Source organism: Herpailurus yagouaroundi, unplaced genomic scaffold, assembly GCF_014898765.1.
Source record: "Herpailurus yagouaroundi ecotype Mexico unplaced genomic scaffold, PumYag 29, whole genome shotgun sequence".
NCBI lineage: Eukaryota > Metazoa > Chordata > Mammalia > Carnivora > Felidae > Herpailurus > Herpailurus yagouaroundi.
The window spans coordinates 63,723,371-63,833,729 of NW_024412377.1; the positions used below are offsets into that span (position 1 = coordinate 63,723,371).

The following is a 110,359-nucleotide window of genomic DNA, read 5'->3' on the forward strand; positions in this document are numbered from 1 at the left end:
AAAAAAAAAATTAAAAAAAAAAAAAAAAAAAAAGAAGCTGGAGAAAGCTCCCTCGGGCTGCTCCTGTCTTTTGGCAAGAGCCAAAAGTCCAAGTCTGCCCGGAGTCCTGGTTCTGCCACTTCCTAACTGTGTGACTTTCGACAAGGGCCCCCCCACCCTAAAGCTTGGGGCCCACCACCTGGAAAATATGACTAAAAACAGTTCCCACCTTTAGGGCCGTTATGAACATGGAGAGACCTATATGCAAATTCAGGGCACATGGGATATGCATAAGGACCAGCTGTTAACTTTTGTTCTCTTCCTGGTAAATGGGGGCATACTGGGGACTCTTCTGAGACAGGTGAATTTTATTGGCCAGTTCGAATTTTGGCAGCTCCAGAACAACCAAAGGGTAAGCTCCTGACAGTTTTCGGTTTTCGATGTTCAACAGAGGAAACTCAGAAATATGTGTGTTTTGAATCAATGGGAGCAAGCTATGTATGAGAGAGCGGGGCTCTCTGGGTGGCTTGGTCGGTTAAGCGTCCGACTTCGGCTCAGGTCACGATCTCACGGTCCGTGAGTCCGAGCCTCGCCTCGGGCTCTGTGCTGACCACTCAGAGCCTGGAGCCTGTTTTGGATTCTGTGTCTCCCTCTCTCTCTGCCCCTCCCCTGTTCATTCTCTGTCTCTCTCTGTCTCAAAAATAAATAAACATTAAAAAAAAAAAAAAAAGCCAAGTGTAGGGGCAGCCCCCATCCAACCTGATCTCATGCTCACACTGCAGGACAGGTGTAAGGTAGACTTGTTGGGGAGGATTCCAGGAGCACTTTTGTTGGCTACAGCCATCAAACTGGGGCAAACATTGTGTGTGGGCCGGCACCATCGGTATCTTTCAGAGCTTCGCAAAGCACACACATACACAGGGGCTCCACTGGGCTCATTCATGCAGTCAGCTCATGCATATGCATGAAATAACTGTCCGGTGACCAATCAAGGGACACCATCTGAGCAGGAAAGGAAAGAGCATTAGGCCAGGGAAGCAGAACTCTGTTCAAATCCAGGCTCTGTCTCTTTCGTCTCCTTGAGCCTCAGTTTCCTCATTTGTAAAAATGGAGATAAGAAACTCGGGCTGTGGGGAATATTAAACTAGAGAAGCGATATGAAAATGACCTGACACAGCCCTCGAAGACTAGTAGGGCCTTAATAAATGCCGGTTAAATTGGAATCTGCCGAGGACTACAGGACGTAAAGATTTAACGAATATTTATTGCGATCCTACAGAATGTCAGCCTCGTGTCAAGTTCTGGGCGTGTGGGGATGAATAAAACATGCCATTGTGGGGTTTATATCTTAGACAATGGGACGGACACACAAATATCAGAAACGAAATCATAGAAAAAGTAAAACTGATGCCCGTGTTAAAGGACATGACTGCGTTTGCAGTCAGAGACACTCCTGGGCTTGCAAAGTCCCCTTTGGCTATTTCTGGCTTTGAAGAGTGTAGCCATAAAGAAAAATGAGATTCACTACCCCATTCGATTCGAGTTGGTGAAGAGACCCCATCCAAGGTGTAAGGGACAGAGGGTGACGTCAGGCTCCTGGCTTGGCCAGCACAAGTCTGCCAAGCACGTGCACCCACCATCCCACTCCACAAACCCAGAAACGGGCCACCACCATGGAGGTCCCAAACTTCTCTTTGCCTGCAAATGTCCCAGGGAGTCAATGGCCTCTGTGGTTATAGTTGAGACGCAGTGTTCCAGAAATCTTCCCTTTGCCCATCCAGTCCCACGCTCCCACCTCTTCCACTCGGCTCTGCGCCCTGGGGAGGCTTATCTGGGTGGATTGAATCTTTGGACCACCCTCCTTGCCCTCTGGTTCCTGGTTGGGCTCAGACAATGGGGAGCCTGAGCGGGCGATGGGAAGGAGGGAGGAGAGCAAGGCTGCAGGATTCAGTCCCCTGCCTCCGCCTTGCTGGGTCACTGTGGGTTGGCCGGGTCCCTCTACCAAAAGCCACAGCTCCTGCAGGGTGGGCCTTTCGGCGCAGTTCAGGTCACCGCTCTGTCCCCTCTCCCTTCAGGCCTAGGGGAGGTGACAGCACTCAGCTATTACTGGCCCCAGGGAACTGCACTACCCCTGTGGTTTCCCCACATCTTTGTAAATAGCTCCTTTATTAAACTCTTCTCGAATCACTAATTTAAGTGTGCCATCTGTTTCCTGCCAGTCCCTGACTGACACCTCCAGGTTCTCAGCCTGGATACTGCTTTACTCTGTGCATATATTTTTCTGGACCAGTGGAAAATAAGGCTGGAAATTTGGCCATGACAAGGTTGTCCTTCCAAATCTTTGCACATCCTGTTTGCTGTTCAGTTTGGGCCACTCACAAGAGTCTTTCCTGCCAGTTCTAAGAAAAAGTGGTTTTCGGCCCTCGTGTGAGATCAGGAATCTCAGACGTCTTAAGGGGACAGAACTCACACAAACCACGGGGGTGTATTCGCCTACCGTATGTGGTGCTTCTCACGACTAATTTGCAATGACACACGCCAAATCCTCAGGAGAGCCCCTGACGCACAGTAGGTGCTGTCTCAACCTTACTTGGTCGTATCATCGGCTTGCTTTTACTCCCTAATGGTTCACACAGACATTGTCCCAAACATCCATTCTGCTCTGTAGCCTTGTTGTTATAGATCTGCAGCATGGAGAAATGCAATTCACGTTGTTTCGAACTCCTACTGGGTGCCAGGCACTTCAGGCCGTGTGGCTGAGGGTGGGACTGACGCGGTGAACAGACATGATTTCTCTACCCATTTCCTGCCTCATCCTTATCCTAGCGCCTACCCTGGAGCCAGTTACGTCAGGCCCCTGTTGATGGCTCGGCCTCCCTGTGCGTAAAATCCGTAGAATAATGGTACCTACCTCTTGGAGGTGCTATGATTAAATCAGTAAGATGTGTGAACATGCTTAATAGCACACGTGCTTATTCGAATTTTGTACATTATCTCATTTCGTCTTCAGGGCAACCCTAGAATAGGCCACCTTGCAGGTCTGTGTGACCCCAGAGCCTGGCTCCAGCCCACCGTCTCTGTGGAGATTACGTGGGGGGAACAGAGTTGGAGGAGGGATGTAACGAATGCATTGACAGTTGCCGTCAGGGTGTTGGGTTGTTACTACGTGCATACAAAAAGGAAAGAAAGACATGGCTGACATGGCGGCTGACATGGCTGACATGGCTGACATACAAAAAAGAAAGAAAGAAAATGGCTGCACCCATGGTAGGGAGGTGGGAGGCCCAGAACCCGGCCAATTGGAAAGCAGCAGCTGGCAGGACCGAAGCTGATCACAGTGACCATCAAACAGGAAGCAGGAGAGGACTCCAACTGTCCAGGTCGCCGTAATTCCCTCCTGCAGGACAGTGAAGGATGAGGACACTTTGACAAGGTCCCCACAGCCAGGCCCAGCTGTACAAAGCAGTGTCAGTGGCTCGGAAGGGACCGTATGGGGGACAAGAGCCCCAGTATATAGTTTCTTCTCTGGGTGGGCTCCCAGTTCCCGCTCTGCCTCCGCTCGATGCCTGCACCAGGGCAGGGCAAAACCGCCCCATTTCCCCCCTGAAAGGTATTCACTCAGGGAGCAGAGACGAACAAAAAGCAACAGGGAAATAAGATCTGGCTTCGTCCGACACAAAAGGGTGGGATAAAGGACAATGTGTGTCAAACCTGGCATGAAAGAGACCAGGGACGAGGCTGATGAGGTGGGGACCCTCCCGAGAGAGGCTGCCAGTGGGACCTAACGGAGGGGAGCAGCCACTATGAAGGGCTGAAACTTTGCTAGAACTAGCTCAACTGTGGGTTGAAATCTTCTGGCTGGAATGGCTTCAGGGATTGACAGCTTTGGATTCCACACCTAGCTCAGTCTCCTGGCTGGGCTTCCAGCCACGAGCCTCTACTCTGTGATCCCGCCCCCGGGCATGTTTGACTGGACCAGGGGAAGAGGTCAGCTGACCCTAAAGAGACCAATCAGAATCTCACTGGAGGGGACGCCCCACCCCCCCCCCACCCCCGGGGGTTGTCTTGATTTGATTTTTCTCCCCTGTTTTGTTCACTGCTACATCCCAAATGTCTAAGATAATGGCTGGCACGTAGTAGATACTCAGTGTATATTCACTGTATATAAACTGTCTCCACACTTCTCATCAGGATTCAGCCTCTGCAGAGCTGGCACTGAGGAGCCTGCCCCTAACTTGGGATCGGAGGCAGCCACATTCTGCAAAATGGACTGTGGAATGTGCAGAGGGAAAAAGAGGAGGAGTAAGAAACAGAAAGGAGAGGGAAGGAGGCAGAGAGAGTCCCGACAGGCGATGGGAACACATCCCTGTGTCTTCCCGGTCATGTTCCCTGTTGGCCTTAAGCTAGCCTGAGTGAGTCTTGATATTTAAAACCAAGTCATTCTAACCAAAACAGCATGTCTCCTTAGAGTCCCTCCCCAAAGGGATTGCTGAGAATTCCTGTGCGCTCTTGAAGTATTTTTAGCTGAGTGCACTTGGAGGCATGAAGGACAACTTTAGCCCTTCACCAAATACCTTGTCTGATCTGCCTACTGAGACACGGAGGTGGGAGGGGGTAGGGCAACTCTAGAGCCTGACGACCTGACTCCCAATCCCGGCTCCTTCCCACCCATCCTGCAACCTATGGCAGGTTATCCGACTTTTCTGAACCTCAGTTCCCTCCTTTGCAAAATGAACATGGGAACAGCTCCTACATCCCTGGGTTATTTGAGAATATAAAGTGCTTTGCACAGCGCTTAGCACGTGGTTCGTGCTGATTAAGGGATAATAATGTATCCAATACATCGAACAAGCAAGATTCCTATAAAACAACTTCTTATTTTTGGCCTATCATTTCCCTTTATACCTACTCATTGTGTGCAATCTATTCCTTGCTCCAGAATGAGAATATGGTCAGGCCCATGAGTTTCCTAATCACCGTTAGATCATAGAAGGTCTAGTGATCATCCTAATTCAGGGACACTGCCTCCATTCATTACCTCTGTCTCCTCTCCTCTTCCTGATAGGGCCTACAGCCAGCATTTCTGCTCCTCCGTGAGCTTGCGAGCCTGTTTTCTGGATCCTCCAAGAAGGTAAGGGGGATAGAAAAGTTCTCAGTTGTGTGTATTGTCGAAGGCTGGCTTTGCACTCTCTGAGTGTGACAGATGTTTTAGGTTGACACTTAGATTTTCTGGAGACGTCCCTGCTGTGACCACCTATGATTACAACCTCTCACCTGCCACCTAGGGTCATATCCCTACTTCCCCTCCTCTGCTGCCATCAGCCACGGTCACTTCCAAGAGCATGCGTCAGACCCAGGCCCCCCACCCCCCACGGCAGGGCACACGACACAAGCTCTCTGAGAGTCCCCGCTGGCCTAAGGGCTAAGGCCGAAGCACAAACTCCTTTTCCGAAGAAGTTTTCACAAACTCTTCCCCACATTTCAACAGCCCAACCCAGTTCTCTCCTCCACAGTGGTGAAGAGCTTTGAGAAGTGTGCAACTGGTTTTTGGGTTTTCCTTTTGTAAAAGGCTTCGCTTGGCTGGCCCCGCCCCGCCCCGCCCGTGAAATGTAGCCGCTGTCGCACCTTGGTGCCTCTGCTAAAACCCCCATTTTGATCTCCTGTTAACCGACACATGCGTTTAACCTTTCCGTTCACAAAACGTGATCAGGTGCGGTGTGTCAATTCGTCACAGCAACTCTATCAAGGTGGCAATTCTGTTCTCCCCATGTTACTGATGAGGAAACTTGAGGCACAGAGAGGTCGAAAAGCCTGCCTGAGATCGCCCAGCGGAAGATTTACAGGCAGATTTGCACTGTCAGCCCGATTCCTTTTCACGGCAGCACGGAGCTTCCCGAAGAGAAAGGCACATAAGGGCTCTGTACCCTTCCTCTGTGCTGCCTGGCACTTGGGCTGCGAGCCTTCTATGGCCCAGGGCACTCCCGATTCGAGGGATGTCCTAGAGGCCTGCCCTGAAAGGCAGCGGCTTCCTTAGCACAGGACTCAAATACAGACCGAGACTTCCTTGATGCGGATTGAGGCAGCCAGCCCTGTGACTGGCAGCTGGGTTCAGAGAACCGGCCAAAAAAAGCCTTGCTTCCTTTGCACATAAAGCGCCCATTCTCAGCCACACACACTGGCACAGACACTCACAGACCAGAGCCTCAAAGGGCCGGACAATAAAACAGACACAGGCCAGGGCAAGAGATTTTTTTTCTTTCCAAATGCAAAACGCAGATAATACTCAACACTTATATACCATTTGCATAGGAGCTGAAATTTTTCTAGGAAAGGCAGAGATTTCTTGTGCCAGAGTTTTGGGGGCAGATGGCTGGGGGAGGTGTCTATAAAGACAGCTTTACAGCCTGCGGCCACTTCCTCATGGTGATCAGCACATGGGCCCAAAATACACCAGCTCCCTTTCCCCCCATGTTTCTCGTCTTCTACCCATCTTCCTCTCTCCTAGTCCCCTCCCTCTCTCCATTATTGATACCTTCTAGTGGCCAGCCCTGGGCTAGCTACAGAGATGAATGATAGTCAAACCTGTCCTCTCTTGACTCACAGTCAGGTAGGGAAGCAGAAAAGGAAAAACCAACAAAGAAAACCCGGGACAACAAAGACAGAGATACCTGCAGAGTGCTGTGGGACCACAGAGTGGGGAGGAGGGATCGAGAGGAGTTTCAAGATATCTTACAACTGGCGCAGACAGACAAGTCTGAATGGTTGCCCAACGCATCAGAACAGATCCCAGCCTTTACACAGAACTGAGGGAATATCAACTCGTGGCGGGCTAAGAGAGAGCTTCATAGAGGAGAGTGTGCTTGAGTTGAGTTGTGAGGGCATGTTCATTAGACAGACAGACTTCAAGAGGGCGAACTGCGGGCCGAAGGAAAGGTCAAGGCAGAGACGCAGGAAGGAGAGTCCAAAACAAAGTTCCTAAATGCAAGCCGGTAGTTCGCAGGAGGTTCAATCAAAGAAACAGCGGTCTGGTCCAACAACGGAAACTAAACCATCTTATTTATGACATACATCTGTTGGGCAAGACAAGGAATTTTCAAGGGTGGTTTTTTACAATATACAATGCAGTACAAGCCGTAGAATTTAATGCCCCAGGAAGGTACAATTGTGCTGTGCACAGCCTCCCAGGTTAGAAATGGTCAGCTGGTCTTCAGGTTAAAGGCCCTTAGCTTGGTGGTCATCCTTTTGCTCCTCTGTCCTTGGAGCGTCTGGAACCCCCTGATTCTCAGTGGCCCAAATACCTAGATTTTGTCCAAAACCCAGTACTGGTTTTCCCAGATGTAGGAACATGATGAAAATCTAATTGACCGCACCCTGGTCTTGGGGATGCTAGCCCCTGATTCTCAGCTGCCCCAGCCTTTGTGTAATTAACCTTTGGACCCCAGAAATGAAGGCTCCATAACAGAATTCGAAGGTCCTCTCCAGGACAAGAAGGAGCTTCTGGGCTGAGACCTTTTCTCTCGGCACTCTGAATGTCAAAACCCAATCGAGTATAACCGCCGTTGCTTGGATCCATATCTCTAAAGTGACCCAGCCTGAAAGGCACCAAATAACGTCCAAATTTTACCCCCACGCAGTGCGAAAGGAAGAAAAATAAAATCAGGCTACTTCATCATGTGTCTCTCATGAACGCGTCTTATGAATATTTTGCTTTAAAAGACTAATGTGCTGAGGACTTGGGAAAACGTATTTGTGTGCATTCATTAAGTCTCCGACTCAGAAACACATTCTGGGACTAATTATTTTTTAACTAACTAATCAGCATGTTTCATTCATAAATTGGGATTTATCAGTACAGCACATGAAAGGAGAGAACATATTATTATTTTAATTTGGTTAATATGCAAAAACGCGCTGTGTTTGTAATGACCTGCTTTCACTGAAGAGAGGCAGGCTAGAAATAGCAGCAGCTTTCTCTAATGAGGGTGCTGGCTCCCGGCCCCAGCTGCTCGCCACTAGATACTCTGTTTGCTCCCTGACCTACCAGTGCCTGTGTGTCTCCTGCAAGGAGGCAGGAGCGATTTCCTCACGAGGGGAAACCCTGAACGCCAGTGTGCTGGTTCTGCTGATAGAACCAGTTACACCCGCTTTGTTAGTGGGGGAGAAAAAGGAAATCGTGGAGCACGAGGGTGGAGGGTGGTGGGAAGGAGCATTCACTTTTGTTGGCTATAAAACACACGCGCGCGCACACACACACACACACCCTGAACCTGTCAAGAATAGGGCCCGAATCCATTAATAAGAGATTCCACTCTAATCTAGTGACTCGTGTCTTCTCTCACCCTATTGTGCCTGCCATCCGAGGTGCTGTTTGTCTGTCATGCAAATAAATCCTATTCTGAAGTCCCCTGATAAAGGGATTTATTTATCAGCCCGACCTGAGTATCCCATTTGTTCCTGCAAATGAGCAGCTCCTCCTGGCTCCCGCGCACCCTGATTTAGAGCCACGGAACTAGGGCTGCAGGTTCGCCCAGTTTATCAGGAGCCTGGATTATCTCCCCACCCCCTCCAACTGTCAGGTCCTGCTTTGAACCACAATTGTCTTGCCCCTGTGGCCTGCAGAATTGCCCTGGCCTCACACAGAAGCGCAGTGTCGGGAGGGGTGGGGGCAGAAGTCACCGCTGGCCTTTCAGTGACGTACTGAAGCAGGGTCCAGCTGCATTCTTTCTGTCCAGCCCTGGTGCCAGTCTGCCTCGGTCTCCGGCTGGGGACATCCTGATGTGGCACATTCTAGAACCAGGAGCTGCTTTTGTGTTTTAGAGAAGGACATTTCCTCTTCCGTTTTTTTTTTGTTTGTTTGTTTTTTGTTTTAATTTTTACTCTATTTTTAGAGCTACTTTTAAATTATGAAAGAAATACAACACGTTCAGTATAGAAAATTTAGGAAAAGGGGAGAACTATCCATTAAAAAGTCTATAATCCCACCACCAAGAGTGCACAGTCCTATTTGGGGTGTTTCCTTCTGCCCCTGTGTGCCCGTGGCAGAACAGGCCCTCTCAGTGAGTGAGCAGTCAGGGCTTCCTCTATTTGTGAAGCAATACTGTATAGCAGGGTGGGGGAAAATTATGCTGTATTTTAAATGTTTACATGCAACAGAGTCACATGATTATTAAATGGCAACAGTATATCTGTGAGTAAGTGTAACTATTCAGAGTATCCCTGTGATTATTTATAAAACTGCATTTAAAGATGATGTCGAGGGGTACCTGGATGGCTGAGTTGGTTGTGCGTATGACTTCAGCTCAGGTCATGATGTCACAGTTTGTGAGTTCAAGTCCTGGGTCGGGCTCTGTGCTGACAGCTTGGAGCCTGGAGCCTGCTCTGGATTCTGTGTCTCCCTCTATCTCTCTGCCCCTCTCCCACTTGTACTCTCTCTCTCTCTCTCTCTCTCTCTCTCTCTCTCTCTCAAGAATAAATAAATAAACATTAAGAGAGAGAGAGAGATTGTGTCAAAAGGCTAAATTTGAGACCTTAAGTGAACATGAGACCCAGTCAAATTGCTCTCCTGGGTCCTGTACCCCACCCTCATGGGCTTTGTCTATGTGCCTTTGTGCTTGTATTATATTAGGGATCATACTATCTTCACATTTTTATATTCTGATTTCATAGTACTTTGTTAACATTTTTACAAGTCAATAAAAATTCTTCTGCAACCAAGTTTTGATGGCTACCCAACATTCCATATGAAAACTTACCACTTAAGTTTTACCCATTTAATTGAACACTTCAGATGATTCAGATGATTCCTTTTTCCCCCCACTATGATAAATAATACTGCACTGAACATCTTTTTTTTTCATGTTTATTCTTGAAAGAGAGAGAGCGTGCGCAGGGGAGGGGCAGAGAGAGAGAGGGAGACAAAGGATCTGAAGCGGGCTCTGTGCTGACAGCAGAGAACCCGACATGGGGCTCGAACTCACGAACCTTGAGATCACAGCCTAAGCCGAAGTCAGATGCTTAATCGCTTAATCGACTGAACCACACCAGGAACCCCTGCACTGAATATCTTTATATGAAAATCTTTGCAGCTCTCTGTGGTTACTTCCTTTGGATGGATTTCTAAAAGGAAAATGACTCACTCACAGGCTAGGAACATTTTAGTGTCTTATTTCACGTTGCTCAATTTATTCCCAGATAGGTGGTACTGATTTATCACGAAAGTTAGAACATTTTCATTGCTGTAATTAGTCTTTAATTGCAGAACTCATTCACAGAATACAGGCTCTCTGTACTCTCCTCCAATCTCTGCCTCCCTCACAGGTAGCCATGGTTTGCAGTTCAACAACCGTCCTCTGGTAAAGCATTTAATTTGTTATCTGAGTGTTTATATGAAATGTGTCTCTATTGAACTAATAAAAACTTGTGTATCTCTGTAACTATAGGAAACATGATATTTTTTTGCCCACACAATGTAAAAGTCACTTTTTTACACAAATGATATATTGTATGTATGTTGCTTGACTTCCCCCCCCCCCCCCACTTCGGCTGTCTTGGAGCTTTTACTGTGTGTATATAAATCTACTAACCCTAACTTTCCATACAGTTCCATGGGATAGATATAGCCTAGTTTTGACAACCATTCATCTCTGCACATTTTGGTTGATCCTATTTTTTTTTTTTTTTTTTTTTTTACGAAGAGTGCTGTGATGTATACCCTTTTACACAAGCAAGTTATTTGAACAGGTTTTTTCTTTACAGCAGAAACCAAGAAATAGAATTTCTGGGTCATGGGCTATGTACATTTTTGACAGGCACTGCCAGAGTGTAGAGGGTGTTTTAAATTACTTTTATTAGGGATATTCTAGAATGCCTCGGACTTGGGCTTCATTATCAGGATGTAGATCTGAAATGTTCTATTAGGTGGGATGTCACCCAAAGGTCTGTTCATATAGTCAGTCATTCATTCATCTGTCCATCTCTATCTTCTTAGGATCCAGCATGGCCCTTCAATGCATAGCACACAGTTGTCAATGAATGTGGGTTAGGTGCCCTCCTCTTCACCAGCCACACCCTTGAGGGGCCTCACCCCGACACCCGATTCCTTTCCACACCTGCCAACCCCTAGCTCAGCTTTCCAGACAGCGCTCAAATTTCGCCTCTTCTTGGAAGCCCTCCCCGGAGCCCAGGCTGAGTAAGGCAGCTTCTCTTCCGCGTCCCCATGGCACCCTTATTTTACTGGCTTGTCATGCTTACTGCAATTTGGAATCTAGTCATCTCTCCCCTCTTGGCCTGGATAGTCTTGGAATCTCAAGGGTGCGTCACCTGATGCATGTGTGCGGACTGCTGACTGCACCACGTGCATGTACACAGGGCAGTCTGTCACCTTTGAAATGGAACGGGCCAAGCGTAGGCAGCATTTTTCAGACAGAGCACCACGGAAAAAGGCTGTAAACAATTAGATGGCTAATAGTTGACCCTCGATGGTGATCATGATGTTGATAAAAATGATGAACGATCGGTAAGTAGAATATATCATGAACTCTCCCCCACACACAAATTTAGAACCTGGTCATTCACCTCTCTGGAAAGTGTTCATAACACTCCTCACTTCGATATTTCTCCGTGAAATCGAGAAGTTTCTTAGGCAATTTATCTTTTGAAATGCATCATAGGGATGACAAACAGCAGCAGAAACATGGCTCAAATAGTTGGAGTGTGGCAGCTTACTGTCATCAATCCCTGGGCAGGGTCTCAACTATGAAAAGAAATGGATGAAAAAAAGACTGGAAATAAAGATATCAGAATGTGAATAATGGTGGCGTCCGTGGAGTTAGGGCAATGCATGAGGTTCTTTGTGCTGTTTAAACCTTTTGGATTATTTTGCCATGCATATAAATTCATTTTAAATCAGAAAAATAGAAATCACCAAAAAAAAAAAAAAAAAAAAAAAAAAAGGTCTAGAGGGGGCGCCTGGGTGGCTCAGTCGGTTAAGCGGCCGACTTCGGCTCAGGTCATGATCTCACAGTCCGTGAGTTCGAGCCCCGCGTCAGGCTCTGTGCTGACAGCTTGGAGACTGGAGCCTGCTTCGGATTCTGTGTCTCCCTCTCTCTCTCTGACCCTCCCTCGTTCATACTCTGTCTCTCTCTGTCTCAAAAATAAATAAACATTAAAAAAATAAAAAAAAAGTCTAGAGGTTAATCATATTTCTAAGGAGAAAACTTTAAATAATTGCGATGTGTGTACATAGATGACAGAAGAAAGTAGTTCCAAAAGGACTAACCTGAAATATTTGCTCTCAGATTACCTAGTCACTCATTCAACATTAATTGGATACATGGCGAGGGGCGGCATGGCTGGATGCCCCCCTCATGAAGCTCACAGTTTAGTGGGAGCCACAAACTCAAGTACTAATGGGGGTCAGGCAGCAAAGAGAAAGAAGTGAAATCCACCTGCTGGCCCACTATTAATACTTACTAACATTTGCAGGCCCAGAGAAAGAGTATAAATGGAAGTCCATCCACCATATGTTGAAATACTTACAAGTTATAAATAGAATTAATAAACCGAAGTATCGGGTAGTCTCCTACATTGACAAATACACCTTTACAATGACCTGTAAGGCCAAGTTCAAAGTTAGAATTCTCGGACTCCTCAGACTTCCTTACCTAAAGATGATGATACAGAGAGAACTGGTCCCTAGCCCAAGATAACACACACGCGTGCACACACACACACACACACACACACACACACACTGTAACAGACCATCCACTCTTCTACTCTTCCCATGCTTGACTTGAGCTCGCACAGAAAAGGACTTTGTGCAAGTGGATGGGCACCTTGGCCTGCACATTCAAGTTTCATTCCTTTCCTTCCCCACCAAAACACCCTAGCTTTCTCTTGCCATTCCTTAGGCCCAGGGTATGTATGCCATTCACCTTTGGAAGAACTAACTGACAAAGAGGTCTCTACAGGCTCTGGAAGCCGGCACAGGTCATATGGGCAGGGAGCTCCAGGGTCCCTCGGCTCCAGTAGTATGGTTTATAAGAGGTAGTGCAGGCATCCCTTGGCTCAATGAACTTCTGGCTGCGTGAAGAAGGTCACCTTTGGAGAGGGGACAGAGTGGTGCCTCTAAGGCATGGGGCCAAAGGCAGGGTCCCACTTGCCTGACTCCTTAGTCAACATTATCAGCTGGATGGATTGGGACCATGGCGAACTAGATAGCAAACGCCCCATCTTACAAGAGTAGCAACTACTTAACTCCAGCCCTAAATTGCCATATGTAGGAATCCAGATGGCCACATCTTCCATTAAAAAAAAAAAATACAAGTCTTGGTTTTCTTATGAAATTGCATAATTTCTACATGATAGCAAGTAATAACTTAAAAAAAAAAGGTAAATTACTCTGCAAGCCCAATCTAAAGTATCCGTGAACCACCTGTCTGTGACCTCAATGGAAGGAAAGAAAATCAAAATTCCATTTATATGTTGTTTGACCATTATTTGGTTTTGAAAATGATATTCTCCAATTCATTCATGTCACTCAAGCCCAGAAGTAAATCATGATATGTCTCCATTGCTGTATGTACGTTTGAATTTCATGCATCTTCTGTTTTCCGGCAGAAATCCAATTTACTTGGTACCTTCCAGTACTGACATATGTCCCCGTAACCCATCAGCAAAGGCCTGATGTATGGATTTTTTTTCCTGATGCTGAGTTTCATCATGTTCTCCTCTGGTCTGCCAAAATTACTTGAGCACATACCTCTCACTGCACTTCCTATACACCTGCTGTCACGAGCTCTTTAGAACCATCAATTTGAGAATCATCTGCGTGTCCCCAGAGCCTACCACGAAGTCACATCGTAAACTATTTTATTTGTATATGTATTTTATTTGTTCTGAACTGAGTTTGTTGGCGGTTGGTGCTCTGTAATCACCCACATCTCCCCAATCACAAGTGAGTAATAATCATAGCTGACATTTCGTGGACATTTGCTCTAGGCGGGGAGCTCAGACAGGAGCTTTACATGCATTGCCTCATATTATCCTCACAACTAACTGCTTAATCATTTTTATCCCTGTTTTCCAGATGCAGACACTGAGGCTCAGAAAGACAAGCAGACCTGCTCATGAGTCATCCAGCAAATGGCAAATGGCACTCTGGCAAATGGGATTGAGACCAATCCTGCCCCATTTAAAAGGTGTGCGTTCCTAACCAGTAAGTCAGTGCTTCCCTAAAAGTGCCACCGACAGTCCTTTGAGATGCTTTCAGTATAAACCCTGAATCACTAGACTTGTGTTTGAGTCCATATATGTTTATTTCAGAGTGTGTTAGGAAAAAGTAAATGACAGCATCTGTTTATGACATGACGTTGATTTTTCTATTTATATTGCTCCACAACATTTTCAACTTATTTAGCTAAGTTCTAAAAAATTGAGTCCATTTACAAATAACATTGGGTGAATAATAGAAAAGGTAATATAATAATACAGCAAAAAGTATGTGCTTGAGCATATAAAAAGATTAGAATTCGAGAAACTCTGCCTCGTAAACCACCATCTAGGGATTAAAAAGAAACACAAGCACAATGAAATGAATGTTTAAATTCGCACCATGCACTTGCAAGTTCGTAGAACGTTGCTTAGAAAATGCATCCCAGACCCTGCCTAATGAGGGCTCCAAGCAGCCTCTAAATTCCTAAATTTGAATCATGTTTATTTCTTTTCCTTTTTTCTATTTTTAGAACTTAAATGGCCAAATGGATTAAAAAAAAAAAACGCCTCTAAATGAAAAATGAGCGAGGGGCCTGGAGCTCTCCTCTGCCTCATTTTAACTCTGAGCAAATGGTGAATTACAGCACCCTGGACATTGTGGTTTCTAACTGCCAAGCTGCCAGGCTCTTAAATAACAGCCACACAGAAGTGTGGCCATAATGCTACCTATTTCTCTTGCTAAATTATTTATGCATTTATTATATTTTACACGGGCTGTTGAACCTGAAGGTGCTTTTGTGGGGACTGGGTCGTTTCTGGAAACCCATTACTGAGAATCAACTCAGCGACCTTAGAAACGGGTACATCCAACTGTATATTGATCATTAATATTATATAATTACTGCCTCTGTAGTTGTTTTGGGGGTGGTGATGATTTTACACGTATTCATATGTGTGTGTGTGTGCACTATCCAATGGCTTCAAGGCAATTCACCTCATTAAGAAGCTGTTTAACATTGAGGGTATATCAATAAAGGCTAGCTTAATGCAATCGTGGAACTGTACCTAAACTTACTTGGCCCAACGAAGCTATTACCCTGTATAATGTGCCTTACACAAGATTGAAGTGGTTTACTAAGTTTATAAAACCACTCTCCAGGATTTACAGTGACTGATTCGCCAGAAAGATCTTCAGCATCGTAGAAGTGTTATGCCAATATAAACTTGGTGTGTGCTAATAAGAGATGGCCGTATTTTTCATAAAGCAACACAGAAGAGCAACGATAAAATCTAGAGTACTCTTTATAAGATCTTCCAAAGTGTGTTCGTTGTTAAATCCAACCTAACATGCATGACTTTGGATTTACTCGTGGCTTGAATGTCAGAAAAAAAAAATGAAAAAATTCAACCTTAATTCATCACACACTCATGAAAGGCCTACTATGTGCTGGCATAATGTCAGGCCCTGAGGATACAAAAGAGAAAAGAGTGCCTGACCCAGAGGAGCAGCTCTAGTGACTGGGATCTAAAAAGTCATTTACATAATAGTCAATTACATGGCCAAGCGTCTCTGCCAACTTAGGAGAAGACACCACCTTTGCTGGGCGGTCAGAGGAGGCCAACGAGGGTGCTTGAGTAGGAGTTCCCCTGGCAAGCAAAGTAAGTGTTGTTGGCAAACAGACACACATGGAAAGGCCTTAAGGACATTGTGTGATGAGCTTGGGAGACATTTTTTGACTTCTCCAAAGACTCTCCCTTTACCTTTGCTAGCAGAATTCCGATTTTGTTTTCCGTTTCATGGTGGGAGTTCTTTGGTCTCAGGAAAGGTGGGCCCAGGTTTGCTCTAGATCATGGCATATGACCTAGTTCTGACCAAAAAGATGTAAAAGGAAGTATGCTGAAGGCCCCTGGGAAAGACCTACTCTCCTTGATCAGAAGAAACCTCATGACCAGAAACTCAACTCTTTGAAGCCCTTAGTTTCTTGCCTCTGAAAGTCACAGTACGATGACTAGGTCTGTGGCAGACATCTTAAGACCCTGAAGGAAAGGCCAAGGACATCTAGAGATTCCAACCCAGAGCTCTGACATCACTGACCAGTCACCTCCCACCAGCAACCGCCCACCTCTAGACTCCTTGATGTGTGAGAAAAATAACCTCTTATTGGTTAGGTCATTCTTACTCATGCATTCTGTGACTTGTAGCAAGTGGTATTTGTGACTGATGGCAGGTTCATGGAACCTCAAGTTTTTCAGGATGGTTGGAACAAGGTTCTGGGGGAGCTGCACAAAATGATGCTGAACCATCATCTGGTTGGTGAGGTGCATGGGATGCCATGTTAAGGAGTCTGGCAGTGCTTTTCAGACAGTGGGTCCTTTTCTAGTGGGGTCCACGAGATGGTTGCACGTGGTACCCAGACAACGCAGTGTGTACTCCTAAGTCGCACAGTGAGAAACTGAGTTCCCTTTCCATTCTCTTTCAGTCCCTCTAATTATGTAAAGAAGACCTTTCAAGATTGGGCTAGTAAGCCTTTAGCACCTTTCTAACCTTATTAATCTTCCTTTTTAACACGGAGGAAGAAGCCCTCGAAATTAGGGCCTTTGATTTGTAATCTGGGATCTAGGAGAAATTCACACCATTATTTTGTTTTCAATATTTATATGTCACAACATACCTTTAGGTTCTAGTGAATGATAATTGTTGCTCCTTTTGAGTGGTAAATCACATTACCTTGAACAAGTTTTTAAGTTTTTTGTAGAAGGTAGGCCAACTTAAGGAAACCTATTAAATGCAGGAGCTACCCCCATATGGCAAAAATTGTGAGGCTGGAATGAAAATCCTTGAGGTTTGAAAAATACACAAAGCCACTGAAAGTGTTTAAACAATGGAGCAATTAGACTCCCCATTTAGAAAGACTCAGTGAGCAAAGCCAGGTATTAAGCCTGAAGATAGCATCTGCAAAAAAATCCAGGTGAGACCTGAGCAGACTTGAACCAAAGTAGGAGATGGAGAGAAGGAGGAAATGCTGAGGAGAGGAAATGAAGAAAACCTGGGGTCCAACTCTAAGAGGATGGAGGAGGAGAGAGGAGGAGTTTAGGATGACTCCTATGTTTGGCTTAGCCAACCGAGAGAATGAATCATGGCACCATTTAGCAAACCAGAGAAAATGGGAGGTGGACTAAGGCTGGTCACAGTGAATTGAAGGCCCAGTGGGGACGTTCAATGGATCACTAGTCCTCACAGCATGTTCCATCAAACCAGCAGCACTGGCATCACTTGAAAACTTGTTAGACGTGCAAATTCTTGGCCCTACCCCGTACCTATTCAATCAGAAATTCTAGTTTTAACTAGTCCTCCAGGTAATTCTGAAATACGCTAAATTTGAGGACCACTGGGAAGAGGAAGAGTTCTGGGTCAAACTATCTGAGCAAAATAACTGATTTTAGATACGGCCCTTCCCTGGACCTGTTTCCTCAACTGCAGAATGAGGGCACTGACTCGAGTACACAATTCAGGTACGACACTGAACTTCTCTAGGCCAAAGTGCCTCATCCATCAGTATTCACCTCCCCTATTCTTCACTGGTAATAGAGTGTCACTTCTTAACGAGTCACCTGCGCGTGAAATAAAGACCATACTTCCCAACCTCTTTTGCCCAAATTGCATATGGCCAAGTTCCTGCCGGGGGAAGGAAAACGGAAGTGATGTGTAGGTCTTTCAAAAAGTTTCCTCAAACAGAAGGGTCATGTCTTCTTCATCTTTTCCCTCCTTCCTTCAGTCTAAAATACAGATGTGATGGCTGGAGCTTGATCAACTATCTTGGATCATAGGCAGAAGTTACATTTTAGGGAGGGAAGGAATGGGATAGAAGGAACCCAGCTTCTGATGACTTCCTGAAACCACCCCACCAGCCCTCTATTGATTCTCTCAAATCCCTTTTATGTGAGAAAGGAAGTTGTTTTTGCTTGGGCCATTGTGATTTTGTTTTTTTCTGTGCTCTTACATAATTTTGAGAGAATCTCTTGTACTTTAAAATTTATGAGAAAGCAGTATGAGAAAATTTAATCAGAATATCCTGGGGGGGACGGGGCCTAGAAATCTGCATTTGACAGGCTGCTAAGAGGCCCAGTGCACACTAAAGTGTGAGGCTGGATGCTTATGAATCAACTCATAACTGTTCTTTAGGAATATATATACTCCAGGAATAGGGGACCAGGAAACTTGGATATAAAAGAAATTAGTTACTTAGTAAAGAATTTAGCAATTTTTTTTTTTATAATGCCTTTCTTTGAACCTTTATTGGTTAAGAGTTCCAAAGTGAAACTCTTTCGGTAGTAAAAATTCCGGCTGAAAGGAAATCATCAGAGTGAACCAGTGCCTATGAACTTATGGCTATGCTGGGGCTAGAATTTGGGTCTGACCTCTGGGCCCTACGTCTTCCCTGCAAGCTCCAGAAAGCTATTCTTTTTCTAGTCTCACAGGTGAAAATCCTCCGGCCTATCCACAGGGTATGAGATGGCAGCTGTTCAACAGTAAGGCCAGGGTTTGGTGCAGGGAAGTGAAGTGTGTCCAATCAAAACAGCAAGGGGTGATCTAGGTCGGCAGCCCATCCACATAGGTGGCCGAGGCCACAACAGTCATCCCATGTGATGCATGTCACAGTTTGGAAGGTCAACCCCCTGTTCCTGCTCACCTAAATCTTTGCCAGGAGAAGGCAATTTCAAGTGAAGCATGTCTGTGTCCAGGACCTTTCCAAGCCATTTAGGCAGTAACAGTGCATTGGAGGAACTGACTTCACCACCCCCACCAAAATGGCTTGTTAATATGGACTCTATGTTAATGATAATAACCTTGAATGAGAAAGCAGGGAGAAAACAGTGTTTAAGACGCAGAGGGTTCGTGCAGATTGTAAAACAACAAACAAAAAGGGAAAATATAACCCAGCAATTAACGATAAAACAAAACGAAACAAAACAGTGTTTTTTTTGTTTTTTTTTTTTTTAAGGAAACATGTACACTTTTCAATATCAAAACAGGGTGGAGATCGGAGGCGGGGTTTAATAAAACCTACTTTCGGGACTTGGTTTTTTTTCTGTCTAGCTTGCCTTCTGGGAGTAAGCTTCCAGATGCTTGTGGACAAGAAGATATTCCAAAAGTAATTCCACTCTTCTCTCTTCCTGTACCTTCACAGGACCTGCCTCTGAATATACTACTCTTATATTTTCTTAGTTCCAGTAAAATATATATTCTACCACTACATTAAAAGGCTTATTAACAGAGCTAGGCAAAGTAGCTGGGTATTAATCTCTTAGGGGACGGGACCATGAACCTGCCCAGACTTGCCTTCTCACTACAGCTCACTACTCAACAATATCAAGGACACCGTGTCCTTCAATTCCATCACAGAAAGCTCCTGGGCCACCAACTCTAAACTCTAAATGGATCAACTGCTTTGAATGTTTCTGCATGCAATAAGAATGTGCTCATAGAATTTACAGTAGTACCTAGGTACTTTTTTGTATGGGTGTCATCTTTTCACAAGGTGCCTCTGCGTTTTACTCAGATGAACTGAAGCAGGGCCGCCACGTTGTATAACTCCAGGGGGTGGCATTCCCGTAATAGTCCGTGGCGCCTTATGGAATTGCACAGTGCACAACATGAGTGGCCTTGGGTGGTGGCGCTGGTTACTAAAGTCACCAGACAGGCCCCTGGGGAGTGGGGTGTGTGCTGTTGGGAAGGCTGACGGATGCTTCAAGGGCAGTGGTGGAGGACATCAGAGTTGGGAGTGGGGCAGAATTCACTGTGGGTGATTACGGGGTGAGATTTATATCACCTGCCAAGCTTTAAAAGAGGCCGGTGAAGGAGATATTAGGGTCATGCTTCCTGGGAGGCTTGGGTTTGGGGTGTGGTTGACCTCAAACCCCAGAGGGGGCTGGGCAACAGCCAGCAAGGTACAGGCATTCACTACGCTACAAGTTCTCTGAAGGTGTGTCAGCTCCTTGCTGGACAGGGAGGGAGGTTTATTTGTTTCGCTTTGTTTGTTTTTATCCGGTAGCACCTTAATGTTTGTGCAGAGCTTGCTTTCTCTGCAAACGGAAAGGTTCCCAGGGAGCATGCTTCATGGAGGGGCTCTCTTCTGCCAGCACAGCGTTCAAGCCAGCACTCATCTACAACTGTAGATCCCTTTGGAGATCCTAAATGGAGCTGCTGAATTGTTGTCATGGTTACCTAGGCCAGTTTCCGAGGCCAGAACGTTTTTAAGGAGGGCAGCCCTGGGGTGGGTATCCTGGGTTTCTGAGTAGACAAATGATCCAAGAGAATTGTTTCCCTCTTCCTTCTCCCAAGCTTCTCCTCCCTAACCAGGAGCCCGGTGTCTATAGTGACAATTAGCTCCAGTCCAGCCTAAACCTACTGCCCATACTTGATTTAGTCTTAAAAGAACAGGCTGACCTAGCAGCACCCTGACTGTGGCCCAGGTCTGCCTCCTCCTCGTACAAAGCAACACGGGTTCCTGGATTCTGTCATGCTCACAGCTGCTTCTAGGCAAAAGACACTTGTGAAGTACAAGTTCTCTGCACTTAATATGTTAATAAGGAACTGATATTTTAAAAAACCTCAGCCCAGCACTTCACACGTAGCTCGTGTAATTTACTAACCTAGTGAGAGAGGAAAACATCATTCATATTTGGTCTATAAGGAAGTGGGGCTCATAGAGGTAAAGCCCAGGGTTGTACAACCAGGAAGTAGAAGTAGAGGTGGGATTCAAATTACACTGTTGGGCTCCAAAGACAGTCCTTCTTCCCCCAAGTCATGGCTGCCATTTTAGCCACGGAGAATTGGTAGCTCCAAAAGACTCAACCATCTACTGGGTACTGAACATTCATTCATTCACTTAACAAACGTGTTCTGAGCCTGCTCTGTGCCGGACCCTACGCTGGCCACTAGGGGCACAAAGATAACCGGGTAAAACCTTTGCCCTTAAGAAATGAACCCACTGACAACTAGCAGTAATTTAAAGAGAGGAGTCTACAAGATGTTAGAGAGAGGGCAGTCAGGGCAACCATTCTGGAGGAAATGACACCTTGGACACTCTGGTGGAACCGAACCGGCAAGACTCAAGGTATGTCCCGTCGTGGGGAACAAACAGCAGACTAAGACCCAATCCCTATGCCCAAAGAACTCCAAATAGAATTGCAGAGGTAAGACTCATGGTCAGGATAGAAGGAAAGAGAATAAAAATCACTGCTTCAGGCTCTAAACAGGCGTTCTACATGGAAGTGTTGGAGGATGGAGGAACTGTGGCAGAAGAAGAAGTTAGGACCATTCAGGGAAGGCTAATAGATATGAAATGGAAGCCACCTGTGTTCATGAGCTGCTTCTTAAAAGTTTTTGACTGCTCTTTTTTTCCTACTCTGGCTCTACTGTGATTCCTTCTCTTCATTTTTCATTTCTCATTTCCTACTAAAGGGAAACACTTATTCATCATCTTTAGAGGGAGGCATTACCCTAGTCCCCGATGGCGGTCGTAAGTGGGAATGTACAAAGATGAACAAGACCAACGCTGCAGCAGCTAATGAATCACCCAAATGATAAGAGTTTGAGAGGCGTGAACTCCAAACAGCAAAAGGAATGAATTAATTCAGACTTGGTAAGGGGACTGTCATTCCAGATAGCGTCCACTGTAGTTGGTTTGTTGATCCATTTCTTCAGCATTCATTCACCCATGTCTTCCTATCCACAAGGTCCTCTCCTCAGTGAGCCCAGGTCTGGCAGACATAAGCAGCCATTACAATAATGGGATAAACGAGCATGAGACACACAGGACTAATGGGCCATGGATGCTCGTTAAGAGAATTCAGGAGGCAGAGCTGGTAGCGTTTGAACTGATTCCTAAGATGAAAACAAGAGTTTACCAAGTGGAGAATAAAGAAAAGGGCATGTTAAAAGGCACCGGGAGGGTGTTTGGAGCAGCTTGGTGTGGGGCATTTGTTCGGAGATGAGGTGTTAAGATACAACCGCCCACAGAGCGGAAAGGCCTTGAATACCAGACTAAGGAGTTTGGCCTTTTTCATAGAAAGACCGGAACAGATGAGGGAGACCGTAAGATTTTCGTGTTGGAAATGTCTCTCTGGTACGGTGTGGAGAGCAGACTAGAATAGGACGAAGAGGTCTCAACCACGTACGTTTACAGCAGCTGTATCTTTGCGCCTGATAGACTGCACCAAGTCTCCCAGCTAAGCCACGCTGGGGAGTGGGGGTGGTGTAATGGAAGGTGAAGGGAGAGTCCCGCGTGAGGTCAACAGGCAGGACAAGGACGTACGCAGTTCCAGGCTCGGCACAGAGGCTGGGGAGACCCGCCTCCCCTTCCAGATCCCTCTGGGGCGGAGCTCGGGCCAAAGCACGTGATGCCCGGGGACCCACCTTTACTGTGGGCAGGCCTCCCGTTCATCCTTGGTTTTACCGGTCGCCACTCGGATCCGCAAGACCCTGGCTCTTTTTCTTAGTGCTCGAGGGATCCGTTCTCTTCCGTGCGTCCCTACATGCAACTCCTGCAAAGAGAGGGGAGGGGAGATAAAGAGCGAAGGAATCCTGTGCCCACACTAAAGATGGCAACCTGCTGCGCTCACTCTGGGTGGGGGAGCGGGTTCCAGTCGCCAGGCCTCACTGGGCGAGGCGCAGACGGAAGGGGCGTCTCTCGAGGTAAGCTTTCGACCTTCCTGGGAGGGGACCGGAGCCGGGGGGCGTGGCCTCGTCCAAATTCTAACAGCTGATTGGTATTTCGACAGGTGGGCGGGGTGCCCTCGGTACCCCACCCCTCCCTCTTCGAACCGGAAGTGTCTCTCGGTCTTTCCAGCTGGTTGTCATTTCACTCGGCTCGGTCCTGAGGAGAAGGACTCAGCCGCGGCTGCGGGACCCGGACACCGGGAGGCGGTGGCGGCGGCGGCGGCGGCGGCATCGGCGACAGCAGAGGAGGAAGAGGAGGAAGAAGGAGAGCAAAAGAAGAGCCAGGCGGAGTCCGCAACAACGACAGTGGGGACTGCGGGACCGGGGCAAAGTGACGGCGGCGGCGGCGACGACGGCCCAGCAACCGTGAGGAGAAACAAAAGCCTTCTAAATTATAGATTTTTTTTTTTAATCTGAGGGAAAGAAGAGAGAGCACAAAGGGGGGAGGCCCTTTTCTTTTAGAATAACTACACTAGTGGGTTTTCCCTTTTTTTCCTCTCCCTGCCCCCCCCACCCCCCACCCCCCCCCCCCCCCCCTGCGGAGAATCGAACTGAGAGAACTGAACAAACCGCCCCTGGGTCCCATGAGGGAAAAAAACCCCGGAGCCGCAGAGAGGGGAAGAGGCCGAAACTGCAGGACCTTCCAGGTCGCCCCGTTGGTCCCCGCACCCCCGGGCCGCCAGCTCCCTGTCGTCGAGTCTCGCTAATCCTTGCTGATCGCGATCCCCCCAAGAGGGAGAAACGGGTGTTTCCAACCCCTTTCATGGGGGAGAGGAGGCCGGGGGGGAGCCCAGGAACAGCGACCGCAGCAAGATCTGCACCCAGAGCCTCAGGAACAGCCCCCGAGGCCAAAACTGCGCCCCGTGAAAGAGCAGAAACAGGACCGGGAACAGCAGAGACCTCCCTGCGATCATCTTTCCATTAGTCAATGCTGATTTCCTCTCCCGCAACCAGGAATTCACCTCCCGCCCCAGATAACCTAATATAATCTATATATATAAATATATAATATATAATGTTCTTAAATTATTCCTGATTTTTTTTAACCAAGCTGCCAAGAAAAGAACGTATTCTCCTCTTAGCCCTATTCTAATTTTTATGTGAGTGAATCTAAACTGCTGAGGAAGACCATATGTGATTGTTAAATTATATATATATATATTTTTACTCCGCGCAAGGCTTATTCTTCTACATCCATAGATGCTTGAGAAGCTGTGTTTTTGTCATTCATGTACATTTTCCTTTGGAAAAAGAAAGCGCCTATTTTACTAACCAAAGACTTGAGTTTTGCCCTCTTCGTTTTTATTCCCTCCTAGAAACAAGCCCAGTCGGATTCATGTCCATGTGTTAAGAGACTTTTTTTTTTTTTTTTTTTTTTTTTTTAGTTTTTTCTTTCTTTCAGAGACCAGAATTCCCAATCAGAACTATTTCGAGTGATAAGCTGCGATCTTTGAGCTAGCTATATAAATAAGACACTGCAAACAGACAACTTAAATTTCGGGTGGAGGACGCAAAGACGCGGGACATCGGGTTGCCCTTTTTTATCGTAAGATTCTGATCCTAAAAGTGATAAATGGGGGATTACGGGTTTGGAGTGCTAGTGCAAAGCAATACTGGGAATAAATCTGCTTTTCCAGTCAGATTCCATCCACATCTGCAGCCTCCACACCATCACCAAAATGCCACCCCCAGCCCTGCTGCTTTTATAAATAATAACACAGCTGCCAACGGCAGCAGTGCGGGGTCAGCTTGGCTCTTTCCCGCTCCAGCTACCCATAACATTCAGGATGAGATACTGGGGTCAGAAAAAGCAAAAAGTCAGCCACAGGAACAGCAAGACCCTTTAGAAAAGCAGCAGCTCTCCCCCAGTCCAGGTCAGGAAGCCGGAATACTGCCTGAAACCGAGAAGACCAAGTCGGAAGAAAATCAGGGGGACAATTCTTCGGAAAACGGCAACGGGAAGGAGAAAATAAGAATCGAATCGCCAGTGTTGACAGGGTTTGATTATCAAGAAGCCACGGGGCTGGGGACTTCGACCCAACCCTTGACGTCTAGTGCATCGTCTCTTACTGGTTTCAGTAACTGGTCGGCAGCGATAGCACCTTCTTCCTCTACAATCATCAATGAAGATGCAAGTTTCTTTCACCAGGGAGGGGTCCCGGCTGCTTCGGCCAATAACGGTGCTCTGTTGTTTCAGAATTTCCCCCATCACGTCAGCCCTGGCTTTGGAGGCAGCTTCTCCCCTCAGATCGGGCCTCTGTCACAGCACCACCCTCATCACCCTCATTTCCAGCATCATCACAGCCAGCATCAGCAGCAGAGGAGGTCTCCCGCCAGTCCCCATCCCCCGCCTTTCACACATAGAAATGCTGCTTTTAACCAGCTGCCTCATTTGGCGAATAATCTTAACAAACCCCCCTCTCCGTGGAGCAGCTACCAGAGCCCCTCTCCTACACCATCTTCTTCGTGGAGCCCGGGAGGTGGTGGATATGGTGGCTGGGGAGGTTCCCAAGGCCGAGATCACCGCAGAGGGCTGAATGGAGGAATAACGCCCCTGAACTCCATCTCGCCTTTGAAGAAAAATTTTGCAAGCAATCATATTCAGCTGCAGAAGTACGCTCGCCCCAGCTCTGCCTTTGCTCCTAAATCCTGGATGGAAGATAGCTTGAACAGGGCTGACAACATTTTTCCTTTTCCGGTAAGATTATGTTCCATTTATAGATTAAGATGAATAAGGAAATTGCATGGTGTAGTATCTGTTTAACTAAAGAGAGTTTGAATTGTTCATGCGCATATCAGAACTCTTCTGAGAAAATGAGTTAATTACCAGACGTTATTTTGGCAGGACAGGAGTATAATTTGGAACAAAATATTCAGCGGTTTCTTTGGGAAATTTCTAATTGTAATCTCCCCCATAGATAATAGTATGAATTGGCGTACTTATGAATACCAGATAGCTAATGATGTCACAATTATTAACTGTAATACCTTTCTAGCCTGACAGGATCAGCAGGGTTGTTTTTTTCCCTACTTTTTTAGGTGGGAATAAATAATGTGTAGATACAAGTATATTTCACTGTGGGAACTGATGATCATTTTCTGCCCACGTGAAGTAACTAGATGACAGAATTCATGTTTTTCCTCCACTGTAGTGTAGGGTAGTGATTCAGTGAAAACCAACTATTGAATTATAGTTTTCTCCCTGGTTACATTTTAAACCTGGAACCTCTCTGAACCTTGCAGTGTGAACAGTCTGAATTCATCAATTCAGCAATTCCTCTTAAACCTCTTTGCAAATTCCGGCCTGCCCTGTTCAGTAAGGACTGGTACAGAAATGATCTAAATGTTTTCTTCATCCCCATTTATTTTCAAATACCATGAAACTGTTGATCTCAGAGTGACTCTTTCATGATGCCTTTCATCCATTTGTTTATTTTCCAGTGTTAACACTAGGGGTGTAGATAAACCGTTCCTAAAATAGATCCAGGCAAAGATCACTTGTCTTTCTGGCCACCAGTGTATCTTTACTCTGTAAGAGTCACATTGTTTGATGTTTTTGAATTAATGAGCAGCCGGTCTGGTTGACAGATACGACATAAAGGGAATTTCATAGTTAATTGAGCATCAGATGCCGCACTAAGTTTGTGCACTTCGGGGGTATGATTGTTTATATGTGCTTAGGAAATTTATATGGGGTGATAAGCTAACACTGAGTCAGGCCTCACAATGACCCCACAAGGTAAGTTCTATTGTTATCCCCATTTTGCAGAGGAAAAAATTGAGTATCAGAAAGATATAACTTGCGGAAAAGCACACAGCTGATTCGAGTGCCAATTCTAGGTTAAAAAAACAAGGATTAAAATACATGTCTGTATACCTGTGTATGTACATATGTGTGTATGTACATTGTGTGTGTGTGTATATACACATGCATGCACCACAGATAGAGGGTTATTGTAGAGACGTTTCTGCAAGGGCTAAAGCAGATTACAAAATAGTTGCAATGTCCCCAAATATGATGTCAGCACAAGCAGAATTATCTGTTTTGATTAATCATTTGCTTAGTGGGAGGGGAAGTTTGCTAAGAGAATCCTATGTCATTCCAAGGAATTAAATGTCCCTTCCCTGAAGGATTCAGGTGTAACAGTTAGGATGTATCTTAAAATATTCCATTAAGTTTATTTTAGAGTTTTAAACTTTTTTTTTTTTTTTTTTTTTGCCTAAGTATCAAAAAGCTGTTGGCTTTTGCTTTTATAAAGGATTCTTTACTCAAAACTGAAGAGCAGTTATCTTGTGTTAGTGGTTAGGTAAAAAAAAGGCTCTTTTAGATATTGGCAATTTCATGAAGTCTGTTTTTAAAAAAGTTGCTTTTAGTACTCTTTGGAAATAAATTTAAAGAAAATGTAGTGCAAAGGTGACTTTTATGAATTATTCGTATGTTGCTAATTTTTAGATCTGAGATGGCATTCTGTACATTTCAACTGATTAAGATTGGTTCAGAACTGAATACACTTTATTTTACTACTATACAGTGACAGAATGAACTTATGTGACCTCATGCTTTATTTTCTGTTCTCAGTTTACTGATTTTTGATAAAGATTTGCTTTGGGAAAAGTAAAAAATTTGGAAAATGAATAAACTATACATATGCACATTATTAGTATTTTGGGGGGGCTAATGGAATGTGTTTAACGTGAAATCTTTCGGTTCAGTTGGAGGTGTATATGAAATAATAATAGAATAGACTAAGATTGATCCTAAAACTAACTAACTAGGAAACTAACTCTTCCCTTAGGATTGTTGTCTATTATGCTGAGGATGGGAAAAAGGATGAGTCAATATACTTGGCTCAAATATGGTAGGATTAGAAAGTAGATTGTTGATTACTGCTCACCGTCCCCACCATTTTTAGGAAAGGGAGTGGGGTTCAGGGAGCCAAGAGCAAGTGTGGTGGTGATTTGAAAGTCACAATAGCAACAAGGGATTTTAAAAAATCCTAATTGGGTTTTGAAAAAAAATCACACGAAGTTAGTAAACTGACTACTGTAGTGCTTACTTAAATGAATGTAGTTCTGTGTGTGTGTGTGTGTGTGTGTGTGTGTGTGTGTGTGTGTGTGTATTTTAACAATTACTCTTTTGAATTGGTTTTTGGCAAAAAAGAAAAAATGCCATTTTGGGTTGGTATGGATTACTTGGTTAAATTTAATATGAAAAACTCAAAGAAACACTTATTTGACTGGGAGCATGGAGACCTAGGTTATGGTCTTGGCCCTATCAATGTCATAGCATTTGGGGACGTCGGTTTCTCCATAAAATGTGGGGGATGATGGAGGTGATGCCTAAGTTCCTTATGATCCTGAAGTGAGCTACTGTGAAATTGCAACTGCTGCGACCACAACCACACTCTTTCCTAACCGCTGCCATTTTTGAATTTATTACCCTAAAAGCTATTAATTTTAGGAAAGAAATTTTATAGATATTAGTAATTCAGTTTCAATGGCTATTGTCAAGAATTCCTAACGTGTTGTGTAGAGATCTGGAAATGCACCACAGAAGTTACAGGATACAGCTTACATGGCCACATTATAATGTTAGCATTCAATCAGAGGCCAGCATGGTATTGTTACATTGAAAGGAAAGAATTCACCTGATACGTAACTAACACCAGGCAATGTTTGTTTTAACTTGAAATAAATCAGAATGTTTTTCACATTTGTTTAGTGCAGGTTTGAGTACGTACAGTGAATTGAAATTGAGGGTAACGTCTTCAGTTAGTTTTTTTTGTCCAGCCTTAACATTCTCTTTTATCCATGTTTGCGGAGCAGGAACAGAGATTTCAAACGTGTGAATAATCCTCTAAATAACTGATATGGCAAGGCATTGTATTCTGTGAGTATTTTTTGTATTACAAAAAATAAGGTCTTTTTCTAGTTTTTTTGTTTTGTTTTTGCTTAGTTTAAAGCTTTAATTAATACGAACTCAAATGACATGCCTCAAATCCTGTTTTCAGATACCACTAATGTATATAATTATATATACCTAATATAATTATATATATTGTATAATTAATATAATAATAGCTAACATGCTTATGGTATTCAGTTTTACATATATTAACTCATTTAATTCATTCAACAATCCTATGGGGTAGAAATTATTATTAATTTTCAGACACAAGATTTGGCTTTTAACCAGTATACTACAGTGCCTCTTGACATAAACATAATACAGGTTTTGGGGGAGAATGCCTCCTAGAAGCAAGTAAGATGAGAGGAAAAATTTTATAGTTTGAATGGTTGGTACATGCTAATCAAAAGATGTAAGTTTTGAAAGTGGAAAATAATATAAAATAATAGAATATACTTCTCAACTTTAAAATGTTAAGCTTAGATAATATTCAAGTCAATTTTTTTGTTTATTTTTAGTATGTACTATATGTCAGGCACTGGCATAGGACTTCTCAATCCTATGAGGTTTGGTTTTATTGTCCCAATTTTAAAATGAAGAAACAAGGTCCATATTCATGTGATTAAAGGCGTGATTTGACTTTTACATTAAGGAGGAAAAAAAAAAAAATTCCTTGTCCTGCCAAACACATCCTGGAATTTCAATGTCCAAACCAAATAATATATTGGGGCACTTGCCAATAATTATATTTGAATACAGCACTTCTTTGGAGAGGTGCCTATTTTCTGTCCTTACAGGAAAGTAAAGGAGAATTGTATAGTATATATTCTGGTACTCTCTTATCTTCAGCTCAGTTATACTCACACCTCCATTAGCCAAATACCAGCAAATAGACAATAAATAAATAAATAAATAAATAAATAAATAAAAAGGCGGGGAGGGGGGGCGCAAAATCTTTCCTAAAGACCATCCTAAAACTTGATAGGGAGACATTTTTGGATTTAGAGCCCATTTGCTTTTACTTAAGACACAGTCACCATGGATTTGTCTTAACCAGGCAAATAACTCATGTCACTTTAATAACTCTGCTTGTGTTGTAAGTTTATTGATCCTTAAAATGATATATGGCATCTTATATTTGAAAACAGAAAGTTACTGCATTGCTTCACTTCTGAAAGTCATGGTGAATTATTGCAGTTGTCTAAGTGCAACCTTATTACAGTTTTGGTTTTTTAATAGCGTCCTGGGAGGGAATCTTTGTATAGGAAACATTTTCTATTACTTTGTATTTCTTCATATTAGAAGAAGGAAAATTCATTTTTTAAACTATAAAGTATGGGTTGGATTGTTTTGGCTCCAGCAGAATTGAGATATTGGAACAACTTTGGAAAAAGCCTACCAGATACAATTTTGTGCCTTTTTGTAGAAAACCTTTCAACTAGGTTTAATTGCTTTTCTGATGGAATCAAAACTTGGGCAGGGTAGAGTGGTTTTTTTTTTTATTATTATTTTTGTTGTCTTCACAGAAGCCATGGAGTGTGATCAACACATTGTTCTATGTCTTTCAGGAAAAACCTGTTTATAGCAAGCCTCATGAACTTGGTTGTTGCTAGCTGCAACTAGAAAGATGCTCTTAGTTCGTGGGTTTACGCTTTTGAGAATAATTCTTGTTGGTGTTCATGAGAAAGAATGGAAAAGTAGTCTTAAAGTTAACATATGCCTAGTTTAAATATAACAGTCCGCGTTTATTTTTTTAAGAACTTTATCTTGCTGTAAGGAAAATAAGCTTGAAGATCCATTATCACATATTTTCAACACTACATTGTACTTCAGTTTTTGGTCCCAGCCCAGATAAGATAATGTATAGAATTAAGGCAGGGAGCCTGTAACATGAGCATTCATTTTAATATTTCCTGACAGATTCATTTTATATTTAATTGTTCAGAGAAAATTGCTCTTGCAGAAATTAAAGTATGTTTTCACCGTGATAAATTGATAGCGATGTGTAATTTTTTAACTTCAAAATTAGTATAGGTTCTCATCACATTTTATATTATTGAAACAGAAGGGGTTCCACTTTCAGGGTTTCAGAAAATTCTTAGTAGCTAGAAAGATAAAGGTACAGTCCTCTTTTTAATCAGTTTTTGAAGGTGAAACTTGAAAAATTATCGAGAAAGCCTATTTTATGACGCCAAACAAACACGAAGTAGAGTGAAGCACAGGCTCTGGTTCTTAGCAAAACAATGAAATTACTTACAATTATGGTATCTACGAAAGACTTTTAACGGTCCTTTGTACCGCCTCTCTCATGCTATATATTTTATTTACGTTTTACTCCTTTTGCATGAGCTAGATGCAATCCAGGACAGATAAAACATTTAGCAGAATTATCAATTTTCTTGAGAAGTTTTATAATTGTGTATACGCTTAAAATTTCATTAGGATTGGCAGACTGTATCTTTCAGTACTTTGAAAAATTTTACCTGTAGTTATTTTGAGCAATTTAGAACATTTCATTGCCTTTGTATACGTTAAAGGAGACTGTTTCAAAGGAGAATTTGTGATTTTTTTGGTAAGAGATAGGAAAAGGTACCAGGGATTTGAATTGGGTATATTTTAGCATTTATTCTGGAATTCAGTTTTGTTTTGTATATTTTAATTTATTTAGCACATATTTAATGAGCACTTCCTATGTTATCGACCGGGGCAAGACTAGATATCTCATAAAAGTTGTTTTGGTTTGATTTATAATTTATTTCTGATCTGTGCTAGTCCCTGAATGATACTAAACATACTTTTTTTTTTTTTTTTATCTCATTATAAATAAAATTAGCAATTGATAGTTTCAGGTCATTTTAATCCATGAGCTGTTTTAATTTTTTTTTAATGTTTATTTGAGAGAGAGAGAGAGAGAAGTGAGAGAGAGAGAAAGAGAGAGAGAGAGAGAGAGGGAGGGGCAGAGAGAGACAGAGACACTGAATCTGAAGCAAGCTCCAGGCTCTGAGCTGTCATCACAAAGCCCAAGGCAGGGCTCTAACTCAAGAACCAGGAGATCATGACCTGAGCTGAAGTTGGACGCTTAACTGACTGAGCCACCCAGGCACACCTCCATGAGCTGTTTTGAACTTTAAGGCAAATTAAGAGATCCACCTTTAGCTACAACAAAAGCACTATGTTAATGGTATTTTCAAATATTTTGTTAATGGTCACATTTATAAATATATGCTTGGGTGCAACACGTGCTTATTTAAGTTCTGTGGCAAAATGGCAAACTTTAACCTATGGTTAACAGAATTCAGGCCTTATGACACGTAAAGGAGAAAACTCCATCAGCCACTTACAGGTCCTCTCTCATGTTTGCAAACTGAATTAATACAAGTTCAAAGTCTTAAGCCATGCCAGTACTTTTCATATTTTAGAGTATTTAGATTGGGCAATTTCTGTTTGCTGAACATTTACCAGAAATATCCCAATCATTTTTTTTTTATAGATCTAAACTACATTATGTTAATCCCTCAGTATTATACATTTTAAAGCCATATTTATATTTCAATATTATGTAACATACTTTTAATAGCAGTTTTTCCAGGTGTTTTTGAGGAACTCATCTGAGTGCTCATCAGTAAAATAGCTGTTATTTTACATCTGTAAGAACCTTTAAAATAAAAGTCAACATAAGAATGTTGCTATTCAGAAAAAGCTCCTAATTATAGTATGGAAGTCAGAGCTGGGTTCCAAATATGGCTCTGCCACTTACTGTACGATCTAGGGCAAGCTACTCAACCTTCCTGATCCTTCATTTTCTCATTTGCTTTGACAGGTGATCACATAGAAATATTGATTCAATGGGGCGCCTGGGTGGCTCAGTCGGTTGGGCGGCCGACTTCAGCTCAGGTCATGATCTCGCGGTCCGTGAGTTCAAGCCCCGCGTCGGGCTCTGTGCTGACAGCTCAGAGCCCGGAGCCTGTTTCAGATTCTGTGTCTCTCTCTCTCTGACCCTCCCCCATTCGTGCTCTGTCTCTCTCTGTCTCAAAAATAAATAAACATTAAAATAAATTTAAAAAAATATTGATTGAAAATCTTGCAATTAGCATGTCTTCTTAAAATATGAAAACCATTGTATAACTTGTGTCTGGTAATTTGAGCTTAATTTTAAAGAAGACTTTCATAACCCAAACTATAATTTTTTTTTTTTTTAACGTTTATTTATTTTTGAGACAGAGAGAGACAGAGCATGAACGGGGGAGGGTCAGAGAGAGAGAGACACAGAATCTGAAACAGGCTCCGGGCTCTGAGCTGTCAGCACAGAGCCCGACGCGGGGCTCGAACTCACGGACCGCGAGATCATGACCTGAGCCGAAGTCGGCCGCTTAACCGAGTGAGCCACCCAGGCGCCCCAAACTATAATTTTTAAAAAGAAAGTCACCGTACTTAAATGATAGTGGAATTCAAAGCTAGATGATGTTCTCACTTTCTTGAACACTGCTAAAAAAATTATTGACTTTTTTTAGTCTCTATTTTGGCAAAGTGTTTTCCCTCGTGACTTTTAAATTTTTTATTAGGAAAAAAATTAAGCATATTCAATAGTAGACAAAATAGTATAACAGAGCCCCATATACATGTCATTGGGCTTTAACAATGATCAACTCGACAGTCTCCTGTATCTTCTTATGTTATTTTCATGTTATTTTATTTTATTTTTAATTAATGTTATGTATTTATTTATTTATTTTTGAGAGAGAGAGAGAGAGAGAGAGAGAGAGAGAGAGACAGAGAGAGACAGAGTGTGAGTGGGGGAAGGGCAGAGAGAGAGGGAGACACAGAATCTGAAGCAGGCTCTGGGCTCTGAACTGTCAGCACAGAGCCCGACGCGGGGCTTGAACTCACAAACGGAGATCATGACCTGAGCCGAAGTTGATGCTTAACCGACTGAGCCATCCAGGCGCCCCACTTTTCATGTTATTTTATTTTATTTATTTATTTATTTTTATTTATTTATTTTTTCAACGTTTATTTATTTTTGGGACAGAGAGAGACAGAGCATGAACGGGGGAGGGGCAGAGAGAGAGGGAGACACAGAATCGGAAACAGGCTCGAGGCTCTGAGCCATCAGCCCAGAGCCTGACGTGGGGCTTGAACTCATAGACCGCGAGATCGTGACCTGGCTGAAGTCGGACGCTTAACCGACTGCGCCACCCCGGCGCCCCCCACTTTTCATGTTATTTTAAAGCAGTTTCCAGATAGTGTATCATTTTAACTGTAAGTGCTTTAGTATGTGTCTCTAAAAGATTAGGAGTTTGTTCCCCCCCCTCCCCACCACCACAACAGCAGCAACAACAACAACAACAACAACAACATTTCATGGGTGTTTTTAAGCCAAGATAGTGAGAGGGGCACCTGGGTGGCTCAGTTGGTTGAGCATCTGACTTCAGCTCAGGTCATGATCTCGCGGTCTGTGGGTTCAAGCCCCGCGTCAGGCTCTGTGCTGACAGCTCGGAGCCTGGAGCCTGCTTCGGAGTCTGTGTCTCCATCTCTCTCTGCCTCTCCCCTGCTCATTCTCTGCCTCTCTCTCTGTCAAAAATAAATAAACTTAAAAAAAAAAAAAAAAAGAAAAGAAAAGATAGTGAGAAACTGAAGCAAGGCCCACATTCTGTTGCACCTGCTCAGCTTGTTTCACCACTCAAGCTGGTGCTAATCTCTAAGGAAATCACTGCTGGCTTCATTTCCTCCCTCTGGGCAGAGAAGGGTGTTGGTAGTCACTTGGCTATCAGGAAAAAAAGAGGAGAGATCCAACAAAAATGCCAAAACATATCAATTGATGACCGAAAATTTGGGAGAGGGTGGTCTAGTTTTTTTCTATCCACCTTATACTTTCCCCAGGTTCAGGCTTCTGTGGACTTGTGAGAAGGATCTCTGAAAGGAGAGAGAACAGAACACGACTGGGAGCTTTTGGGGTGTATTTTTGTTTGTTTTTGTTTTTTAAGAAGAATTTAGCGATTTGGGGCTTTTGTTGGACTGTATCAGATTTTTTCAACTCTGGGGAGCTGAGGATATGGGGGTGGGAATTGTGAGGGCCCAGAAAGGCTGACACTGGGCACAGGCTGCTTTTTGACATTGCTCTCAAGGTTCCCAAAAAAGATGTCGTGGGTTATAGGACACGGGCCTCAGTTTAGGAATAAAGATTGTGCCTTTGGGTGACCACTTTCCTTGCGGACTTAGGACCTGATCCGGCCCAGCAGACATGGAACAGAGGAACTCTGATAGGCAGTAAGCTTCCAAAGGCAGAGGAAAGGCCAGAAGGGGCTAAATGACTTCATTCCTTAGTGTTGAGTTTTAGTAGTATTTACCTATTTTCCTTAAGCTAGTGACTTCTTGCCCTGAGTAGTTTATTAAGTAGGAGAAATATTTTTTTCCATTTCAGTTTCCTATGAAAATGCGCTACAGGAAATAGCACAGCAGCTGAATTATTCAGATATGACAGTTCCTAATTTAGTATATTACTTTCAGGCTCTTTTGCTATTTCGCTAGAGAGAGAAGGGGCAGAAAGACTGTTTATTGAATAGATCTACTAACGACCGGGCATTTTGCACAATCTGTTCAGATACCTTATCTTTTTCCTCACCACGATTTATTATCTTCATTTTGCTGATGAAACCAAGGTTCACAGATGCTGTGGCATCAAGATCACTTGTCTAGTAGGTGGTCATTTAAACTCAGGTCTGAGAATTTTTCCAAAGAAGACATCCAGATGGCCAGCAGACGCATGAAACGATACTCAATGTCACTCCTTATCAGGGAAATACAAATCAAAACCACACTGAAATACCACCTCACGCCGGTCAGAGTGGCTAAAATGAACAAAATCAGGAGACTGTAGATGCTGGTGAGGATGTGGAGAAACGGGAACCCTCTTGCACTGTTGATGGGAATGCAGACCGGAGCAGCCGCTCTGGAAAACAGTGTGGAGGTTCCTCAAAAATTTAAAAAATAGCATTGCTGGGCATTTACCCAAGGGATACAGGAGTGCTGATGCATAGGGGCACTTGTACCCCAATGTTTATAGCAGCACTCTCAACGATAGCCAAACTATGGAAACAGCCTAAATGTCCATCAACTGACGAATGGATAAAGAAGATGTGGTTTATATATACAATGGAATACTACCTGGCAATGAGAAAGAATGAAATCTGGCCATTTGCAGCAACGCGGATGGAGCTGGAGGGTATTACGCTAAGTGAAATAAGTCAGGCAGAGAAAGACAGATACCATATGTTTTCACTCCTATGTGGATCCTGAGAAACTTAACAGAAGACCATGGGGGAGGGAAAGGGGAAAAAGAAGTTACAGAGAGGGAGGGAGGCAAACCATAAGAGACCTTGGATACTGAGATCAAACTGAGGGTTGATGGGGGGTGGGGGGAGAGGGGAAAGTGGGTGATGGGCTTTGGGGAGGGCACTTGTTGGGATGAACACTGGGTGTTGTATGGAAACCAATTTGTCCATAAATTATATTAAAAAAATAATAAACTCAGGTCTTAGAATAGAATAGACTTTAATTATTTCTCTCTGCCAGGCAAGGTGAGAATGAACAAATAGTCAACAAAAAGAAGGGGTCTGTTGACCCAGGAATGACTAATCAAGTCTGGAAAGGCAGCCAGCTTGTTTTGTAAATTCAGTTAAGTGGTGACAAGAAGTGTTTACCATTTCAAGGATCTCTAATGCTCAAAATGAGTGTGGTTTATTTAGTGAAGGTGGAATAAAATTTTCTTCTCAAAGGCTTTCTGGAGAGATCTGATTCATCAGTTCACATGGGAGCAAATGGAGCTATTGATCCAATCAGAATAAAACACCAACGACATTCACTCATTTAGTTATAGTTTTTTATAGGGAGCATTTGGTAGCCTATGGTCTCTTAAGATTCTGCCTTAGTTATTAAGCTGTCATAATGAGAAAGTACTGATGGAAGAGGAAACATGTGAAGAAATATGAGATGATCCTGAGTGTGGTTTCTTCTCCGGCAGATGATTACCTCTTTGACTTTAACCTCTGACACTTGTTCTCTGCATTCAGGCCCTGTATATAGCAAAGGACTTCATACTTGCTGGGCGTTTACACATTGAAATTTCTAGGTCACGATGAGGCTTACTTAAACGGACCACTTTTCTAAGCTTCTCTGACGTCAGACTCTACCACTTACCATGTGACTGGGAGAGCGATTAGTTAACTTCTTATAGCATCATTTACCTAAAATGGGGATGATAATTGTATGCACTTTATGTGATGGTTGTGAGGAACCAATGTATGTATATCATACATAACTCACATAAGATGCACAACACTGAACCAGGAGGAACGTGTTGGCCACTTTAATAATGGTGGTGACAATAATGAAGGACTTATACTCTGCACATGTGCAACATATCTGTGGCTGTGTAGATGAGTGGTGCTCACAGTCCACTGGGGGGATGTCTGTGATGGAACTTTGTCAGCATCATGTGGAATGGTGGCATGTTAGGGGGGATGGGCAAAAGGGACTCGTTTCTGCACAGGGATTTGAGGGTCATCTGGAAGTGGACTCATGAAAGTTGACTTAGGTAGTCCTTTTTGATGCCTGTGGGCTTACATATTTAACCCAAGAAGAACATTCACATCTTGGCAAATCTTGGATTAAAACTCCCATAGTACCTTTGATTAATTATGGACTGTACTGGCATCTCAGACTTCCTATTTATTTTGGCAGCCGACATCCTGGCATAGACTTTCCTTTCAAACCAAAATATTTTCTTTTCCCTTCTTCACTAGGGAAAGTTTAAGCCAGAAAGAGAAACTTCCATTGACTGATATAGATACATAGTTATCTGCAAAGTGGTGATCACAGTGCTGTCTGTCTTTGTAGGGAGAGAGTGAGCAAAGGGAGTAGTAGCTGACTTTTGGCTTTGGTTCTTAATAATGTGGCTGTATTCAGTTAAGTACTTTTTGTGGGTTAGATCCAGTCTAGTAATGCAAAAACATGCTAACCCAAGTATAAACAGACAAGAACCAGTAATAGAGTGGTCATGGTGGTTGAATTGTTGAAATTGAACTTGATTGTAATCTTTTTCCAAGTTAGGTGTCTCGGGGCCCGGAGAGGGCTTTGTTTTGGGTTCTGAGAGCAATCCCTTCACTTTATGCAGAAACCTTAAAATGGGTGACGTAGACTATTTAAGCTGGACTGTATCGTGGCCAGTCAGCCAGGATGTAACTCACAAACACAACCCCAAGTATCTAAGGAAGTTAACCTGTTGAATGCAATTGCTTAACTCCGTGCCACTCAAAGTGTGGTCCCTGGCTTCACTTAGAAACTTACTAGAAACGTGAATTCGTGGATCCTACCCAGGCCTACTGAATGAGATACTTTTGTGGGTAGACCTCCTAATCTATGTTTTGACAAGATCTCCAGATGATTCTGATAGACTCTCGAGCTTGAGAATCACCGTCTCTCATACGCTCTCAAGTTTTAGAATATCCATCTGGATGTTAAAAAGAAAAAAAAAAGCCATGAATGATGATTTTGGTTTGTGGTATAACTGCAGTCTAGTTGTTCTTCCTGTGTCAATAGACCGACAGGTTCATGTGTTTCTTTTGGCTACTCCTGGAATGTTATGAAAAGCCATGTCATCAGATATTTGCTGATGTAAGGCTTCCTATTTTGCCATGGCAGTCAGGATCACTCAGGTGTAAGTTAAAAGGACATGTCCTGGGGCGCCTGGGTGGCGCAGTCGGTTGAGCGTCCGACTTCAGCCAGGTCACGATCTCGCGGTCCGTGAGTTCAAGCCCCGCATCGGGCTCTGGGCTGATGGCTCAGAGCCTGGAGCCTGTTTCCGATTCTGTGTCTCCCTCTCTCTCTGCCCCTCCCCCGTTCATGTTCTGTCTCTCTCTGTCCCAAAAATAAATAAACGTTGAAAAAAAAAAAAAAAGGATGTGTCCTGCTGTTTGAAGTACTAATTTGTTTTATCAGAACATTATTTTTTATCAACTTGGATTTTCATATTAGCTTGTATGGTTTTTTCCCATTAGAAATTGTTCTGTGAGGTACAGATGACAGAAACTGAAACCAACCAGTTACTGACCTGCAACTCTATATGTTAAATATAACAATTAGGATTACAAAATAAAATGAGGTCTAAGTGTCGTAGTCAGGTTTGCTTTGCTGAGGCTTGAAAATAATTGGTACTCTTCTATCTTCATTCATGATTATTAAGCTCACATGTTCTAGAGTCGGAAGGCCTGGGTTCACATTCTGCCCCTCCACTTACCTCACACGGATACAGTTATTTAATCACTCTAAGTTTCCATTTCTTCATCTGTGAAAAGGGATAATTCTGGAACATACCTAAGTGTATAGGATTTTTGTGAGGAATAAAGAAGATCATATATATGAAGCATTAGAGCTTGATAAGTGTTAGCTACTAATGTTAGTGGTATTATTACTACTGTTACTACCACTTCTACTCCTGTGGTTGGCAGTAGAAAGCCTAGAGTGGCATTTGTGGTAGGTTTTTATTTTTTATTTTATTTTATTTTTTTCAACGTTTATTTATTTTTGGGACAGAGAGAGACAGAGCATGAATGGGGGAGGGGCAGAGAGAGAGGGAGACACAGAATCGGAAACAGGTTCCAGGCTCTGAGCCATCAGCCCAGAGCCCGACGCGGGGCTCGAACTCACGGACCACGAGATCGTGACCTGGCTGAAGTCGGACGCTTAACCGACTGCGCCACCCAGGCGCCCCTGTGGTAGGTTTTTAATTTGTGCACCATATCTATTTGCCACCTTGACAGAAAGAAGGAAGATGAGGCTTCTTTTCGTATCTTCTTGGTACCTCTGACATAATCCTATATTATCCTTATACATACTCTTACACATTTTATTCTTTCTTTCTTTCTTTATTGAGAAATATTCCAGTGCCTGCAATTTGTTGGGCACTTGCCAGCACATTCCTGCTCCCTGGACCTTTACAGCAGAGTATCTCATTTATACCAATGTATGTCTTTTGTTTTATTTTTATTAACATTTTTTTTCTTAACGTTTATTTTTTTGAGAGGGGAGGGGACGAGAGTGAGGGAGACACAGAATCTGAAGCAGGCTCCTGGCTCTGAGCTGTCAGCACAGAGCCTGATGTGGGCTTCGAACTCACGAACCGTGAGATCATGAACTGAGCCGAAGTCGAACACGTAACTGAGCCACCCTGGCACCCCTGTGTAAATGTATGTCTTAATTAGTGTGGTCCTTTGACTGCTTACCCAAGGAATTACTGCCTGCCCTGGAGGGTGATTTAGGCTTGAATCCTGACTAAGCTGCTGAACTATGCAGTAACCTGTCTGTGCAGTAAACAGAATTTTCCTTAGTCTTAGTTTTTATCATGAAAACAGGAATAATGCCATCTAACTTAGAAGGAGGTTTGAGGATTAATTAAGACAGTATTAATAAAGTACTTAAGGGGCACCTGGGTGGCTCGGTTGGTTAAGCGTCTGACTTTGGCTCAGGTCATGATCTCACGGTCCGTGAGTTCGAGCCCCGCGTTGGGCTCTGTGCTGACAGCTCAGAGCCTGGAGCCTGTCCCTCTCTCTCTGCCCCTCCCCTGTTCATGCTCTGTCTCTCTCTGTCTCAAAAATAAATAAATGTTAAAAAAAAATTTTTTTGGGGGGCGCCTGGGTGGCGCAGTCGGTTAAGCGTCCGACTTCAGCCAGGTCACGATCTCGCGGTCCGTGAGTTCGAGCCCCGCATCGGGCTCTGGGCTGATGGCTCAGAGCCTGGAGCCTGCTTCCGATTCTGTGACTCCCTCTCTCTCTGCCCCTCCCCCCTTCATGCTCTGTCTCTCTCTGTCCCAAAAATAAATAAATGTTGAAAAAAAAAATTAAAAAAAAATTTTTTTTAAATAAAGTACTTAAAATAATGTCAGGAACTTAGTAGGTGTTCAGTAAAAGATAGTTCTGTTTTTCTGCCTTTTCTCCCTTTAGGCTGCCAAGAGAAACAGGTGATGGTATGTTGAAGCAAATATGGTTTCTGGTTTTGTTTGTTTTATAATAGAGTCTTTGCCCTTTCACCTGAAATCAGCACATCCCCTTCAACAAATTGTTTGAAGTAAATTTTTTTTATTTAAAAAGCTTATTTTCCATTATGTATAGCATAAGAAAATGTAACGATTGTCCTCCTAAGACTTTTAAGGCTTCGTTTCTTATTAACCTGCGATTGACTCTCACCTTTTCGTGGGCACAAAATGATGAGCTTTCATTAGTCATTCTCAATTACATTTTTGCTTCCTGCCAATAGTCATCAATATAATTAAATCTTGGGAGACCACAAGCTAAGGACATCAGAAGGCTGGAATACAAATATATTTTGGAGCTAGGAAGAGGTCATTATAGATCTAATCAAATGTTTTCCTTTTTCAGATCAGCAAAGAGGTCTGAAAGGTGAACGTGCCCAAACTCACATGACCCACCGGTGGAGGAGTTGGGGCTTCCTAGGGTCTAATGTTCATTCCACCGATTTATGCTGATGTTCATATTTTGGTTGTCAGCTCAAGTTCAATCTAGGAGAGCTGTCACTTAGCAAGTTTTTTATTTTATAGTTTACTTTCTGGGAAATGGATCCTAGAAAATAGATAAGTGATTATGATATTTGGCCCAATTAGCAATCAAAAAAAGGCAAAGTCAAAGAATGAAATAGGGAAATCAAAGCCCTCTTATTTTGACACTTTGGTTATTGCGTAGGAAAACCAACATCGTTTGTGTTCTTGTTCCTTGGGTTTATTTATTTGTGTCTACTTCTCCACCTATTTCCCTATGGCTCACTTAAATTTTAGTGTTTTTTTTTTTTAATATTTTAACTTTTTATTTATTTTTGAGAGAGAGTACAAGTGAGGGAGGGGCAGAGCGAGGGGGATACACAGAATCTGAAGCAGGCTCCAGGCTCTGAGCCATCAGCACAGAGCCTGATGCAGGATTCGAACCCACGAACCATGGGATCATGACCTGAGCTGAAGTTGGACACTTAACTGACTGAGCCACCCAGGCGCCCCTAAATGTTAGATTTTGTTTTTATTTTAATGAGAGGTTAAAAATCGATGGAAAAGACCAGTGAGAGGGAGTAAGTCAAGAAGGATAAACTTTAGACCCTCTCTGAGAACAGAATGTTTACTGGACAAAATGTGTGGCTTTTGAACTCTTTGAATTGCCAAGGCATCATAAGAAATAAAATGTTATACGGATGTAGTCATTTATAATGATTGTAATAAGGCTGGACTGTGGGAAGGAATACATATTAGGCGGTTGGCAAGAATGTGGTACTTGTGCCATTGGGTCTGTACCTTGCACTTAAATCATCAGCAGTCTGTCCAGACGCCATTCCCTCTTGAATCCACACAGAGCCTGAAAATCTTTCTCAACACATCGCATCTGAGAATCAATACCAATTGATCAGAGTTTGTATATTGGCATTTATTTGTTAATCTTGTATTAAATCGTGAGAAATGAAAGGAAAGTTAGTATGAGTGTAAAAAGGATAGAGGGTTTGTTTGTTTTTAATCCCATAAAGCATTACTGAAAATTTAAAAATTTCATTTAGGATTTTAATTTTAATATGTTCCACCAGTTACAAGTCAATGGTTATATTAGCAAAAATCTTTATGTTTCAGGCACTATGCTGGGGGAGGAGGTAATGAAGTGGCTTTGGTAAATTTCAGTACCACAGTTAGAAACTTACAGGTTAAAAGGAAGCTTATTTTTTGTTTTTTTAAATAATTTAAAAAAATTTTTTTAAATGTTTATTTATTTTTGAAAGAGAGAGGGGGCCCAAGCAGGGGAGTGGCAGAGAGAGGGAGACAGAGGATCTGAAGCAGGCTACACACTGACAGCAGAGAGCCCAATGTGGGGCTCAAACTCCTAAGCTGCGAGATCATGACCGGGGCCAAAGTCAGATGTTTAATGGACTAAGCCACCCAGGTGCCCCAAAAGGAAGTTTCTTTCTTTCTTTTTTTAAGTGTTTGTTTATTTTTGACAGAGAGACAGAGCTTGAGCAGGGGAGGGCAGAGAGAGAGGGAGACACAGAAATCAAAGCAGGCTCCAGGCTCCAAACTTGGAGCACAGAGCCCGATGTGGGGCTCTAACTCATGAACCACGAGTTCATGACCTGGGCTGAAGTCGGATGCAGGAAGCTTCTTTATTTAATGGAAACAACTGTCATAAACCAAAACAAACTGCTTCTCTTCAGTGATCTTGTTATTCAGTGATTGGCAAAATGCAAGTTCTGGAAATTCACAAGGTTGCTTACTGCTTTAGTGGCATTAAAAAAGAAAAAAAAACAAAAAACAAAAAAAAACCAGGCTGAGTATCCTCTACCCCACCACCCAGGACAGCTATTTTGGCAAAAGAAAACCTACAACTCTAAGGCAGGAAAGGGAAAATGTAAGAACAAACCTTAAGGAAATAGGAGGAAAGAAATATTTTAAATATTTAAAAATTACTTGAAGGCATTTATTTATTCATTGCTTCAGCAAATGCTTGTGCTTTCTACCTTTCAGATCCTGGGTGAGGCACAGTGATACAGAAATGTAGGGCAAAGCTTCTCAACCTGTTTCATATCATGACACACATAGAAAACGTAATATTGAAACAGAAATCATCTGTTAGGGAGTTCCTGCTACATCAGTCCTGTGGGCTTAGGCGATGAATATCTTGGCACACCGCCACCCTTTGGAGTTGTACCCATTGGGAACATTTGATGTAAGACATACTTCCTGACCTTGAGAAACTGACGACATAGGCAAGTTATCAGACACCGAGAATTCTTGCCTCCAACACTGGTTTTGTATCGGAGGTAGTAGAGACAGTGGATGGCCTAGTTATCGGTGTGGTTCGCAGATTTCAGAACAGGGGACAAATCCAGCAACTGTAGAATAAGACAATGGAATTTTGTTTTAACTTCTTTCTCAAGTTGTGCCTCAAATCCACCTAGCTTTCAAAAGAATAGGCAGTTTTGATTTAATTCAAGAGTTTTGATTTGATTCAATGCTTGAGATGAAGAAGGATAAAAAAACAGCAGTTGTCTCCCTTTTTGTGAACACTACTCTTTAGAAATTCTAATTCTGGCCACGTGTCCTCCTGCTTCTCTGTAGACCATATTGAGAAGGTGAAGATGATGAGGAAAGAATCGGGAAGAAAAGTGAGAAAGATATTCTGGAGGGAGTTGTACCAGGTCAGAGCAGAACAGCGTGTTAAGGCTTCTGCTCCCCATCCCCAGCTTCATCCTCTCTACCCCCAACAAAAAACCTGTAATACTCTGTTTTAAATATTGGATTATATCCAAATATAACTGTTGTTGAGCTCCTCAAGTTGCAGAGGTAAAGAAATTGGTGTCAGGGCTGTATCTTTCTCTCTAAATAAACATTAAAAAAAAAAAAAGAAATTGGTATCCTATAACAATTCATTCAGAGAACATTCTGAATGTCTACATGGTGGAGTGTGGTCAGAAGTGATCCCTATTTCAGGGAAATAGGACAGGCGGTGTTACAGAAGGACGGAGGAGAAATGCCAAGTTGATCAAAAAATGCTGTCCAGTGGAGAACGTGCTCTATCAGTCTTAGGGTTCTAGAAGTTTGCTAGGAAAGAGGAAAAGTGAGATTCCACAAATTGAAAGAAAGGGGTGGGGGATAAAATCAGGGGAACCTTTTTTAAAAAGCCAAAGCTTTGAGTTAAAAAGTAACGTAAGAGAAAATAAAGCTGAAGAGAAGGTTATAGACTCCCGCTTGTCAAATTCCTTTGGAAGCCCCTTTTCTTTAAGACGTTTGGCAGTTGTCTCTGTATGTGCACCTGTTTATTCTTCGGGTGGTTCCGAAACCTGTATTACTGCTTCCTTTCCGAGTTTAATTTTAAAATATTTTCATCTCCTACTCATCACTTGTCAGGCTAAACTTAATCTTAGTTATCTCTAGTACTTTTCCTCCGAAAGAATGCCAGAGTGGTTGGTTCGTGGTGTATTTTCAGATTTCTCACCCACTCTTGAAATGCATTTGGTTAAGCCAGGGTTTAGACCAACAGTGTTGACCCCCTGTCTTCCTTTTAAAATCATGGCAGCAGTATCAAGACTGCCTTGCCACTTAGTGGTCAAAAGACTTTTGGGTAACGATTTCCAAACTTTGGGTTACAAGCATATGGCTATTCGGTAGCAATCTCTACTGAATGCAGCTCTGAGCCTAAAGTGCTGAAACAAGTTTGTCAAGTTTTGCCACGTTACTGCAATCTTAACTGGCAGACAGGTTATGAATTTTATTTTTGCATTTGTTTCATGTTGTTGACTATATGGAAACAGGTTTTAGTTGCATTTGCTTTCTTAGTAAAAGTAAAGCTTTTATTGAAATTACTAGAAATCAAATCACTCTCTGCTGAACCCTGGGTACTTTTGTGCTTTTGATATTTTGGAAGTGTTAAAAATAAAATGTACTAATAATGTACCTTACACATAGAGGGAGTAAAATTGCCCCTTTTTGATCTGTGTCCCATCGGATGCAGCTTACTGTCTCCTTTTATAATTAAAAGCTATTTTAAAAGTGGTTTGTGGCTGTTTGTGTTTGCAGGATCGCCCCAGGACATTTGACATGCACTCCCTGGAGAGTTCCCTCATTGACATTATGAGAGCTGAAAATGATTCCATTAAAGGTAATTCAAAAAAATCTAACTATTTGGTTTTAGTGAATAGTTAAACATTTGTATTATCTATGTAATCTCGTGAGCAATGCGGCAGATATTATGGGTGCATATTTTGTATGTAGTCAGTTCCATCAACTTTATACATGGACCTCTCTTGTGAAAAAAATCAAACGTATTTGGTGGGCGTCCACTGTGGGCCCTTCCCAGTACCAATTAAAAGAGCTACAAGAGTTCTAATTTAATGGGAGACACGAACCATACACTTCATTTTTTTTTTTTTTTTTTTTTTTTTACATCTGAGACAAAAAGTGCTCAGTGTCTCAAACCTCTATGTGTCTCTGCTCTTGATAGTGACTGGACACTAGTCAGAGTCCAAATGCTGATAGAGGTTTTGGTCTAGTTTCACATTTTTAAAAACGGCCAGTAGTTTCCGAGTTAAAATGAAGTTTTATTATTGAAATAGTTTTTATGGATTATGTTAGGAAAAAATAGTGTTCTTTCTGCATTCTGGTCTCAATTCTGTTGCTGACTGGCTCTATTATTTTGAATCGTACATTTTCTTTTGCCTAGGCCTTAATTTCTCATCTTTATAGTAAGAGGCTTAGCCTCACTGTTAAAGTAAGGCACTTATAATGGGTAAGCTTTAAAAATGAAATATAGATGCCTGGACCCCATTCCACGTATGGGATGGGACTTGGCATGTCAGCTTTTCAGTGTCTCACGTGATGCTCACCGGTAACCAGGACTGAGAATTACCAGGCTGGGTATTCTCTAACGGCCCTTCCAGCTCTGATTTTGTGAAAACTACCCCACAAAATAAGATATTTTTCTGCACATAAATGTCAGTTTACTGGAAAGCAGGGTTGGGTTTTTTTGTTTGTCTGCTTGTTTTTTTTTAAGAAATTTGGAACGTTGGATACATTTGGTCATCCCACTTACCTGTTCGTTCATTCATTCATCCATTCATTTGTTCAGTGTTTATGATCCTACTTTGTGCCAGACGCAGCCTTGCACTAGGGTCAAAGGTGGCAAGACAGCCTGTTGCTTTAAGTGGTGACCAGCCCGGCCTGGTTTTCCTTTGAGTTTGGTTGATTATATTACTGCTGCAGTCAAACTTTTAAGTATTTTTTCAGCAGACGAACAATGGTACATTTTTTTCAGGAGAGCTTTTTGAGGTCTGCGGAGATGAAAAATAATATGTGAAAAAAGTATGCATCCAGCTGTTGAGATAACTTTGCCATAATTAAGAATATTTTTGAAGATCTTTACTGAATTCCCCATATAATTCTGACGGGTGACTCTAACCCAGATACACAGTCTGTTTCTGAGGAAAGATGATCTCTTGTTCAGAATTTATTTTTGCCATTCCTTAGCACTCTGACTTGGGGTCAGCCTCTTTGACGTTGTCTTTCTGTTTTCTCATCAGAAGAGTGAGGAGAGTCTAAGGCCCTTTCTAGCACCAGAAAAACTACACACTCTTAAATTAAAAGTATAAGCTAAAGGAGAAATGTGAATATGGTCTGTAGATTGTACCAACGGCAGTTTCCTGGTTTGTACTCTACTTATGTAAGGTGTCACCACTTGAGGATGCCGGATAAAGGGTACATGGGATCTCTCTGTACTATGTTTTGCAACCTGCTGTGAATCTGCAATTATCCCCAAATTAAAAGCTAAGTACAGAAAAAGTAGCTGAAGGTAAAGGACATTTGTTTATTCTTAATGTATTCGATTCCTTCAGCAACTTTCTTTTTCTGGGGCGGGGGAGAGCCTCTTAGGTACTTGATATAAGGGATAATAAATAATCAGAACTCATTTTTCATGATAAGTGCCTGTTTCTTTTTATTTCATGATATTTTATTTTATTTATTTATTCATGATAAGCGCATTTCAGAGAAAACACAGTTTCCAAACGGTAGCAGATGTAAGCAGTTTATTACGTGATGCTTCTAAGAAGCAAGCCCTAACTAGTACTTAGGTGAGAAATAAGAGTTTGCACACATTATTCTAATAGGATTAACAGTAGCATTTCTTTGACTTATCAGATACAGCCAGAATATCTCTCAGGTTTATTTCTATTTCTTCTAGTGTGCTGAATCATCGTATAAAGTTCTGCTTTTATTCTATATTCCCCTTTCAATTTCTTCCTACCAATTTTTACCCAAATCAAGTTTCTTTAAGCTGATTCTGTAGGGATAACGAAAAATTAAGTCCGATGACAGAAAACATCAAATCTGATCGGCCTGGTCTGGAAACATAAAGGTTTTGTAAAAATAGCGATTTATAAAAGGAAGTGCGGCAAAGCGGAAAGGCCATCGGTTTTGGGGTCGGATCTGGATTTCAATTGCCATTCTGTTGCTATGGTTTATGGTGGTTGGGAGGATTGAATGCTATGATATATCCATGAGATCCAGCACACTGCCCAGCCTTGAAAGCACTCAATAAATGGTATAGATTATTACTAAATATCTGTTAAGTCTATTTTCAAGCCTATCAAATGAGAAACTTAGCTCGAACTTAAGCTTAAGTGCAACATGACTTAAGTATATTAAGTGAACTTTGTCCCTTTTTTCCTTGAAAGAGTAGTAAAGAATTCATACATGAGTTCTTTGTCCCAAAATGTCAGAGTATAGCTATGCTTGATTTTTTGTATTTAGAAAAAAATTCCTTTTAACGTTTATTCATTTCTTGAGAGAGACAGAGCGCCAAGTGGGGGAGGGGCAGAGAGAGAGAGGGAGACCTAGAATCCGACGCAAGCTCCAGGCTCTGAAGTGACAACACAGAGCCCTACATGGGGCTCGAACTCATGACCTGAGCCGAAGTCAGATACGTAACCGACTGAGCCCCCCAGGTGCCCCAGCTTGATTTTTTTTAAACCAAGATGATGAACTTTATATTACTGTAGTCTATTACCACCGAAATGTAGTTTGGCTCGAGGAAATACTTTACTTCTTGTCAAGCTCCCTTGGTTTAGATAGCTACTAGGAAAGCTGTGCTCGATTTTAACAGTGATTCTATTGTGAGATTTTTTTTTTTAAAGGTGATAACAGAAGTTGAATATCTTAAAAAAAAAAAAAAACCACAACAACATATTGTCCTTTTAAAGTAAATATATAAAACCTGCCAATCCATTTTGAAAATAAAGAACCCCTCCGGTTGCTCTGCTACTTTAGAAATGGAGAAAACAGAATATGGGCCTTGATTCTGTGAGACTAGTAGAAAGTAATATGCCTCTCAGAAAAAAAAGTATGAGAATTCAATTAAAAGAATTTGAGAATTAAAAAGAGCCCACCATATGGAAGCAAATTTTATATTTGGGTTTATTTTATCTTAAAAATAATTTCATAAAATATATTATGAATGACTTCACTTATTTTTAATCCTTCGTTTGCAGTTCCTTATAGAAATGTGATTGTTGAATGTGTTTAAAGTTGATATAAGACCTAGAAGTTGGATGGATTGATATGGCTATATTATTCATCTAAATAAAAAAAAAAACAACCTAGAAAACGAAATTTTGCTTTTCCTTTTGGGAAAAAAAAAATCTCCTTTAATGTAGTGTGGTTTAAAACTTAATTTTGCAGTCAACAGACAAAATGCTTAATAGGCCTAGGAACCTTCAAATATAGCTTTTGAGTATCTTTATGAACGTGTTGTTGATTCCAACTGGCTTGTTGAAAACCTTTCATCTTTAAAAAATTTTTTTTTAACATTTTTAGCAAATGTGCAAAAGGAGTACCTGGCCTTCATTTCATAATTTATATTAGTTTTGTTTACAGTTGAAGTAGTTTCTCCAAGAATATTAAGGCTGCTGTCATTTTCTTCATGGACAGAGGATTAGCTCTTTGGGAGGAAAGGGGTCTTGCCTCTACCTTATCTCCATGTCCTATCTCTGATCAGCTGGCATGTCTGTCTGTTATTTTTATCCACGAAATTATATATTGCATTCTCCATAACCAATGCCGGTAATAGTCCTTAGAAGCCTTTCCCCAGAGACCGATTTCATTTTCTTTTTTTTTTTTTTTTTTTAATTTTTTTTTTCAACGTTTTTTATTTATTTTTGGGACAGAGAGAGACAGAGCATGAACGGGGGAGGGGCAGAGAGAGAGGGAGACACAGAATCGGAAACAGGCTCCAGGCTCCGAGCCATCAGCCCAGAGCCTGATGCGGGGCTTGAACTCACGGACCGCGAGATCGTGACCTGGCTGAAGTCGGACGCTTAACCAACTGCGCCACCCAGGCGCCCCCGATTTCATTTTCTTTACTGCACACCCAGTCTCGTAAGCTAAGAGCGTGAGCCATTGACAGATTTTGAATTTTGATCTCCCAGTGGGAGGTTGCTCATTGCCACAGAATTATTAGGCTTATCAAGTATTTCCTTCACCTGGACAGAAGAATCTTTTACTGTTGTAGGTGGTCAGCTGATCATTTGGGGGGATATTCTATCTTACTGTTATTTGTGTTTTTTCTTGCCTGTGAAATTGGTACTCACTGTTTAGAAATGGAGTAGCGTGAAATACATTAAAACCACATGCGAGCACATCTGTTTTCAGCCTTCTGAAGCATGGGCTGGACACAGTGAAAAATAAAAGATTCACAAAATGGTATTATATTCAGTGTATGGCAGGAAAGACCTCTGACGATTAAGGAGCCTTTTTTTTTTTTTTCCTTTTCTGTCTGGGAAGGGAATGAAAGAGTGTAGATGTAAACCAAAAAGTAGCTGTTAGGGAGAGGAAGCAGAGGGAGGCCGCACTGGAATAAAGAGAGAGAAATAGTACTTGAAAATTATCAGATGTCAGATGGAGTAAAACAATCCACAGTTTCATAATAGTGGCTGAGTATTTTAAATCCTGTATATGGAAGCAACTTAGTATATAGTTTGCTTCATTTCACTAGAAAGCCAAAGGAGACAGCAAAATTATTGCGAGAATAAAGGCAAATCTGTAAATTGTCAAAACGTTATAGTTGTTCTTCAGGTATCAACTAACTAAATTATGAGTCAGAATATCATCCTATTTTTTCCTCAGAATATTGTGAAATTGGAATCTTCTTGTCTTTATATTGTTACAGAATGTATCTTGCTTTCATTTTTGGAAGAGGGACTAAAAGTATCCACCCAGTGAGTTTCAGGCATCTTAAATACTTGACCTGAATGTAAGCAATAAGGATTGCATTCAGAAGTGCAAGTTGTTTCAAGTGCCATTTTTTTTACATATCCCGTGGTGCCCAAGAAATCTATTGCATATGTAGAGTAAGCAGTGGGAGTATGTTACACACTTAGACATTACTGCCACACTCGCTTCATGCATTCATTTAATAAGAATTTATTTTGAGAGCTGGATCTACTCCAAAAACGCGATGTATTGAATTCCCGGCTGCCGAAGGTATTGTGACCTTGCGTTTTAAAATATTTTTGATATACGTCTTTCTTTCTTTATTACACATTAAATCTGGGGGCCCTCCCCCCCACTATTTTTCATTGCTGTGGATTTGTTTGAAACAAATGCTTAAATGAGTAGGCAAGTGATGATTCCATCTGTGCCTCATTTCTTTGTTGCTAAGCAAAAGAATTTATAATGATCTCTCTAGAAGAAAATCATGAAACTCTGTTGAAAGTTGAGTACACAAAGCCTGTTTCATGTATTTTGCATAAGTTTTTTATGTCGCTGTAAGAGAATGACCTTTGGGATAATTTAAATTCCTTACAGTAGGGGGGAGGCTAAAGTTAGTGCTACTTAAAAATAGATACCATAAAAAAGAGCCAGGAAGCCTTACATTTTTCTTTGATACCCAATTCTTTTAATAATCCTATATTCCAAATTGCAGCCATCTAATTCTGTAGTTTAAAGAACAGATGTTGCAAACTGATACAGATGTTTTAGAACATATACTGCAGAGTGACTTTATGTATACTTGAGATAGCTCCAAAAACTTTTTATGAGAGTTGTTGAAAATAGGACTACATTTAATATCATTGTTATAAAATCGGATTTTGGAGTGAATAAAATTATAAAAAAGAAAGGAGCTCTGACTAAAAGAAGTTCCGCTGCTGTAATGTTAAAATGACTTATTCCAAATGGTAGTGAGGGGATATCATTTCTTGTAGTATTTAACCTTTTCCCAGTTGAATCAGTTTGCCTGTGGCAATTCTGCACCCCACGCCTCCATCGCTTTTGTAAAGGACAAGATGAACGTTTTCCTTTAAGGGAGATTTAACAGAGCGTGATACAAAGTACCGTAAAGAAGAAACGGATAGTGCAAACCAGCTAATTTTGCTCGTGATTCTTAATCAAATTTCACCTTCCAAGTAAATGACTGTTACTTGGCGTCAGATGTCTTCTGGTGAATTGGGGGCATCTTTAAATATCTTGAAGATTCAGAGTCCACCAGGCAGCGGCTCTGAAAGTCGGGCGGGATCCTTCCTGAACTCGGCTGGGTCCTTCTTGCTCTGTTTGGATGATACCAACTTAACTCAGAGCGGCATGGCAGGGGAGTGGCTAAGGCCTCCAGAGAGAAGAACATGGCCTTGCTTCTAGAAGCTTCGTGAGTAATAGAGTTAAGTACACAGCAAAAAATACAATTTAAACTCGACTGCAGTGAACTGTGTGTGTGGCTGTTTAGAAATGAAACGAAGCGGTTTCCTCTCCTTTCGCTCTCTCCCTTTTATGACCGCTGAAATGGAACATCCTCAACGCTCCTTCTCTTTTGCTTGGCTTAGCGGTGCCGCAGGATGGGACCTGGGCTTCTGTGTTGAGGTAACTTCTTTTGTGAGCCAGGAGAGGACAAAGTAGCGGGGCATGATTTCCTTTGTATCACCGACGCAGGGTATATTCTTAATTGTGAACCACTGTCCGCTCTCTGGTTTACTACCGGTCAGGATCTGTTGGATTCCTCAAGCACCGTGTAGGCAGAGCTTACAAAGGTGTGGATTTTGACCAGGGCTTCACTTTTTCAGATTGGGGATTGCTTTTGTTTTTGGTTTTGTTTATTTATTTTGTTTTCGGAGGGGTGGGTGGGTGGTGGGGATGGCTGGGAGAACAAAATGTGATGTGTATGAACAGCGCATTGGACCTTTAGCCTCTGAACTGAAACCCGCTCTGTCCATAGTAAACACTCCTTGCTCTGTGTCCAGACCCTCCTCTGCCCAGTTTATTAAGGTAACATGTCGTGGTAAGTAGATTCTTTGCCCTGTACCCTCCACACATTTGTGATAGAATATTGACTTTTGTTTTTATTTGTTCTGAAAATCGTGTAAGCAGTTGCCACAAAGAGAGAGTTTGTCTTATGTCATCCATGATGTGGGTCCAGAATTACTTAAGCAGTCCTCTTAATCCTGAGCATGGAGCACAAAGAATCTTACTTTGAGTCCATGAAAATTCAGTGATCCTCTTAAAACGTTGTTAAACTCCTGATTTTACCTGCGTGAGAGGTGAGGGTAAAGGGGCATGGGGGGTGGGGGGCGGTGAGAGTGAACTGTTTATAGAAGGTTAAAGATCCGAAACATTTCTTTAAAAGAAGCTTTTAACTTAGTAACCTTCCCCCCCCCCCCCTTTACAATTGTATTAAGGCTCACATATTTTTTGGCTGTTGTGGCTTAATTTTGTTGGATGTACGTTCAGAGCAGGGACTGGTGATGGAATCAACTACACGTGACAGTTAACACTTAGAAATAACAAGAAAATAGTAACTTGGGAAAAAAAGGCAGCAGTCAGGTAGCAAATTAACAAGTGCTTTTCTGCACTGTTTTACCCTTTCAGTGTTGTGTACAACTTAGTAAGTACAGGTATTGCCTTATGGACAGGCAATAATATTATTTTTCGTTCAGAAATGAAATCAGAACGATATTTAAGCAGTAAAGTCTTCAGACTTTGTCAACAGTTTGCCAGCGTTACGTATTAGGGAGCTTCCTACACTAGAAAAATAGTAGAAGGAAGTCCAGAATATTTATAGAGATCCATTTTGTTCATGCCCTGCCTCCAAATAAATAATAGTATATGTGCACCTTTTGGTAGTGTCACTTAGTACTTTTGGTCTCCCTTCTATATTCTAAAATTCTCTGGAGAGGGGACTTGCTCTCTTATTTCGTGACAGGTAGTAAACCAGCGCTGAATACTAATAGCTACATAACGAAAAGTCTTTTGATAATGGGGTAATACAATAGGGAGTAGTCTGCAAAGATCTTAAGACTTTTCCTTGACCCTGTGATCTATAATCCTTGAATATGTTATTTGCCAACTTGGAGCTGTCATAAAAATATCCAAGATTCTCGGGGCGCCTGGGTGGCGCAGTCGGTTAAGCGTCCGACTTCAGCCAGGTCACGATCTCGCGGTCCGTGAGTTCGAGCCCCGCGTCAGGCTCTGGGCTGATGGCTCAGAGCCTGGAGCCTGTTTCCGATTCTGTGTCTCCCTCTCTCTCTGTCCCTCCCCCGTTCATGCTCTGTCTCTCTCTGTCCCAAAAATAAATAAACGTTGAAAAAAAAAATTAAAAAAAAAATATCCAAGATTCTCTTTGCGTTCAGTTCAGTGACAGGAAGGACAGATCAGTTGCACAGTTGTGCCACAAAATTATTTCTTCCTTGATAGGCATGGAATTGCCACATGACTAGTGTATGCAGGTGATTCATTTAGCACCTATATATATATATATATATATATATATATATATACCCAGTACGGTGAATTTCTCTACCCCACAGCTCCTTATTTTTTCCCCCTCACGTTGCCACTATCCTCACTACTAAAGTTACAAGGTGGAAAGGAGAGAAGACTCTCACAAGAGAGAGTCTGTTGTTGTTCAGCGCTAAAAGTTTGCAAAAGGAGTACTTTTTAACTAATTTTGAACTAGTTACTACTCTTTGACTCAGGTATTGAGATGGCCAGGCTGCCTCTGGGCTTCATTATTTTGTCTAATTGACTGATTCTGAATTCAGTCCCACGCCAGTGCGCTCTGGTCTAAAAGCAAGGCTTTGTTTTATTCTGGGTATTACCTGGTAACCAGTCAATTAAGAACGTTAGTGGACCTCTGAAGGGAAAACAGTTCCATAATCTCTTTGGAATCCAGTTGGGCTGATGCCAGTTGCTATACATTGGGAAGGAGAAGGAGGAATCAACCAATTAGAGGACCCTTTTTTAATTCTCAAGAAACCCACAATAAGTGCAAATCTCAATTCTGAAGAGCAGTCGTGATGAATTGAAGTATAAAGAACTTAAAACAAAACAATCTAACTTCTACTGGCCCTACTATTCCAAATAATAAATGCCTAGTATGGTTCATTAAATACGGGTATTTAAATTAGCCACTCCATCTCTTCATTGTAAATGATCAGCAGTTGTTACCTTCTAACCGACTTTCCCAAATTGTGAGGAGTGAAAAGAGAAGCATTTAGGATCCTGCTCCAACCTGGCTCTGCCATTAGCAGTAATAAGGCCTTCGGTCCATCACTTCTCTCTAGATTTTGGTTTCCTCCCCTGGGAATGGAAGGATTGAACACCATGACCTTTAAACTACTGTTAGCAATTCCACAAAGTCTCTCTGACATGGCGTTCCTAAGTGACAAAATTGCAGAGTTTTGTAGTTTAATGACAAAAAGTAGCGAATGGGTTTCGTGTGGGTTTGGGCGTGGCAGTATTTTATACTGATTAGTTGTAGAAAGGGTATACCAGGAATCAAATAAATGTAGTCAGCTGAATGTAGGCTTTGTTTTTAGACTGCATCTTTTCTTTTTGAGATAGGCCTAAAAATATTATGTTTAGGAAGCCTTTGTTTAAACTTGGCGTCATGGAATGTTTTTGTTCTCAATTTGTGGACCATGGGCCTCTTGAACCATGAGAATTATTTGATGGGGCCCCTATGAACCCATTAGGACTAAGCATTCCAGTTAGGTGATAGATATATCATTTACATATGCAGGATTGTCTTTCAGAAGCATGTGGATGCTGATGTAATGTAATTAAAATACATTTCAAGGTGTTGCTAAATTCATAGTAGCCTTCTATTATTAAGGTGGTTTGTTGTTGTTTTACCGGTAGTATTCATGGGAGTGGGGGTTGGGGGTCTCATTTGTTAGTGTTAGGCTCTCCGAAACTTTTTTTTTTTTAATATTTTTTTAATGTTTATTTTTGAGAGAGACAGAGACAGTGTGTGAGCAGGGGAGGGGCAGAGAGCGAGGGAGACACAGAATCCGAAGCAGGCTCCAGGCTCCGAGCTGTCAGCGCAGAGCCCCACGCGGGGCTCGAACTCACAAACCGGGAGATCATGCCCTGAGCTAAAGTCGGCCGCTTAACCGACTGAGCCACCCAGGCGCCCCTGATTGTTCTTCTTTAAACTGCCATTGGAATGTACCCCGTTACCAAAAAGAGTGTAGCGTAAGGAGGAATTTAATAGAGGAGATGGTGAGGATGGAGACATAGAGGAACGAGGAGCTGAACTTGCCTTACCCTAGATTATTAGCTCCACCAAAATAGCACTTTGGGACTTTGTCTCTGACGTCTGAAACCATCTTTTTGCCCTTCGAGGCAGGGCTAGGAGCGTGGGCTGTTTAAACTACGTCTGGCGGGGCGCCTGGGTGGCGCAGTCGGTTAAGCGTCCGACTTCAGCCAGGTCACGATCTCGCGGTCCGTGAGTTCGAGCCCCGCATCGGGCTCTGGGCTGATGGCTCGGAGCCTGTTTCCGATTCTGTGTCTCCCTCTCTCTCTGCTCCTCCCCCGTTCATGCTCTGTCTCTCTCTGTCCCAAAAAATAAATAAATGTTGAAAAAAAATTTTTTTAAAAAAATAAACTACATCTGGCGCAATGCTAGGGTCCGGGGGAGCCCTGCGACAAGGGGCACGCGCGCTCTGGGGTTGGGTAGCATGGCAGCCCCTGATAGCAGGGGGAGACAGCCTTCTTTAAGGCCCACGGTTTGAGCTCCTGCTTATATTCCAGTTCCACAAATATTTGAGCACACTCTGTGCACCAGGTAGTAGTAGATCAGAGGACACATTTGATGCCAGTCTACGGTTTTCTTTTTTGAGATAGACCTGGACGTTCTGTGTAGCAAGCAGTGTTAACAACCACTTCCAAGTGGAAGAGCTCATCTTTCTGTTACTGTTTCTCTGACTTTCACTCTGTGCCCCTTCTGGGATTTATGTAACTTAAATCCTTACCATAACCTTGTATGTGAGTTTTGTGATCTCCATTTTACAGTTGAAGAAGTTGAAGTTCAGAGAGATACAACAGCTTCTGGAAAAGTCACTCATCACTCAACTAACTGGTACCTAGAAAGGAACACAGAGCTCCTGGTTCCTGGTTTAGTAGCTTGGGTGTTTATTATGTGGCATTTAAGAGGAAAACATAAAAAGAGCCTGAATGTTTTTTTTCTTCTTCTTCTTCTTTTTTTTTTTTTTTAGTATGCTTTAGACAGAGAATAGGCGTTAACGTTTCTTAGTTTTTACTTAGGACACTGGGTCAGAATTGAAGATCTGCATTTTATCATAATGTACTGTAAAAGATTCAGATCTCAAATCTGCTGGTTTCTTACTGAAGGTTACATTATCGAGGCTAGAGGTCAAAATAGGATCACTGAGGGAACGTTTCCAAGGTGGTTTATTTTCCCTGATTCTGATTCACCAGGTCTGTCATGAGACTGAAGCATGCGTATTCTCCAAGTGATTCAAATACACTGCTGTCTTGCCCCACGGTCATCTTCACTCACTTTGTGAACCACTTTGGATATCAAATCTAAAGCTGTGGGAGGCCATTCATACAACAAATACATATCAAGAATCAGCCATGTGCCAGGCACTATTTTAGGCTGTTGGGACATATCAGGGAATAAAAGCAAAGACTCCTGGCCTCATGCATCTTATCCTTCAAATAATTAGCAGATATCCTGGAATAATAGCTTGTTTATTATTTAGTTTTGAAGGCTAGTAAGGCAGAGGAAGCCTCAGTGCCTTAAATATCGATAGGAGAAAATAAAAACTGGGCCTTCTGAGAAACCACAAAAGGTGAAATTACATCAGGTGTGAAATTCAAGTGCATTCTTCATTAAGGTTCAATAAAGTCTTCAGACTTTATATTAAATAAGTGATTAGATGGGGCGCCTGGGTGGCTCAGTCGGTTAAGCGTACGACTTCGGCTCAGGTCACGATCTCGTGGTCTGCGAGTTCGAGCCCCGCGTCGGGCTCTGGGCTGATGGCTCAGAGCCTGGAGCTTGCTTCCGACTCTGTGTCTCCCTCTCTCTCTATCCCTCCCCTGTTCATGCTGTGTCTCTGTCTCAAAAATAAATAAACGTTAAAAAAATTTTTTTAAAAAATAAGTGATTAGAGTTGAGGATAGGTATGTATGCAGAAAGCCAGTTTGCTTTTTGGGGGTTGGACTTCAGTAATCAGTTTCAGGAGCAGTTTATCACTCTTCTCTAAAGTTCTCAATCATTTGCAAACAACTTGGCTTCTGGCATCTAGAGATTTCCTAAGTTTGTCTTGATCTTTTATGTTCATGTCAGTACAGAGAGCCGTGTCTCAAAATCATTTGTACCTTGGGGTCAGATCGCTAATTCTTTGTTTAGTCACTGGTTCTTTTAAAATGTGTCTCTTGTAACACATGCCTTTTTTAATCAAACTTTTGCCAAGATAGGAGAATTTCAATTTACTGCCTTGACTTTTTTCTGGATTACTTAAAACTTTACTACCCGTTGGTCTGTTTTTCTACTTTTCCTTCCATTCTATTATCTTTTTTGTTTTTGTTTTTCAAACTGGCTTTTGTTCATTCCAATTTGGACAAAAACCATGCCTAGTTTTTTAAGCTTTAAAAATTGCTATTAATCACTGGTATCATAACATCCTCTTAAGGCAAGTTATCTTGTTGCTCTGTCCTCTAAATGTAGCATCCAGAGTCAGAAGGCCTCTGGCAGGGATAAAAATAGCCTTCCTGCTTGCCGGCTTGTTGTTGGTTTACTGGCAGTAGGAAATCTTTTGAATTCCTTAATTGGGTCAGCTGTTTGCTGGTTTCTCTCTAGACATCCCCTTCTGCCTGAAATTCTTAGATGCTTTTTGTTAGGTCTTGCAACTTTGTACCTGCCCTGAGTTCCAGTCAAAGCCATCCTTCTTTCTTGTAGGAAACCTTCTATAATCTATGGAAATTTACCCCTTGACTTTCCCTGTCTTGAGGATAAATGTTACTGTTTTGCCACTATTACAATCTCTTATCACAATTGAAAAATAAATTTGAGGCATTGGTCCAAGACCTCCTTGGTTTTTTTTATAAGGAACATTTTTCAGTTGAATTTTCAGTCTTCATTTCTTAAAACACTAATGCTACTTTGCCAATTTGGCTATTATAAAGGTAAGGAGTTTGATTTTTTCCCCCCTTCGCTCCCCCAAAGAATCACATCCGTTTGTAACCAAGAACACCAGCAAGCTCTCATCTCTCTGAAGCTGAAAAATCCCCCAGATGGCCACTCCCTTCTCCCAAGTTTTCAGTTTGGATCTTATTTGGCTAAAACAAATCCTTCCTCTTTCTTTCATAAGTGGGAGATTGTTGGTTCTCTCTGGCTTGTGGTCTCAGAGGGGAAAAGATTTAATGTTAAGAGAGCACCTCTTCTGTACCGGGGACTTTGCTGAGCATTCTGCAAAAATTGTGTCATGAATTTCTCAACAACAGCCTTGCAAAGTAAATGGGAATACTTGTTTTACCGAGGCTCATAAAAGCTACGTAATTCGACCTAGCTCACAAGACGGGAATTGGTCTGCCTCTCTACCCTTTCTACTGCATGTTCCGGGGCAGAGAGACCACCAATTGCTGGCTTTGCTTCATTTGCTTCAGCTATTTATGGAGCATCTTTGCTCGAAGCTCTGGGAGGCAAGACCTCCAAATGTGTCCTGAAAGATTTTGTTGCCTTAGAGAAAGAGGGAGTTTAGAGATAGGTAATTCAAATATCGTGTAAAGGGTGTCGTATGGAGTGCATGAGGTTGTCTGAACCAGAGAGCCAGTGGTTTGGGCAGGCAGGGAGGACTTCCCATAGGATGAGAAGCTACCTGGGCAGAAGGGTGGTGGCTTGAGTGGTGAGACATTGGGAGTAGAGAGAGGAGGGCATTCCAGACAGAGGGTGGAACCCGGAAGTAAAAGTTAATGGGCCAGTAGTTCTGGAGTAGCTAATGTGGGAAGGGAAATGGCAGTGTGGAAAGATGAACCTGGGGAGATAGGCAAGAGAAGTCAAGAATTTTTAGTAAGCCCTGGGTTTTAAAGTGAAAGCCAGCTCTTTCTCAGAGAAGGGTTTTGTTTAGCGTGAAGTGTGTCTTCGTGTGATTTAAATGTCTCTTTGGATGGGTGAGGGGCAAGATTCGCCAGCTGATGTCAGTCCCAGCCAGTTCCTCCTTTGTGATTTTGCATGGAGACATCTTTACTGGAGGCTGGTGGTATCACAGATAGGTTAGGGGGTAGAATAAGGTCAGTGGAATGCAGTAGTAAAAATAATTACACGATTAAGTGATAGAACATATTGAACACATTTTACAATAGTTCCTATTGATATGTGTTCTGCATCTGTCTAAGTATAAATTTGGAATTCAGAAACTGAATTTTTTGTACATCTCTTTGAGCCTTGCTCTGTGTTGCCTAGGTCCCCACAGCGCCATCTTGCTGCAAGTCTCAGGCAGTGTTGGTAAAAACCGCAGATGCAGAAAGGCAGGTAGAGCAACACCTCCTTTAAAAACTCATTGGTGGCAGTATAGCTTTGACTTGCTTAAATGTGAGCTAAAGAAAATTAGCAGGGACACTGCAGTGAAACAACAAGTGTATATGTATGTATGTATGTATGTTGGTACTGTGTATAAATCTTTACTCTGCCTTAGAAATGGGCCTAAGCCTATATACTTATCCTTTTCCTGTTAGAAAATTTTAATGGTGTCCACTGAAAACCCTTCTCTTTTCCTCGGAGTATCCAGGTTTTTGTAGGGTGAGTCAATCAAAAAAACTTAGACTTTTACATCACTCGTTACTTTATATAGGACTGCATGGCTGTATTTTGGGCAACCTTGCAGTTATCCCGTATTATCATTCCTTAGGCTACACACGTCACCGACAATGCTGGCATGACTGAAAAAGAAGGTTGTGGCATGAAATCGAATAGCACTATAGAACATTTGACATTTTTCGGTGTTTGTCTATGTATATTTCTGTGTTTGAAATAGTAGCATTTATTATATCATTTCCTGCCGAATCATCAGTAGCAGTAATATCTGGGTAATGTTTTAGAAAATAACTTTTTCTCTAATTTTGAAAGTAATGCATACATATATATACTCTAATGTATCAGAGTATCTCCTTCTAGTCCTTCCTCCTTTCATCTCATTGACAAGGTTACTTTAGTTTTCGTCTTAGTGTAATAGTACATAGTGTTCTTTTGGGTACTTCTGCCCCCCCCCCCCCCATCAGCAGTTCTTATTCTGGTTGGTAAATATTGGTTCTGCAACTTGCAAAAATGCCTGGCATAAAATTGGCTAGCTGGAGTACAGATCTTTTCCGAGCTGTAGAATTTGGTAGTGTAGTTCCCCAGAGTCTCACACTGTATCAGTTGCCTGTATTTGGCTAGGTTGAGTCATAGCACCAAATATAGTCTCTGCCTTCTGCATGATGTATGCCGGGCTCCTGGCTCCAAATGCCCCAGCTGGTCTCCAGGGACTACTATTTTTCTGTCATAATCTCCCTTAAGATTAGGATGGCTAGCCAGGCAGTATTTCTATATATTCATAACATAATCAATACTAAGAGCCTTCCAAGATTGAATTTTATCCAGTAGGTTCACTTTGCCTGAAATCCCAGTGTCCTCCTTCTCCCTTGAGAAATTCAATTCTAAATGTGCCAAAACCTGGGTTATATTTATAGATAGATGAGTTATCAAAAAACCAACCAAACAAAACCCACAAACACTGGATTATATTCATATTCAGATAGCTCATTTATTTTTGTTCTACTTCACTTTATTCATTTGTAAAATGCTGGTATTTTAATTTCAGTGGAATGAACTCATTGAATGCTTACCTGGTACTCAAACAGGAAACTCAAGGTACCTAGGTAAAAGTCTAATTCTTAAAGGGGGCTATTATGATAAAGAGATTAAAAAAAAAGAAATTTAGATGATTACCTAACAAGGTTGGCTGTTGCAACACAGTTAGAAATAAAACTTAGTGAGTTAATCTAGAAAGGGGGTTGCCTTTTGGGGAAGGTTGCACTGGAAAAGGGTGCATCTGAAGACAGAAAAAAAAGAAAAGATTTGAAAAATCCCCTCCCTTGGGAACAAAGGAAGAGAGTACTGTCAGACAAAAGAAGGGATTGTCAGTGATCTAGCTGTGGAATAGAAACCGCAGAAATGTCTGTAAAAATTGGCATCCGTAGAACAGAGGGAATATTAGCAGAGAAATGAAGGGTGTACAAGGAGAATGAAAAGGCTTATGGAAGACTTGAATGTCCCATGGCACTTAAAATGAGAGTTTATGGAAGATTTCCAGAAAGGAAGTGATATGTGTCATCCATGATGGATGTCATCAATGGATGACTTTAGATATTTTAATTGTAGAACGAATTTACAGAAGGGTAGGGCAGTCAGGTTAAGGAAGCATTATGAAGTTTTAAAAAAAGTTTTTTGAAAAAAAAATAACATTGCTTATATTTTCTGAATTGAAGTAGAAAACATTACTGATTGGTTAACAAAATGTCACAGGTGTATTTGTTACCTGGAGGCCAAAATTGATTCAGCTTGACAGGACTCAGATCACAAGACCAGGTTAGAAAATTAAAAACAAGTATCACTTTCAGAGTTAAACTATGAACTTGGCTGTTGATTCTTCAGTGCCCTATTGTCTTAGCTGAAGGGTAGAGTTACTGCATTCAGAAGTCCGGAAGAGCAGAAAAGGTGTCAAAGGTCACCTACCTTGGCGGTGAAGGGTAGGATCTCCTCAGAAGCTGTGCGTTGAGGCAAACTCTGAGAACTGAATTACGGACATTTTTGTGCCTGTCAAGTTGAAATATTCTTCTTATCTCTCTCTCCTTAAAAGAGATACCCAAAAGGTGAGTTTCTGATAAGGTGGAACTTGGTTTGTTTAAACTGGGCCAGCCAGTTTGGTCCTTTGTCTTTTTTGGATTCTCATTGTTGATTATCCCTTCTTGGCATCAGATAAGAGGCATTTAGTTTATATGGAACAGTTCTGGTTTCACCTGGAATGTTAGCATTAAAAAAAAAAAAAATAGAATATCTTCTTAGAAGTAAAACATTTCCTTTTAACTTCGATTAATATAGTTAAATACTTTTGTTTCTGTGTTGACTTACATCAACTTAAAAAATGAAATGGTAAATGAAAATGGTATGTATCATAGTTCTCTTATTTACTAGAGGGTTTTTGCAGCAATAAAATTTGTACATGTGTTCCATTACAGAAAATCAGCTGCTACTTTGAGTTAACTGATTCAGAAACACTACTCACCCGCTCCTAACTTTTTTAACAGTTAAGGTCATGTTCTTTTTCCAGCATCACCAGTCTCTGCTTTAAAAAAAAAAAAAAGAAAAAAAAATGCTTGTGACAGATCATACAATCCAGGCTTATAGTTAAAAGCAGTTTAGATGGGGGGGCGCCTGGGTGGCGCAGTCGGTTAAGCGTCCGACTTCAGCCAGGTCACGATCTCGCGGTCCGTGAGTTCGAGCCCCGCGTCGGGCTCTGGGCTGATGGCTCGGAGCCTGGAGCCTGTTTCCGATTCTGTGTCTCCCTCTCTCTCTGCCCCTACCCCATTCATGCTCTGTCTCTCTCTGTCCCAAAAATAAATAAAAAACGTTGAAAAAAAATTAAAAAAAAAAAAAAAAAAAGCAGTTTAGATGGAATTCGCCCGACTTGGATACTTGGCTGTGTATATTAGCGTTAAATAATTGAGCCAACTTTCATGAAGAAGTTGAATATCAGAATTAACTTTTACCTCCTCCTTTCCTATTTCCATCCCTAGCTTCAGTCTAACTAGGAGCAAACTGAAATTTAAGTGCAATAATTAACAACTTAATAATAATCCTTGTATTTGGCCTTAAAGTATAGGAAAATTACGAAGTTCAGATTTTGTTTCATATTAGACTCCCAAGTTTTGGACATGGGTTAACTAAAGCTATTAGCAATGGAGCACAGTTTTCTTTTTTCATGGCATGAGGTCGTTTCTTTGGAGACTATTTCAAAGAAGCAGAATTTGAGAAATCGAAAGATAGTTGAGGCCTAAAGTTCCTTTCTGAGGAGTTGTAAATATATGGCTGGTGGAGCGATAGGACCACATATTAGCTCTGGTTCCCACAGTGTTTCCTGGAGCTAGATAGAGCCTCCTGGCATGTTGGAAGGCTTGCCTCAGCCTTAAGGTGTGCGAGAACCTCTGCGTACCCACTTTTCCATACCTTCGGAGAGTCTGCTGTGATTCTGTGGGATTAGAGTTTAGTGTGCTATTTCCTAATGAAATGTCTGTAGTTAAGAGTCAGTTTTAAATTCTCACACTTTTCCCCGATTTACAAAGTGCTGACCGTGGTAGATAATTAACAGTCACGTTCTCCTGTCGGTTCTTTAGACTTGTAGAGGGTTTTCCACCATTCTTAGGAAGGCGGGTGCAGATGAACGTGTAGAACATGGAGACTTAAAACTGTTGCCCTGATAATGTTTATAATTTACAGAGTAGAACTAGGGGTATGGTGTGTCCCCAGAAGTAGTACATGGTACTGTGTGGTGTAGATATTTAGAAACTCCTCCAAAACAGAAATGTAATTCCTTATAAATGGAGAGATCCACCCCACTGCTGTTTCCCTCCCTTTATTTGTGGCTACCAATCTAGAAGATGCTGTGGCTTCCAAAAATTTTAGTGCCAACACAGATTCTCTTTTGGTGGACATCTTGGGTGTCCACTGTAGGTTCAAAACTAGATTTTGAATCACCTCCAAATCAGAAGTAAACCATCCCGGCATTTATTGAGCACCTATTGTGCTCTGGGCATTGTGCTCTGGGCTTTGATATTTTCTGTCACATGTAAGTACAGTGATATGTTTTGCTTACCTTCTGTGCATTTCCTCCCAAATGAGAATTTAAACCTATTAGTGTGTCTGTACATGTAGTTATAAGCCTGGGCTTTTGTGATGAATTATATAGAGAAATCTTCCTGCTACTTACGTACTTTTAAAAAAGCACAAAAAAAACTGCACACCTGAAAATGTTCACACTTAAGGAGCAAAAAAACTATCATGATGAGTTTGTGTTAGAACATAATGTTATAAAGGAAATTACTTTGTGTGGGAATTTGGAAATTAGAGAGCAAATAGTTAAATATGAGGGATATTTTGTTTTCCCACTTTCAAACTTGCCCTTTTTGGATGTTTGTGAACATGCTGATTGACATGTCCTCTGACTCATTGTGTTCATTAGCACAGCAAAGTTTTATCCCATAATAAAGCTTTTTAAAAATACCTTACCTATTAAAGCTATTAATTCAGCTTTGTTACAAATACGTTTAAACCATCTATGAAAAAAATAAATTTAGTAACGGCCTTCTTTTACCTTCAGGTCGTCTAAACTATTCATATCCAGGATCCGATAGCTCTCTGCTTATTAATGGTAAGTGATAATTGATTTACCCTAGTGAAGTTCACAGAACTGAACCAAGTTAGTCCTAGATGAGAAAATATAGTAGGTATGCTTTGACCGCTGGAAAAAATGACATTAGTGTGTTCTGTAATCATAATTGCAAGTTGCTATTAATCTATTAGCTGTATAATGAATAATTATGTTTCCTCCTGATCGTGGCAGGAACTTTTTAAACTTTGAGGACCAACTGATTCTCTGTCTTGAAATTGGTGACAGGATAAATGAGAATCACATACTGATACATAAAGAATGGTTTAATCTACCCTTAGATTCTGTAGAGTGACCTTTGAAATGTCAACATAAAAACCATTTCCATGTAGTTAGAAAAATGTTCCAGGGGAAAAGGAGGGTAATCAGAGATCTGAAACCAGGAAAAGCAGCCTGAGACCACAGGGCTTGACATTGTGAAGGACAAGGTCATTCACTGTTGGCTGTCTAATGAGAACAAGAAGGATGAAGTTTTATTGGCCTTTACAGTGCCTTTGGTAAATTCTCCTTTCTGGTTCTAAATATTACCCCATTGTACTGTCGAGTTCTCTTTTATGCGCATTTGCTGAAACAGACTAAATTTCACCAGGAAGGGGCATCTACTCTTAGAAGGAATTAAAGAATCAAAAAGTGTCTGTTTTGTTCTACTATCGTTTAATTGGGTAGAATTCAAAAGACATATTTACTTCTTTTCTACTCATCCACTATTGAATATGGATCTTGAATTTGTGTGTTCACAATGCCTTCTATCTGCCAAAGTTTAAGTCCCACCATCTCGAAGAAGTATTCCCTGACTAAATAGCCATATTCTCATCATTCCAAAAACGAAATCAAACCAAACAAGCAAGCAGAAAACCAACACACCACCTTGTACTCCTTGTCCATGGTATATCATGAATGGAGGATTACAAATTATTTTTGTGACTCGATCTGCTTTTATGTTTGAAATCAGTATTCTGAAGGACATAGGATTGTTGAATCAGGAAAAGTGAAAAGAAATTTGATTGGTGAGAATTGCGATGGATGGGTCAGATCCTCTGGAGACTGTACAGTTTATAAAAGCCTCACTTATTAGCAGACTCTTCATGCTACAGCTACCAGAAATAATGTCAAAATATAATATTTCAGCGTAAATGTGTGTAGACGGAAAACCAAACCCAGTGGTGATAATGACATCGAGATAAGGGGGAATAATATAAGGGGTTGCCATTACAGCAGGATCTTAGCTTTTCTTGTGGAACGAGTTCCAGAGTCTGTGTGCTGGAAACGGCAGTGAACCCAAGATTTGAGATATTGACGTGTGATCTTAGGCAAAGTGGCCAAGTCTTCTTTGTCTCACTTTCCTCATGCAGTTGCTAAATTAGATCATTTGCCTCTGGGGTCCATCTCTGTTGAGGCGAGACTCTCTCCTGGGTTTTCTTTAAAGCTAAATTCACTTCAAAATTTTTAGAGTCTAATATTATATTTCCTCCTCCCCCCCTGCCATTAATATCCTTTCTTTTATGAATAGATTAGTTTTTGTGACCCCTACTTGGCAAAGAAAAATAAGGGTAACTTTCTCCCCCAAATAATTATATTCTGACATTTTACTGGTCCACAGACTCTATGGTTTTTGCTGTTACATTCATGGGAATTTTGTTTATTAGATATACTGGCTGAGGTTAATATGGTCTCAAACTGAAAGGTAGGAAGATAAAGAACAAAGAGATGTCAAAGAGGGAGAACTTACTGGTTCCTTAAGCAGGATCGCAGGGTGGGGTTATGACTACCGTAGTCTCAGATCTAGTGTTCATCTCAGAGGGTCCTAGAACTTGATTTTGTCAGATTTGATCAAGTGTCAGTTTTTAATCACCAGCCAACTAGGACCAGATGCCAATTTATACATTTTTAATACGGAGTAAAACTAGGTTGACCGGATGCTGGAGTTGGCTGACAGGGTCATTTTCTCCCCGGTAGCAAAGTCCAGATTATAGCAGATTACTTTAAAATCCTGGAATTGAAACAAGGTGGGGACGGAGGGACGTTGAGGCAGTTTTCAGTCACCTTGATTAGATGGGGGCATTGCCTGTTCTCTTCAGTCAGATTTATGAAGCATCTTCTATGGTGGATTGCTTCTGTAGATAAATTACTCTTATTCATGTGTTGCGTTTTTAGTAACTTTGCTGTCAATTTAGCTCATGTTTTGGAAATCTAGTGTAAAGCATTAATTGTACTTAATGAAGATAAACTCACGAATACTACCCATTTCACAGAATTGAGATGAAATGCATGTAAACCACTTAGCATAATACATGGCACACAGTCAAATTAAAATAATTAGAATGGTTAGGAATAGATGCTAAAAATTTATAAGGAAAAAACAAGGGATTAAGAGGAGTCTAAGAATTGTCTACAGTTGAACATGCTTTCTTTGTCTGATTATTAACAGAGGGGCGCCTGGGTGGCTCAGTCGGTTAAGCATCCGACTTCGGCTCAGGTCGTGATCTCGTGGTCTGTGGGATCGAGCCCTGTGTCAGGCTCTGTGCTGACCGTTCGGAGCCTGGAGCCTGCTTTGGATTCTGTGTCTCCCTCTCTCTCTGCCCTCCTCCCACTTCTCATGCTCTCTCTCTTTCTGAAAAATGAATCAACGTTAAACAAAATTAAAATAGATAACATGAAACTTACTGTATTCATTTTGAATTACAGTCCCTTCCTGTCTTATGCCCTTGCAGTCTTTTCTGAACACTGAAGATAACAGCCTAGTTCATTGTGCTGCTATATATTCATTATTAAGTTTAAGACTTTAAGGAACTATAGGAGCTTTCCTTCCCTGCCCACCATAAATCATCTGTTCGTGTTTTAAAACCTTTATAAAAGTGGTTATGTAGCTATTCGACTTTGTGTAACCTGCAGTGTTTCAGAGTTTTTTTTCTTCCAAGCCACTGTTGAGTGGAAAGACATTTCTCTTTTGTTCGGATAAAAATGTGTAAGAATTGTTTACTCTTTCTCCCGTGAACCTCTGAATTTCGACTATGATTTTTATCGTACAATTTGTTTGGAAATTTTCAAGCAACCTCCAAGTTCTTTTTGGAAAAAAGTAGGGTTTAAATCCTCAATAAATGAAAAAAAGATTCAGAATGTTCAGAGTGGTCTACCAGCTTCAACAGTTTATATTGAGTTTATATTGGAGTAGTGTTGGGATTTGCATGTACAGAGATAAAAAGGGCTTACTCATCTGGTAGATCAAATTACTTTTTTCCCCCTTGGCCATGCTCAATCATCAGTTTTCATACTATGCAGTGACCTTCATATACCACTCATGACTTTTAAAAGACACTGCAAGTATAATTCAACAGATAATAATTGATAACTATGCTAAGAATGTTGTAGTGCACATTCTGGGGAATGATTCAATTTATTGCCGTTATCAGTTGTAGAGATTTTTTTTTTAAGGGACATTCACAGGGGAAATCCTTGGGTTTTAAGTGTATAAAACCCCCAAACTTCGTAGCTACTTTCTGGATGCTGTATTCATTTGCTAGAGCCGCCTGAACAAGTACCACAGACTGGTGGTTGAAACAGACATTTTTTTCCTCGGAAGAAATAAACTCCAGCTTCCAGTCTTGGAGGCTAGAAGTTCAAGATCAAAGTGCCAGGAGGGTTGATTTCTTCTGAGGCCTCTCTCCTTGGCTAGATGGCTGTCTTCTCCCTGTGTTCACATGATTTTGCCTCTGCATGAATGGTGTCCTAATTTCTTCTTATAAGGACATCAGTCATTTTGGATTCGGGCCTACCTCAATGACCTCATTTAACCTTAAGTACCTCTGTAAAGATCCTGTTGTCAAATATAGTCCCATTCTGAGGTCCTGGAGGTTAGGACTTTAGCATAGGAAGTTTGAGAAGGGGACACAATTCATCCCAGAACGGATACCTTTTCCAAATAAGTTTTATGTAATAGGAATATAGTTAGAACATCCATTTCATGGTTACGAAAAGCAAGCCTGAAACTGACTCAGTTTCTCAGCCAAGTCAGAAAGGAGCTTGGGCCAGACTATCCTCAGGTTCCTCAGATTCCTTGGTGTAGCTTTGAGACAGACATCAGATTAAAAGATTAATTTTCCCTTTACCCATCTTGAGAATTTATTTTGCCTGAGAAGACTAACGTACAACTACCACCACCTCTGTATAAAAGTATTCGTGCTTGGTACTTTTTTTTTTTTTAATGCGTATTTATTTACTTTTGAGAGAGAAAGAGAGTTCAGGCAAGGCTGAGAGCACAGAGCCTGATGACGGGGCTTGAACTCCTGAACTGTGAGGTCATGACTTGAGCTGAAGTCAGCCGCTTAACCGACTGAACCACCCAGGCGCCCCTGAGCTTGGCACTTTTTTTTCCCAACCTCCCATTCCGCTGCTTCAGCCCATAGGATTAACTGCTTCAAAAATAGAACTTCTGGCAGGGAAAGTTATAGAATAACAGCGAAATATATTAGGTTTTAACAGATTCATGTATGTATTTCCTTTTCTCTGTGGATGTCTTTTACTTGGAAGCATCCATTAAAATATTTGTTTGTCCCAGATAGGAGATTCGTAAGAGATCTTTTAAAGGTTAGCATAGAACAACAACTCTTAATTATAGTTCTTTGGAATGAGAGGAGGAAGATTGTTTGCTTAAGGGTTGCAGGGCTGTGGGGTGGGGGGGGGGGTGGCGACATACACAGAAATCTATGAAAAGAGAGAGGGTATAATTTACCCAGGAGAAAAGTAGATTATAGTCACTTACTGAAAATGTATATAATATGGTTCTAGTTGCTAGAATAAGGAGCATGTTGAAAGATGCCTTCCTGAAAAAGATAATATGAAAACATTGTAAACTCTAAAGTGCTCTGCGGTTGTTAGCCTTAGAATAGTAATGAAAAGCCGAGAGTAATTATTGAAGACCAACCTCAGAATATAGACACATGAGTTTACTTTTGTGGAGGGAGAAAATTACTATTTACTGAACATCTGACTATGTGGTCATGATATATACATAGGCTATCTTTTGTTATTCTCTAATCAGCTCTCCATTTTTATAAAAAACTGAGGGTTGGGGATATAGAGAGACGAGAGTCACATTCTCTGCCCTTCTCTAAAATAGCTCTTCACACATAATATATTTGTCTCATCTTATCCATATCTCTGAATATCATACCAACAAGTTAGCGTAAACACAAGCCAACGTGACATAGGAGATTCTAACTGTGAAACGTAGATTTAAAATTTGGGACACTGCGTCCATTACGTTAGGGGTAGATTTATAAAATGATTTAAGATGATTCTCTGCCTCTTTGTTGAATTGTAGGCCCCAGTCTTTATGATGATTGCCTGCTTTTTGGTTCTACCATCTTCATTCTTTTAGCTTCCAGCCTTTGATTTATATCTTTTTAAATGACTACTAATTTGACTAATTCCCCTACATACTTTTTTTTTTTTTAGTCCTGTTGGAAAAATCTGTTGTTCGATAACATCTCTTATTCTGAGCCCTCTCCCCTTGTTTTTCCAAATAGAATTGCTATCTGTTTTCTCAGCTTGGGGGCAGCGAGAGTTGTAGACCAAAGGCCTGAGGTAGGCCAGAGTTGCCGGAGTGTGATCAGTCTTTTCATTGCCTCCTAAAACGTAGTAATCGCTTATCCCTCATGGCCTAAAGCCTCTTCTTTACAAAGTTGCTTTTCTTTAATATATCATTTGTTTGCTTTTAATGTCAGTACCAAGAAGAAAACCAAAAACGATCTGTGAGCGAGTATAGTAATGTAGTTGATTAATGTAAATAATACAGAAAAGGATAAAACAAGAAGTGAGATCCTTCTTTCTTTCCCATGCCAGTTTTTCTCCCTGAAGGTTCTTGTGGTTTTTAGAAAAAAGATTTATGCAAATTCCCACATACCTATTTGTATTTTCTTTATTTTTTAAATTTACACGTTGTGAACCATACAGTACACACATAGGCAACTCATGGAAACTCTCTGAGAGAGCTTTAGATACCAGCACATGAATATTTGCCACTCTTAAAATGGCTACATGCTAGGTATTTACTTCTTAAGATTGTTTCACTGTTATGGATACTTGTTTCTTTTTGACAAGAAATGAGAAATGTTTGACAGATGAGAAACAATGAGAAAAAGATACTTTATAAGAAACAAATAATATTTTCATTTTTGTAATGATCTATAGAAAAAAGATCTGAAAAGTCTATCTCTACCTTCTTTGCAAATCTAGCATCCCAGAGTACTGGAATGTTACCAGAGGGAATTTAATGATGAATGTAGGGCATTTGTAAGCAATCCTGTGGAGACATTTTGGAGAGAAAGTATTTATCAATAGACCTCATAACAGCATGCATCTAGAACTCATAAAAATTGATAGCTATGGGGCACCTGGGTTGTTCAGTCAGTTAAGCATCCGACTTTGGTTCTTCAGGATCTCGCGGTTCATGAGTTTGAGCCCCGGGTCGGGCTCTGTGCTGACAGCTCAGAGCCTGGAGCCTGCTTGGGATTCTGTGTCTCCCTCTCTCTCTGCCCCATCCCCACTCATGCTCTCTCTCTGTCTTAAAAATAAATAAAACATTAAAAAATAATTTATAGCTACAATGTTTCCAGTCCATTTAGAGCATTCTTGAATCATGTTAATACTGAACATGAAATTATTGAGGACTTTATAAGCAAAAACTAAGAAATTATAATAAAAGTAGATAAACATACAAATAGTAGTCATTTTAAATCATATGGGGACTAGAAGATTTGTGTGTAATAATAGCGTGCATTTTACAAATATCTTTAACAGTGTACCCTTTGAAAATTAAAGGAAGTATCTGGGCAGAGTTTATTTCAGCCAACTTAGCTAGAATTTTCCAAAGTGTAGATTTCTTTATACATATTTAAGTGATTTTTTTTTTTTTTACCCACCACTTCCTTGGATGTTTGAGAAACATGAAATAATATGTAACATTTGATGATCATGAGATTCAAATCTGACATTTTCCTCAATAAAGTGGTGCAGACCTGTGTTTCAAGTATTCCATCATCATAATCTTAAGCCAAGTATAATTTGAAATAGTTGGGAAAAAGATGCTTGTTACATCTTCCCTATGTAGGATGAAGTGGCACCATTTACTACTCTGTTAATATCTGGGTTCTGGTTACATAGGTGTATTCACGTTCTGGAAAATTCATTGGACTCTGTACTTAATGATCTGTATACTTTATTTTGTCATGTCAAAATCTGCATTAAAACTAATGTATAATTAACAGCGCAATAAGTAGAAATAAACATTCTTCTCTTCTGTGTTCTAGAATATCATTGTTTTTATCTTTTGGCACTAATTTATATTAATTTCCCTACCTCATCTGACAGTTTTTGTGGTTGTAAGCATTGTGTGCCTATCCCTTGTTTTTCTCCGTGCGGGAAAGCATTTCTGAATAGTTTTCAGAATTTAACCATGAATTCTTGTGTATTAACCAGCTTAATTTTGTGGTATAAGATCAAAATTTGGAAGTATACATTTAAAGATTTTTGAGATTTTATTTTTGCCTTTAATCTATAGCATTTACTGTTCCTGAAAGTGTATTTATTTTTGATAAGTGGAAGCTATGAGAGCTTTACGTTAATTTTATAGCTTTTAAAAGTCTACTCTTTTCAAATATTTGTTTTCTTAGAAATCTGAGTAGCATCAGTCAACTTTTTAAGTTTGACAGAACCGAGATTTTCAAATCATTCGTTTTCCCAAACTCCCTTGTCATTGAAGTAGTTATAGGACTAGAATGTTCTTAAACAAGCACCTGTTTTTATATCTTTGTCTTTGCAACCTATGTCAAGTTAACTGAGAAAATACCTCCCCTCACCCCAAATTTAAGACCTACCAAAGTGAAAACCTAGTTGAGGGAGATTTTATGTGGTTTTAATCCATTTGTTCAAGTATTTTGGTGAAATCCAATGTTACCTACTAGTGGGAGAACATGTATTTTGTGTGTTTTTTTTTGTTTTTGTTTTTTTTTCAACGTTTATTTATTTTTGGGACAGAGAGAGACAGAGCATGAACGGGGGAGGGGCAGAGAGAGAGGGAGACACAGAATCGGAAACAGGCTCCAGGCTCTGAGCCATCAGCCCAGAGCCCGACGCGGGGCTCGAACTCACGGACCGCGAGATCGTGACCTGGCTGAAGTCGGACGCTTAACCGACTGCGCCACCCAGGCGGCCCAGAACATGTATTTTGTATGAGACAGTCTCACTTTGGAAAATACCCACACAGTGCTTCTAAGTTACAACTCCCTTATAACTGAATTAAACATCTTAAGCATTTATTTAGTGGGCTAAGAACTAAAACCCCGACCAGTTTGTATAATGACCTCTTCAAGGTACGACTCCACCTTCTGACTCAAAAATCGACCCCGACTTCCTGTTTGAACACTCCTCTGCAGCCAGGTCCTCACTCGTTCCATGTCCTTCTGTTCTAGGCACCTTTTCCTGACCATGACAGCGCTCCTATTTGCTGCATTGCTAGGCCTGCAGTGCCCTTCCTCTGTTTGTTCCTTAAAGTCTCACGTGCCATCCCATCTCCTGCTCCAGTGCCACACCCCCTCTCCCTGACTCTTTAATCGGAGCCAGTTGCTTTCCTCCTCTGTTTCTGTTGCACCTAACACATAACTACCGCTGCAGTAGGCATGCTGTCTTATCATTATTTGCTTATGCGGCTGTCTGGCATTTACGTTTGCTAGTTCTGTGTAGTCAGGGCCGTGTGCTTTGTCTGTAGTGCCCAGCCAGATCAGGCATTCAAGCAATGTTGAATTGGTTTCAGGTGTTTGGGCAAGCCCGGCTTTTAAGTGCCAGTTGGTTTCAGGGGAGCCATTTTCTCAAAAGCTTCTTGATCGAAAGTTTGTACTGCCCTTTTCCTGATATTCAAGGAAATATGTATCAGTATATTGTATACTTCTCTTAGCCGTAACTACTTGGCAATAAAATGCCAGACCTTTTACTTTTCAGCGTTTGGGACATGGTGGGAAATTTGACAAGGGACAAGAAACTTCCTTTGGCTAAAAGGAAGTTTATAAATTGCCTAAAGATTTCATTTGTTACAATTTTCTTTATGAGGGATTAATCAAGCCATCGTGTAAAATTGCTGTTTATCCGGTAGTGGTGAAAAAGTCTTGAATTAAATATTGACATATTTGCTGAATTGCTAGTTAGCAGGGAATTCTGGGACAATGTAAGATCAGTATGGTAGGAGTCAGTTTAGATCGTGTTACATGTTACCTAGTTTGGATCCTGGGTGACAGTTATAGCCAAAAACTTCTCTTACCACCAGTAAAATTCAATACAGCTTTACAGTGTTCTCGAAGAACTTAAAAACAAATCAGAAGGGTGTATTAAATTGACCTCTCACCATCCAAATTCCTTGTTTTTGAGACATTTACTAGGAAATGCGGAGCATAGCCAACTTTTTTCAGTTTCAGAAGCTGGTAGTTGAAATCACAGTTGATTATTTTGACAATGTTTGAAAGGTTGTTTTTGTTTTTTGTTTTTTTTCTCATTTGACATGCAGCAAGGACATATGGGCGAAGGAGAGGTAACATTATTGTTTCTAACTTTTGAATGTACCAGTTGTATTTGGAGAGGACCCAAGTTCACTCAATTTCTAACCCTTGTGGGGAAGGGGGGGGGCGGGGGAACGCACCGTAGCTTTGATCCGTACATTATGTGTCATAGTCAGCATTATAGACTTTCTAATTTGAAGGAGTCAGCATGGTAGGATTTGGATTTGAATCAATAATGTCCCCGAATTATAAACTCAACTTCTTTGTATCAGAAGATTTATTTTGCTTTTTTCCTTGCTGAAAGGAATTTCTTAGGAGAAGAAACTTAAGGATCTTTAAAAAGGAAAATGTGGGGTGACTAGTCTCAAAGTGCCTGATCATATTGGAAGCTCTGTTATACTTGAATACCTTATGTCTACTTTTCTCTACTAATTTCAGCATAATACTGAATGAGATTAGCTACACAAATGACAAATCCTATACATTTCCAACACTGGAGGAAAAAACTCGAGAAATTTTAGAGAATTTAAAAGAACCATTTCCTAGAGGTACCTGAATAAACCTTATTTTTGACGCCTGTGATAGCTTTGCCTTTTTACAAGCAAGGTGGATAGTCAGATAGCTCAACTCTGAAATGGAAGTGACTTTTAAAGACCATATAGGAAATAACCTCCAAAGTCATTTTTTATCTTCATTACATAGCCCTTGAGCTATAGTTTTATGGGATAAATTCATAGCGAGTACACTGTTATTATTTGCGTTCAGTCAGGAAGGTCGAGAGGAAGGCAAGTGTGGCAACAAAGGGACATCGGAATGTTTCAGTGGAGGAAGAGCACTGACCGCTACATTTCTGTAGGATCTGTGAACAAACTCCTCAGCTAGTACCTACAAGGAAATTGGCAGCCCGGAAAGTCCCAAAACAGCGCTCGAGAGATTCTACAGTTATTTGTAGCTCTGTGTTTTCGCTTACGATTTGCAACGTTCATGTTTTGCGGTCAAGTACACAGGGGAATAATGTGAACCGCTTGGGCGTCTCTGGTCTCTTCCGCTTATATTTTCTGTATCATAGGATTTCCAAACCGCACACGTAATGCCTAGTTTTTAGAATTAGCTGGCACCGGTGGCAACTGGTCCTTACTCAAACTGAAAGAAAATAGATCGTTAGCATGCCTAAGAATCTTAAATTCTGTAAGACTAGACAGTGAGGTTGGAGGGCAGCATTAAATGGGTTTCGATTAGAACCCACTCAGGTAAACTAAGGTGAGTGCTCACTTTAAGAATGGACTTGTGCATTTTAAGGACAGTCTTAGAGGAGGTCAGGCAGGCTATGTCATTCTGTATTTTTGAAAAATTCAAGTGATCTAGCATCTGCTAGTCAAACTTAATACTTGGTATACATGTCTAGGTTGCCCGTGACCATGGGGCCCTGCCAAGGCAGTGCTGTCTACTGCCAGCTGCTTCCAAAAGAGAGTGCTCCCTCCTACTATACTTCTAGTTCACCTCCCTGAAGTTTCTGGATCCCAGGGGGCTAGTTGAGCAGTCTTCTGTTTAACCGTGTGCTTTTCTCTCTGACTCCATTGAGACTTGAGAGCGATGGGAATTCAAGAGCCTATCTAAGCGATTTGTTATCTAGTGAGAAAAATAAAAGCAGCAGTTTTGTTGAATCTGCCCTTTTCCTGGTTTCTTGGGTAAGGTAATCGGTGGCAAGGAACATTTGCTGTTAGCGTTTTCTTTTTTTCCTGCTTTCTATTCCAGGTCAGTCTTCACTGTTTCCAATGGAAGATGGATTCTTGGATGATGGCCGTGGGGATCAACCTCTTCATAGTGGCCTGGGTTCACCTCACTGCTTCACTCACCAGAATGGAGAGAGAGTGGAACGATACTCTCGCAAGGTGTTCGTGGGCGGATTACCTCCTGACATCGATGAAGGTATATTTACAAAGAACGGTTAACTGCACGGTGCCTACTGTGGCACATAGTAGGTAACTCATAGATGGTGGTGGCTGTTATTATACTAACAACCTTATCTGACTCCAGGTATTCTGTTTTGATTTGCATGATTCTTTTGTTCTAGCTCTCTATCCTGGCAAGTGAGAGTAGTTTACGGAGGAAGGGGAACAGGACTTTGGCAACACCAGCTGAAGCAAGTGATTGTGCTAGATGAAAAAGAGTAAACACTGGAAAACCGGCTCAAGGAGTCTGTTGTGGGCAAACAGTGCTTGCTGCGTTTTCGTCCGTGCGGGCTGCCTTGGCCAAATTCCACTATGTGTTTTCCTATTTGTTTCCTACCTTTTATGAGTGCCCCATAAATGTGGTGAATTGAACATTTATTTTTTTTTTTAATTTTTTTTTTCAACGTTTATTTATTTTTGGGACAGAGAGAGACAGAGCATGAACGGGGGAGGAGCAGAGAGAGAGGGAGACACAGAATCGGAAACAGGCTCCAGGCTCCGAGCCATCAGCCCAGAGCCCGACGCGGGGCTCGAACTCACAGACCGCGAGATCGTGACCTGGCTGAAGTCGGACGCTTAACCGACTGCGCCACCCAGGCGCCCCTGAACGTTTAAAATCTTAGGTTAAGTGTGAACTTTTGGAAAATAAAGCCTGAAGGAGGACCACAAGAAAGGGAATCTTCAGAGTTTTATCATTCAAGGAGTATTTTTTCACTTGTCAAATATTTACAGGCTTTTAAAATGCCATGCACTTTTCTTAGGCTTGTTTATAGCATAACCAAGATAGAAAGTCCTTGTTTGCATAGAGTTTCAGTTCTAGTGGAGAAAGGCAGATAAAATAGTGTGCAACCACGTAAGAAAGTATCAGAGAGTAAGTGTTGAAAAGAAAATAGTGTGATACTGTGCTATTTTGTGATACGGTGATATCTTCTTAGATTCGGTGGTTAAGGAAATCCTCTTTAGGGAAGTGATATTTGAGCTGAGACCTCAATTAGGAGCCAGCCATGCAGAGATTTAGAGGACTAATTGTTCAGTAATATTTTATTCCTCTGTGGGTCTAAATGACCTAGTAAAGACCCAAGGTGCAGACCATAGAGCAACCATATATCCTTGGTGGTGGTGGTGGCGTTGTTGTTTGTCCTAATCTCTTTTGTCTTGGTTTCACCGAATTGGAAATGGAAATAAACCAATTAATGTTACGGAGAATAGTTTTCTCTAAAAATCTGTAAAGTCTAATAATAAGGTTTAATGGCTTCCCATTAGGCTGAGATTAAATGTATTGGGTCACTTCATTTTCCTGAAGATGATCAATCTTTTGGAAGGTTGAGACAAAAAGGTTTCAAAAAGCCAAAGACTGAAATAAACACAGTTCTCTTTTGTTTTGTTTGTTTCGTTTAATCTATGAAGCTGTGTTGGGATTTCAGGTGAGACTGAATCAGTCTCCATCCTGTCGTCAGAGGGCACAGGTTTCCAAAGTGTTCATCTTGGGCTCACCACGTGGTCACAAAATTGGCCTCTCTAAGTAAGCTCCGAAGTTCAGCCTTCTCTTTTCTCTGCCTGGAATCCTCATTTTCCCTAGTACCGTAGATTCTAGGTGGTTTTTTGTTTTGTTTTGTGTTTTAACCTTTTAAAGTCTTTATAGCCCAGATGGTGTTTAATGAGTGAATTACATGCTTACATACAAAAAGAGAGAGACGACTGAATTTAACCTGACCTTGCCTGGGATAAACTCCTTCCTGGCCTAGATAGCCTGTATTTCTTTGGAAAATTACTGAGCCATCTTAAATGTGCAGTTTCTAAAACTCTTAGAAGCACAGGTAAATATAACTAACCTGGCAAAGGAGATGGTTTAAACTGAGCAAAATCAATGGGAATTATGGTAGTCGTCTTGCATTATCCTTAAGACCAAGCATACTGATAAGTTATTTCTATAATGAAATATGCGGTCCTGGAGAATATTGTGCTATGTGGAATGGTACCTCAACAATTATAGGGTTTCTGGAGAAATAGGGTTAGAAGCAGCTAATTTTGAACCTGTTGAACTTTGTACCCCAAGTTCATTAGGAAGCACCAGCGAAAAGGAAAGTAATGTCCGGAGATAACTTGGACAATGTAGGCAAGTAGGTCAGCATGGTTGGAGGTTACCTCAAGGAATACTGAAAATGCACAAAACCACTAGAGCAGAAACGCTGGCTTGCAAGCTTGGAGGCAGGGCAGATGTAACTGGACCTCAGCACCCGAGAAGGTGCAAACACTCCAGAGAAAAGAGCCCTGCAAGGTTGAGAGTATACCTCTCCAGCGAGAGAGCCCCGGTCGCTGTGCTCATTTGTAATTTTCTTACAAGAGAGAGGGAGGGCTCCTGCCAGCATATCCGACAAGCTAGGGGCTTTTTCTTTTCCTGAGGAAGGTGGTAGTTCTCCTCCCACTATGCTAGCTCACCGTGCCCAGGAAAAATCACTTGTGAGCCAGTAAAACTTCTAGGTTATACTGATTTCCTTCCTCTATTTACCAGTCTCTCTTACGTGAGCTAAATGGTACTGCAGAAACGGGCATCCAGAGGAGAGCAGACTGTAGTGTTTCACAATCTGGAGGAGAGAAAAACAGTTCTACCAGCTTGGAATTTGAGCACATCTCCCATCTCTTCTTTTCCTCTGACCTGCTCTCCTCCTGGGTCTTATCTATACACGCTTACCTACTGTTTCCAGAACTTCTTTGGAAATTTATTTTCCTGTAGTCTACTCAGGAGTCTGGTCGTGAGGAAATGGTACGGGCTGAGAGTCATCCTACAGAATGAATGGCCTCTATCCTTTTAAGACTGCCAAAGCTATAAAAGATAGCAAAGAATGAGAAGCTGTTCCAAGACTGGAGAATACTGACACCCTTGGGACAGGACATCTAAATATATCACGTGTCCCGGATAGGATCCTGGATCAGAAAGGGAAAAGGAGATACTACCGGGCTGGGTTGAAATTTGGGTGGAGTCTTTGAATTGGGTAGGAATAGTGTATGAATATTGATTTCCTGATTGGGAGGGTCACATGGTGGTAGATGGGGAGATGGCCTTGTTTTGAGCAGGTGCCAGCGGTTGTGTTTTGGGGTTATTGAGCGCGATGTCAGAAAAAAAATGATAGGTTAAGTAGGTAGGTAGGTAGATAGGTTGATTTCATGCATACATACAGGTAGAAAGAAGGGCAAGAAATGTGTAAAATACTAACAATTAGGGAATCTAGATGAAGGAGGTGTAGGAGTTCTTTGTACTATTCTTGTAAATAGATTTGAAACTTTTTTCTAAACTACTTCCCCAAAATGATTACAAAAATATTTACATTTACTGTTTTGTTTTGCTTTGTTGTTCTTTAGATGAGATCACAGCGAGTTTTCGTCGCTTTGGCCCTTTGATTGTGGATTGGCCTCATAAAGCAGAGAGCAAATCCTATTTTCCTCCTAAAGGTAATTCTCCAAATTTAATATACATGTGCAGTGTATCCTTACATTGTTTAATGTTTAGCCTTTTCATAAATGTTCATCTTTGCTCTAAAATTTTCCATTGTTAAACTTATATTTTCCCAAATACATCTTTAAAATTTCTACCTAGTGTGTACTTTCTATTCAAATTTCATTTTACTCCAAAATACGTTTCAAGATATCAAACTGAACTTTAATGTTGATACTATCAGACTTCAGGTAGGAATATTTAAGTTTATTAATTTTTTTTTTTTTTACTCTTTTTCTCTTCCTTAGTTTCAGTTTATACTCCCTTTCTGTTGAAGAATTACATTAAAAAAAAGAAGGGAAACAAATAAGCCTCTTTTCCCCTTTTTATCAGGCTATGCCTTCCTGCTTTTTCAAGATGAAAGCTCTGTTCAGGCTCTGATTGATGCATGTATTGAAGAAGATGGAAAGCTCTACCTGTGTGTGTCCAGTCCCACTATCAAAGATAAGCCAGTGAGTGTTGTCTAACATGAAAATAGCTTCTTGTTTTTGCCTCCATCTCTGCTTGGTTTGAAAACCCACAGACATCTTGATGTGTTTGCTAATGGATAAGTTTGTAAGTAGAATGTTGTTGCTGTCAACCTCCTAACATTGACATTCTGTATTATTCGTGCACATTCTTTTGACATTGGATTTTTTGGTTAATTAAAATATTGGTAAATCCTTACCATTGAAAGACTTTACTCGATAATACGTTTGATAAAGTAGCTGAATTTCCTCTGAGTAATAGAACTCAAAAATCACAAATACGTCTTTGTCTATCTCCTTCTTCTCTTTGATCAAAATTTTACCCAATAAATGTCCTTAACTTTTTGCACAAGGTATTCTCCCAAAGTAAAATGAATTATGTATACAGAGAAAGGTACATGGCTTTTTTTTTTCCGTTTTAATTTTTATTAACGTTTATTTATTTTTGAGAGACAGAGAGAGTCAGAGCACAAGCAGGGGAGGGGCAGAGAAAGAGGAGACACAGAATCTGAAGCAGGCTCCAAGCTCTGAGCTGTCCGCACAGAGCCCGACGCGGGGCTTGAACTCAACAAACTGTGAGATCACGCCTGAGCCGAGGTCGGATGCTTAACCGACTGAGCCACCCAGGTGCCCCTGGTTTTTTCTTTTTGAAAAAAAAAATTTTTTTTAATCAAAAAATTTGGTCTTTAAGAATAGTAGCAACTGTCCTGTTTTGACAAATCTGGCAAATCAACAACTGATTATCACTCAGGTTGATCTAGTAATGGGGTGCAGTTCAGAATGGAGGTGCCTGTGGATTCATACTGCTCAAGCAGTAATTAGTGGAGCTTCCCTCGGGGTTGTCTAGGTCAGGAACACTCTTCCCAGAGTTCCCATGGCCTAGACTCTTTATACCTGACTTGTTTATGTTCCCCCATAGTCTTCACAGTATTTGAATTTGGACCTCTGGCCTAGGACTTTGTTGATGGGCATATTGGGAATACCCCACTATGAACCTACCCATAGCCTTTGGTATGGGCATTTGTAACAATAAATAAATGATGAGATACATGATTCTTGGTTGGCTGAAGCAGTGGACCCATTGCTATGTGCAAATATTAATGTTTTTACTTTGAAGTGCTTTTTGAAATAATGCAACAGGTTTGTTAGTATTAGGAATAGTTTGCATTTGTAGGATTGGGCACACAATCATAGTTTACTTATTAGCACTGTATTTTTTTTTTAATTTTTTTTTCTTTTTAATGTTATTTCTTTTTGACAGAGAGAGAGAGAGAGAGAGAGAGAGAGAGAGAGAGACAGAGCATGAGCAGGGGAGGGGCAGAGAGAGAGAGGGAGACACGGAATCCGAAGCAGGCTCCAGGCTCTGAGCTGTTAGCACAGAGCCCAACGCGGGGTTCAAACTCATAGATTGTGAGATCATGACCTGAGCCGAAGTCAGATGTTCAACCAATTGAGCCACCCAGGCGCCCCATTAGCACTGTAGTCTGATTAACCTCAAATACCATGCTAACTTACATTATGTAGATTTGGGGGGATTGGGTGGGATGGAAGCCCAAATAATGTGAAAAACAGCTAATTAGCGATAATTAAAGAAGTGTTAGTGATTTAGTTTATAATAGGTAATGAAATTGAACTTTCTATCTTGGTTCACTTAACATTGGTTCACTTAAAAAAAATCACTTGGTTTACTCTTAAAAATGTAATGAAGGGTTGGGCTATGCTATTTGTAAGTCTTCTAATTTTACAGCCTTATTGATCTATAATGATGTGGATTGTTGTTGCTCTTCAAATACTCTGCAGTAATTTTAAACTTATTTCTCCATAAATTGTCAGCGTTAAGAATGAGACATTTTGGTTTGTCTGTTCCCTAGGTGCAGATTCGGCCTTGGAATCTCAGTGACAGTGACTTTGTGATGGATGGTTCACAGCCTCTTGATCCACGAAAAACTATATTTGTTGGTGGTGTTCCTCGACCATTACGAGCTGGTATGATTAAACAAACAAAAATACCCCCTTTATTCTTTAGCATAGGAAATAACCTTATAAAGTTTTTGTTTTGTTGTTTTTTAATGTTTATTTATTTTTGAGAGAGTGAGAGTGAGCATGCATGCGAGGGTGGGGCAGAGAGAAAGGGAGACAGAATACCAAGCAGGCTCCACGTGGTCAGCACAGAGCCTGATGCAGGGCTCTAACTCGTGAATGGGGAGATCATGACCTGAGCTGAAATCAGAAGTCGGCCACTCAACTCACTGAGCCACCCAGGCGCTCCCCTTATAAAGATATCTTAGGAAAAATTCTCCGTAAGCATTTGAGTTAATGTCCAAGAGAATCCTAGAATCAAAGTATCTGGCTTTGAATTCATGTGCCCTGCTCCCAGTTAATAGTTGAGTGACGTTGGACAAGTTATTTTCTCTAATTTTCAATGTCCTCATCAGTCCAGAGGAGTAAGAAGTGTATCTGCTTCGTTTAGAGTTTTGATAGTTTTGAGGATTGAGTGTGATGAGCAGGGCCAAGGGCTCCGTGTTGTGTTAGTGAGCATCACTCTTGTCATCATCTGGAAGAGCCCTTCAAGAGTAGACTAGATGTTGGGGCGCCTGGGTGGCGCAGTCGGTTAAGCGTCCGACTTCAGCCAGGTCACGATCTCGTGGTCCGTGAGTTCGAGCCCCGCGTCGGGCTCTGGGCTGACGGCTCAGAGCCTGGAGCCTGTTTCCGATTCTGTGTCCCCCTCTCTCTCTGCCCCTCCCCTGTTCATGCTCTGTCTCTCTCTGTCCCAAAAATAAATAAACGTTGAAAAAAAAAAAAAAAGAAAGAGTAGACTAGATGTCGAGATGTTCAGGGTTTATTTCCCAAGCCCCCAGTTGCCCACCGGCTTTTACTGAGCTCTGAAACATGGGAGGGTTTTCAGCAGTGCATCATGTCTTTAAAAGTAGGACCTACAGGAGAAATTTCATCCCCGACCTCAAGTAATTTGAGGTTTAATAGTATAAATGAGATAAGATAAAAATGAACGAGAATGCAGTTTCAAAATTTAAACATCTCATGGAGAACACCATATGTTCATTATTTCAAGTTTTTATATAAAAAATTGGTGGAAAACTAGACTGTAGGGAAGGTAACAAGGCTTTCATGGAGATATTCTAGAACGACCTTCATACAATCAATTTGCTAGCGTTCACCTGATTATTTATATTAAGCAATACATTATTACTTGTAAAGCCATGGTGGCAACATGGTAGAGAGCGGACAGACCAAGATGACCGGCCCAGCACTATCACTTAACCATCTGTGACCTTGGACAGATTGAACGTCCACTCGGTGGCTCAATTTCCCCAGGAAATCACTACCTACTTCATAGGGTTGTGAAGATTAAAAGAGACCGTACGTGTAAAAAACAAACAAACAAACAAACAAACCAGCAGAGCCCCTGCCCTTATTTAAAAGATTAAAGATTGATTTAATAATTATCATAAGGACGTGAGCTCAGAATACATATGAACTGCTTTTGATGAAACCTTTGGTGAGCGAGATGGGTTTTCCTGATTTCAAATGCCGTCTTTGTTCCTTTCTTATTTAGTGGAGCTTGCCATGATAATGGATCGTCTGTATGGAGGTGTGTGCTATGCGGGGATTGATACCGACCCTGAGCTGAAATACCCTAAAGGAGCTGGGCGAGTCGCATTCTCTAATCAACAGAGTTACATAGCTGCTATCAGTGCCCGCTTTGTTCAGCTGCAGCACGGAGAGATAGATAAACGGGTAAGTCCTAGATTACATTCTGGAAAGTTCTGGAAATGGCCCTCTCGGTGTGTCATTACCAAGATTGGAATGGGGGAATTTTAATATGGCAATAAAATTGGCAGCTGACAGTTATGCCTGTAGGACCAGTTAGGTGTATATTCTTTAATGCATCTAAGGGTTCCTATGAATTTTTTCTGTCTCTTAGTTTCTTGAGTAGCCTAATCAGAGCCCTGCATCAATTTACTGTGGTTGATTTAATCTCCTAAGCTATCACCTCCATCCATTCACTTATTCAGTTAGTCATTCAGTAAATACCATTATATCAAGTACAAACATCAATGCCCTTGAGATCCCCTGACCTTTTTTTTTTTAATCCCGAGACATCATGACTATCTCAGTAAGCCCTATTTTCCAGTGTGCTATGTAACAAATGACTGAATAAATTCACTTGTAGGACTGTGTTAGAAATATTTCATTGAAACAGATTAAGTGAAAGAAATCATAATCTTTTTATTTTTAGTGTATTCTACCACCTGAAATTAGGCAGTAATTAGCATTATCTTCAATACTTTAAATTCCTCTTTGTTGGTTTGTCTTCTGAGTTAAAAAGCTGGAGAAAACCTCGGAGAGAGCGCTCTCCTCTGTTTTCTAAGCTACTGTATTCGAAGCTCTGTGCTCCGTTATCCGTCTTATTTCTTTGCATTCACAGATTTATTTCTTAGTTTTGTGTTTCATGCATTCACCAGATGTTTTAGCACCTAGGACAAGTAGTTGATGTTCTTCTCGGGAACATCTCCTGAGGAGTTGATGTTCCGATAGATATAACTGTATCTTATACTGACACTGCTCAAAGTGTGGCCTGTGAACTGACTGCCAGAAGCAAATGGTTACTGGCTTGTGGTGAGATAGGAGTTTACACCATTACACCAGAATGTGAATCAGCTACATTGGGAAGCGTGGTGTTGATTAGTTCAGCTGACTTGGGGTTTTTTGGGGTTTTTTTTCTCCCCCTAGAAAGACCCTCCTGATGAAAGAAGCAGTGTGTTGATTTAGATTCTGGTGTTAGCTCCTTATTTCATGGGAGACTGGCACTTTCATTAGGACTGACTTAGATATCAACACTCTGAGGCGTTGTGCTCCAAAAAGTCCTTCCTGATTGATTGTCTCGTGCTGTTCTCAATTCATTATGTAGAAACTATCAAGGCGACGGTGGTTGACACTTACTGCTTATGTTTCATTTCATGTATACGCTGCTACAGTGTCGGTATGAAATACAAGGTTATAGTGGTTGTCATGCTGTGACTGTATGAAAAGAAAGGTCTAGATTCTAACATAAACACGGAGGGAGAGGGCAAGACACGTTGCAGTATAAGTTAACAAGCCCACATGCTTTTAGCTCACTGAAAAAATAGCTACGTCTGACCAAGCAGTGTCTCCTGTCTCGCCGCTTCATCCCAGCAAAGGTGTCAGAGGTGTAAGGTTAGTCATTGGAAATGCACACTTCATTTGTATTCCTCTGCAATCAAGCCCTTTGACCAGCGTTCTTGCAGCTCCATAGATGTCACGGAGTGGCCTCGGGGCCAGAAGGCTAATGCTCTGGTTTGTCTGCTCTTCCCGTCTTCCTGTCACTCGTCTTCTTTTGTTCATGGCTAACCTTTGTCAGGATTCCTTGTCACAACTGCATGGCACCGGTGGTAGTGATGGCCTGGTATAAGGGAATTTTAACCCCGAGTCTCTCTACGACTAAAAATAACCAACTCTTTTCTCACTGGTGAATTAACAGCCAGGTTATTTTTAATGCTTGAGAGACTCAAATGACAGGTTGGCCTATTGAACACTGGAACAGACCCAGTTTTAGAAATTCACCTCTGACTTTTAGACTGAAGTAAACCATTCTTACTGACAGAGAATAAGGCGAGGTTTTAGACTGTGAGTACTATGGCCGCGTCTTGTTTGCTCAGAGCTCCGAGCCTGGGTGATTATAACCCACGACGTGCCCGCTGTAAATAGAAACCGTGACCCAGCCTTTATTACAACTTAGACGCTTATGACACAGGAGTCAGGCATCTTCCCTCTGATGTGAATATTGAAGTGCTGTTTTGTGGAACTGGGAAGCCCTTCGTCGGTTTTGTTCAAATTACAATTCCACATATGACAAAAATCCAGATCCACTAATTAAAGCGATGGTTTGTGTCTATAAAAATGCTCCTGTGGGTTTAATCTCGTAATGTTCTAAACAGTTGGCTTCCCTTTTTTATTTCTGGCGGAATTGTTTTTCCTTTGAAAAGTGTTTCTTTAATAAGACAGAAATGTAAAATGAGGAGTACAAAAGCCTCACCAGGTCCTTAACGATGGACCGGACTGCCTTAATTTCAGGAAAAGAGCTACTGACCCTTGTTTCGGGGCACCCCGGCACAGATTGATTCAGACAGAGGTTGGAAGTGCACGCACCACAGCAAGAGGTGCCTGGACCATTCACTGAGAAGTGTAAACGCCTTCCTTTTATTTTCGATTGCAGGTGGAAGTTAAGCCATATGTCTTGGATGATCAGCTGTGTGATGAATGTCAGGGGGCCCGTTGTGGTGGAAAATTTGCTCCATTTTTCTGTGCTAACGTTACCTGTCTGCAGTATTACTGTGAATATTGCTGGGCTGCTATTCATTCTCGTGCTGGCAGGGAGTTCCACAAGCCCCTGGTGAAGGAAGGCGGTGACCGTCCGCGACATATTTCATTCCGCTGGAACTAAAGGGTGACTACAGTGCTCATTTTCAGGCCTCAGAATAAGTGCACTCTTCTGTTAATTCTGACCCCTTCCTCGACCTCTTCACGCTGGCATGTCCTTTTGTAGCAGCCCGTAACTTAACAATAGTGTAACAAAAAGAATGACCTATAATATAGGCGTTTTGTAGATTCTCGTGTCACTGAAAACAGTACGTACGAACTCCTTTTTCGTATTGCCATCGTGTTGCACGGAAGTTTTATTCTCTTGTTTTGCTGGAGACCAAGAGGATCCAAAACTTCCTGTAACATTTTCTTAGAGGAGAAAGAGAAATATTAAAAGAGAAATGAAACAATAGAGTATTTTGGGTTTTTAATTAAATTATTGTTAATAATATAACATATAAGAATACTTTTATTAAAATTAACCATGCAACAGTAACACTATCAGTCTGTCCTGACACAGTTTTTCCCCCAGAGAAGTGCTTTTGCCTTTTCCTTTCTTTCTTTTTTGCCTCTCTTTTTTGCCCTTGGGGGGGGCGGGCCCCGCCGCCGTTTTATTCATTTACAGCAGCGGAGGAAGTTAACAATTATTAACAGGAAAGAGCATGTTAAAGCAAACACAAATGCATGAGCAAGATCGAAGCAGCATTAGAACAAATTGTAAGGGTTTCGAGGCCGAGTAGAATTTCATGACGCCTCCGAGTTACTACCACAGCAGAAAAAAAAAAAAAAAAATAGTAAAGTAGGCAGAGCTAGGTTTATTTTCTTTTCAACCATTTTAAAACCTTTAGAATGTAAAAATTGGGTAAATGTACTACTGAGGGGAGTGCACTTATTTATTTTTAAACTTCCTCGTCTGGTCACGGCCCCAGGAAACCTACCAAAGCTAGAATTAATGACAACTGGTGGGAAAACTAGCATTTCCGGGGGCCCCCCCCCCCGAAGAACAAATGTATAAATTTTATTTTTGATGTTATATATAAACTCTATATCCTAATTTAGTAAACACTCATCAGGTGTCAGCCTTTGCTCTCCATTTTGACGTTAAAAAACAAAACAGAACAGAACGGATCTAGAGATACCTCAAGGACATCAGTTTTGATTTTGTGTTAACAGTACAATTGTAGCCAAAACTGGGAAACAAAACCAATATACAAATTGGCTGCCGATTGGCTTACTTTTAGATTTAAAGTTGCTTTGGGTATCCTGTAATTTAGTTGTAACATAGACAACGGAAAAAAAAAAAAGTTAAAAAAAAAAAAGTTAAGTAGTTGCAGAGTGTTTTGCACTGTTGAACTAAGTAACTGTGTAAATCTGTGCAAAGGTACGTATGTTTATCTTACTCTTCCTATAAAATAAAAATAACATTACCGTTTCAGAACTTAGCATGGGACATAGTCAGTGTTTGAAGTGCCAACTTCATCAAGTAATGCATGCTTTATTATACATAAAATTCTAGCTTCGAAAGGCGTTATTATGTGTTGAACAGTACGCTTCAGGGGTAAATTTAAAATAGTCTCTTGAAGCCCTGGTCATGGAAGTGACTTTTATTTTAATTGACATTCTCTTATCAAATGCCCTACCCACCACCAAAAGGATTATTACCGGTGTGCAAAACATTAAAAAAAATCCTGCTAGTTGTGCTACCTAACAGTACCGTCTTGGATCCTTCAAAACCAAAGACTTGCCCCAGCACTACGGTGGAACCACCTGGCTGATGACCCCTGCTGATTATCGTTAGGAAAAGCAGTCCTTTATTTTTAACACAGGCTTTAACGAACTGCATACCTGTTAAGTTCCAAAGGTCAAAATGGAGGCATATGCTGTCTAATGGTCAGACACAGAAAGGGAGCTGCTTTTAAAGAATTCCCTGCAAATACGGAAAGCAGTCATGCGAATGGAGGGTGCTCTTGTGTAGCTGGTCAGGGACTTTTTTTTCTTTTCTCCTGAACGACATAATTCTAACCGAAACGTTCATTTGCCTCTTTTTATTCTTTTCGATGCTTGTAGGTGGCTTGGGGTGTGCTATTGTACTGTTCCTACTCAGTAAACAGGTGTGATGAGTTAACAAGAAATAACACTGTTTGAGAACTAGCTTTGAATAATAATTTTTCCCTTTGTACATGACCTGCTGAATTTCGGTACAGTGTTTTTGTAGCTAACTTATTTTGTCATGCACATAATGTATATTTGTTATGCACTACTTTTGTATATCTTGTTTTTCCAACAGTGAACATTTTTAGGCACACTTTTCACTGACGGGATATCTCTTTATGCAATACCTCAATTTTTCATATTGCAAAGAGTAGCTTTTTGTACTTTTATTACTGAGAGATCTTCATATACTTCATTTTTTAATATAAATAATTTTAATAAATTTTATTTTCTTATATTCTGCTTTTTATACATTTCAGTGCTCTGCATACATTTTAAATTATGAATGTTGTGCACTGGCAATGCTATTTTAGAGTCTGCAGAGAAGAGAAAGCATGTTGCTTAAACATCCTTCCCCAGCACCAGCTATTGGTGTACCTATAATTTAAGAAATAGTCTATGTAAAGTCACAAATTAATGAAAAAAAATTCGCATGAAAATGACAGATAACACGGTAGTTCCTAAAAAGACAAAAAATTAAACGCATAAGCATAGGGTAGAAATTTAAAATAACAAAATTGTCTACAGCTTCTTACTAAGTTTTTAAAATTATTCACAACGCAGACATTCTTGGTGAATGTTTAGCCATTTTTAATATTAATAAATTGATGTTAAGTGTTTGATTCAGAGATGTCTGCTCTTTTAATTATATATAAAGAAAAAAAAAATAGCCTGCCGTGGGACAGGTGTGTAATGTTAGTATGCATGACTAATGTAAGAAATTGTTATTCTACTAATATTTACTTGTGATTGTGTGACAAGCGTGTTTACAGATTATTTGGTTACACTTCAATTTACAGGGCATAAACAATTATTATCTATTACTCTGAACGTTATTGATTACATGTCCTTCAGATTACACGGGATTGTAGTTGGGAGTTACCATGTAACTCAAAACATAATTAACATGGAATTAGTTTACAGATTTTAGGGTATCACTTCAATTTACCAAGCATGTAGTTCTAGCACACTAGCATGGCACCAGCCATGTACTTACAATGTAGTTACAGAGTAATTACATGGTTATTTTTGCAATGTAAAATAAAGTGTTTCTGATTATTTTCTATGTAAAGGAACCCTCTCTCCCTTCCCCTTCTGGTCCCCACGCTTTGGTATAATATATATACTTCTCCATACACAGACCTCTGCAGAATGCAAAATAAAACTTGCAGTGAATGAATTTAGCATTTTATGAGAGTGCTGTTGGAAAGACTTGATAATTCACCCCTTTTGTTTTGAAGAGTTGAATCTTCTGTTAAAAGGTGATTTAAAACTTGAATGTGATGAATTGTGGCAAGTTAACTTCAAGTTATGTGCAATACTTATTTCAAACTTTTGAAAGATCTTTGCAGTGTAATTCTTTGTTTTTAATTGCAGACATTTAAAAATGTCATTTTCTACTGTTAAGAGTAATCCTCTTTCTTGCTGGTGTTTCTAAAGAAAAGAATCAGAAATCAATCTTTCTACTAATGTAAATTTGAGATTATTTTTAAAAATGGAATAAAAGAGGTTTTGGTCATTTGCTTTATTTTATTATCTTATTTTAAAGCTACTGTGATTGATAGCATTGTAAGAATTGGGACAATATTGTATTCAACTGTTTTATTTTTTATATTTTTAAAATTTAAAGTATAATTAGTTTTTATAATTTTCATCAGATTTTTGTTATATTTTTTGGAAGTGAAACTTTTAGCAAGTGGGTGTCTAGTTTTTACTAATCCCTAATGTTTTTTTTTTTTTTCCAGTGTATTGCTCATATTATCAGAAGGAAAAGTTATTTAAGTATGTCAGTTAATTGTACTACTTGGCTGAATTTCCATATAGTTTTTACTGTGTATGGGGAGGTTGTAGTATTTATTATAGCATTTTAAATAAGGGTAATTCATTTTTTATTAAAGTCATTTTCACGTTAAGTTCCTATTTTTGTATGTTCTACTCTTAAGTTATATAACACAGTTCCTTTTTTAAAAGAGTTCATTTGTTGAAGTGCTAGTGGAAAATTAATGTTATTAAATAGTTTGCAAATGACTATTTATACCAGTATGCATATAATTTTTAAATATTTGTAATGTGAGATGTTGAATGAATAAAACTTTTAACTCAGCTTTCTTTTTAATATACTTATTTATTTGCAACATGAGTAGGTTATGCTTCCATGATCAGGAATGAAACCTTTAAAAAATATTAGGTGTATATCTCGGGCCAAGGCAGAACATACTGATTCGAAAGGATGTCCAGCCATATAGGGACCAGTCGCAAGTATGCATTGCTTGTGTAAGTTTGTAAATATCTGTGAGTTGTTGTCTTTGATCTGTACTATTAGTTCACACGTTGCCCTGCAGAGTCCTTTTTTTTTCCCTTTCCTTTTCTTTTCTTTTCTTTCTTTTTTTTTTAAAATAGCCTCCCGTGTGTATGGGAGGCCTCGGCCGGGATTCGAGCATTCGGTCACCTGCTGAAGGCCAATGTCCAATAAAAGTAAGGAAAGGTCAATATGTGGGGGGTTTGATTTGTGGTCTTTGCTAATGAAGAGCCTTGATTTTTGGCCACCCTACAAGAGGATCTTGGTTAATAAGTCTGGACTTTCAAACCCCTAGTTTTTCCCTGGATCCTAACGTCACAGGATATGGCCTCTGGGATAATAATCTCTGTAGCATGTGAATTGAAAGTAGGATCTCTGACTCGATTCGTTAATCACGTGGACTACTGAGCACCACAGTGTATTCGTGTTTACATTTTACACCACATCTTCAAACTTTTAACTTCAGGACTTATTATGGCATGAAGCGTAACACGGAGAGTGTTCTGTTTTGTCAAATTTAATTTCTGCTCTTTCTCACCTCGAGGATAGTAGTCTTAAGACGAGAAGAAGCCGTTCTCGTCCTGAGACAAATGGACTGTAGAGGTCTTTTGCATCTAACTTGTCTTTCCAACCTGTAGCTCTTCCAGCTGTAGGGGAGCCTGAGGGGCCTTAGCCTGAAGGGCTGAGCAGCGCTTAGATATCCCCCGAGAATACCGGGTCACTCAAGCTTTGGCTGACAATAGTGGGAAAACTTATGTTCCCAGTTCAGTGAAGGGCCCCTGAGGAAGCCCCAGGGGACGTTGGAGATGTGGGTGGCGTTTGGTCACCACTTCGACAACATCCTAGGGCGTTCTGGGTTGGTTTAGGCACTTAAAGTAGGGGCAAAAAAAAAAAAAAAAAGACATAAGTAGATTCCGGGTGTTTTTTTTTTTTTTTTAATATTTATGTTAGGCAAGTGCACATCAACTGTAAGTGATATAACAATTAAATCTGAAAATAATATGTAGGCGCAACACGTGGGTGTTTTAAATCACAGAACGGTGAATCTGTAGCGTGTGAGAGGCTATTTGGGCTGCATTTTCTTATTCACTGGTAGTTCACCCAAATTCACCCAAAAAGGAAAGTTCTCTACCCCATTCTTCACCATCCTTAACAATCAAGTTGTTTCATAACCTCTTTTGGTAATGGCTTTGTATCCACACCCAGTTCAAAAGGAAAATGATTTTTTTATGGATTTCTTTCTTAAAGTTGGATAAATACTCCCTTAAAGTCTGATCAAAAGTCATGGGGAAAGTAAATTCCTGATTTTAGAAATTAAGGAACTGTGGAGATGTCAATGATACAAAAGAGTAATTCTTTTCTGAAGTATGTAATGGCAGAATAATAAACAAGGAACTCCATATTTATTTCCCAAATCGGGATCTTCGAAACAGTAAGGTAATCCTTTCTATAAGAAACAGACAAAAAAAAAAAATGTGAAGTTCGGTCATTAGATAAACATAGAAAATAAGACACCCTGTTTCGTGGAAAATCAAATCGTGCAATTAGCTTGCTGAGGCTTTTGAGAGGTTGGACAATGAAGAAACCCATTTTACTTTGTTTAAAAGTGCCTCCCCCCACCACCAAATTTCTTTGCCTACGGTCTCTGCTTACCGATAACACAGGGCCCCATGGGACATACTTGGGATCTATTGCTCTCCATTTTAGTATGTTTACTAGTATCAGGAAGTCAAAGAACCTTACCGTTTTTTGTTCTAGAAGGTCTCTTGGTCCTGTCCCTCCTTAGTTATTCCCAAGGCTGGTAACCATTGTCCACGTTAACTTTACGGGGCTTGGAAGTCATTGCCTAGCTTCTAACCCCTGCACCGTTTCCGGTTTAGCTTCTTAATTCCCCTCCCTCTACTCCCAGTTCCAGAAGAGAGAAGTTTCTTTGCAGAATGGACCGTCCGTCACCTTAGGAAGCGATTGTTGATCGTGCCTCTCCCTGGCTCAGAGCGGCCCTTACTGCTCATGCGTGCCACGGCAAGTGCTGCTTCAGACAAGCACCTTGTGGTTTGAATCTGCCCTTCGTGACATGCTGTCTTCCTGATAATTCATGTCATTTCCCAACTTTGAAAATTTTCCCTCGCAAATGTCCCCCGCACCCCCTGCCAGTGCTCCGAGAGCCGGGACCGCAGGCTTTGAATAAACTCTAAGAATTCAGAAAATGAACATTCGTGCCCTACTATGAACTCTTCTGCAGTACCAATTCAGTCTCTTATTAAAGAACATTGTGTTTTTGGCATGCCTGAACCTTGTCAGAATATTTTAAGTTGGAATCTTTTTTCCTAGTCAAATTGGGTGTCATTGTTGACTGGCTGGAAAAGGAGAGAAAAAAAAAAAAAAAAAGTGTCTTACTGTGATTCAGTGCGGTGACCAGAGTTGGAAATGAGCCGTGTGTCTCAAGGAAGTTAAAAATGAACAGCGGTGTCCAAATCTAAGCCCGAGCTTTCTTTATCCTTTTCATTGGAGTTCTATTTCGGTAAGCAGGGCTTCGATACCATAAAAATGTCAACGTGATTAAGCAAATGTCACCATTTAAAGAGATTATTTTCCACTCGTCTCCCACCCCCCCCCCCCCCCCCCCCCCAGCACCAAGAGAGAGAAAAGGACCAAACATCCCCAGGAATGACCCTCCCACCCCGCTGCAGAACCCGCCACAGGCGGCAGGACATTCAAAACGTGTTCTGGAGTGAGTTAGCCAGGATGAGAACTGGGTGTAATAAACATGTGTGAAACTGCATAAAAGGTCTTAGGCGGGGTCCAGTACAGACCTGAGCCGCCTTATCTGAACGCGTGGAGGCAGAATTCACCTCTCATAGTTGAGGGAAAAGGGAAGCGGCCCCTTGTGTGTTTAGCCGGCTATTGAAGATTTGATTCCAAAGACCTGCTATAGGGTTGGGGGTAGGGGTGTAGAATGGCCTCATCTCTCAGGTGACTCTCAGCTCGCCTGACTCGGCAGTGAGGGAATGGTTTGATTCTGGAAGAGGCAACCCGTAATTGCTGACTACCTTGGTATGTTAGGCACTTACATACATGAGCATAGTCAGCACCCTCCCTTCCCCGCCCCCTCCACCCCCACCCCTGCCCTGGGAGCTACTGAACAGGAGACAGAACTATCTCCAGGAGAAGTTGGGTGTCCTGCAAGGTTACACAACCCGTATGAGGTAAAGGCTGGATCCAAGCCCCATCTACCAAATCCCACGTTCTTTCCCCGTAAACCTCACTGCCACGGGGATGGCAATGGACGGGATTGTTTGTTTGTTTTTTTTTTTTTTTTCTTCCAATTGGTATTTGCTTTTTTTTTTTTTAATTTTTTTTTCAACGTTTATTTATTTTTGGGACAGAGAGAGACAGAGCATGAACGGGGGAGGGGCAGAGAGAGAGGGAGACACAGAATCGGAAACAGGCTCCAGGCTCCGAGCCATCAGCCCAGAGCCCGACGCGGGGCTCGAACCCACGGACCGCGAGATCGTGACCTGGCTGAAGTCGGACGCTTAACCGACTGCGCCACCCAGGCGCCCCTGGTATTTGCTTTTAAAACAGACGCTTCGTTCTTAAAACTAATCTGGGTGCAAGGTATCATGTTTGAAAGTATCGAGACAGGGAGACAAAACAAAAGTTGCAGGTGGGAGTTTTGATTGGGTCTGGGCCATCTCTACGATTCTTGTCTATCTACTGGCTTCCCTAAGTGTGTGTCTTTGGTTCAGTGACCAGACTTGGCGGACTTCTCCAGGAGTAGGGGCAAGGGAGTTGAAGTGTCATTCCTATTCACTTGGAGGAGCTGCAGACTTCTTAATGCATACCTTTTCTCTTTGAACCACCAGTGAAAGACCGATCAGTTTGGGGCGGGCAACAAAGACCAAAGGAAGACCCTTTCCTCCAGCACCATGAACCCCCCAGTTCCAGAATCACGAACAGTTCTCGAGTAAAATAACAATTACAACAGCTAGTGATGAGGTGTTTTTTTTTTTTTTTTTTTGGAGTGAAAGTGGGGTTCTGGAGCCAAAGACCAAGGAAGAATTCTTGAAGACGTCTTTGGTGCAAAAGAAGGTGATTTTACTGAAGCACGGGGACGGGACCCGTGGGCAGGAAGAGCTGCCCCGGGGACCACGAGGAGAGACTGGGTATATACTATGGGGTTGGGGGGAGGTAAAGTCCAGGGGAAGTTTCCGGTGAGATTTTCATATATTAAAGAAGACTCCCAGGATACTGGAGGCCTGGCTACTGTCAGGCTAAGGTTGTTTTTCTTTTCCAGCAAAGCATTAAGACAGTAAGGAGTTCCTGGACGTTTTACTCTGCCAGCCTCAAGTATTTGTCAATGGGCGGCAGCCGGTTATAAGGAAATTTAGTTCTATCCGCCATTTCCTTCTGCCTTCGTTCCCCACATCACTGTGGAGGGGTGATGGAGACTGAGGTCCTGCGGGACTATGATCTCTATCAGTTAACCATTTGATTTTCCCCTTTCCTTCATTCTTGGGCAGCCAGGAGCGCCCAAGGAATAGCACACATCCCACCTGGTTGGGGGTGGGAGTGGGGGGGGGGGGCGCGGCCCCTCAGCTCGCCTAACGCTCCCCCATCAACTAGCATGGATGGCGTGCCTACCAGATGCCAGGCATCCCGCTTGCTATAGGCGTTTCCTCTTTTCAACCTCCCACAACGCCAGGAGGTAGGTACTGTTCGTGTGGCTAATGTTCGGAAAGGTTAACCAGTCTGCAAAGCCAGGATTCCAACCCAGGCACACAGACGCCCAGGTCCTGTTTGACCTCACCGACCCCCTTTTAAGTTTCCAACCAATCAAAGAGGAATTGCATTAAAATTTCACCAAGAAGTGATACTGCGGGGCGCCTGGGTGGCTCAATCGGTTAAGCGTCCAACTTTGGCTCAGGTCATGATCGCACAGCCTGTGAGTTCGAGCCCCACGTCGGGCTCTGTGCGGACAGCTCGAACCTGGAACCTGCTTCAGATTCAATGTCTCCCTCTCTCTCTCTGCCCCTCCCCCGCTCGTGCTCTGTCTCTCTCTCAAAAAATAAACATTAAAAATTAAAAAGAAATGATACTGAAAGAATACCATTTTACAAATCCATCGCAAAATCATTGCCCTTGATTGTCTCTGACAAGGATGTCTTTAACAATGCTGTGATGGCTATTTTTGGTTGTAGTTACGTCATCTCCTAAATTGAGAAGCCAAGGAGAAACCCGACCAACCGAATCACATAGGTGTCAAGAAAGGATATCTAGTTAGCTAGACGGATGGATGGGCAGATAGGGTGGGTGTATGGATGGACAAATGGGTGAATGGATAAGCAGGTAGGCAGGCAGACAGACTGACAGATTTGCATACATATTATATACCTCTATACATCTGATATATTTTTTTAGATTCAAAGAAACTCTCACCCAGGAGAAAGGGTTTTATTTCTTCCTATAGAACTATAATTGAACATGTTCTATATAGAGATCGTACAAATCAAGCCTCCCCTCACGCATCTCATTCTTGAGACTGCAAAGTCTTTGTAATCTCCTCCAAATGATCGAAATCCAGGGCTCCTGGGAGGCTCAGTTGGTTAGGTGTTTCTTGATTTCGGCTAAGGGCCTGATCTCACAGTTGGTGAGTTTGAGTCCTGTGTCAGGCTCTGCACGGCCACCACGGAGCCCGCTTGGGGTTCTCTCTGTCCATCCCCCGCTTGCGCGTGGGTGCACAGAAACTCTCTCTCTCTCAAATAAACAAACTTAAAAAAAATGGTCCTGGGGCACCTGGGTGGCTCAGTCAGTTAAGCATCCGATTTCCGTTCAGGTCATGACCTCACGGTTTATGAGTTCAAGTCCCGTGCATCGGGCTCTGCGCTGACAGTGTGGAGCCTGCTTGGGACTCTCTCTTTCCCCTCTCCCTGCCCCTCCCCCCTCTCTTTTTCTCTCTGTCTCGAAATAAAAACTTAAAAAAAAAAAAAAAATAGCTCTGAAATCCAAAAGAGCAGGGAGAGGCCTTCTTACTGACGAATTTTCCTGGTGAATTTTAAAATGGCACACGAATATTTTGCTTCTGGACTGAGATGTCAGAATCATTAAAATAGATTTCTGCAGAGAATATATATTCTTGATTATATACGTATATATACACATATATACATATATACACATATATATATTATATATACCCCATATATATCATATATATCATATATGATATATATCCATATATAATATATATGACATATATAATATATACATATACATATATGTACATATATATGTATATAAAGAGAAAGAGAAGTGTTTGCCATTTTTAGAGCACCGGAGCTCTGGAATACACAGCTTTGATCATTGCTGCAGCCTGAACAGCTGTTTCTGAACAGATGTGATGCTAGAGAGCCTAGAAGAACCAACTTAGAATGTTTGAACATAGATTTGCAGCAACACCCTTCTGAGGGAGACATTAAGGCCACAGCCAAATACAGTCATCAGCAACTTCCTTTTTCTTTGCCCCCCAAAGAATTCAAGCCTAACAAAGAGCAAACTCGACACTCTAAAACTGGAAAGGATGCAAATGGGGACTCAGATTTAGTCCCCTAAAGTGTCCTACTTACGTCAGAATCAGCAGGGCTCCCCAAGGGGTGTCCCGGGGCGGGTCCCGGGGCGGGGGGAACGAGGGTGGGTGAAGGTGGATAGTAGGGGGAGTGGGAAGAATTGGAAGAGGCGGGCAGTGGAATTCAGTTAAGAAATACAATTTTGTGTCAGAGGTCAGTAGCCCCACCCTCCACACACGCTGCAAACAGCTGGGGCCACAGCCGTCCACACCATTTCCTCTCTCGTCTGGGACGGGGACATTTTGCAATGATGGCAAGTAGTTGCCCACGATGGCAGAAAATTGGAATCTTTCCTGGATTTCGGTGTATTTATTTTGTGTCATTTTCCCCTTTGAGTTAATACGGAGAGCGCAGCTCCACGACCTTCAGACGTGGGGTCTCTGGGCGCCTTGATCTGTCTCCGTCAGGCAGTTAGTGCCCTCAGTACGTGTTCATCATTATTAGCATCCGAACGACTGCTGTTCTTATTATTACTCTCTGTGCACTTAGAAAGGGCTGGTGCCTGTGCTGGGTTGGGGGCAGGACAGGGTGGCAGGGTGGCCGTGCGTGCGTCAGGCAGGAACCCTCTTGCTGCCGCTGTCCTACATCATTTCCCTTCGGCGTATTCTCAGCATTCTGTCCCCTCCAGCCGGCAAGGGTTGCCATGGTGACGGGGAAAGTGTGGCGACTCCAGGCCAAGTGCCGCTGCTGCGCCCTGTTCTTGCTGTCTCTCTTCCACGTTGGGAACGGGATTCCTCCCACGGTGGGGAACCATACCCTGCACAGAGGGTCAGGACTCTGCTACCGATTTGAACACAAACTCCCAGGGACTGTGCCCTGGAACCCTGGTGTTCTGGGGAGTTTTAGATGAGCCAAGAATCTTTCACTTTAGGGAAATCAGCAGGAAAAGAAGGGGAGGAGCTGGAGATTAGGCCTGGAGTCTGCCAGCTGACAGCTCCGTCATGCTGCCTTCCAGCAAATACGATTTTCCCTTCCTCCGCTATTTCCCCTTTGCCCTTATAAGCGGCAAAACGTAGGCAAAGGTGGCCCCAGGCGTGGTGTTGGGTACTAGAGGTGACTTGGATTTAGAAGTCAGGCTCATACCCCAGAGACAGGGGGCATAGTTCTAGGGTGAGACCCCAGGATTTCTGTCCCTTTGCCACTTCTGGGTGAGTGAATTTGGCCACTTCAGTTCAGCTCTGAATATTGTTTGTCTCACCAGTCAGAAGGGATAAAAAAATGAAATCCCCATCTTCGGGGCGGAGGTTAAGTCTTCAGTGAGGCAATCGTAAAAAAAGCAGCATTTGAACAATAAACTTTGGAGACTGTCATTATCATCACCATTATTGTGCCAGATCTGGCCATCGTGGCCTGCCAATACCTTGGGGAAGTCCCTTCCCCTCTCTGAGACAGTACACTTGCTATCTCTGTATGGAGGGGACAAGGACACCGGTCTCCAGGGCTGTGGTGAGAACCAAGTCAGGGGAACGCCCGGTCCCCTGCCCCGCCTCAGCGTTGCTTCCTTGCGGTCACCCTCCCTGCTACTGCCTCCACCTGCTACAATTCCTTCCCCCCAACACCCACCCCACCATGTTAGCTGGGGTCAAACAGAAATCTGGCTCTGCCCTTGCCTTGCCAAACCCTCCCACAGCAGCCCATGGCCCTGGAGATAAAACTGCTTGTGTTTTCTCGGGGCGCCTGGCTGGCTCAGTCGGTTAAGCGTCCGACTTCGGCTCAGGTCACGATCTCGCAGTCTGTGAGTTCGAGCCCCGCGTCGGGCTCTGTGCTGACAGCTCAGAGCCTGGAGCCTGCTTCGGATTCTGTGTCTCCTCCTCTCTCTGCCCCTCTCCTGCTCACAGTCTGTCTCTCAATAACAAATAAATGTTAAAAAAGCCAAAAAACTGCTTTTGTTTTCTCAAGCCCATAGGCCTTATGGGATCTGGCCCCGGCCCCCACCCCCACCTCTCTCCACTGTGCACTCCAGCCACACTGCGGCCCTCCTCCAATGCAAGCCCCTTCTTCTGGGGCAGGGTCTTCCTACCCATTGCCTCCTCAGTGAGAAAGTATCTGCCTACCCCGCCGCCTCTCCCCGACCTCAGACTTCAACGCAACCCCTCCACCCTGCAGGACTTCACTTAGACATCACCTCCAAGAGGACTTTGAATCGCTCCTTCTCAAGTCTCCCCATCCCACCTCCCCACCCATCACACTTTGTTATCAGAAGCACACCTTCGGACTAGTATTTCTTACAATGTGTAATTAGCATTATACATCATTTGTTTACCCGGTTTTTTGGGGCGGGGGAGATATTGTCTTACCCGTGCTTGTGTCCTCAGGAGCAGTCATGTGCCTTGCACAGCGTAAGTGCTTAATAAATGTTTACTGAATGAGTGACTCACGGGATTTGGATATTAGTTCTCTTTCCTAGACCTGCTCTCAAAACAGCCGCCAAAGGATCTGTGCTTCAGAAGGAGGGCCTGAGAGCTGATGGGGCCCCAAGGCTCAGGTATTTCACAAGCAAAATAGAGATCGGAATGCCAGATAAAGGTAGCTCCGAACCCTGCAGTGCTAATGGGCACCAAGTTCAGCTAGGGATATAGTTCAAATGCAGGCTCTGATTCAGCACTCCTGGGGGCCTGAAACTCTTGTCTTTCTAACAAGCTCTCAGAACTGCTTCTCCGAACTGCTGCATCGCAGACCATGTGGAGAAGCAAGAACTTTGGCCTCGTGAAAACCTTGAAAATTTTGTTAAGTTTATTTATTTTGAGAGAGAGAGAGAGAGAGAGAGAGAGAGAGAGAGAGAAGAGAACCAGTGGGGGAGGGGAGGGGCAGAGAGAGAAGAGGACAGAAGATCCCAAGCGGGCTCCGCCCTGACAGCAGAGAGCCCGGTGCTGGGCTCGAACTCACAAACTGTGTGATCATGACCTGCGCTGAAGTCAGACGCCTAACCGACTTAGTTACCCAGGCGCCCCCAAGCCTTGAATTTTTAAACCTTGGAGTCCCAAGGACAGGGTGAGCATAGTGGCTGGGAGGGGTGGTGCACACGCCTCCTGAGCTGGAAGCTTCTCAGACCCAGGATCCAGGGGCCAAGAGGGGAGGAGTGTCCTCTGGATACGGAGAGCAGAGCAGCCAGATGGGGTGAAAGGTCGGAATCGGCTTTGTTTTAGACTGTGCCTCCGCCTCACAGAGAGACTTCTACCCAGGAGTTTGCTCATTCATGTATCCCTCATTTCTCCAGCAAATACCTGCTGAGGATATTATGTATCCTGAGGATACTGTGGGGATGAGACAGGCAAAGTCTCTGTCCTCTTGGCGTTTACGTCCTGTAAACAAAGACCTGGATTTGAGACCTCACCTGTGTGTGTACGAGAGAGAGGTTTGGGTGAGTCATTTCAACTTCTGAGCCCTGGCAAGATGCGATGCCTGTTCCCAACATGGGGAGTTGCCGGGAGATTCTCAGGAGACAGTGCCTTGCGAAGATAAGGCATTATTATGCACAGAACCACTCATCTGAATTTTGAACTTGCCCTCTATTAGCCAAAGGTGGAAATCTGCAAAGGAGAATTATATTGAGGGGTTTCCTTGGTCAGTCAATCATTCATCCAAGTGTTTGCACTGTTCTGGGCTCTGGGGATATTGTGGGGGCGACGTCTCTGTCCTGTAGGCATTTACATTCAGAAGCAGAAATCAGATAATCAACAAACACATATATAAACAGGAAAATGTTCTGAGAGTCACGAGGAAAACAAAACCGGGTAACTTGGTGGAGACGAGAAGTGGAGCTAGTTGAACTGGGAGGTTCGAGAAGGCATCTCTAGGCGAGATTTAAGCCGAGACCTGAATAAGGAGAAAAACAAGCCAAGGTGACATATAAGGGAAAGGTATTCTGGGCAGAGGGAACGGCACATGCAAGAGTCCTGAGGCAAGACCAAGCTTGACATACTTAAGGAAGAGCAGTGTGGCTGGACACAGCACCAAGGGGAAGGAGAGGTCGTGGCATGAGCTCAGAGAGGCCAAAGGGCCAGATAAAGCAGGGCTCTGTTAGCCGGGGCAGAGGCTTTGGGTTTTTTGTTTTTTTTTTTCCCAACGTTTATTTATTTTTGGGACAGAGAGAGACAGAGCATGAACGGGGGAGGGGCAGAGAGAGAGGGAGACACAGAATCGGAAACAGGCTCCAGGCTCCGAGCCATCAGCCCAGAGCCCGACGCGGGGCTCGAGCTCACGGACCGCGAGATCGTGACCTGGCTGAAGTCGGACGCTTATGGGTTTTGTTTTAAATCAGACGCAGAGCTGCTGAAAAGGAGCTGCAGGGCAAGGGTGGGAACGGAGCTGGGATTACTCTGGTGATGGTGTGGAGACTAGAGGGGAGCTAGAGTGGGAGCAGAAGGACAATTTAGGAAGGGATGGCAGGGGTGTCTGTGAGTGAGGACGGTGGATGTTGGTAGATGACAGCGGCATGGGCCAGGGTGATGGCAGAACGGAGAGAGGTGGGCACGGGAGGGCTATAGGTTGGAGTGAGGGATACGTGAGAACGACTCGGGTCCATGCTGTGCTAATTTTGGAGGAAACACAATTTACCAAGCAGTACTAATCCCATTCCCTCGGCGCGCTTCTGCAAAGGCGAAACCTTCGGGGAACCAGGAGGAAACGAGGCAGTTCTAATCCTACCTAGACACACAGAAGCTTCAAAAGGAGCGTATCGCTTACAAAGGGAAATTCTTACCCCGTTCCCCTCCCTGTCCTGGGAGGTCTCATTGAAATCCTTTGCTTGTTTGAAAGGGCAAGAGAGATCCTGCTTTAGCAAGTAACGAGCGGCGCTTAGATGCCTTGGATGGGCTCTAATTCGGATTAAGCATTAGTTTAATGCGGAGGGGTTTTCCGGAAAGAAGATGAGATAGATGAATGACACAGACAATTTAATTCATCTTAGCGATGGGGCTTAAAAACCAGGGGCCAAAGCATGTGTGGGTGCATGTGTATGTGTGAGATGGGTGTTGATTTGCTGGTGTAGGCAGCAGCGGAGGGAGGGAATACTTGATTTCCCTGCCACCAGGTTTAGTGAAGTTTCTCTGCATTCCCCACAGGGCGGGGTCCTCCCATCCATTCAATCCCAACTTACTCAGTGTTGAGCTGCGTCCCATCCTGTGGTTCTCTCATTCACAAAGGGCCAAAAAAAGGGAGCGGTACTCGTCAGAGCCAGTGGAGGGTGAAGGAAAAGCACTTCAGCACGGATGAGGTGGGAAGGCCCTTAGACGACAGTCGTCAGCGGCTGCCTCCTGGGGGGGGGGGGGGAACCATATGTCCCCAGGCCTACGACTGGCCAAATGAAATTCATGGCTAGGAATATGCATCCGTTGGTTTTTCTTTCAGCTCCTGCAGCTGATGAGGGGCGACGGAGGAGCAAATATCTCTTTTGTGGGCTGAGATGCCTTCTTATCCAATTGCCCCTGGTCTTTCTATGCAGCACTACCCCAGCCTGCCCCCTGCGCAGGCAGCCAGGACCATTCGCCCCACGGGACATATGGGTTGGGAACGCACCTTCTCCAAGTGTCACTTTCGAAAAGCCAAAGGAAAGAGTCGTGGTTTGAATTCAGGCTCCTAACTCCTTGGCAAAAATAAAAACTGAGTGGTTTCTCCTTGAAAGGGGCGATCCTCTTTTATATGGGAGCTGTGACTGCCACCTGGTGGAGGAAGTTAGCTGAGCAACTTCCTTCTCTTTTTGGCCTTTTCTAATGCGTCTAGCCACTCATGTCGTTATTTCTTCATAAATACAACAGGGGACTGTGGAACGTGTGTGTCAGGCACTGCGTTAAGTGCCTGGGGACAGGCTGTGGGAACAAAAGGGTCAGGGTCCTTGCTTTCATGTGGCAACTGGAGGGCTTGTGGGGTGACAAGTGGCTTGCGGGGTAAGCCGCTCCATTAGAAAGAACCTCGCAGCCCGTGGGAAAGACATTGGGTGAGGAAGGGACTTGGGCACAGAGGCTGCTTTGGAGAGAGGGACCCCGGGGGGCTACTCTCAGGAGGGTCCTTTGCGATGAGATCTGAACCCTGAGAAGGTTCTGGCTTTGGGAACTGCTTTCACCCACCTGGCTCTCTTGACATCCTGCTGGTAGTCCTGTCAGAGGCCGTCCCCACCGACTGCCAGTGGAGCACAGGGTGGGCCCAGTGAGAGTGAATACACTGGTGAGGTGTGGAAGCCGGTCTTCTCTAGTCCCTGCCTCTGTCCCATCCCTGTGGTGGCCGGGGGGGGGGCACTAATTTGTGTCAGGTCCAGCGTCTCTCCTGCCAAGAAGACCATCAAACACTAGAGAAGCACCAAGAGGACTCTCCACCATAATTCTCCCCCCTCCCCAGATGCTGCCCAGGTTATGAGTGGCAGCCTAGCGTTCAAGGTCACCCAAGGAGGGCCTAGTAAATGCCCCAGGCTTTACATTGGGACATCCGAGGAACTACATTCTAAGGAGCAAGACTGAACAAGATATACACCGACCTTTATAAAGACTCAAGCGAAGCTATAAATCAATTCAAACTCCCCTACCCTACCTGCCTGCCAGAAACGAAAGATAAATATTATCCAGACTCTCGAATAATCTATAGTTTTAATTATACATTATCTGGCATGCACAAATTCCCCCGAACACCAGGATTCAAAAATCAAGTAACCAAAAAACAAGAAAGAAAAAAAGTGGTTGCACGGATCCTAATGGGATGGGAAACCACTCTGATCAATACGTTCTAGAAAATATTCTGAAGACATTCAGAGGCAGAAAACTCAGTTTCCGTTTCATTCCAGAAGTGAAAAACGTAACTGAAATTTAGAACTTGATGGCAGGTTAGTGAATTCGTGGAAAGTGGACTAGTGGACTGGTCTACAGAAAATAACCAGACAGAAGCGACGACGGAAACAAGGACGGGAACCACAGAAAAGAGCAAGAGAAATATACGGAACAGGGTACAAGAAGACTTAATATGTGTAGCGGAGTCTCAGAAAAAAAGGGAAAGAATGAAGCAGAAGCAACAGCTGGAGAAATAATAGCTTAGAATCTACCAAAGCGGATAAATGATAGCAAATCACACATTCAAGAAGCACTATGAAGTCCAAGCTGGATAGATACAAGAACACCATACTCAGTCGACTATTTCGTGATAAAAGTGCTGAAAAGCAAAGACAAAAAGAGAATCTGAAAAACAGGCAGATGCGTAGTTTTGAGAGACAGAGACAGAGCACAAGCAGGGGAGGGACAGAGAGAGAGGGAGACACAGAATCCGAAGCAGGTTCCAGGCTCTGAGCTGTCACCAAAGAGCCTGACACAGGGCTCGAACTCATGAACCGTGAGATCATGACCTGAGCCGAAGTTGGATTGCTTAACTGACTGAGCCACCCAGGCGCCCTGAAAAATTGCATCACTTTTAGAGGGGCAGTAATCTGACTGACAGTTGACTTCTCAAAAGAAATAGCAATGACAAGACAATAGAATTTCTTCAAAGTGCTGAAAGAATAGCGGGCGAGCTTGAATTTGATAGTCAGCAAAAACATTCTTTAAAAGTAGTTACAGGGGAGCCTGGGTGGCGCAGTCGGTTGAGCATCCGACTTCAGCCAGGTCACGATCTCGCGGTCCGTGAGTTCGAGCCCCGCGTCAGGCTCTGGGCTGATGGCTCAGAGCCTGGAGCCTGTTTCCGATTCTGTGTCTCCCTCTCTCTCTGCCCCTCCCCCGTTCATGCTCTGTCTCTCTCTGTCCCAAAAATAAATAAATGTTGGAAAAAAAAAATTAAAAAAAAAAAAATTAAAGTAGTTACAAAAAAGACTAAGTGAATTCATCACCAGTACAACCACACTAACGTAAAATGTTAAAGTTGTTCTTCAGGTAGAGAGAAAATAATCCCATTTGGAAAAACAGGTATGTGGGAATGAATGAAAACACAACAGAGAAGGTAGATTTATCAAAATTTGGTAAGTCAAAATGAATACTGAGTGTATAAAACAATAATAATATTAATGTCTCATGATGTTTAAAATACATTGTAGAATTACCAAAAAAAAAATCTATATGCTGTTTACAACAGACATTATAAGGAAAAAAGGTTGGAAGTAAAATAATGGGGATATACCATGAAACAATAACCACCAGAATACATTCCAAGAAGCATCATTAGAGCTAATACTTCATAAAAATCAAAGGGTCAAATTACCAGAAGATATAACAATTGTAAGTGTGTAGGCATCTAACAACAGTTAAAGACCTACAAAGCAAATACTGACAAAACTAAGAGAAGAAAAAATTCAGAGCTCTAGAAGATGATTTTCAGCACACCTCTGTCAGCAACTTATAGAACAGTCTGACCTTATTTAACTGATAGTACAAAACAGATAAAAAGAAATCAACAAGGATACATTAAGAAACCTAGATAAGGGGCTCCTGGGTGGCTCACTCAGTTAAACATCTGACTTCCGCTCAGGTCATGATCTCACAATTTATGGGTTTGAGCCCTATGTCCGGCTCTGTGCTGACAGCTCGGGGCCTGGAGCCTGCTTCGGATTCTGTGTCTCCCTCTCTCCCTGCTCCTCCCCTGCTTGTGTGTGTGCCCATGTGCACTCTCTCTCTCTCAAGTAAATAAATATTAAAAAAAAGAAACCTAGATAAGACACTCCATAAATTTGATCGAATTTGCATATATAGAACACTAGCCCCAACAACTACAGAATACACATACTCTTCAACTGCACACGGTAGTTCCCAAAAGTAGACCACAGGCTGCATTCTAACACAAGTTTCAGAAAATTTCAAAGGAATGAAATCATTCAGAGTATAGTCACTGACTACAATGGAACTAAGTTAAAAATAAATAACAAAAAGACTGAAAAGCTCTCAAATGTTCGGAAATGAAACAATATACTTATAAGCAACCCATATGTCTAAGAAACTACAATTAAAATATTTTGAATGGAATAACGGAAATATGAAATACAAAACTTATGGCATGCAGCTAAAGCTATGCTCAGAGGAAAATGTATTGCTTTATGTGCCTGCATTACAAAAAAAAAAAAGGCTTAATATCAACGATTTAAGTATCCATCACAGGATGTTATAGAAAGAATTAAAGAACAACAGAGGGAATTGGCAAAGCCAAAAGTTAATTCTTGGAACAGATTAATAAAACTGATGGTCTACTGTTGAGACCAAATCAGAAAAAATAGTGCAAAAATTATCAATATTAGGAATGAAAAGGAGGATCTTGCAATGCTCCTAGAGACATTAAGAAGATAATAAAAGAATATTTGAACATTTTTTGCTACTAAGCTTTAAAATACAGACTGAACAAATCCTAGAACACAGTTTACTAAATGGACCCAAAAAGAAATAGAAAATCTGAATTATTCTATAACTACTAACGACCTTCTTACAAAGAAAACTTCATGCCTAGGTGTCTTCATCAATGAATCCTACCAAATACGTTAAGAAAGAAGTTTTAAGTCATTCTCTGTCGTGAACACAGAAGTGGAAAACATTGAAAAATAAAATTTAGAAGTGTATCAATCACATAAAATGATAATATGCCACAAGCAAGTAGGACTTATCCCTGAATAGAGGGTTGGTTTAACATTATAATTCAATCAATGCAACTCATCACATTTACAGACAAAGGGAGTAAAATTATATAACCATCTCAATAGATTATAGTCAAAGTATTGGATAAAATTTAACACCAAACTAAACTGAAAATAGAAGGGAACTTCCTTAATCTGACAAATACCATGATTAAAAAAAATTTATAGTGGCTAGAGTACTTAATTATTATTATACCTAATAATAAAACATTGAAACTTTACCTTGAGGGCAGAAATAAGACAAGGATGTTCACTATCATTTGTATTCACCTTATACTGGAGGTTTTAGCCAAAATGAACTAGATATCCATATAAACAAATAACGATTCTTAAATCTCTATATTATACTATTCCTAAAAATCAATTCCGGGTGGATTGAATATTTACATGTGAAGTATAAACAATAAAGCTTCTAAAAGATAGCCAAGAACTTCTTGGGATAGACAAAGATCTATTAAATCAAACACAAAAAGTATAATTCTAAAGAAAAATACGGATATATTGGACTAAAGTTAAAAACTTTTATTTATTAAGAGTTCGTAGACAGCATAAAAAGGTGAGTCACAAGGTGAGAAAAAAATTACAATACATATGACTAGCAAATAACTAATATACAGAACATATTTTTAAAAAGTCCTCTTAGTGACTGAGAACCAGATGAAAATCCCATATAGAAATAGACAAGAGATTTAAACACAAAAGATGATATCCAAATAGCCAATGAGCTTAACTTCCTAAGTAATCAGGGACATGCAAATTACAAGAAACCAATATCACACTGTGTTGGTTAAGTTCCTATGTCCCGTTGGCTAGGCCACAGTACCCCGATATTTGGTCAAACATTATCATAGATGTTTCTGCAAAAGTATTTTTTGATGAAATTAACATTTAGAGGACAGCCGATTATCCTCCATAGTGTGGATGGATCTCATCCAAACAGTTGAAGGCCTTCATAGAAAACTAATGACCTCTCTTGAAGAAGGGAAAATTCTGCCAGCAGTTGGTCCTCAGACCTGAACTACAGCATCAACTTTTCCCTGGGTCTCCAGGCTGCTGGCCATTCCTGAAGATTTTGGATTTGCCAGCCTACATTCTTATGTAACCCAATTCCTTAAAACCTTTCTCTCTCTGTCCCTCCACACACATATACACTCACATCATTATTGGTTCTGTTTCTCTGGAAAGCCCGAATACACATACCCATCAGAATGGCTAAAATGAAAAACACTGACAATGCAAAATGAACATGTGGAGCAACTGGAATTCTCATGCTTTGCTGGTGGAAGTGAAAATTTGCACAACCACTTAAATACCTGTTTGTCAGTAGTTACTAAAGCTGAACCTATGAATACCCTAAGCAATAAAGTATACCCCTTGTGATATATGTTCAACAAAAGATATATTTTAATGTTCCTTGCAGCACTATTCATAATGGCCTCAAACAGGAAACAACCAAATGTTCACCAACAGTGGAACCGATGAATAAATGGCGGTGTAGTCAAATGATGTACAAACTCGTGCCATACCTTGTATCTCACAGACACAACTTGAGTGAAGGAAGTCAAACACAATGGGCAAACCTAACTGATGCGGTTTGAATTGGGAAAGAAGGGAAAGGGATTGGGCCTGGGTGAGGACATGAGGTGCTTCTGCATTGCACCATTTCTGAACGTGGGTGGCTATTACATGGACATATTTAGTGTGTGCAAATTCATCCATCTGGATACTGATGATCAGTGCACTTTTCTGCACGTGTTTATAATTCAATTAAAAAGATTCATTTTAAGAAAAATAGGTCTCTGCCTATTACTTTGGGGGAAGTCACTCATTTTGGAGCTTCAGTTCCTCTGCTATAAAATGCTGCATGGATTTAAAAGGGTGGTCTATGGGAAAACCATTTGTAAAGTATAAACGTAAAGATATTACCATGGGCACTTCATAGGGTATGTACTCAATAAATGTGAAATGTTAAGTCTAAGTCTAAGGGAACTATCTCTATGTGCCAGATGCTTAAAATGCCTTATTTTGATTTAACAACCCAGTCATGCGGAGTTTACATCTGGGGAAACGAGGTTTATAGAAGGAAAGTAGCCTCCAGGTAATCCAGCTGGGGAGCAGCAGAACCACCATGGGCCTCAAGTCGGCATGCGTAAGCCGCCTACCTCAGGCCCTTGGCCCAGCACAACATATGCCATGCCAAGGTCTCACCGGAACCCTGTGGCAGTAAAGGGTGCCGTTTCCCCTCCCCTCCCCCCAGGCCCCCAACTTCATTGACTGACACTCCAGATCGGTCAAGTCCAGGGTCAGCTCATCACTCGGAAACCTTTCTCACCCTCAGCCACGGGAAAGGGAGCCCCGGTGGCCTGCTTCCTTTCCCCCATCCTCTTCTTGGTTCAGCTCATTTCTTCAGAGGGCTGTGCCCCCACGGTCTGCTCCCCACCCCCGAGTGATCTGGTCCCCAAACCTCAACACCACTCTCCAGCGGAGTGGTCCACCATCCCCGCAAAGAAACCCTTCCGGGTCCCCCGCCCTCTAAAGGGTGGTCTCCCGAGTGATCACCGGGCGTCCCTCCTTCCTCACGCACATCCCCTGCCCACTGCCTGCCCCGCGATCCCGCTCCAGCGCTCGCCCCTCAGCCCCCACCCCGCACCGTGG

General features: G+C 42.0%; 1 protein-coding gene and 2 long non-coding RNA genes across 6 annotated transcripts in view; 2 read left to right on the forward strand and 1 right to left on the reverse strand.

Annotated features, from left to right (window-relative positions):
* The window catches only part of LOC121011204 (uncharacterized), a 24,455-nt gene extending 10,111 nt beyond the window's left edge, over positions 1-14,344 (forward strand). Inside the window, exons 2-3 of the long non-coding RNA XR_005781535.1 lie at positions 5,045-5,110; positions 14,069-14,344. This is a non-coding gene — a long non-coding RNA (uncharacterized LOC121011204). The remainder of the gene's footprint in view (positions 1-5,044; positions 5,111-14,068) is intronic.
* Positions 14,345-23,037: 8,693 nt separating this feature from the next.
* CPEB4 (cytoplasmic polyadenylation element binding protein 4) lies at positions 23,038-91,298 on the forward strand. 4 transcript variants are annotated; one of them, XM_040445388.1, is made up of 10 exons: positions 23,038-25,613; positions 45,436-45,517; positions 65,055-65,105; positions 74,677-74,700; positions 76,424-76,597; positions 79,981-80,070; positions 80,447-80,565; positions 82,452-82,566; positions 84,155-84,336; positions 86,837-91,298. In XM_040445388.1, the coding sequence occupies exons 1-10, from the start codon at positions 24,489-24,491 to the stop codon at positions 87,062-87,064; spliced, it is 2,190 nt and encodes a 729-aa protein (XP_040301322.1). In that variant the 5' UTR covers positions 23,038-24,488; the 3' UTR covers positions 87,065-91,298. The 4 variants fall into 4 exon arrangements, with proteins under 4 accessions (XP_040301322.1, XP_040301331.1, XP_040301339.1 ...); XM_040445397.1 differs by lacking the exon at positions 74,677-74,700; XM_040445405.1 differs by lacking the exon at positions 65,055-65,105.
* A 10,486-nt stretch (positions 91,299-101,784) lies between these two features.
* Positions 101,785-103,294, reverse strand: LOC121011221 (uncharacterized). The gene is made up of 2 exons (XR_005781544.1): positions 103,217-103,294; positions 101,785-101,934 (listed from the first exon to the last, which is right to left on the reverse strand). It is a non-coding gene; the product is annotated as an uncharacterized LOC121011221 (long non-coding RNA).
* Positions 103,295-110,359: the final 7,065 nt, after the last annotated feature.

Coding starts and splice junctions, on each gene's coding strand:
- CPEB4 (XM_040445388.1), top strand. CDS start 24,489: ATGGGGGATTACGGGTTTGGAGTGCTAGTGCAAAGCAATACTGGGAAT. Junction 25,614..45,435: donor ACAACATTTTTCCTTTTCCG/GTAAGATTATGT, acceptor TTGTGTTTGCAG/GATCGCCCCAGGACATTTGA. Junction 80,071..80,446: donor ATCCTATTTTCCTCCTAAAG/GTAATTCTCCAA, acceptor CCTTTTTATCAG/GCTATGCCTTCCTGCTTTTT.